We start from the raw sequence: 131734 nt of genomic DNA on the forward strand, positions 1-131734 counted from the left end.
GCCACAATTGGAAGTATGCTTGGGGTCATTGTCCATTTGGAAGACCGATTTGCCACCAAGCTTTAACTTCCTGACTGATGTCTTGAGATGTTGCTTCAATATATCCACATAATTTTCCTCCCTCATGATGCCATCTACTTTGTGAAGTGCACCAGTCCCTCCTGCAGCAGAGCACCCCCACAACATGATGCTGCCACCCCCATGCTTCACGGTTGGGATGGTGTTCTTCGGCTTGCAAGCCTCCCCCTTTTTCCTCCAAACATAACTATAATCATTATGGCCAAACAGTTCTATTTTTGTTTCATCAGACCAGAGGACATTTCTCCAAAAAGTACGGTCTTTGTCCCCATGTGTAGTTGCAAACCGTAGTCTGGCTTTTTTATGGCGGTTTTGGAGCAGTGGCTTCTTCCTTGCTGAGCGGCCTTTCAGGTAATGTCGATATAGGGCACGTTTTACTGTGGATATAGATACTTTTGTACCTGTTTCCTCCAGCATCTTCACAAGGTCCTTTGCTGTTGTTCTGGAATTGATTTGCTCTTTTCGCACCAAAGTACGTTCATCTCTAGGAGACAGAACGCGTCTCCTTCCTGAGCGGTATGACGGCTGCGTGGTCCCATGGTGTTTATACTTGCGTACTATTGTTTGTACAGATGAACGTGGTACCTTCAGGCGTTTGGAAATTGCTCCCAAGGATGTGGAGGTCTACAATTTGTTTTGAAGGTAGGCCTTGAAATACATCCACAGGTACACCTCCAATTGTCTCAAATTATGTCAATTAGCCTATCAGAAGCTTCTAAAGCCATGACATCATTTTCTGGAATTTTCCAGGCTGTTTAATGGCACAATCAACTTAGATAAGATAATTATCTAATAAAGGTAAATGAATCAATAAACCATGATGAATTATTAGTCATACAGCAGGTTTAATGAATAATCAATGTAATGATCAATGTAGGGATCGATTAGTCTGATTAGTTCCAGAAAGTCCAGGAACCACTGGAGAGGGAAAGAAATGTGTGAATGTAATTAGTATAGAGAGATAGAGAAGCAGATGGTCAAGGGAGTAAAACCTCAGAGAGTTCCTAACCTTGAAGGAAAGGAACAGGCTGAGCCAGAAGGTGATAAACAGTGTGAGTAGTTTATGGGGGTTGCAGGTCACCAACAGATTGTGTGTAAATGCATGTGCGTAAGTAAGCAAGAACTATATAATGACTGTTTTGTTATCCTGACCTCAGAACGTTCTCTGAATAAAGCTACAGAAACCTTTTGCAGAAAGCTGAGTCCTTGCCTAATTATTTTAACCCATTGTCTTACAAAGCTTGGGCATTAGTCAAGGCGAATTGATTATTGATTATTATCATCAAGATATCAAATTCCTATAACAATGTAAACTTCTGACCCACTGGAATTGTGATACAGTGAATTATAAGTGAAATAGATGTCTTAAGTAGATGTCCTAACCGACTTGCCAAAACTATAGTTTGTTAATTAACAAGAAATTTGTGGAGTGGTTGAAAAACTAGTTTTAATGACTCCAACCTAAGTGGATGTAAACTTCCGACTTCAACTGTAGCTACCCGGACTATTTGTATCGACCTTTTTGACTCACTAAATGCGCTGCCGCTACTGTTTACTGTTACTTTTATGATTTATCTACCTCATATATACTGAACAAAAATATAAACACAACAATTACGATGATTTTGCTGAGTTCATGTAAGGCAATCAGTCAATTTAAATAAATTCATTAGGCCCCAATCTATGGATTTCATATGCCTGGGAACATTGATATGAATCTGTTGGTCACAGATATCTTAAAAAAAGGTATGAGCGTGGATCAGAAAACCAGTCAGTATCTGGTGTGACCACCATTTTCCTCATGCAGCACAACACATCTCCTTCGCATAGAGTTGGTCAGGCTGTTGACTGTGGCCTGTGGAATGTTGTCCCACTCCTCTTCGTTGATCCAGAGCATCCCAAACATGCTCAATGGGTGACATGTATGGTGAGTGTGCAGGCCATGGGAGAACTGGGACATGTTCAGGTTCCAGGAATTGTGTCCAGATCCTTTGCGACATGGGGCCGTGCATTATCATGATGAAACATGAAGTGATGGCGGTGGATGAATGTCACGACAATGTGCCTCAGGATCTTGTCATGGTGTGTCAGTGCATTCTAATTGTCATTGATAAAATGCAGTGGATCCTCATCAATCTACACACAAAACTCCATAATGATAAAGCAAAAACAGAAATATTACATTTACATGCACTTTTGGCAGTGATTACAGCCTCGAGTCTTCTGGGTATGAAGCTACAAGCTTGGCACACCTGTATTTGGGGAGTTTCTCCCATTCTTCTCTGCAGATCCTCTCAAGGTCTGTCAGGTTGGATGGGGAGCGTCGCTGCACAGCTATTTTCAGGTCTCTCCAGAGATGTTAGTCCGGGCTCTGGCTGGGCCACTGAAGATAATTCAGAGACTTGTCCCGAAGCCACTCCTGCGTTGTCTTGGCTGTGTGCTTAGGGTCATTTTCCTGATGGAAGGAGAACCTTCGCCCCAGTCTGAGGTCCTGAGCGCTCTGGAGCAGGTTTTCATCAAGGATCTCTCTGTACTTTGCTCTGTTCATCTTTCCCTCAACCCTGACTCGTCTCCCAGTCCCTGCCACTGATATAGATCATATAATATCCCCACAGCATGATGCTGCCACCTCCATGCTTCACCACGTTTCCTCCAGACGTGACACTTGGCATTCAGGCCAAAGAGTTCAATCTGGGTTTCATCAGGCCCGAGAACGTTGTTTCTCATGGTCTGAGAGTCCTTTAGGTAAACTCCAAGCAGGCTGTCATTTACCTTTTACTGAGGAGTGGCTTCCTAAATAATCTGTTTGTATTTTGAATACATTTGCAAAAACTTCTAAAAACCTGTTTTCGCTTTGTCATTATGGGGTATATTGTGTAGATTGATAAGGGGAAAAAAATATTTTACTAATTTTAGAATAAGGCTGTAACGTAACAAAATGTGGAAAAAGGAAGGGTTCTGAATACTTTCCAAATGCGCTGTGTGTGTGTGTGTGTGTGTGTGTGTGTGTGTGTGTGTGTGTATGTATGCATGTATGTATATATATTCCATCAGGATGATCAATATATATATATATATATATATATCTCTAATGTCTGTTTGTACCTGGCAGCATTTAGGAAGGGTTTCGATGCAATGATATAGACAGGTGTGAGCCTTTCCAAATTATGTCCAGTCAAATTAATTTACCACAGGTGGACTCCAATCAAGTTGTAGAAACATCTCAAGGATGATCAATGGGATGATCAATAGAAGAAAAAAAAAAACTCCACCCTCCCCTCCCTCCACCTTTCTCCCTCATCCCCTACCTTTCTCCCTCATCCCCCCATCCCCTACCTTTCTCCCTCATCCCCCCATCCCCCCATCCCCCACCTTTCTCCCTCATCCATTTACATTTAAGTCATTTAGCAGACTCTCTTATCCAGAGCGACTTACAAATTGGTGCATTCACCTTATAATATCCAGTGGAACAACCACTTTACAATAGTGCATCTAAATCTTTTAAGGGGGGGGGGTGGGGGGGGGGGGTTAGAAGGATTACTTTATCCTATCCCAGGTATTCCTTAAAGAGGTGGGGTTTCAGGTGTCTCCGGAAGGTGGTGATTGACTCCGCTGTCCTGGCGTCGTGAGGGAGCTTGTTCCACCATTGGGGTGCCAGAGCAGCGAACAGTTTTGACTGGGCTGAGCGGGAACTGTGCTTCCTCAGAGGTAGGGAGGCGAGCAGGCCAGAGGTGGATGAACGCAGTGCCCTTGTTTGGGTGTAGGGCCTGATCAGAGCCTGAAGGTACGGAGGTGCCGTTCCCCTCACAGCTCCATAGGCAATCACCATGGTCTTGTAGCGGATGCGAGCTTCGACTGGAAGCCAGTGGAGAGAGCGGAGGAGCGGGATGACGTGAGAGAACTTGGGAAGGTTGAACACCAGACGGGCTGCGGCGTTCTGGATGAGTTGTAGGGGTTTAATGGCACAGGCAGGGAGCCCAGCCAACAACGAGTTGCAGTAATCCAGACGGGAGATGACAAGTGCCTGGATTAGGACCTGCGCCGCTTCCTGTGTGAGGCAGGGTCGTACTCTGCGAATGTTGTAGAGCATGAACCTACAGGATCGGGTCACCGCCTTGATGTTAGTGGAGAACGACAGGGTGTTGTCCAGGGTCACGCCAAGGCTCTTAGCACTCTGGGAGGAGGACACAAGGGAGTTGTCAACCGTGATGGCGAGATCATCCCCCCATCCTCCACCTTTCTCCCTCATCCCCCCATCCTCCACCTTTCTCCCTCATCCCTCGCACCCTCCACCTTTCTCCCTCGCACCCTCCACCTTTCCGCCCCTCTCCTCCTCCCCCATCCTCCACCTTTCTCCCCATCCTCCACCTTTCGCCCCCCCCTTTCCTCCTCCTTCCCATCCTCCACCTTTCTCCCCCTCTCCTCCTCCCCATCCTCCACCCTTCTCCCCCTCTCCATCCTCCACCTTTCTCCCCCTCCCCATCCTCCACCTTTCTCCCCCTCTCCTCCTCCCCATCCTCCACCCTTCTCCCCCTCTCCTCCTCCCCATCCTCCACCCTTCTCCCCCTCTCCATCCTCCACCTTTCTCCCCCTCCCCATCCTCCACCTTTCTCCCCCTCTCCTCCTCCCCATCCTCCACCCTTCTCCCCCTCTCCTCCTCCCCATCCTCCACCTTTCTCCCCCTCCCCATCCTCCACCTTTCTCCCCCTCTCCTCCTCCCCATCCTCCACCCTTCTCCCCCTCTCCTCCTCCCCATCCTCCACCTTTCTCCCCCTCCCCATCCTCCACCTTTCTCCCCCTCTCCTCCTCCCCATCATCCACCTTTCTCCCCCTCTCCTCCTCCCCATCCTCCACCTTTCTCCCCCTCTCCATCCTCCACCTTTCTCCCCCTCCCCATCCTCCACCTTTCTCCCCCTCTCCTCCTCCCCATCCTCCACCTTTCTCCCCCTCTCCTCCTCCCCATCCTCCACCTTTCTCCCCCTCTACCTTTCTCCCCCTCTCCTCCTCCCCATCCTCCACCTTTCTCCCCCTCATCCTCCACCTTTCTCCCCCTCATCCTCCACCTTTCTCCCCCTCTCCTCCTCCCCATCCTCCACCTTTCTCCCCCTCTCCTCCTCCCCATCCTCCACCTTTCTCCCCCTCTCCTCCTCCCCATCATCCACCTTTCTCCCCCTCATCCTCCACCTTTCTCCCCCTCTCCTCCTCCCCATCCTCCACCTTTCTCCCCCTCTCCTCCTCCCCATCCTCCACCTTTCTCCCCTCTCCTCCTTCCCATCCTCCACCTTTCTCCCCCTCTCCTCCCCATCCTCCACCTTTCTCCCCCTCTCCTCCTCCACCTTTCTCCGCCTCTCCTCCTCCACTCCTCCTCCACCTCCTCCACCTTTCTCCCCCTCTCCTCCTCCACCTTTCTCCCCCTCTCCTCCTCCCCTCCTCCTCCCCATCCTCCACCTTTCTCCCCTCTCCTCCTTCCCGTCCTCCACCTTTCTCCCCTCTCCTCCTTCCCATCCTCCACCTTTCTCCCCCTCTCCTCCTCCCCATCCTCCACCTTTCTCCTCCTCCCCATCCTCCACCTTTCTCCCCTCTCCTCCTTCCCGTCCTCCACCTTTCTCCCCTCTCCTCCTCCATCCTCCACCTTTCGACCCCCCCCCCCCCTTTCCTCCTCCTCCACCTTTCTCCCCCTCTCCTCCTCCATCCTCCACCTTTCGACCCCCCCCCCCCCCTTTCCTCCTCCACCTTTCTCCCCCCTTCTCCTCCCCTTGCTGTTGTTACAGTTCAGGATACTGTATATCTTCTGTTAACTTTTTGTTCTATTTTATTTATAGTACTACTGTTGTTCTATTTTATTTATAGTTTAATGATTGTACTACTGTTATTAATGTCATTGATTACTGCATTGTTGGGGAAGAGCTTGCAAGAAAGGCATTTCACTGTACTTGTACACGGGACAATACAACTTGATAACAAGGAAATGCGAACTATGGTTGCCACTGATTAAAGTGTGTGTACTCCCTAAATAAAGGTATCTGAACTCAGTCTGTTTTACTTAGAGAAGGTTTTTATTCTCCAATTAAAGTCTCGTACACTCACTCTCTGACACACACACACACACACACACACACACACACCTTAATTACACACGTCAACATTACTTTCATTTGATAGTCAGGACATGATGTCTCTTTCACACCCACATGACTTATGTTCTTAAAGGGTCAGAAATCTTTTAAAACACACTGGACAGAGGAATGAGTGGAGATGTGTGGGGGAGGTAGAGGGGGAACAGACTTCAGAGCTGAGGGTCAGGGATCAGAGGTCAGGCGTGGCTGCGTTTGCGAGGCTGCTTTGGTCGTCGTGGTTTCAGGATGACGTATCGTGTGTATGTGGTGTGATGCTCAGAGAGGAAGGGAATGAAGAACGCTCTGAACAGAGGAGATGACCTGAGGGAGAGGAGAGAGATTGGAGAGAGGGAGAGGAGACAGAGAGGAGAGAGAGAGAGAGAAGAGAGGGAGAGGACAGAGGAGGAGAGAGAGAGAGGAGAGGAGACAGAGAGGAGAGAGAGAGAGAAGAGAGGGAGAGGACAGAGGAGGAGAGAGAAGTAGACAGAGAGAGGTGGGAAATATCACATTACCATTATATTTACTGCTGTCACACATATAACCTCTCATTGTATGTGTCTAAAATAAAGATTTATATATATATATATCCAGTAAAAAGTTGACACCTACTCATTCAAGGGTATTTATTTATTTTCACTATTTTCTACATTGTAGAATAATAGTGAAGACATCAAAACTATGAAATAACACATATGGAATCATGTAGTAACCAAAAACGTTTTAAATATATTTAAAATGTGAGATTCTACGAAGTAGCCTCTCTCAACCAGTTTCATGAAGTAGTCACCTGGAATGCATTTCAATGTACAGGTGTGCCTTGTTAAAAGTTAATTTGTTGAATTTATTTCCTTCTTAATGCGTTTGAGCCAATCAGTTGTGTTGTGACAAGGTAGGGGTGGTATACAGAAGATAGCCCTATTTGGTAAAAGACCAAGTCCATATTATGGCAAGAACAGCTCAAATAAGCAAAGAAATTATCCTCAACACTGGGGTCCCTCAGGGGTGTGTGCTTAGTCCCCTCTCCTGTACTCCCTGTTCACCCACGGCTGCGTGGCCAAACACGACTCCAACACCATAATTAAGTTTACTGACGACACAACAGTGGAAGGCCTGATCACTGACAACGATGAGACAGCCTATAGGGAGGTCAGAGACCTGGCAGTGTGGTTCCAGGACAACAACCTCTTCCTAAATGTGAGCAAGACAAAGGAGTTGATCGTGGACTACAGGAAAAGGAGGGCCAACAGGCCCCCATTAACATCGACGGGGCTGTAGTGGAGCAGGTCGAGAGTTCAAAGTTCCTTGGTGTCCACATCACCAACAAACTATCATGGTCCAAACACACCAAGACAGTTGGGAAGAGGGCATGACAAAACCTATTCCCCTTTAGGAGACTGAAAAGACTTGGCATGGGTCCCCAGATCCTCAAAAAGTTCTACAGCTGCACCAGAGAGCATCCTGACTGGTTGCATCACCGCCTGGTATGGCAACTGCTCGGCATCTGACCGTAAGGCGCTACAGAGGGTAGAGCGTATGGCCCAGTACATCACTGGGACCAAGCTTTCTGCCATCCAAGACCTATACTAGGTGGTATCAGAGGAAAGCCCATAAAATTGTCAAAGACTCCAGTCACCAAAGACTGTTTTCTCTGCTACCGCAGAGCGGTACCGGCGCGAAGTCTGGGACCAAAAGGCTCCTTAACAGCTTCTACCCCCAAGCCATAAGACTGCTGAACAATTCATCAAATGGCCACCTGGACAATTTACAATGACACCCCCTCCATTTGTTTTTTTACACTGCTGATACTCGCTGTTTATTATCTATGCATAGTCACTTCACCCCCACCTACATGTACAGATTACCTCAACTAGCCTGTACACTGACTCGGTACCGGTACCCCCTGTACATAGCCTTGTTATTGTGTTACTTTGTATTATTTTTTACTTTTGTTTATTTGGTAAATATTTTCTTAACTCTTTCTTGAACTGTACTGTTGGTTAACTTGTTATGGATAGGGGGCAGTATTTTCACGGCTGGATAAAAAAACGTACCCGATTTAAACTGGTTACTACTCTTGCCCAGAAACGAGAATATGCATATAATTAGTAGATTTGGATAGACAACACTCTAAAGTTTCTAAAACTGTTTGAATGGTGTCTGTGAGTATAACATAACTCATATGGCAGGCCAAAACCTGAGAAGATTCCATACAGGAAGTGCCCTGTCTGACAATTTGTTGTTCTTCTGTTGCATCTCTATCGACATTACAGCATCTGTGCTGTAACGTGACACTTTCTAAGGCTTCCATTGGCTCTCTAAAGCCGCCAGAAAGTGGAATGGGGTGTCTGCTGTCTCTGGGCAAAGTACAGCAGCAGAGATTGTAAGTGGTCAGCCTGGGGACAGTGAGACTGAGATGCGCGTTCATGAGACTTCTCCATTTTTTTCTTTCAGCCTTTGAATGAATACAACGTTGTCCGGTTGGAATATTATCGCTATTTTACGAGAAAAATAGCATAAGAATTGATTTTAAACAGCATTTGACATGCTTCTAAGTACGGTAATGGAATATTTTGAATTTTTTTGTCACGAAATGCGCTCACGCGTTACCCTTCGGATAGTGACCTGAACGCAAGAACAAAACAGAGATATTTGGATATAACTATGGATTATTTGGAACCAAAACAACATTTGTTGAAGAAGTAGAAGTCCTGGGAGTGCATTCTGACGAAGAACAGCAAAGGTAATCCAATTTTTCTAATAGTAAATCTGAGTTTAGGTTGCCCCAAACTTGGTGGGTGTCAAATTAGCTAGCCTGTGATGGCCGAGCTATGTACTCAGAATATTGCAAAATGTGCATTCGCCGAAAAGATATTTTAAAATCTGAGATAGCGTTTGCATAAAGGAGTTCTGTATCTATAATTCTTAAAATAATTGTTATGTATTTTGTGAACGTTTATCGTGAGTAATGCAGTAAATTCACCGGAAGTTTTCGGTGGGTATGCTAGTTCTGAACATCACATGCTAATGTAAAAAGCTGTTTTTTGATATAAATATGAACTTGATTGAACAAAACATGCATGTATTGTATAACATAATGTCCTAGGAGTGTCATCTGATGAAGATCATCAAAGGTTAGTGCTGCATTTAGCTGTGGTTTGGGTTTTTGTGACATATGCTTGCTTTGAAAATGGCTGTGTGATTATTTTTGGCAGGGTACTCTCCTAACATAATCTAATGTTTTGCTTTCGCTGTAAAGCCTTTTTGAAATCGGACAACATGGTTGGATTAACCAGAGTCTTATCTTTCAAATTGTGTAAAATAGTCATATGTTTGAGAAATTGAAGTTATAGCATTTTTGAGGTATTTGTATTTCGCGCCACGCGATTCCACTGGCTGTTGAATAGGGTGGGACGCTAACGTCCCACTGGCCCAGAGAGGTTAAGGGCTAGTCAGTTAGCATTTCACGGTAAAGTCTACACATGTTATATTCGGCGCACGTGACAAATAAAGTTTGATTTGATTAAGGTCAATCCGGCAAAGTTTAAGAACTTTGAAAGTTTCTTCAAGTGCAGTTGCAAAAACCATCAAGCACTATGATGAAACTGGCTCTCATGAGGACCGCCACAGGAAAGGAAGATCCAGAGTTAACTCAGAGTTACCAGCCTCAGAAATGTACACCGTCTGATTTATTTAGAATTCAAGCACACTTAACCAGCAAGGCTACCACAGAATTCTGCAGTGATAAGCCAATCACCTGACCTCAACCCAATTGATATAATTTGGGATGAGTTGGAACGCAGAGTGAAGGAAAAGCAGCCAACAAGTGCTCAGCATATGTGGAAATATGGGAAATCCTTCAAGACTGTTGGAAAAGCATTCCAGGTGAAGCTGGTTGAGAGAATGCCAAGAGTTTGCAAAGCTGTCATCAAGGCATAAGGGTCGCTACTTTGAAGAAAATCAAATATAAAATATATTTTGATCTGTTTAACACTTTTTTGGTTACTACATAATTCCATAAGTGTTATTTCATAGTTTTGATGTCTTCACTATTATTCTACAACATTGTTACATTACAGCCTAGTCACTTTAATAATGTTTACATATGTTGCATTACTCATCTCATATGTAGATACTGTATTCTATTCTACTGTATTTTAGTCTATGCCGCTCCGACATTGCGCGTCCAAATATTTATATTAATTGCATTCCTTTAGATATGTATTGTTGCGATATTTTTGGATATTACTGTACTGTTGGACCTAGAAACATTTTGCTACCCCTGCAATAACATCTGCTAAACAGACCAATACATTTTGATTTGATGCTGCCACCACCATGCTTCACCGTAGGGATGGTGCCAGGTTTCCTCCAGACATGATGCTTGGCATTCAGGCCAAAGAGTTCAATCTTGGTTTCATCAGACCAGAGAATCTGGTTTCTCATGGTCTGAGAGTCCTTTAGGTGCCTTTTGGGAAACTCCAAGCGGGCTGTCATGTGCCTTTTACTGAGGAGTGGCTTCCGTCTGGCCACTCTACCATAAAGGCCTGATTGGTGGATTGCTGCAGAGATGGTTGCCCTTCTAGAAGGTTCTCCCATCTCCACAGAGGAACTCTGGAGCTCTGTCAGAGTGACCATCGGGTTCTTGGTCACCTCCCTGACCAAGGCCCTCCTCCCCCGATTGCTCAGTTTGGCCGGGCGACCAGCTCTAGGAAGAGTCTTGGTGGTTCCAAACTTCTTCCATTTAAGAATGATGGAGGCCACTGTGATCTTGGGGACCTTCAATGCTGCAGAAATGTTTTGGTACCCTTCCCCAGATCTGTGCCTCGACACAATCCTGTCTCAGAGCTCTACGGACAATTCCTTCAGACCTCATGGCTTGGTTTTTGCTCTGACATGCACTGTCAACTGTGGGACCTTTATATAGACAGGTGTGAGCCTTTCCAAATCATGTCCAATCAATTGAATTTACCACAGGTGGACTCCAATCAAGTTGTAGAAACATCTCAAGGATGATCAATGGAAACAGGATACACCTGAGCTTAATTTCAAGTCTCATAGCAAAAGGTCTGAATACTTATGTAAATAAGGTATCTGTTTTAATTTTGAATACATTTGCAAAAACTTCTAAAAACCTGTTTTCGCTTTGTCATTATGGGGTATATTGTGTAGATTGATAAGGGGAAAAAAATATATTTTACTAATTTTAGAATAAGGCTGTAACGTAACAAAATGTGGAAAAGGGAAGGGTTCTGAATACTTCCCGAATCCGCTGTGTGTATAAATATATAGATGATAGATAGATAGATATCTAATGTGTGTTTGTACCTGGCAGCATTTAGGAAGGGTTTGGATGCGATGACGCTCCAGTCTGTGTGGTCTGCGTAGCGTGGCTCTCTGGGTGCTGAGGTCTCGAGGTCCAGATCCACCAGGTAATGGCACTGACGCACATCCACCTGAAACAACCACGACCATAAGCTCTGACGGAATCACTTTTACAGATAACTGGAAACTGTTCTGGAAACTGCTCTACAGGAAGAATGGAGTCCATCCAATCATTTTGGCTACTGGACTCTGTCCATGCATTTCAAGCCCACCTTAGATAATCCCTACCATTGTGATGCTGAATTTTCGTAATGCTTCATTAAATGTACATTATACCAGGGGTGTTGGCAGACAATGTAAGTAACCTAATTTATGTCCCTCTTACCGCTCTGAATGTCTCTGTTGATCCTACAGCTGTTGTCTGCAGTAATCATGAGCCTATAAACCAGAGTTATACTGTTAACACTGAGGTGGTGTTATCCTAGTAGGAAGACCACTGTTAACACTGAGGTGGTGTGTCCTATTAGGAAGACCACTGTTAACACTGAGGTGGTGTTGTCCTAGTAGGAAGACCACTGTTAACACTGAGGTGGTGTTATCCTAGTAGGAAGACCACTGTTAACACTGAGGTGGTGTTATCCTAGTAGGAAGACCACTGTTAACACTGAGGTGGTGTTATCCTAGTAGGAAGACCACTGTTAACACTGAGGTGGTGTTATCCTAGTAGGAAGACCACTGTTAACACTGAGGTGGTGTGTCCTAGTAGGAAGACCACTTAACACTGAGGTGGTGTGTCCTATAGGAAGACCACTGTTAACACTGAGGTGGTGTGTCCTATAGGAAGACCACTGTTAACACTGAGGTGGTGTGTCCTAGTAGGAAGACCACTGTTAACACTGAGGTGGTGTTATCCTAGTAGGAAGACCACTGTTAACACTGAGGTGGTGTTATCCTAGTAGGAAGACCACTGTTAACACTGAGGTGGTGTGTCCTAGTAGGAAGACCACTGTTAACACTGAGGTGGTGTGTCCTAGTAGGAAGACCACTGTTAACACTGAGGTGGTGTTATCCTAGTAGGAAGACCACTGTTAACACTGAGGTGGTGTTATCCTAGTAGGAAGACCACTGTTAACACTGAGGTGGTGTGTCCTAGTAGGAAGACCACTGTTAACACTGAGGTGGTGTTATCCTAGTAGGAAGACCACTGTTAACACTGAGGTGGTGTTATCCTAGTAGGAAGACCACTGTTAACACTGAGGTGGTGTGATCCTAGTAGGAAGACCACTGTTAACACTGAGGTGGTGTGTCCTAGTAGGAAGACCACTGTTAACACTGAGGTGGTGTGTCCTAGTAGGAAGACCACTGTTAACACTGAGGTGGTGTTATCCTAGTAGGAAGACCACTGTTAACACTGAGGTGGTGTTATCCTAGTAGGAAGACCACTGTTAACACTGAGGTGGTGTTATCCTAGTAGGAAGACCACTGTTAACACTGAGGTGGTGTGATCCTAGTAGGAAGACCACTGTTAACACTGAGGTGGTGTGATCCTAGTAGGAAGACCACTGTTAACACTGAGGTGGTGTGTCCTAGTAGGAAGACCACATTATGCAGCTCACCCTGCACTATCAGCTCCAATATAAATAACATTGTCATACCTACTTCTGATAAGCCTCCCAGTAAAGCAGTGAAAACAATCAAGCAACCCAGAAAAGTGCTAAAAAAAAAATAGCCCATATTAACATATGTAGCCTAAGAAACAAGGTTCATGAAGTCAATAACTTGCTAGTAACAAATGACATTCATATTCTGTCATTTGCATCTTTCTTTTGGTGTTTTTCAGTCAGTAGAAAGGCCTCTTTAGTGTCCTAAGTTTTCATAACAGTGACCTGTTTTGCTTTGTCATTATGGGGTATTTTGTAAGTGTCTTAACGACCGTTCCACAGGTGCATGTTCATTAATTGTTTAAGGCTTATTGGCCAAGCATGGGGAAAAAGTGTTTAAAACCTTTACCATGAAGATCTGTGAAGTTATTTTGTATTTTTACAAATTATCTTTGAAAGACAGGGTCCTGAAAGAGAGACGTTTCTTTTTTTGCTGCATTTATATGGAAAAGAATAAACTGCACTGGCAGTTTCCGGGAGAGATGGACTTTGGATTTAAAGAGACAAGGACGTGAGGCTGAAAGCTGGACATATACATCTTACAAACTAGGCTTGCATGTGGACTTCCATTTACAATTACAAGATGACAGACTGAGAATTGGATTGATTAAGTGAAGTTTAGGAAACGCAAAAAGCATGTGGGTGTTGTGACCATTCTTCCCCAAGTTCCTGACTGAAATAAATGGCAAAGGTATGTAGAAAATTAGCATTAACCACTTGGTGTAGTAATGACTGCGATGGGAAAATGATTTATGGGTTAAATTAGCGGGTTATAGTAGTTTTAGGTTGCTTTATATGCGATTTATTTTGATGATTGTTTTGTAATGGAGATGTACCGCTTGAAAAGCATTTCCTGCTGTTTTATTGAAGATTGATGGTAAGTTATTTATTTTTTAATTATTTTTATTGTCTCGATATAAGTTTGAAGACAATTAGAAAATGAGCGTTGAACTATATGACATTTGTTTAAGGGGAATTAATTTGGTATTGGAATGAATAAGAGCACTGTTGTAACTCACAGGACTCTTTTAGACCATCCTATATGTTTTTAAAATCTACAAGACTGTAGTTTTACAAAATTATAACTTAGCTACTGACTGAAGGAGTTATGACTGATTTCCAACAATACCATTTTCTGTCCGCCTGCTTGTGAAGTGGTAGCAGTATTGTAACTGCTAACCTTTGCTTCACAGCACTACCAGAGAAGATTTGAGAATTCTGCGTTTTAAAAGTTAATGATTTGAGCCTTGTGGAGAGAAGGCCTGTGTACAAAATGTGAAAAGGTGTTGATGTAACTGATTCCTGGTTTTCAAGTTGACACGGGCAGTAAGAATACCTGAAATCTCAGGAATATAATTTATGTAGTGAGAATGGAGTTGACAGATATTTGGAATTTAATTTCAGTGAACCAATTTGTATTTAAAATAAGCCTGGAATTAGTTAATTGATTGATTGCTGTTAAGACATTTAAATACCGTTAAAGAATTAAACAAATAAAGAGAGTTACCCCATTAACTAATGTGTGGACATATGAATGAGTGCATAGTGAATTCACGTTTCACACTAATCTCACCCATGGCCACAAGATGGAGATGAAGGACAAGATAAAGTCCTGAGGGTTTGTAGCCACTTGACAAACATACCGCTCTCCCCTCACCTCTCCCCAGCACGTACCGCTCACCTCTCCCCAGCACGTACCGCTCACCTCACCCCAGCACGTACCGCTCACCTCTCCCCAGCACGTACCGCTCACCTCTCCCCAGCACGTACCGCTCACCTCTCCCCAGCACGTACCGCTCACCTCTCCCCAGCACGCACGTACCGCTCACCTCTCCCCAGCACGCACGTACCGCTCACCTCACCTCAGCACATACCGCTCACCTCACCTCAGCACATACCGCTCACCTCTCCCCAGCACATACCGCTCACCTCTCCCCAGCACATACCGCTCACCTCTCCCCAGCACATACCGCTCACCTCTCCCCAGCACATACCGCTCACCTCTCCCCAGCACATACCGCTCACCTCTCCCCAGCACATACCGCTCACCTCTCCCCAGCACATACCGCTCACCTCTCCCCAGCACATACCGCTCACCTCTCCCCAGCACATACCGCTCACCTCTCCCCAGCACATACCGCTCACCTCTCCCCAGCACATACTGCTCACCTCTCCCCAGCACATACTGCTCACCTCTCCCCAGCACATACTGCTCACCTCTCCCCAGCACATACTGCTCACCTCTCCCCAGCACATACTGCTCACCTCTCCCCAGCACATACTGCTCACCTCTCCCCAGCACATACTGCTCACCTCTCCCCAGCACATACTGCTCACCTCTCCCCAGCACATACTGCTCACCTCTCCCCAGCACATACTGCTCACCTCTCCCCAGCACATACTGCTCACCTCTCCCCAGCACATACTGCTCACCTCTCCCCAGCACATACTGCTCACCTCTCCCCAGCACATACTGCTCACCTCTCCCCAGCACATACTGCTCACCTCACCCCAGCACATACTGCTCACCTCACCCCAGCACATACTGTTTTTCTGTATTTGCGGAGCAATTTCATGCAAAATGTGTAAACCCCTTTTTCTACAGAACAGATTGACCCTGATTTAATTTTTTTATTTAACCTTTATTTAACCAGGTAGGCTAGTTGAGAACAAGTCCTTTATTTAACCAGGTAGGCTAGTTGAGAACAAGTCCTTTATTTAACCAGGTAGGCCAGTTGAGAACAAGTTCTCATTTACAACTGCGACCTGGCCAAGATAAAGCAAAGCAGTGCGACACAAACACAGAGTTACACATGGGACAAGCGTACAGTCAATAACACAATAGAAAAGGTCTATATACAGTGTGTGCAAATGAAGTAAGATTAGGGAGGTAAGGCAATAAATAGGCCATAGTGGCGAAATAATTACAATTCAGCATTAACACTGGAGTGATAGATGTGCAGAAGATGAACGTTCAAGTAGAGATACTGGGGGGCAAAGGAGCAAAACAAAATAACAGTATGGGGATGAGGGAGTTGGATGGGCTATTTACAGATGGGCTATGTACAGATGCAATGATCTGTGAGCTGCTCTGACAGCTGATGCTTAAAGTTTGTGAGGGAGATATAAGTCTCCAACTTCAGTGATTTTTGCAATTCGTTCCAGTCATTGGCAGCAGAGAACTGGAAGGAAAGGCGGCCAAAGTAGGAGTTGGCTTTGGTGGTGACCAGTGAGATATACCTGCTGGAGCGCGTGCTACGGGTGGGTGCTGCTATGGTGACCAGTGAGCTGAAATAAGGCGGGGCTTTACCCAGCAAAGACTTATAGATGACATCGAGCCAGTGGGTTTGGTGACGAATATGTAGTGAGGACCAGCCAACGAGAGCGTACAGGTCGCAGTGGTGGGTAGTATATGGGGCTTTGGTGACAAAACGGATGGCACTGTGATAGACTACATCCAGCTTGTTGAGTAGAGTGTTGGAGGCTATTTTGTAAATGACATCGCCGAAGTCGAGGATCGGTAGGATGGTCAGTTTTACGAGGGTATGTTTGGCAGCATGAGTGAAGGATGTTTTGTTGTGAAATAGGAAGCCAATTCTAGATTTAATTTTGGATTGAAGATGCTTAATGTGAGTCTGGAAGGAGAGTTTACAGTCTAACCAGACACCTAGGTATTTGTAGTTGTCCACTTATTCTAAGTCAGAACCGTCCAGAGTAGTGATGCTGGACGGGCGGGCAGGTGCAGGCAGCGATCGGTTGAAGAGCATGCATTTAGTTTTACTAGCATTTAAGAGCAGTTGGAGGCCACGGAAGGAGAGTTGTATGGCATTGAAGCTTGTTTGGAGGTTAGTTAACACAGTGTGCAAAGAAGAGCCAGATGTATACAGAATGGTGTCGTCTGCGTAGAGGTGGATCAAAGAATCACCAGCAGCAAGAGCGACATCATTGATATATACAGAGAAAAGAGTCGGCCCGAGAATTGAACCCTGTGGCACCCCCATAGAGACTGCCAGAGGTCCGGACAACAGGCCCTCCGATTTGACACACTGAACTCTATCTGCGAAGTAGTTGGTGAACCAGGCGAGGCAATCATTAGAGAAACCAAGGCTGTCGAGTCTGCCAATAAGAATACAGTGATTGACAGAGTCGAAAGCCTTGGCCAGGTTGATGAAGACGGCTGCACAGTACTATTTTTTATCGATGGCGGTTATGATATCATTTAGGACCTTGAGCGTGGCTGAGGTGCACCCATGACCAGCTCTGAAACCGGGTTGCATAGCGGAGAAGGTACGGTGGAATTCGAAATGGTCGGTGATCTGTTTGTTAACTTGGCTTTCGAAGACCTTAGAAAGACAGGGCAGGATGGATATAGGTCTGTAACAGTTTGGGTCTAGAGTGTCTCCCCCTTAGGAATCTCAGAGGACACGAAGAGAGGTTGAACAGACTAGTGGTTGCGACAATGGCGGCAGATCATTTTAGAAAGAGAGGGTCCAGATTGTCTAGCCCAGCTGATTTGTAGGGGTCCAGATTTTGCAGGTCTTACAGAACATCAGCTATCTGGATTTGGGTGAAGGGGAAATGGGGAGGCTTGGGCAAGTTGCTGTGGGGAGCGCAGGGCTGTTGGCCGGGGTAGGGGTAGCCAGGTGGAAAGCATGGCCAGCCGTAGAAAAATGCTTATTGAAATGATCGATTATCGTAGACTTATCGGTGGTGACAGTGTTTCCTAGCGTCGGTGCAGTGGGCAGCTGGGAGGAGGTGCTCTTATTCTCCATGGACTTCACAGTGTCCCAGAACTTTGAGTTTGTGCTACAGGATGCACATTTCTGAAAAAGCTAGCCTTTGCTTTCCTAACTGCCTGTGTATATTGGTTCCTAACTTCCATGAAAAGTTGCATATCTCGGGGGCTATTCGATGCTAATGCAGTACGCCACAGGATGTTTTTGTGCCGGTCATGGGCAGTCAGGTCTGGAGTGAACCAAGGGCTATATCTGTTCTTAGTTCTACTAGCGTCCCATTTCGAAAACTTCCGGTGAAATTGCAGAGCGCCAAATTCAAATTAAATTACAATAAATATTAAAAACTTTCATGAAATCACAAGTGCAATACATCAACATACAGCCGCCGTGTCAGATTTCAAAAAGGCTTTAGGGCGAAAGCAAACCATGCGATTATCTGAGGACAGCGCCCAGCATACACGAATGCATAACAAATCATTTTCAATCAGGGAGTTGCAACACGAAAGTCAGAAATAGCGATATAATATATGCCTTACCTTTGAAGCATTAGAGATGTCAGGCCCTGATGTTGGGTGATTAGACCACTGTAAATAAGAAGGCTTTCCACTAGATCCATTCCATTCAGCCATAAGAGCATTAGTCAGGTCGGGCACTGATGTTGGGCGATTAGGTCTGGCTTGCAGTCGGCATTCCAATTCATCCCAAAGGTGTTCGATGGGGTTGAGGTCAGGGCTCTGTGCAGGCCAGTCAAGTTCTTCAACACCGATCTCGAAAAACCATTTATGTATGGACCTTGCTTTGTGCAGGGTGGCATTGTCATGCTGAAACAGGAAAGGGCCTTTCCCTAAACTGTTGCCACAATGTTGGAAGCACAGAATTGTCTCTAATGCCATTGTATGCTGTAGCGTTAATATTTCCCTTCACTGGAACTAAGGGGCCCGAACCATGAAAAACAGCACCAGACCATTATTCCTCCTCCACCAAACTTTACAGTTGGCACTATGCATTGGGGCAGGTAGCGTTCTCGCAGGTAGCATCCACCAAACCCAGATTCGTCCGTCGGACTGCCAGATGATGAAGCGTGATTCATCACTCCAGAGAACGTGTTTCCACTGCATCAGAGTCCAATGTCGGCGAGATTTACACCACTCCAACCAATGCTTGGCATTGCACATGATCTTAGGCTTGTGAGCGGCTGCTCGGCAATAGAAACCCATTTCATGAAGCTCCCAGTGAACAGTTCTTGTGCTGACGTTGCTTCCAGAGGTAGTTTGGAACTTGGTTGTGAATGTTGCACCGAGGACAGATGATTTTTTACGTGGCTGAGTCGTTGTTGCTCCTAGATGTTTCCACTTCACAATAACAACACTGACTGGGGCAGCTCTAGCTGGACAGACATTTGACGAACTGACTTATTAGAAAGGTGGCATCCTATGATGGTGTCATGTTGAATGTCCCTGAGCTCTTTAGTAATGCCATTCTCCTGGCAATGTTTGTCTATGGAGATTGCATGGCTGTGTCCTGGATTTTATACACCTTTTATACACCTGTCAGCAATGGCTGAGTTGAAATAGCCGAATCCACTCATTTGAAGTGGTGTCCACAAACGTTTGTATATATAGTGTATCTGCGCCTTCGTCCTCTGTTCTGTCTCCCTCTGCGGTGGCTTCTACCTCGGGTTCAGATCCTCAGAGCTCCCCCTCATCCAACCGTAAGACTGTTTAACAATCCGGCCCATTCATCATACTACAGCTGGCTCGAATCCATCGGGTCCCACCTTCGGTCCTCGAGGGGTTTGTGAAACCACGCAAAAACCCTGTGCTACCCAGGAGCACAGGTACAGGACATTACAAGGCTGCTTCAACCCGTTCTACGGGAGCCGACGGGGAGCCGACGGGGAGCCGACGGGGAGCCGACCGGGAGCCAAGCCGACCGGGAGCCGACGGGGAGCCGACCGGGAGCCGACGGGGAGCCGACGGGGAGGAGCCGACGGGGAGCCAAGCCGACCGGGAGCCGACCGGGAGCCAAGCCGATCGGGAGCCGACGGGGAGGAGCCGACGGGGAGGAGCCGACGGGGAGCCGGCGCCGTTGTAGTCCATGTGGGGTCAAACGACATCAGGAAGGCTAGCGCAGATCTGCTGAAATGGAATTTTAAGGAACAGATTCTGAAAAATCCAAAAAGCGGCCAGTTATTTCAGGCCGGTACCATCGTTGGGTCGCGGGTGTGAAAGGTTCAGCAGGCGACCGGCATTGCACCTGGCTAAAAGATTACTGTAGCTCTTTTGGAATCACTTTTATAGATAACTTTGACACCTTCTGAAAACAGAAGATGCTCTACAGGACTGCCAGAGTCCATCCAAATCAAAAGTTTGTGCAAAACACCTTTTTTCTAGGTCCAATAACACAGATTTAAATTAAATTTGTAAAGACTAGTTTAAACAGTACACAAATTGAGCGAGGTCCTTCCTACAAATATCTTGGTATCTGGTTTCATGACAAAGTGTAATTTAAAAAACATGTCACTGAGCTGGTGAGGTTGGCTTGTTTTACAGAAGCATGTCTGACTTCTGTTAATAGGATTCGGTCGATGTGACACACGATTTGCCTCTAATCTGGGGGACTAAACACAAACACTGTAGTCTGAGTGTTAGTGTGCCCCTTAAAGACCATCTGCACCTCAGATATTATTTGCACTGACTACATACACACCCACTTTATGTTGGTAAATACACTCCAGTTCATTATTACAATGCATACACTCTTATTATTACCTAATTGTTATTATTGTTATTGAATAAATGTCTTGCATTGTCAAGGGAGCTACAGTAGCACATAAGCATTTGGCCGCACCATTTATAGCTGCTGTACACTGGGTATTAGGGTTGGACGATATAACGATAGATCATCGATGGTGTTGACATTGTGAAGTGACATGATGATTTATCCTATTTGAACTCATGAATGGAGTTGGGCAGCGCACAGCAGGGAAGCACACAAGCGGCATTCCGAGTAATTTGCCAAATCAAATTTTCTACAGTCTATTTCCATAAATATGTTATATACATAACACACGAGAGGAAGGTATGCCAGACGCATACATAACACACGAGAGGAAGGTATGCCAGACGCATACATAACACACGAGAGGAATGTAGGCCAGACGCATACATAACACACGAGAGGAAGGTATGCCAGACGCATACATAACACACGAGAGGAATGTAGGCCAGACGGAGGGGAGAATCCCAACGCAGTGCAAAATGTCCAGTCAGAAAATGTTGCTTATTTTGCTCTCTCTCCCCTATTTTTCTGTCGGATGCATGGGCCTTACAGCCTAAACTTTTTTTATTTTTACGGACATGACTTATCTAGCGGTTTTAAACAATGTAGGCTATATTCCTTTGTCTCTATACTCAATATGAATATGACTGAAGGCTTTCATTGTTTTATGCATGGCTGTCTCCCAATCAAACAATGAATTAATCTAACAGAGTTCCATCTGAAAAAGTTATTCGAGTTGCCTAAAAACTCGACGTAGGCGGTGGACTAATAATGAGAACAATATTAATAGCCTATAGAAATCTATACGACCAGTTTAAAGGAGTTTATTTTATAATAAACTCGTGAAAGCAGTCTGTGGGCCAGGAGAAACTATAATCCATGGTTCAATGCAAGTGATGGAGGCATGTTTATTTATTTTATGGCCAAATTACCTTTTAAGTAACGTTAATTTGAATTGATTTCAGGTGATTTGGACATTATTTTACTAAGCCTATCATAATCTTTTAGAACAATTATCAACAGTAGTTTATTTCCTAAATATTTGAATAACGTAAGAAGGTATTGTCCTAAAGTTGACGCTTTAAAAAAAGTCTAAGAATGAAAGTGGGAGTTTATAGGCCCTGGGCATCGGCTATCCACCATCTCAGCTTTATGGGAGATACAGATTAACAGACGATGAGGAAAATCAAGTTCTGAAGACGGTACACTTTGCTTCTGTCCAGCCCATGATTTATAAACTAACTCACGACTCAACCTAGCTACCACTGTAAGACAGCCCGTTCCTCATCAGTTGACTCAACTTTGTTGCATCATGTGTGCACCACGCAGACACACCTGTTCCATGCTGAAGCTCCACCACAAAGGAATATTGGAAAAGATTTGCCTCCACTTCATGTTCGCCACTTAGCCTCTTGCCCAGGCTTTCAACAACATTATCTTTCAACATCATTATCTTTATACCATCGTATATCACAACGTTTTATTGAGTACATAACCACGATATTACAAAGGTTGACATCTCCCAACCCTACTTTGTACGTGACAAATAAAAGTTTATTTGATTTAAGTACATTTAAAACTCGATGGCTTTACTCAATACAAGTAGTATTTTACTGGGTGACTTTCACTTGAGTCATTTTCTATTAAGGTATCTTACCTCTTAAGTATGACAAATTGGGTAGTTTTTACACCTCAGCCGCCACAACACAACCATCACACAGAGGTCAGAGACTCACGTATCTTGTTGGCTCCTCCAGGTTCTGGTCGTTCATGTGGGCGGGGATAGTTTGAGTAGCCAATGGGCCGTCAGCGTACGGCTGGGGCAGCTGTCCTCTGAACTCTGATTGGATGAACTGCAGCTGCCAGCTGAAGAGAGGGCAGTCACACACTGGCATTCTAACACAATGCAATCAAGAACACTCAGAAACCTAAGCCGGGAAGCGCTTGCCGCGGCCTCGCCGCCGGGGGCTGCGCCGCGAGCCCGCCGCCGGGAAGCTGCTATAGACCAGACAGAGACACTCAGAAACCTAAAGCCTTGTGGGAAGCTGCTATAGACCAGACAGAGACACTCAGAAACCTAAAGCCTTGTGGGAAGCTGCTATAGCCACCAGCCAGCCGGGAGCGCCAGCCACCGACCTGCCGGGAGCGCAGACCACCGCCTAAAGCCTTGTGGGAAGCTGCTATAGACCAGACAGCCAGCCGGGAGCGCCGACCCCTCAGCCAAAGCCGTGGAGCGCAAGCCCTCGCCTGCCTGGGAAGCTGCTATAGCCCACGGCACTCAGAAACCTAAAGCCTTGTGGGAAGCTGCTATAGACCAGACAGAGACACTCAGAAACCTAAAGCCTTGTGGGAAGCTGCTATAGACCAGACAGAAACCTAAAGCCTTGTGGGAAGCTGCCATAGACCACTCAGAAACCTAAAGCCTTGTGGGAAGCTGCTATAGACCACACAGACACACTCAGAAACCTAAAGCCTTGTGGGAAGCTGCCATAGTGCTAACAGTCAGTATCTAGATAATATGTGGTATCAACAAAGAGGTATACAAAGAGACAGTCAGAGAGAGCGAGGAAGACTGACTTGTTGGGCAGCAGGAAGCTGGAGGGGAACCGGTACCACTCTTTCCCAACACAGACAGTGACGGGCCGGCCCTTTGGGACCGCGTGGAGAGACGGATCCCGCGAGATACGGTGGAACTCTGGGTACAGGTCCAGTGGAGCGTGGTAGCCTGGAGGGATAAACACACATATTCAAGGGGTTTTCTTTATTTTTACTATTTTCTACATTGTAGAATAATAGTGAAGACATCCAAACTTTGAAATAACACATATGGAATCATGTAGTAACCAAAAAAAGTGACAAACAAATCAAAATATATTTTATATTTGAGATTCTTCAAATAGCCACCCTTTGCCTTGATGACAGCTTTCAGTTTGACCAGCTCTAGGAAGAGTCTTGGTGGTTCCAAACTTCTATTTTAAGAATGATGGAGGCCACTGTGTTCTTGGGGACCTTCAATGCTGCAGAAATGTTTTGGTACCCTTCCCCAGATCTGTGCCTCGACACAATCCTGTCTCAGAGCTCTACGGACAATTCCTTCAGACCTCATGGCTTGGTTTTTACTCTGACATGCACTGTCAACTGTGGGACCTTATATAGACAAATGTGTGCTTTTCCAAATCATGTCCAATCAATGAAATTTACCACAGGAGGACTCCAATCAAGTTTATTTATTTTATTTAACGAGGTAAGTTGACTGAGAACACGTTCTCATTTACAGCAACGACCTGGGGAATAGTTACAGGGGAGAGGAAGGGGATGAATGAGCCAATTGGAAGCTGGGGATGATTAGGTGGCCGTGATGGTATGAGGGCCAGATTGGGAATTTAGCCAGGACACCAGGGTTATACACCCCTACTATTACGATAAGTACCATGGGATCTATAGAGACCACAGAGAGTCAGGACACCCGTTTGACGTCCCATTCGAAAGACGGCACCCTACACAGGGCAATATCCCCAATCACTGCCCTGGGGCATTGGGATATTTTTTTTTAGACCAGAGGAAACGGTGCCTCCTACTGGCCCTCCCAAATTGTAGAAACATCTCAAGGATGATCAATGGAAACAGGATGCACCTGAGCTTAATTTCGAGTCTCATAGCAAAGCGTCTGAATACTTATGTAAATAAGGATTTTTTTTATTTTCAATACATTTGAAAAAATAAAAATAAATTAAAACTGTTTTTACTTTGTCTTTATGGGGAATTTTGTGTAGATTGATGAGAAAACCCCCCCAATTTAATCAATTTTAGAATAAAAAGGCTGTAAAGTAACAAAATGTGGAAAAGGGGAAGGGGTCTGAATTTCCAAATTCACTGTTCATAGTTTTATTCAGATGTGTTTTATGCATTGACATGGACTCAGAACATCCAGTTGTTGTTTCTGTAGTTAAGTATTCAGAGTAAAAAAACTAAAGATCTAAAACCAGAAAAATAAAACTGAGAAAACAGAATTTGGGAAAAAATATGAACATAATTTTGTTACAAATTGGTAGTTACAGTCTTGTCCCGTCGCTGCAACTCCTCTACGGACTCGGGAGAGGTGAAGGTCGAGAGCTATGCGTCCTCTGAAACACGCCCCCTGCTCGCCCATCGCTGCAATGCTTCTTGATACACTGCTCGCTTAACCCTTGTGACCAGCCGGACCAATGTGTCGGAGGAAATACCGTCCAACTGGCGACCGGGGTCAGCATGCAGGCACCCGGCCCGCCACAATGAGTCGCTAGAGCGCGATGGGACAAGGACATCCCAGCCGGCCAAACCCTCCCCTAACCCGGACAACGCTGGGCCAATTGTGCGCCGCCTCATGGGTCTCTCGGTCACGGCCGGTTGTGACACAGCCTGGGATCAAACCAGGGGCTGTAGTGATGCCTCAAGCACTGCGATGCAGTGCCTTAGACCGCTGCACCACTCGGGAGGCCCTACACTGCTTTACACCAAGGACCATGATGTCAAGCAAAGAGGCACTGAGTTTGAAGGTAGGCCTTGAAATACATCCACAGGTACACCTCCAATTGACTCAAATTATGTCAATTAGCCTATCAGAAGCTTCTAAAGCCATGACATCATTTTCTGGAATTCTCCAAGCTGTTTAAAGGCACAGTCAACTTAGTGTATGTAAACTTCTGACCCACTGTAATTGTGATACAGTGAATTATAAGTGAAGTAGATGTCCTAACCGACTTGCCAAAACTATAGTTTGTTAACAAGACATTTGTGGAGTGGTTGAAAAACGAGTTTTAATGACTCCAACCTAAGTGTATGTATGTATGTATGTATGTATGTATGTATGTATGTATGTATGTATGTATGTATGTATGTATGTATGTATGTATGTATGTATGTATGTATGTATGTGTGTGTGTATGTGGTGTGTGTGTGTGTGTGTGTGTGTGTGTGCGGACCTCTGAACAGGGCTACTGATCTGGACAGAGACAGCAGAGTGAAGAGGATCAGTGTTCCCACAGCCAGCCAATTAGACGACACCGTGTAGTGTTCTAGACGATACCGCTGGAACAGGAAGTGGTAACACTTCTACAAAACAGAAAACACTTGATCAATACACAGGAAACGCATGTCTTTATCCATTGTCTGACGTCAGATAGCAGACCGATCAACGCAGACGGCCGTCGCGCTAACTCGCTAACACTCATGGGATAGATGAAAAGTAGTTAGGCTTCAATACAATGCCACAACATTACCAAGGTGACATTGTCTAATGAACCACCTTTCATCCTCAAAAAGAGGCTGATCTGCCATGAATAGTGCACAGAGTTCTGCAGCACAGCTGACAGCTTTCTGCTGCGTTATCGAGTTGGCCAAATGTTCCAAATTAGCGAGGTACAGCTGTCAGTCAGATACGTACTGATTTCTGAGAACAGCCCCACAACTTCATCAACAAGCTGGCAACCTAGTTATCGTAACGGCCATTCATACAAGCTAGCATTAACCTGCTAACTGGAACAGGTTTGCTCTGCTGATCAAGCACGGTTGATTGAGCTAGTTTGCCAGCTTACTGATGAATTTGTACTGCACCAAAGTAATAGGACTGTTCTCAGAAATCAGTTGGTTTGCGTCGTCGTCTGCCGGTGTCCCATAGCTACGGTAGTCATGGGAGACAGCAGTGATTTTCACAGAACTAGTGTTAGGTGGATGCACAGAGATGAGCTCCACGACAATGGCCTGTATCAGCAAACTATGTGTGTGTGTGTGTGTGTGTACCTGTAGTGAAGACAGTGCTACGGCCCCTGCCAGACAGATGAGAGGGTAGATGGGGAACAGGAAGCGTTCCTCTTTATGAGGTCTGGTGAAGAACACCAGCATCCACAGGTACATAGGAGACAGAGTCAACCAATATGGCTTTCCCAGGTTCTGCACTGTAACACACACACACACACACACACACACACACACACACACACACACACACACACACACACACACACACACACACACACACACACACACACACACACACACACACACACACACACACACACACACACACACACGTTAGAGTAAAGAAAAATGTATTGGAAATGTTAAGAATTTGTATTTATTATTGAATATACAGTACCAAAAGTTACAGTACCAAAAGTTTGGACACACCTACTCATTCAAGGGTTTTTCTTTATTTTTACTATTTTCTAAATTGTAGAATAATAGTGATGACATCAGAACTATGGAATCATATAGTAACCAAAAATGTAAAAGTGTTAAACAAATAAAAATAGATATATTTTATTTTTCATTCTTCAAAATAGCCACCCTTTGCCTTAATGACAGCTTTGCACACTCTTGGCATTCTCTCAACCAGCTTCACCTGGAATGCTTTCAAACAGTGTTGAAGGATTTCCCACATATGCTGAGCACTTGTTGGCTACTTTTCCTTCACTCTGCGGTCCAACTCATCCCAAACCATCTCAACTGGGTTGAGGTCAGGTGATTGTGGAGGACAGGTCATCTGATGCAGCACTCCATCACTCTCCCTCTTGGTCAAATAGCCCTTACACGGCCTGGAAGTGTGTTTTGGGTCATTGTTCTGTTGAAAACCAAATGATAGTCCCACTAAGCCCAAACCAGAATGCTGTGAGCACTTTGAGATATCAGCTGATGTACGAAGGGCTATATAAATAAATTTGATTTGAATGCTGTGGTAGCCATGCTGTATAAGTGACAGCTTTCCAAGATGGTGTAGCAGTCGGATGTCTGTTTTGTCTTGTCCCGTCCCGTGTATATATCGTTTTCTTCATATTTATTTCGTATATATTTTAAATCTACGGACTGAATATACTCTCCTGCAACCCACCTCACCCAATGTGGTACGGATCTGCTATTTTTATACTTTAGAACAGGAAACCCCATCAGAAGCTAGCCAGCTAACTAGCTACTAGCTGGTAGTCAGTTAGCCATTGCTAGCGGTCATCACCATTATCTCTGACATCAGCCAGCCTTAACCCGGTCTATTCCTGCCAGTCTGCACAGCGCGATACCAACCCAGAGCATATCTGACAGCTTTTTCTCTACCACATCTCCGGATTCCTACCGCAAGCTCTGAACCTTTACACCGGATCATCGCAGCTAGCTAGGCTACTCCTGGCTAACGTCTCTGTCCCGAAGCAAGCACCAGTTAGCCTGGAGCGAGCCTCGAGCTAGGCTCATCTCCCGGCTAGCAGAAGTGATCCATCAGACAAATCCCTGGGCTACTTATTTTGCCAATTGGCATGAACCCTTTGCTGCCGACACGGAGCCCCACCGATCCATCACGACTGGTCTGCCGACGTAACCGTCCGAGGGGGTTTCAACAGGCTCTTCTGTTGCGACGTCCCCCAGAGGCCCATCTGCTAGCCTGCTGCTAACCCCGGCCTGCTAGCTATCTGAATCGCCGTGTCTCCAGCTCACCTAGTTACTCACTGGACCCAATGATAACTCGGCTACACATGCCTCTCCCTACTGTCAATATGCCTTGTCTATTGCTGTTTTGGTTACTGATTATTGTCTTATTTCACTGTAGAGCCTCCAGCCCTGCTCAATATGCCTTAGCTAACCCTTATGTTCCACCCCCCACTCATGCGGTGACTTCACCTGGCTTAAATGGTGTTTCTAGAGACAAAACCTCTCTCATCGTCACTCAATGCCTAGGTTTACCTCCACTGTACTCACATCCTACCATACCCTTGTCTGTACATTATGCCTTGAATCTATTCTTCCGCGCCAAGAAACCTGCTCCTTTTACTCTCTGTTCCAAACGCACTAGACGACCAGTTCTTATAGCCTTTAGCCGTACCCTTATCCTACTCCTCCTCTGTTCCTCTGGTGATGTAGAGGTCAATCCAGGCCCTGCAGCCCCCAGCATCACTCCCATTCCCCAGGCGCTCTCATTTGTTGACTTCTGTAACCATAAAAGCCTTGGTTTCATGCATGTTAACATCAGAATCCTCCTCCCTAAGTTTGTTTTATTCACTGCTTTAGCACACTCCGCCAACCCGGATGTCCTAGCCGTGTCTGAATCCTGGCTTAGGAAGGCCACCAAAAAATCATGAAATTTCCATCCCTAACTATAACATTTTCCGACAAGATAGAACTGCCAAAGGGGGCGGAGTTGCAATCTACTGCAGAGATAGCTTGCAGAGTTCTGTCATACTATCCAGGTCTGTGCCCAAACAATTCGAGCTTCTACTTTTAAAAACTTTTCCAGAAACGAGTCTCTCACCGTCACAGTCTCTGCCGCTTGTTATAGACCCCCTTCAGCCCCCAGCTGTGCCCCGGAAACCATATGTGAATTGATCGCCCCACATCCATCTTCAGAGTTCGTACTGTTAGGTGATCTAAACTGGGACATGCTTAACACCCTGGCTGTCCTATAATCTAAGCTAGATGCCCTCAATCTCACACAAATTATCAAGGAACCTACCTGGTACAACCCTAAATCCATAACCATGGGCACCCTCTTAGATATCATCCTGACCAACTTGCCCTCTAAATATTTTATTTCACCTTTATTTAACCAGGTAGGCCAGTTGAGAACAAGTTCTCATTTACAACTGCGACCTGGCCAAGATAAAGCAAAGCAGTGCGACACAAACAACAACAGAGTTACATATGGGATAAACAAAAGTACAGTCAATAACAATAGAAAAAAATCTATATACAGTGTGTGCAAAAGGAGTAAGGAGGTAAGGCAATAAATAGGCCACAGTAGCGAAGTAATTACAATTTTGGCAAATTAACACTGGAGTGATAGATGTGCAGATGATGTGCAAGTAGAAACACTGGTGTGCAAAAGAGCAAAAAGTAAATAAAAACAATATGGGGATGAGGTATGTAGTTGGATGGGCTATTAACAGATGGGCTGTGTACAGCTGCAGCGATCGGTAAGCTGCTCAGATAGCTGAGGCTTAAAGTTAGTGAGGGAGATATAAGTCTCCAACTTCAGTGATTTTTGCAATTCGTTCCAGTCATTGGCAGCAGAGAACTGGAAGGAAAGGCGGCCAAAGAGGAATTGGCTTTGGGGGTGACCAGTGAAATATACCTGCTGGAGCGTGTGCTACGGGTGGGTGCTGCTATGGTGACCAGTGAGCTGAGATAAGGCAGGGCTTTACCTAGCAGAGACTTATAGATGACCTGGAGCCAGTGGGTTTGGCGACAAATATGTAGCGAGGGCCAGCTGACGAGAGCATACAGGTCGCAGTGGTGGGTGGTATATGGGGCTTTGGTGACAAAACGGATGGCACTGTGATAGACTGCATCCAATTTGCTGAGTAGACTGTTGGAGGCTATTTTGTAAATGACATCGCCGAAGTAGAGGATCGGTAGGATAGTCAGTTTTACAAAGGTATGTTTGGAAGCGTGAGTGAAGGAGGCTTTGTTGCGAAATAGGAAGCCGATTCTAGATTTAATTTTGGATTGGAGATGCTTAATATATGAGCCTGGAAGGAGAATTTACAGTCTAACCAGACACCTAGGTATTTGTAGTTGTCCACATATTCTAAATCAGAACCGTCCAGAGTAGTGATGCTAGTCGGGTGGGCAGGTGCAGGCAGCGATCGGTTGAAGAGCATGCATTTAGTTTTACTAACGTTTAAGAGCAGTTGGATGCCACGGAAGGAGTGTTGTACGGCATTGAAGCTCGTTTGGAGGTTTGTTAACACAGTGTCCAAAGAAGGGCCAGATGTATACAGAATGGTGTCGTCTGCGTAGAGGTGGATCAAGGAATCACCCGCAGCAAGAGCGACATCATTGATATATACAGAGAAAAGAGTCGGCCCGAGAATTGAACCCTGTGGTACCCCCAAACTATTACTTACCCTCTTGCTCTTTTGCACCCCAGTATCTCTACTTGCACATCATCATCATCTGCACATCTATCACTCCAGTGTTAATGCTAAATTGTAATTATTTTGCCTCTATGGCCTATTTATTGCCTACCTCACTACAATTCTACATTTGCACACACTGTACATTGATTTTCCTATTGTGTTATTGACTGTACGTCTGTTTGTGTAACTCTGTATTTGTTTTTGTCGCACTGCTTTGCTTTATCTTGGCCAGGTCGCAGTTGTAAATGAGAACTTGTTCTCAACTGGCCCACCTGGTTAAATAAAGGACTTGTTCTCAACTGGCCTACCTGGTTAAATAAAGGACTTGTTCTCAACTGGCCTACCTGGTTAAATAAAGGACTTGTTCTCAACTGGCCTACCTGGTTAAATAAAGGACTTGTTCTCAACTGGCCTACCTGGCTAAATAAAGGACTTGTTCTCAACTAGCCTACCTGGTTAAATAAAGGTGAAATAAATAAATAAAAAAGTGTTCCATGAATTCTAAATAAATCACGATTAGTGTCACCAGCAAAGCACCCCAACACCGTCACACCTCCTCCTCCATGCTTCAAGGTGGGAAACACACATGCAAAGAACGCAAGAGAGAGAGAATGAAGAGAGAGAATCAAGAGAATGCAAAGCTGTCATCAAGGCGAAGGGAGGCTACTTTGAAGAATCTCAAATATATTTTGATTTGTTTAACACTTTTTTGGTTACTACATGATTCCATGTGTTATTTCATGGCTTTAATGTCTTCATATTATTATACAAAATAGTAAAAAATGAAACAAAAACTTGCCACCAGAGGTCTCTAAATATTACTGTTATACTGAGAGCTGCAGTTAGTTTCAGAATGGGTGGCAAGGAATAAGTTAGTCCTAAATATTACTGTTATACTACTGTTCAGTAGTGTGGTCAGGTGGTCTCTTCACAGTCCCCAAGTCCAGATCAGACTATGGAAGGAGCACAGTACTACATAGAGCCATGACTACATGGAACTCTATTCCACATCTGGTAACTGATGCAGCAGTAGAATCAGATTTAAAAAACAGATAAATATACACCTTATGGAACAGCGGGGACTGTGAAGCAACACACAGACACACACACACACACACACACACCACACACACACACACACACACACGATAACATACGCACACACATACACATGGATTTAGTACTGTAATATATGTGGTAGTGGTGGAGTAGGGGCCTGAGGGCACACAGTGTGTTGTGAAATCTGTGAATGAATTATGTTTTTTTAAATTGTATAAACTGCCCTAATGTTGCTCGATCCCAGGAAAATTCCTTGGCAGCAGCTAATGGGGATCCATAATAAATACAAATACAAAAAAAAAAACCCTGCAATGAGTAGGTGTCCAAACTTTTGACGGGTTCTGTAAATGTTTGGAAATTATTCTGTTGTATATAGAAATGCTTATTGAAGACGTCATGTAGAGCAGTTTACTGTTTTAAACAGTAGGTTGTCTGTTTATACATCTCCATGTTTCAAGTCACTTCACTGTGGTTAACCTGTTATGGCTAGGGGGCAGTATTTTCACAACTGGATAAAAAACGTACCCGATTTAATCTGATTATTACTCCTGCCCAGAAACTAGAATATGCATGTAATTATTAGCATTGGATAGAAAACACTCCAAAGTTTCTAAAACTGTTTGAATGGTGTCTGTGAGTATAACAGAACTCATTTGGCAGGTCAAAACCTGAGAAGATTCGACAGAATGCTTTGTTTTCTTTCGTCTGTTTACCTAAACGGAGATTCCCGGTCGGAATATTATCGCTTTTTTACGAGACAAATGGCATAAAAATTGATTTTAAACAGCGGTTGACATGCTTCGAAGTACGGTAATGGAATATTTAGAAATCTTTTGTCACGAATTGCGCCATGCTCGTGACCCTTATTTACACTTCGGATAGTGTCTTGAACGCACGAACAAAACGCCGCTATTTGGATATAACGATGGATTATTTTGGACCAAACCAACATTTGTTATTGAAGTAGCAGTCCTGGGAGTGCATTCTGACGAAGACAACAAAGGTAATCAAACTTTTGTAATAGTAAATCGGAGTTTGGTCAGGGCTAAACTTGGTCGGTGTCTAAATGGCTAGCCGTGATGGCTGGGCTATCTACTGAGAATATTGCAAAATGTGCTTTCACCGAAAAGCTATTTTAAAATCGGACATCGAGTGCATAGAGGAGTTCTGTATCTATAATTCTTAAAATAATTGTTATGTTTTTTGTGAATGTTTATCGTGAGTAATTTAGTAAATTCACCGGATGTTTGCGGGGGGTATGCTAGTTCTGAACGTCACATGCTAATGTTAAAAAGCTGGTTTTTGATATAAATATGAACTTGATTGAACAAAACATGCATGCATTGTATAACATAATGTCCTAGGGTTGTCATCTGATGAAGATCAAAGGTTAGTGCTGCATTTAGCTGTGGTTTTGTTTTTTTGTGACATTATATGCTAGCTTGAAAAATGGGTGTCTGATTATTTCTGGCTGGGTAGTCTGCTGACATAATCTAATGTTTTGCTTTCGCTGTAAAGCCTTTTTGAAATCAGACAGTGTGGTTAGATAAAGGAGAGTCTTGTCTTTAAAATGCTGTAAAATAGTCATATGTTTGAAAAATTGAAGTTTTCGGATTTTAGAGGAGTTTGTATTTCGCGCCACGCCCATCATTGGATATTGGAGCAGGTGTTCCGCTAGCGGAACGTCTAGATGTAAGAGGTTAAATGCGGTACTTTACACGGTTTCTGGTTTGGGTATGTTCAACATCCTCTATGCACTTCCTGATGAACTCAGAGACAGAGTCAGTATATTCGTCAGAAACTGCAAGGAACATATCCCAGTCCGCATGATCAAAACAGTTGCATAGCATGGATTCCGAATGGTCAGACCAGCATTGGACTGACCTAAACACGGGTGCTTTCCGTTTTAATTTCTGCCTATAGGAGGGGAGGAGCAGAATGGAGGCGTGGTCTGATTTGCCAAAGGAGGGCTTTGAATCCATCTCAGAATGGTGAACAACAATGATCCAATGTATTATTCACAACAGTGAGGCAAGAGATGTGTTGGTGGAAATTCTGTAGAATTTTCCTTAACAGTCCGTTGTTAAAGTCCCCGGCTATGATGAATGAATGCGGCCTCTGGATATTTTGTTTCCAATTTCTTCAAAGTCCCATGTAATTCCTTCAGTGCTAGCGCGGTGTCGGCTTGTGCGTGTGTGTGTGTGTGGGGGGGAAATCATAAAACATACTCCTCTGCCTTTGTTTTTCCCACAAAACTCGTTTACCATGTCCACGCAATGTACCAAGAACCCTGTAAGCTGCATAGCATGATCAAGCATCTCCCCCGATAACAAAGTCTCTGAGGCAGATTACGTTACAGTCTCTTTTATCTCTCTGAACTCACAAAGTTTATTGTCTAGAGACTGTACATTAGCAAGGAATATACTAGGAAGCGGAGGGTGGTTTCCCCTTCTCCTTAAATCGGACTAGAACTCCAGCTCTCCTTCCCCTCCTCCAGCAGTGTTTTCCCGTGATGAATGGAACTACTGCAGTCTAGAGCGAGGATCCCGCTCTGGAAAGTCATCTCAGATTTGATGTCCAGAGGTGCTTGTCGGTCATAGGAAATAATACTAGTACATTTGTGACAAAATCATTATTTACTAAAATAAACAAAAGACTGCAAAGTCAGCTGGGAGCGAGCAACAGGCCGACCATCGTCGGCGCCATCTTGTTGCAAATTCAGGGCCTTGGGGCTGAAGTCCTCCCTGTGCAATTGGATCCTAGATTTCCTGACAGGACAACGCCAGGTGGTGAGGGTAGGCAACAACACTTCTGCCACGTTGATCCTCAACACAGGGACCCCCAGGGGTGTGCGCGCAGACCCCTCCTGTACTCCCAGTTCAGCCATGACTGCATAGCCACGCACGACACCAACTCAATCAAGAAGTTTGCTGACGACCAGTCAGTGGTAGGCCTGATTACCAACAACGACAAGACAGCCTTCAGGGAGGAGGTTATAGATAGCTCTGGCGGAGTGGTGCCAGTAAAATAACCGCTCACTCAACGTCAACAAAATGAAGGAGCTTATCGTGAACTACAGGAAACTGAAGAGGGAGAGTGCCCCCATCCTAGATAGGGTCAAAAGCTTCAAGTTCCTCAGCGTGCACATGACTGAGGACCTGAAATGGTCTCGACACATCCACATTTTGGTGAAGAAAGCGCAACAGCACCTCTACAACCTCAGGCGAGTGAAGAAATTTAGCAAGACCACCAAGAACCTCACAAACTTCTACAGATGCCCCATTGAGAGCATTCTATCGGGCTGCATCACCGCCTGGTACGGCAACTGCTCCGCCCTCAACCACATGGCTCTCCAGAAGGTGGTGCGGACAGCTAAACGCATCACCAGGGCCACGCTGCCTGCCCTCCAGGACATCTACAGCACCTGATGTCAAAGGAAGGCCAAGAAGAAGATCATCAAGGACCTCAGCCACCCGAGCCACGGACGGTTCACTCGGCTACCATCCGACAGACGGAGACAGTACAGGTGCATCAGAGCCGGGACCGAGAGACCAAAAAACAGCTTCTATTACCAGGCCACCAGACTTTTGAACAGCCATCACTAGCGTCTACCAGGTGATGCACATTCACTCACACAAAAGCTAAATCACACACCTCATACTCACGAACACACAACCAAAGCTGCCGTCCCATGTTGTAGAGACATTGAACCACTGGTCACTTCCCGTTTCACTCAGTGAATTTAAAGACCGTATCCCCGACATTGCTTATTCTAATTATTTCTACTACTGCACATTGTATGTTAGTGCCACTGTTTATATACACCAAATATTTCTTTACATAGTAGATTCTTGATATCCATCAGTGGTTGTTGATTGTTTGCCTATTTTGGCTGTATTTTTCTTTCCATTTGAATTGTTTGACATGGTGCCTGTTATGGTTAGTTGGGAGCTGCACAAGCTATAACACCAGCTACACTGCGTACATTTCATTTCTATGAATAAATATCATTTAACTGTAACATTAACTTATCTCTGGAGCCAAACCTGTATACTGCCTGTGTGGGTGGGTGCGTGCCTGGGTGGGTGGGTGGGTGCGTGGGTGCGTGGGTTTGCGTGTGCGTGTGTGTGGGTGGGTGCGTGGGTGGGTGCGTGGGTGTGTGTGTGTGCGTGGGTGGGTTTGCATGTGCGCGTGGGTGCGTGCGTGCGTGGGTGGGTGCGTGCGTGGGTGTGTGGGTGGGTGCGTGTTACCGTTGAAGCGCTGTAGCAGGGCCTCCATCAGAGCAGTGAGCGGTAGAGACAGCAGCGCCAGGACAAACACCACATTGAAGTTCAGGAAACCATTTATAAAGTAGAATGGCCACGGCTCTGTACCTAAACACATAATGCACAACGCAAGCACGCCACACAGTGTTAGATCAATGTTATGATACAAAACACAGTATAAATCAATCATAAACTGTAAAAAATGTAGTCATGTTTCATGCTAAAAAAATTGCAAATAGCCTTGCACAAGCCTTGGCTTGACCCAGAACAGCTCATATGAGCAGGAGCCCATCTCCTGTTTCTGTAGCGTGAGGCAGCTTGATGTACAAGTACAGCCCCTGGACAGGACGCTAGTATATGATAGATTGGGGGTCTAACTCCTTAAAGGGATTCTGGCAATGAGGCCCTTTATCAACTTCCCCAGAATCAGATCAACTAATAGATACCATTTGTATATCTCTGTGTCCAGTATGAAGGAAGTTAGAGGTAGTTTCATCAGCCAATGCTAACTAACGTTAGTGCAATGACTGGAAGTTTATGGGTATCTACTGGTATGCAAGCAGATAAATAAATCACATTTTATTAGTCACATGCTCCGAATACAACAGGTGTAGTAGACCTCACAGTGAAATGCTGAATACAACAGGTTTAGTAGACCTCACAGTGAAATGCTGAATACAACAGGTTTAGTAGACCTCACAGTGAAATGCTGAATACAACAGGTGTAGTAGACCTCACAGTGAAATGCTGAATACAACAGGTGTAGTAGACCTTACAGTGAAATGCTGAATACAACAGGTGTAGTAGACCTCACAGTGAAATGCTGAATACAACAGGTGTAGACCTCACAGTGAAATGCTGAATACAACAGGTGTAGTAGACCTTACAGTGAAATGCTGAATACAACAGGTGTAGTAGACCTCACAGTGAAATGCTGAATACAACAGGTGTAGTAGACCTCACAGTGAAATGCTGAATACAACAGGTGTAGTAGACCTCACAGTGAAATGCTGAATACAACAGGTGTAGTAGACCTCACAGTGAAATGCTGAATACAACAGGTGTAGTAGACCTCACAGTGAAATGCTGAATACAACATGTGTAGTAGACCTTACAGTGAAATGCTGAATACAACAGGTGTAGTAGACCTCACAGTGAAATGCTGAATACAACAGGTGTAGTAGACCTTACAGTGAAATGCTGAATACAACAGGTGTAGTGGGGTACCAGTACAGAGTCAATGTGGAGACTATATACAGGGGGTACCGGTACAGAGTCAATGTGGAGGCTATATACAGGAGGTACCGGTACAGAGTCTATGTGGAGGCTATATACAGGGGGTACCGGTACAGAGTCAATGTGGAGGCTATATACAGGGGGTACCGGTACAGAGTCAATGTGGAGGCTATATACAGGGGGTACCGGTACAGAGTCAATGTGGAGGCTATATACAGGGTGTTACGGTACAGAGTCAATGTGGAGGCTATATACAGGGGGTACCGGTACAGAGTCAATGTGGAGGCTATATACAGGGGGTACCGGTACAGAGTCAATGTGGAGGCTATATACAGGGGGTACCGGTACAGAGTCAATGTGGAGGCTATATACAGGGGGTACCGGTACAGAGTCAATGTGGAGGCTATATACAGGGGGTACCAGTACAGAGTCAATGTGGAGGCTATATACAGGCGGTACCGGTACAGAGTCAATGTGGAGGCTATATACAGGGGGTACCGGTACAGAGTCAATGTGGAGGCTATATACAGGGGGTACCGGTACAGAGTCAATGTGGAGGCTATATACAGGGGGTACCGGTACAGAGTCAATGTGGAGGCTATATACAGGGGGTACCGATACAGAGTCAATGTGGAGGCTATATACAGGGGGTACCGGTACAGAGTCAATGTGGAGGCTATATACAGGGGGGGTACCGGTACAGAGTCAATGTGGAGGCTATATACAGGGGGGTACCGGTACAGAGTCAATGTGGAGGCTATATACAGGGGGGGTACCGGTACAGAGTCAATGTGGAGGCTATATACAGGGGTACCGGTACAGAGTCAATTTGCGGGGGCAGCGGTTAGTTGAGGTAGTATGTACATGTAGGTAGAGTTATTAAAGTGACTATGCATAGATGACAATAGAGAGTGGCAGTGGTGTAAAGAGGGGGAGGGGGGCAATGCAAATAGTCTGGGTAGCCATTTGATTAGATGTTCAGGAGTCTTATGGCTTGGGGGTAGAAGCTGTTTAGAAGCCTCTTGGACCTAGACTTGGTGCTCCGGTACAGCTTGCAGTGCGGTAGCAGAGAGAACAGTCTATGACTGGGGTGGCTGGAGTCTTTGACAATTTTTAGGGCCTTCCTCTGACACCGCCTGGTATAGAGGTCCTGGATGGCAGGCAGCTTGACCTCAGTGATGTACTGGGCCGTTTGCTCTACCCTCTGTAGTGCCTTACGGTCGGAGGCCGAGCAGTTGCCATACCAGGCAGTGATGCAACCAGTCAGGATGCTCTTGATGGTGCAGCTGTAGAACCTTGTGAGGATCTGAGGACCCATGCCAAATCTTTTCAGTCTCCTGAAAAGATGCCCATATTCTTCCAGTGATTCTGCTAACGTTAGTTAGGAATTGCACTAGTGCTAGTTAGCAACTTCCTTCAAACTGTACGCATTGACATAAAAATCATCTCCACAAGTTTATCTGACAAGTTTATCTGGGAAGTTGATAAAGGGCCTCATTGTTAAGATCCGGAAGTATCCCTTTAATCCTGAGAGCCAGAGACGCATTGGGTCTCATTTTTACCTTCTTTGGAATGGCTCGGCATCGTACTCCCAACATTTCAATCCCAGGGAGGACACTAACCACAGGGCCGCTGAGTTGGTAACACTGTCCTTCCAATCCCAGGGAGGACACTAACCACAGGGCCGCTGAGTTGGTAACACTGTCCTTCCAATCCCAGGGAGGACACTAACCACAGGGCCGCTGAGTTGGTAACACTGTCCTTCCAATCCCAGGGAGGACACTAACCACAGGGCCGCTGAGTTGGTAACACTGTCCTTCCAATCCCAGGGAGGACACTAACCACAGGGCCGCTGAGTTGGTAACACTGTCCTTCCAATCCCAGGGAGGACACTAACCACAGGGCCGCTGAGTTGGTAACACTGTCCTTCCAATCCCAGGGAGGACACTAACCACAGGGCCGCTGAGTTGGTAACACTGTCCTTCCAATCCCAGGGAGGACACTAACCACAGGGCCGCTGAGTTGGTAACACTGTCCTTCCAATCCCAGGGAGGACACTAACCACAGGGCCGCTGAGTTGGTAACACTGTCCTTCCAATCCCAGGGAGGACACTAACCACAGGGCCGCTGAGTTGGTAACACTGTCCTTCCAACCCCAGGGAGGACACTAACCACAGGAGCGCTGAGTTGGTAACACTGTCCTTCCAACCCCAGGGAGGACACTAACCACAGGGCCGCTGAGTTGGTAACACTGTCCTTCCAACCCCAGGGAGGACACTAACCACAGGGCCGCTGAGTTGGTAACACTGTCCTTCCAACCCCAGGGAGGACACTAACCACAGGGCCGCTGAGTTGGTAACACTGTCCTTCCAACCCCAGGGAGGACACTAACCACAGGGCCGCTGAGTTGGTAACACTGTCCTTCCAACCCCAGGGAGGACACTAACCACAGGGCCGCTGAGTTGGTAACACTGTCCTTCCAACCCCAGGGAGGACACTAACCACAGGGCCGCTGAGTTGGTAACACTGTCCTTCCAACCCCAGGGAGGACACTAACCACAGGGCCGCTGAGTTGGTAACACTGTCCTTCCAACCCCAGGGAGGACACTAACCACAGGGCCGCTGAGTTGGTAACACTGTCCTTCCAACCCCAGGGAGGACACTAACCACAGGGCCGCTGAGTTGGTAACACTGTCCTTCCAACCCCAGGGAGGACACTAACCACAGGGCCGCTGAGTTGGTAACACTGTCCTTCCAACCCCAGGGAGGACACTAACCACAGGGCCGCTGAGTTGGTAACACTGTCCTTCCAACCCCAGGGAGGACACTAACCACAGGGCCGCTGAGTTGGTAACACTGTCCTTCCAATCCCAGGGAGGACACTAACCACAGGGCCGCTGAGTTGGTAACACTGTCCTTCCAATCCCAGGGAGGACACTAACCACAGGGCCGCTGAGTTGGTAACACTGTCCTTCCAATCCCAGGGAGGACACTAACCACAGGGCCGCTGAGTTGGTAACACTGTCCTTCCAACCCCAGGGAGGACACTAACCACAGGAGCGCTGAGTTGGTAACACTGTCCTTCCAACCCCAGGGAGGACACTAACCACAGGGCCGCTGAGTTGGTAACACTGTCCTTCCAACCCCAGGGAGGACACTAACCACAGGGCCGCTGAGTTGGTAACACTGTCCTTCCAACCCCAGGGAGGACACTAACCACAGGGCCGCTGAGTTGGTAACACTGTCCTTCCAACCCCAGGGAGGACACTAACCACAGGGCCGCTGAGTTGGTAACACTGTCCTTCCAACCCCAGGGAGGACACTAACCACAGGGCCGCTGAGTTGGTAACACTGTCCTTCCAACCCCAGGGAGGACACTAACCACAGGGCCGCTGAGTTGGTAACACTGTCCTTCCAACCCCAGGGAGGACACTAACCACAGGGCCGCTGAGTTGGTAACACTGTCCTTCCAACCCCAGGGAGGACACTAACCACAGGGCCGCTGAGTTGGTAACACTGTCCTTCCAATCCCAGGGAGGACACTAACCACAGGGCCGCTGAGTTGGTAACACTGTCCTTCCAACCCCAGGGAGGACACTAACCACAGGGCCGCTGAGTTGGTAACACTGTCCTTCCAACCCCAGGGAGGACACTAACCACAGGGCCGCTGAGTTGGTAACACTGTCCTTCCAACCCCAGGGAGGACACTAACCACAGGGCCGCTGAGTTGGTAACACTGTCCTTCCAACCCCAGGGAGGACACCAACCACAGGGCCGCTGAGTTGGTAACACTGTCCTTCCAACCCCAGGGAGGACACTAACCACAGGGCCGCTGAGTTGGTAACACTGTCCTTCCAACCCCAGGGAGGACACTAACCACAGGGCCGCTGAGTTGGTAACACTGTCCTTCCAACCCCAGGGAGGACACTAACCACAGGGCCGCTGAGTTGGTAACACTGTCCTTCCAACCCCAGGGAGGACACTAACCACAGGGCCGCTGAGTTGGTAACACTGTCCTTCCAACCCCAGGGAGGACACTAACCACAGGGCCGCTGAGTTGGTAACACTGTCCTTCCAACCCCAGGGAGGACACTAACCACAGGGCCGCTGAGTTGGTAACACTGTCCTTCCAACCCCAGGGAGGACACTAACCACAGGGCCGCTGAGTTGGTAACACTGTCCTTCCAACCCCAGGGAGGACACTAACCACAGGGCCGCTGAGTTGGTAACACTGTCCTTCCAATCCCAGGGTGCCATTCGTTTTAATACTCACCACTGCATCAAAAAGGTTGGCTGGTCCTCATTAAAGTGCTGTAAATGACTTCATTATTCCCTTTTTGTCTACAAAGCTCTACTAAACAAGCTTCCAACTTACCTCACTTTAGTGTTAAAGTATAAAAACAAAGATACAAAGCTTATTCACAAGGGTTAGTTAACTGGAGATTCCTCAGGTCTCCACAGAACTAGGTAAATCCACTTCTAGTTTTAATGCACCTCATTGCTGCAACCAATCACAAAATGCATTACAATTGTTCCGGTGCCGATCAGGCAATTTAAAATAATGATTGGGGAACTTTTGATTGGAATATTTGTGTTATTCTGTATTTTAGTTTGTTTTACACTGTATCTGATTTGGATTTTGTCTTCTGAATTGTATAGGCAGAGTTTCCTTGTGAAAGAGACCCTGGTCTCGTTGGTGACTCCCTGTTTAAGGTAAAACATTTAACTTCTTTATTTTTATTTGTTGGTAACATTGTCCTTCCAATCTCAGGAAGGACACCAACTACAAGGCCTTCACAAAGTATTCATAACCCCTGATTTACTCCACATGTTGTTGTGTTACAGCCGGAATTCAAAATGGATTAAATCGATTATTTTCCCCCTCACCCATCTACACACAATACGCCACAATGACAAAGTGAAAACATGTTTTTAGGAATGTTTGCACATATATTGAAAATGAAATACAGAAATCTCACATTTAAATAAGTATTCAAATGCCTGAGTCAATACATGTCAGAATCACCTTTGGCAGTGATTACAGCTGTGATCTTTCTGGGTCTATAAGAGCTTTGCACACCTGGATTGTACAATATTTGCACATTATTCTTTGAAAAATGTTTTAATCTCTGTCAAGGTAGATGTTGATCATTGCTAGACAGCAATTTTCAAGTCTTGCCATAGATTTTCAAGCCGATTGAAGTCAAAACTACACCTACGCCACTTTGGCATTGTGTTTTAGGTTATTGTCCTGCTGAAAGGTGATTGAACCAGGATTTCCTCTAAGATTTTGCCTGTGCTTTGCTCCATTTCTGTTTCATCCTAAAAAAACTCCCTAGTTCTTGCCGATGACATTCTTTCACCCTGACCCGACGCAGCGCGTCGCCCTGACCCGACGCAGCGCGTAACCCTGACCCGACGCAGCGCGTCGCCCTGACCCGACGCAGCGCGTCGCCCTGACCCGACGCAGTACAATACCGTCGCCCTGACCCGACGCAGCGCGTAACCCTGACCCGACGCAGCGCGTCGCCCTCACCCGACGCAGCGCGTCGCCCTGACCCGACGCAGTACAATACCGTCGCCCTGACCCGACGCAGTACAATACCGTCGCCCTGACCCGACGCAGCGCGTTACCCGGACCCGACGCAGCGCGTTACCCTGACCCGACGCAGTACAATACCGTCGCCCTGACCCGACGCAGCGCGTTGCCCTGACCCGACGCAGCGCGTTACCCTGACCCGACGCAGTACAATACCGTCACCCTGATCCGACGCAGCGCGTCGCCCTGACCCGACGCAGCGCAATACCGTCGCCCTGATCCGACGCAGCGCGTCGCCCTGACCCGACGCAGTGCAATACCGTCGCCCTGACCCGACGCAGTGCAATACCGTCGCCCTGACCCGACGCAGTGCAATACCGTCGCCCTGATCCGACGCAGCGCGTTACCCTGACCCGACGCAGTGCGTCGCCCTGACCCGACGCAGTACAATACCGTCGCCCTGACCCGACGCAGTACAATACCGTCGCCCTGACCCGACGCAGTACAATACCGTCGCCCTGACCCGACGCAGCGCGTCGCCCTGACCCGACGCAGCGCGTCGCCCTGACCCGACGCAGCGCGTCGCCCTGACCCGACGCAGTGCAATACCGTCGCCCTGACCCGACGCAGTGCGTCGCCCTGACCCGACGCAGTACAATACCGTTGCCCTGACCCGACGCAGCGCGTTGCCCTGACCCGACGCAGTGCAATACCGTCGCCCTGACCCGACGCAGTGTGTTGCCCTGACCCGACGCAGCGCGTTGCCCTGACCCGACGCAGTGCAATACCGTCGCCCTGACCCGACGCAGTGCGTCGCCCTGACCCGACGCAGTGCGTTACCCTGACCCGACGCAGCGCGTTGCCCTGACCCGACGCAGTACAATACCGTCGCCCTGACCCGACGCAGCGCGTTACCCTGACCCGACGCAGCGCGTTGCCCTGACCCGACGCAGTAAAATACCGTCGCCCTGACCCGACGCAGCGCGTCGCCCTGACCCGACGCAGTACAATACCGTCGCCCTGACCCGACGCAGCGCGTTACCCTGACCCGACGCAGTACAATACCGTCGCCCTGACCTGACGCAGCGCGTTACCCTGACCCGACGCAGTACAATACCGTCGCCCTGACCCGACGCAGCGCGTTGCCCTGACCCGACGCAGTACAATACCGTCGCCCTGACCCGACGCAGTACAATACCGTCGCCCTGACCCGACGCAGCGCGTTGCCCTGACCCGACGCAGTACAATACCGTCGCCCTGACCCGACGCAGTACAATACCGTCACCCTGACCCGACGCAGTACAATACCGTCGCCCTGACCCGACGCAGCGCGTCGCCCTGACCCGACGCAGTACAATACCGTCACCCTGACCCGACGCAGTACAATACCGTCGCCCTGACCCGACGCAGTACAATACCGTCGCCCTGACCCGACGCAGTGCGTTGCCCTGACCCGATGCAGTGCGTCGCCCTGACCCGACGCAGTGCAATACCGTCGCCCTGACCCGACGCAGTGCGTTACCCTGACCCGACGCAGTGCAATACCGTCACCCTGACCCGACGCAGTGCAATACCGTCGCCCTGACCCGACGCAGTGCAATACCGTCGCCCTGACCCGACGCAGTGCAATACCGTTGCCCTGACCCGACGCAGCGCGTTGCCCTGACCCGACGCAGTACAATACCGTCGCCCTGACCCGACGCAGCGCGTTACCCTGACCCGACGCAGTGCAATACCGTCACCCTGACCCGACGCAGTGCAATACCGTCGCCCTGACCCGACGCAGCGCGTTGCCCTGACCCGACGCAGCGCGTTGCCCTGACCCGACGCAGTGCGTTGCCCTGACCCGACGCAGTAGTGACTGTGTGTATTGATACACCATCCAAAGTGTAATTGGTAACTTCACCATGCTCAAAGGGATATTCAATGTCCGCTTTTATTTATTTTTATCCATCTACCCAATCGGTGCCCTTCTTTGCGAGGCATTGGAAAACCTCCCCTGGTCTTTGTGGTTGAATCTGTGTTCGACTGAGGGACCTTACAGATTGTGTGTGCAGTGCCTTCGGAAAGTATTCAGAACCCTTGACTTTTTCCGCATTTTGTTACGTTACAGCCTTATTCTAAAATGTATTAAATAAAACAATTTCCTCAGAGAAAACAGGTTTTGAATTTTTTGCAAATGTATTACAAATAAAAAACAGAAATACCTTATTTACATAAGTATTCAGACCCTTTGCTTTGACATTAGAAATTGAGCTTAGGTGCATTCTGTTTACATTGATCATCCTTGAGAAGTTTCTACAACACCTGTGGTAAATTCAATTGACTGGACATGATTTGGAAAAGCACACACCTGTCTATATAAGGTCCCACAGTTGACAGCGCACGTCAGAGCAAAAACCAAGCCATGAGGTCGAATTCCAAGCATCTGCCTCTAACCCTAGGAAGCTCTTTGCCACCTTCTCCTCCCTCCTGAATCCTCCTCCCCCCCCCCCCCCCCCTCTCTGCGGATGACTTCGTCAACCATTTTGAAAAAAAGGTCGACGACATCCGATCCTCGTTTGCTAAGTCAAACGACACTGCTGGTCCTGCTCACACTGCCCTACCCTGTGCTTTGACCTCTTTCTCCCCCCTTTCTCCAGATGAAATCTCGCGTCTTGTGACGGCCAGCCGCCCAACAACCTGCCCGCTTGACCCTATCCCCTCCTCTCTTCTCCAGACCATTTCCGGAGACCTTCTCCCCTTACCTCACCTCGCTCATCAACTCATCCTTGACCGCTGGCTACGTCCCTTCCGTCTTCAAGAGAGCGAGAGTTGCACCCCTTCTGAAAAAACCTACACTCGATCCCTCCGATGTCAACAACTACAGACCAGTATCCCTTCTTTCTTTTCTCTCCAAAACTCTTAAACGTGCCGTCCTTGGCCAGCTCTCTTGCCATCTCTCTCAGAATTACCTTCTTGATCCAAATCAGTCAGGTTTCAAGACTGGTCATTCAACTGAGACTGCTCTTCTCTGTGTCACGGAGGCTCTCCACACTGCTAAAGCTAACTCTCTCTCCTCTGCTCTCATCCTTCTAGACCTATCGGCTGCCTTTGATACTGTGAACCATCAGATCCTCCTCTCCACCCTCTCCGAGTTGGGCATCTCCGGCGCGGCCCACGCTTGGATTGCGTCCTACCTGACAGGTCGCTCCTACCAGGTGGCGTGGCGAGAATCTGTCTCCGCACCACGTGCTCTCACCACTGGTGTCCCCCAAGGCTCTGTTCTAGGCCCTCTCCTATTCTCGCTATACACCAAGTCACTTGGCTCTGTCATATCCTAACATGGTCTCTCCTATCATTGCTATGCAGACGACACACAATCTTCTCCTTTCCCCCTTCTGACAACCAGGTGGCGAATCGCATCTCTGCATGTCTGGCAGACATATCAGTGTGGATGACGGATCACCACCTCAAGCTGAACCTCGGCAAGACGGAGCTGCTCTTCCTCCCGGGGAAGGACTGCCCGTTCCATGATCTCGCCATCACGGTTGACAACTCCATTGTGTCCTCCTCCCAGAGTGCTAAGAACCTTGGCGTGACCCTGGACAACACCCTGTCGTTCTCCACTAACATCAAGGCGGTGACCCGATCCTGTAGGTTCATGCTCTACAACATTCGCAGAGTACGACCCTGCCTCACACAGGAAGCTGCGCAGGTCCGAATCCAGGCACTTGTCATCTCCCGTCTGGATTACTGCAACTCGCTGTTGGCTGGGCTCCCTGCCTGTGCCATTAAACCCCTACAACTCATCCAGAACGCCGCAGCCCGTCTGGTGTTCAACCTTCCCACGTTCTCTCACATCACCCCGCTCCTCCGCTCTCTCCACTGGCTTCCAGTTGAAGCTCGCATCCGCTACAAGACGATTGGTGCTTGCCTACGGAGCTGTGAGGGGAACGGCACCTCCGTACCTTCAGGCTCTGATCAGGCCCTACACCCAAACAAGGGCACTGCGTTCATCCACCTCTGGCCTGCTCGCCTCCCTACCTCTGAGGAAGCACAGTTCCCGCTCAGCCCAGTCAAAACTGTTCGCTGCTCTGGCACCCCAATGGTGGAACAAGCTCCCTCACGACGCCAGGACAGCGGAGTCAATCACCACCTTCCGGAGACACCTGAAACCCCACCTCTTTAAGGAATACCTGGGATAGGATAAAGTAATCCTTCTAACCCCCCCCCCCCCTTAAAACATTTAGATGCACTATTGTAAAGTGGTTGTTCCACTGGATATCATAAGGTGAATGCACCAATTTGTAAGTCGCTCTGGATAAGAGCGTCTGCTAAATGACTTAAATGTAAATGTTGAAGGAATTGTCCGTAGAGCTCCGAGAAGGGCCTTGATCAGGGAGGTGACCAAGAACCCGATGGTCACTCTGACAGAGCTCCAGAGTTCCTCTGTGGATATGGGAGAACCTTCTAGAAGGGCAACCATCTCTGGAGCACTTCACCAATCAGGCCTTTATGGTAGAGTGGCCAGACGGAAGCCACTCCTCAGTAAAAGGCACATGACAGCCCGCTTGGAGTTGGACCAAAAGGCACCTGAAGACTCTCAGACCATGAGAAACAAGATTATCTGCATCATCATTTTTTTTTTTTATCGTCAGTGACTGGGAGACTAGTCAGGATCAAGGCAAAGATGAATGGAGCAGAGAGATCGTTGATGAAAACCTGCTCCAGAGCGCTCAGGACCTCAGACTGGGGCGAAGGTTCACCTTCCAACAGCACAACGACCCTAAGCACACAGCCAAGACAACGCAGGAGTGGCTTCAGGATAAGTCTCTGAATGTCCTTTAGTGCCCCAGCCAGAGCCCGGACTTGAACCCGATCAAACATCTCTGGAAAGAGCTGAAAATAGCTGTGCAGCGACGCTCCCTATCCAACCTGACAGAACTTGAGATGATCTGCAGAGAAGAATGGGAGAAACTCCCCAAATACAGGTGTGGCAAGCTGGTAGCATCATACCCAAGAAGACTCAATGCTGTTATCGCTACCAAAGGTGCTTCAACAAAATACTGAGTAAAGGGTCTGAATACTTATGTAAATTTGATTTGTTTTATTTTTTTAAATAAATTATAAAAGCAAGAGGACAAGTACACTAGAGTGTCTAGTTTGAGAAACAGACGCCTCACAAGTCCTCAACTGGCAGCTTCATTAAATAGTACCCACAAAACACCAGTCTCAACGTCAACAGTGAAGAGGCGACTCCGGCATGCTGGTAGAGTTGCAAAGAAAACGCCTTATCTGAGACTGGCCAATACAAATAAAGGTTTAAGATGGACAAAAGAACACAGACACTGGACAGAGGAACTCTGCCTAGAAGGCCAGCATCCCGGAGTCGCCTCTTCACTGCTGACGTTGAGACTGGTGTTTTGCGGGTACTATTTAATGAAGCTGCCAGTTGAGGACTTGTGAGGCATCTCTTTCTATTCTGGTTTCTAGCTACAATAGTCATTTGCAACATTAACCAAATCTATACTGTATTTCTGACTAATTTGATGTTATTTTAATGGACACATTTTTTTTGCTTTTATTTAAAAAACAAGGAAATTTCTAAGTGACACCCAAACTTTGGAACGGTAGTGTACCTAGCTAGCTGCTTCAGAAGAGGACCTAGCTAGCTGCTTCAGAAGAGGACCTAGCTAGCCGCTTCAGAAGAGGACCTAGCTAACCGCTTCAGAAGAGGACCTAGCTAGCCGCTTCAGAAGAGGACCTAGCTAGCCGCTTCAGAAGAGGACCTAGCTAGCCGCTTCAGAAGAGGACCTAGCTAGCCGCTTCAGAAGAGGACCTAGCTAGCCGCTTCAGAAGAGGACCTAGCTAGCCGCTTCAGAAGAGGACCTAGCTAGCCGCTTCAGAAGAGGACCTAGCTAGCCGCTTCAGAAGAGGACCTAGCTAGCTAGCTAGCTAGCTGCTTCAGAAGAGGACCTAGCTAGCTAGCTAGCTAGCTGCTTCAGAAGAGGACCTAGCTAGCTAGCTAGCTAGCTGCTTCAGAAGAGGACCTAGCTAGCTAGCTAGCTAGCTGCTTCAGAAGAGGACCTAGCTAGCTAGCTAGCTAGCTGCTTCAGAAGAGGACCTAGCTAGCTAGCTAGCTAGCTGCTTCAGAAGAGGACCTAGCTAGCTAGCTAGCTAGCTGCTTCAGAAGAGGACCTAGCTAGCTAGCTAGCTAGCTGCTTCAGAAGAGGACCTAGCTAGCTAGCTAGCTAGCTGCTTCAGAAGAGGACCTAGCTAGCTAGCTAGCTAGCTGCTTCAGAAGAGGACCTAGCTAGCTAGCTAGCTAGCTGCTTCAGAAGAGGACCTAGCTAGCTAGCTAGCTAGCTGCTTCAGAAGAGGACCTAGCTAGCTAGCTAGCTAGCTGCTTCAGAAGAGGACCTAGCTAGCTAACTGCTTCAGAGAACCTACCTAACGTGTGTGTGTGTGTGTGTGTGTGTGTGTGTGTGTGTGTGTGTGTTTACCATAGAGATCTGGGCCATGGGGGGTGAAGACATTATAGAGTAGAATATTGAGGGGAGCAACGACCAGTTTCCCATAGCAACAAGAATCCACCGCCATCAGAGGCACCTGGAACACACACACACACACACACACACACACACACACACACACACACACACACACACACACGATTAGTTCTGAGTGCTTCTTCTCCTTACATAGCGATCAACTAAAGATAATGACAAAGTTCTTAACAAATATTCATAACTCAGTCACTGAGTCAGTGGGTGTGTGTGTGTGTGTGTGTGTGTGTGTGTGTGTGTGTGTGTGTGTGTATGTGTGTGTCTCACCAGGAAGAGCAGCAGAGAGACGGTTGCCCAGGTGATGAAACTATTCCACTTCCTCTTCAACACAAGCAGGTCGAAGGCAATCGGTAGCCTAGTAACCACATCAACCAATCAGAGACAACATGACTATTTTATTTGATCTTTATTTAACTAGGCAAGACAGTTAAGAACAAATTCTTATTTAGAACGACGGCCTACCCCGGTCAAACCCTAACCCTGACCCTAACCCCCCTAACCCTAACCCTGACCCTGACCCAGACCCTGACCCCCCTGACCCTAACCCAGACCCTGTCCCTAACCCTGACCCTAACCCAGACCCTGACCCTGACCCCCCTAACCCTAACCCTGACCCTGACCCAGACCCTGACCCCCCTGACCCTAACCCAGACCCTGACCCTAACCCTGACCCCCCCTAACCCTGACCCTGACCCCCCTAACCCTAACCCTGACCCAGACCCTGACCCCCCTGACCCTAACCCAGACCCTGACCCTAACCCTGACCCTAACCCAGACCCTGACCCTAACCCTGACCCCCCCTAACCCTGACCCTGACCCCCCCTAACCCTAACCCTAACCCTGACCCAGACCCTGACCCTAACCCTGACCCTGACCCTAACCCAGACCCTAACCCAGACCCTGACCCTAACCCTGACCCCCCCTAACCCTGACCCTGACCCCCCCTAACCCTAACCCTGACCCTAACCCAGACCCTGCAACAATCGGGAGACCCTACTGAGAACTCCTAACCTCTAACCCAGTCGTATTCAAACTTTTTCAGCAGGGACTTAAATTTCTTCAGAAACATTTCTGCCAACCCAATCTCAGCCCAAACTTTAAAATCTGTACATTTCCATTTAAAAAAATAACCTTCAATTTAATGTCTCCCTTTTAGTTAATTTGCTCCCTAAAACAAAACATAGCCCTGCCCTGGTAGTAAATTATTCTCCACTTGCTGCCAGCTGAAACTAACTATACAGTAGAACAGTCTGTTTCTGATGCTTTAATATCATGCTTCATTACAATTAACTCTGCACAAGGAACAGCTCTTACCCAATCAGAGCAGAGAATGGCCAGCCAATGATAGCCCCAGCTGCCACGCCCATCACAGCCAGGAAGGGGGTGTCTTGGAACCATCCAGTCATGGCAACCAGAGTAGAATACATACAGAAGGAAGAAGGCAGGAATGCTGGACAGAGAGAGAGAGAGAGACAGAGGGGGGGGGGACACAGAGCGAGAGGGGGGGGACACAGAGCGAGAGGGGGGGGACACAGAGCGAGAGGGGGGGGGACACAGAGCGAGAGAGACAGAGCGAGAGAGAGACAGAGCGAGAGAGAGACAGAGCGAGAGAGAGACAGAGCGAGAGAGACAGAGCGAGAGAGACAGAGCGAGAGAGACAGAGCGAGAGAGACAGAGCGAGAGAGACAGAGGGGGGGGGACACAGAGCGATAGAGACAGAGCGAGAGGGGGGGGACACAGAGCGAGAGGGGGGGGACACAGAGCGAGAGGGGGGAGGACACAGAGCGAGAGGGGGGGGGGACACAGAGCGAGAGGGGGGGGACACAGAGCGAGAGGGGGGGGACACACAGAGCGAGAGGGGGGGGACACACAGAGCGAGAGGGGGGGGACACACAGAGCGAGAGGGGGGGGACACACAGAGCGAGAGGGGGGGGACACAGAGCGAGAGGGGGGGACACAGAGCGAGAGGGGGGGGACACAGAGCGAGAGGGGGGGGGGACACAGAGCGAGAGGGGGGGGACACAGAGCGAGAGGGGGGGGGACACAGAGCGAGAGGGGGGGGGACACAGAGCGAGAGGGGGGGGGACACAGAGCGAGAGGGGGGGGGACACAGAGCGAGAGGGGGGGGACACAGAGCGAGAGGGGGGGGGGACACAGAGCGAGAGGGGGGGGACACAGAGCGAGAGGGGGGGGACACAGAGCGAGAGGGGGGGGGGGACACAGAGCGAGAGGGGGGGGGGACACACAGAGCGAGAGGGGGGGGGGGACACACAGAGCGAGAGGGGGGGGGACACACAGAGCGAGAGGGGGGGGGGACACACAGAGCGAGAGGGGGGGGACACACAGAGCGAGAGGGGGGGGGACACACAGAGCGAGAGGAGGGGGAGAGGGGGGGGACACAGAGAGGAGAGAGAGAGCAAGAGAAGTGTGAGAGGGGGGGGACACAGAGAGGAGAGAGAGAGTGAGAGGTCATGAGCAGATGAGCTCTTCAATTTTTCAACAAGTTTTTACAAAAAGATAGATTTAGAATTAGATAAACTTGGATTTTCTCACAAGGACAAATAACCTCTAAACCAGATATAACCTCTAAACCAGATATAACCTCTAAACCAGATATAACCTCTAAACCAGATATAACCTCTAAACCAGATATAACCTCTAAACCAGATATAACCTCTAAACCAGATATAACCTCTAAACCAGATATAACCTCTAAACCAGATATAACCTTCACTCTAAACCAGATAGCAGAGCAGAACACCTGTTTAGGAGAGGTGCTGGCTAGCAGAGTAGAACACCTGTTTAGGAGAGGTGCTAGCAGAGTAGAACACCTGTTTAGGAGAGGTGCTGGCTAGCAGAGTAGAACACCTGTTTAGGAGAGGTGCTGGTTAGCGGAGTAGAACACCTGTTTAGGAGAGGTGCTGGCTAGCGGAGTAGAACACCTGTTTAGGAGAGGTGCTGGCTAGCAGAGTAGAACACCTGTTTAGGAGAGGTGCTGGCTAGCAGAACACCTGTTTAGGAGAGGTGCTGGCTAACAGAGTAGAACACCTGTTTAGGAGAGGTGCTGGCTAGCAGAGTAGAACACCTGTTTAGGAGAGGTGCTGGCTAGCAGAGTAGAACACCTGTTTAGGAGAGGTGCTGGCTAGCAGAGTAGAACACCTGTTTAGGAGAGGTGCTGGTTAGCGGAGTAGAACACCTGTTTAGGAGAGGTGCTGGCTAGCGGAGTAGAACACCTGTTTAGGAGAGGTGCTGGCTAGCAGAGTAGAACACCTGTTTAGGAGAGGTGCTGGCTAGCAGAACACCTGTTTAGGAGAGGTGCTGGCTAGCAGAGCAGAACACCTGTTTAGGAGAGGTGCTGGTTAGCAGAGTAGAACACCTGTTTAGGGGAGGTGCTGGTTAGCAGAGTAGAACACCTGTTTAGGAGAGGTGCTGGCTAGCAGAGTAGAACACCTGTTTAGGAGAGGTGCTGGCTAACAGAGTAGAACACCTGTTTAGGAGAGGTGCTGGCTAACAGAGTAGAACACCTGTTTAGGAGAGGTGCTGGCTAGCAGAGTAGAACACCTGTTTAGGAGAGGTGCTGGCTAGCAGAACACCTGTTTAGGAGAGGTGCTGGCTAGCAGAGTAGAACACCTGTTTAGGAGAGGTGCTGGCTAGCAGAGTAGAACACCTGTTTAGGAGAGGTGCTGGCTAACAGAGTAGAACACCTGTTTAGGAGAGGTGCTGGCTAGCGGAGTAGAACACCTGTTTAGGAGAGGTGCTGGCTAGCAGAGTAGAACACCTGTTTAGGAGAGGTGCTGGCTAGCAGAGCAGAACACCTGTTTAGGAGAGGTGCTGGCTAGCAGAGTAGAACACCTGTTTAGGAGAGGTGCTGGCTAGCAGAGTAGAACACCTGTTTAGGAGAGGTGCTGGCTAACAGAGTAGAACACCTGTTTAGGAGAGGTGCTGGCTAACAGAGTAGAACACCTGTTTAGGAGAGGTGCTGGTTAGCAGAGTAGAACACCTGTTTAGGAGAGGTGCTGGCTGGCAGAGTAGAACACCTGTTTAGGAGAGGTGCTGGCTAGCAGAGCAGAACACCTGTTTAGGAGAGGTGCTGGCTAACAGAGTAGAACACCTGTTTAGGAGAGGTGCTGGCTAGCAGAGTAGAACACCTGTTTAGGAGAGGTGCTGGCTAGCAGAGTAGAACACCTGTTTAGGAGAGGTGCTGGCTAGCAGAGTAGAACACCTGTTTAGGAGAGGTGCTGGCTAGCAGAGTAGAACACCTGTTTAGGAGAGGTGCTGGCTAGCAGAGTAGAACACCTGTTTAGGAGAGGTGCTGGCTAGCAGAGTAGAACACCTGTTTAGGAGAGGTGCTGGTTAGCAGAGTAGAACACCTGTTTAGGAGAGGTGCTGGCTAGCAGAGCAGAACACCTGTTTAGGAGAGGTGCTGGCTAGCAGAGTAGAACACCTGTTTAGGAGAGGTGCTGGCTAGCAGAGCAGAACACCTGTTTAGGAGAGGTGCTGGCTAGCAGAGCAGAACACCTGTTTAGGAGAGGTGCTGGCTAACGGAGTATAACACCTGTTTAGGAGAGGTGCTGGCTAGCAGAGTAGAACACCTGTTTAGGAGAGGTGCTGGCTAGCAGAGCAGAACACCTGTTTAGGAGAGGTGCTGGCTAACAGAGTAGAACACCTGTTTAGGAGAGGTGCTGGCTAACGGAGTAGAACACCTGTTTAGGAGAGGTGCTGGTTAGCAGAGTAGAACACCTGTTTAGGAGAGGTGCTGGCTAGCAGAGTAGAACACCTGTTTAGGAGAGGTGCTGGCTAGCAGAGTAGAACACCTGTTTAGGAGAGGTGCTGGCTAGCAGAGTAGAACACCTGTTTAGGAGAGGTGCTGGCTAGCAGAGTAGAACACCTGTTTAGGAGAGGTGCTGGCTAGCAGAGCAGAACACCTGTTTAGGAGAGGTGCTGGCTAGCAGAGTAGAACACCTGTTTAGGAGAGGTGCTGGCTAACAGAGCAGAACACCTGTTTAGGAGAGGTGCTGGCTAGCAGAGTAGAACACCTGTTTAGGAGAGGTGCTGGCTAGCAGAACACCTGTTTAGGAGAGGTGCTGGCTAACAGAGTAGAACACCTGTTTAGGAGAGGTGCTGGTTAGCAGAGTAGAACACCTGTTTAGGAGAGGTGCTGGCTGGCAGAGTAGAACACCTGTTTAGGAGAGGTGCTGGCTAGCAGAGTAGAACACCTGTTTAGGAGAGGTGCTGGCTAGCAGAGTAGAACACCTGTTTAGGAGAGGTGCTGGCTAGCAGAGTAGAACACCTGTTTAGGAGAGGTGCTGGCTAGCAGAACATCTGTTTAGGAGAGGTGCTGGCTAACAGAGCAGAACACCTGTTTAGGAGAGGTGCTGGCTAACAGAGCAGAACACCTGTTTAGGAGAGGTGCTGGCTAGCAGAGTAGAACACCTGTTTAGGAGAGGTGCTGGCTAGCAGAGTAGAACACCTGTTTAGGAGAGGTGCTGGCTAGCAGAGTAGAACACCTGTTTAGGAGAGGTGCTGGCTAACAGAGTAGAACACCTGTTTAGGAGAGGTGCTGGCTAGCAGAGCAGAACACCTGTTTAGGAGAGGTGCTGGCTAGCAGAGTAGAACACCTGTTTAGGAGAGGTGCTGGCTAGCAGAGTAGAACACCTGTTTAGGAGAGGTGCTGGCTAGCAGAGTAGAACACCTGTTTAGGAGAGGTGCTGGCTAGCAGAGTAGAACACCTGTTTAGGAGAGGTGCTGGCTAACAGAGTAGAACACCTGTTTAGGAGAGGTGCTGGCTAGCAGAGTAGAACACCTGTTTAGGAGAGGTGCTGGCTAGCAGAGTAGAACACCTGTTTAGGAGAGGTGCTGGCTAGCAGAGTAGAACACCTGTTTAGGTGAGGTGCTGGCTAGCAGAGTAGAACACCTGTTTAGGAGAGGTGCTGGCTAGCAGAGTAGAACACCTGTTTAGGAGAGGTGCTGGCTAGCAGAGTAGAACACCTGTTTAGGAGAGGTGCTGGCTAGCAGAGTAGAACACCTGTTTAGGAGAGGTGCTGGCTAGCAGAGTAGAACACCTGTTTAGGAGAGGTGCTGGCTAGCAGAGTAGAACACCTGTTTAGGAGAGGTGCTGGCTAACAGAGCAGAACACCTGTTTAGGAGAGGTGCTGGCTAGCAGAACACCTGTTTAGGAGAGGTGCTGGCTAGCAGAACACCTGTTTAGGAGAGGTGCTGGCTAACAGAGTAGAACACCTGTTTAGGAGAGGTGCTGGTTAGCAGAGTAGAACACCTGTTTAGGAGAGGTGCTGGCTGGCAGAGTAGAACACCTGTTTAGGAGAGGTGCTGGCTAGCAGAGTAGAACACCTGTTTAGGAGAGGTGCTGGCTAGCAGAGTAGAACACCTGTTTAGGAGAGGTGCTGGCTAGCAGAGTAGAACACCTGTTTAGGAGAGGTGCTGGCTAGCAGAGTAGAACACCTGTTTAGGAGAGGTGCTGGCTAGCAGAGTAGAACACCTGTTTAGGAGAGGTGCTGGCTAGCAGAGTAGAACACCTGTTTAGGAGAGGTGCTGGCTAACAGAGCAGAACACCTGTTTAGGAGAGGTGCTGGCTAGCAGAGTAGAACACCTGTTTAGGAGAGGTGCTGGCTAGCAGAACATCTGTTTAGGAGAGGTGCTGGCTAACAGAGTAGAACACCTGTTTAGGAGAGGTGCTGGTTAGCAGAGTAGAACACCTGTTTAGGTGAGGTGCTGGCTAGCAGAGTAGAACACCTGTTTAGGAGAGGTGCTGGCTAGCAGAGTAGAACACCTGTTTAGGAGAGGTGCTGGTTAGCAGAGTAGAACACCTGTTTAGGAGAGGTGCTGGCTAACAGAGTAGAACACCTGTTTAGGAGAGGTGCTGGCTAGCGGAGTAGAACACCTGTTTAGGAGAGGTGCTGGTTAGCAGAGTAGAACACCTGTTTAGGAGAGGTGCTGGTTAGCAGAGTAGAACACCTGTTTAGGAGAGGTGCTGGCTAGCAGAGTAGAACACCTGTTTATGTCCAACGTTTCGACAGACAAGCTGTCTTCATCTCCACCCTGCTACCATACAGCAGGTAAATGCAAATATTTTCCTGTGACCTGTGCCTGAAAACCAAATGTCTACCTGGCCCACCATCCACCCTGGACTTGACGACCAGGTCCACCTATACAAGGCAGCAGTGCCCACCATCGCCCTCAACCGCAGCCCCGACACCTCACACAGGAGCAACAGATCAATAGGCGAGACACCCAGCGAGACACCCCTCCTAGACCAGACCAGCGAGACGACCAGCGAGACACCCTCCCAGACCAGTGAGACACCCCTCCTAGACCAGACCAGCGAGACACCCCTCCTAGACCAGACCAGCGAGACACCCAGCGAGACACCCAGCGAGACACCCCTCCTAGACCAGACCAGCGAGACACCCCTCCTAGACGAGACCAGCGAGACGACCAGCGAGACACCCTCCCAGACCAGCGAGACACCCCTCCTAGACCAGACCAGTGAGACGACCAGCGAGACACCCCTCCTAGACCAGACCAGCGAGACGACCAGCGAGACACCCCTCCTAGACCAGACCAGCGAGACACCCCTCCTAGACCAGACCAGCGAGACACCCCTCCCAGACCAGCGAGACACCCCTCCTAGACCAGACCAGCGAGACACCCCTCCTAGACCAGACCAGCGAGACACCCCTCCTAGACCAGACCAGCGAGACGACCAGCGAGACACCCAGCGAGACACCCTCCCAGACCAGCGAGACACCCCTCCTAGACCAGACCAGCGAGACGACCAGCGAGACACCCAGCGAGACACCCTCCCAGACCAGCGAGACACCCCTCCCAGACCAGACCAGCGAGACACCCCTCCTAGACCAGACCAGCGAGACGACCAGCGAGACACCCAGCGAGACACCCTCCCAGACCAGCGAGACACCCCTCCTAGACCAGACCAGCGAGACGACCAGCGAGACACCCCTCCTAGACCAGACCAGCGAGACACCCCTCCTAGACCAGACCAGCGAGACACCCCTCCTAGACCAGACCAGCGAGACGACCAGCGAGACACCCCTCCTAGACCAGACCAGCGAGACACCCCTCCTAGACCAGACCAGCGAGACACCCCTCCTAGACCAGACCAGCGAGACACCCCTCCTAGACCAGACCAGCGAGACACCCCTCCTAGACCAGACCAGCGAGACGACCAGCGAGACACCCAGCGAGACACCCTCCCAGACCAGCGAGACACCCCTCCTAGACCAGACCAGCGAGACGACCAGCGAGACACCCCTCCTAGACGAGACCAGCGAGACGACCAGCGAGACACCCTCCCAGACCAGCGAGACACCCCTCCTAGACCAGACCAGTGAGACGACCAGCGAGACACCCCTCCTAGACCAGACCAGCGAGACACCCCTCCTAGACCAGACCAGCGAGACGACCAGCGAGACACCCAGCGAGACACCCTCCCAGACCAGCGAGACACCCCTCCTAGACCAGACCAGCGAGACGACCAGCGAGACACCCAGCGAGACACCCTCCCAGACCAGCGAGACACCCCTCCCAGACCAGACCAGCGAGACACCCCTCCTAGACCAGACCAGCGAGACACCCCTCCTAGACCAGACCAGCGAGACACCCCTCCTAGACCAGACCAGCGAGACGACCAGCGAGACACCCAGCGAGACACCCTCCCAGACCAGCGAGACACCCCTCCTAGACCAGACCAGCGAGACGACCAGCGAGACACCCAGCGAGACACCCTCCCAGACCAGCGAGACACCCCTCCTAGACCAGACCAGCGAGACGACCAGCGAGACACCCCTCCTAGACCAGACCAGCGAGACACCCCTCCCAGACCAGACCAGCGAGACACCCCTCCTAGACCAGACCAGCGAGACACCCAGCGAGACACCCAGCGAGACACCCCTCCTAGACCAGACCAGCGAGACACCCCTCCTAGACCAGACCAGCGAGACACCCCTCCTAGACCAGACCAGCGAGACACCCCTCCTAGACCAGACCAGCGAGACACCCCTCCTAGACCAGACCAGCGAGACACCCCTCCTAGACCAGACCAGCGAGACACCCCTCCTAGACCAGACCAGCGAGACGACCAGCGAGACACCCCTCCTAGACCAGACCAGCGAGACACCCCTCCTAGACCAGACCAGCGAGACGACCAGCGAGACACCCTCCCAGACCAGCGAGACACCCCTCCTAGACCAGACCGGCGAGACACCCTCCCAGACCAGCGAGAGACCCAGCGAGACACCCCTCCTAGACCAGACCAGCGAGACACCCCTCCTAGACCAGACCAGCGAGACACCCAGCGAGACACCCTCCCAGACCAGCGAGACACCCCTCCTAGACCAGCGAGACACCCCTCCTAGACCAGACCAGCGAGACGACCAGCGAGACACCCCTCCTAGACCAGCGAGACACCCCTCCTAGACCAGACCAGCGAGACACCCCTCCTAGACCAGACCAGCGAGACACCCCTCCTAGACCAGACCAGCGAGACACCCCTCCTAGACCAGACCAGTGAGACGACCAGCGAGACACCCTCCCAGACCAGCGAGACACCCCGCCCAGACCTGTGGGACCCCCCCCCCCCCGGACCTACACATAGAGGACCCACATCCAGACCACAACACCACCAGCCACACCCCCACCCCAACCAATCAACATCCCCCCAAGTTGACCATGCCCACACCCCATTTAGGCCCCCTCAGCTCAGACCTATTCCCCTCCTGCCCACCCCATACCCCCCCACAAAGAGGGCTTCAACATGGAAGTCACACATATACCCAGGCCGTGAACAGGCCAACAGGCCTAACCCCTACTCTTACACTGGCACAAGCCAATCAAATCAAATAGTATTTGTCACAGACAGAGAGACAGGCAGAGAGGGAGAGACAGAGGGGAGGGAGGGAGGAAGAGAGATGGAGGGGAGGGAGGGAGGGATGGAGGGGAGGGAGAGAGAGAGATGGAGGGGAGGGAGGGAGGGAGGGAGGGAGGGATGGAGGGGAGGGAGGGAGAGAGAGATGGAGGGGAGGGAGGGAGAGAGATGGAGGGGAGGGAGGGAGAGAGATGGAGGGGAGGGAGGGAGAGAGATGGAGGGGAGGGAGGGAGAGAGATGGAGGGGAGGGAGGGAGAGAGATGGAGGGGAGGGAGGGAGAGAGATGGAGGGGAGGGAGGGAGAGAGATGGAGGGGAGGGAGGGAGAGAGATGGAGGGGAGGGAGGGAGAAAGATGGAGGGAGGGAGATGGAGGGGAGGGAAGGAGGGAGATGGAGGGGAGGGAGGGAAGGGAGATGGCGGGGAGGGAGGGAAGGGAGATGGCGGGGAGGGAGGGAGATGGAGGGGAGGGAGGGAGATGGAGGGGAGGGAGGGAGATGGAGGGGAGGGAGGGAGATGGAGGGGAGGGATGGAGGGGAGAGAGGGAGGGAGGGAGGGAGGGAAGAGAGGGAGGGAGGGAGGGAGGGAAGAGAGGGAGGGAGGGGAGAGAGAGAGGGGAGAGAGAGAGGGGAGAGAGAGAGGGGAGAGAGAGAGGGGAGAGAGAGAGGGAGGGGAGGGAGGGAGAGGAGTAGCACCCACCTGCGGAGGAGCAGAACATTCCAGAGCTCAGGAGGAGGAAGGCCAGCATCAGACGACCCACATGCAGGCCAAACTTCTTACACACTGCCCTGCAACACACACACACACACACACACACACACACACACACCTTACACTAAAGATAGAAAAATCGGTGTGCATTCAAAATAAGAGACTGACACACACACACACACACACAGAGAGGGACAGATACTGACTTGTAGAAGTAGAGTTCACAGATGCAGCAGGAGAAGGCCAGGACACAGCGCACAAAGTAGAACACCAGCACCTAAAAAACCACATCACAACCTCATCACAACCTCATCACAACCTCATCACAACCTCATCACAACCTCATCACAACCTCATCACATACCCATCACAACCTCATCACAACCTCATCACAACCTCATCACAACCATAACATACCCATCACAACCTCATCACAACCACAACCTCATCACAACCACAACCTCATCACAACCACATCACAACCTCATCACAACCTCATCACATCCTCATCACAACCTCACCACAACCTCACCACAACCTCACCACAACCTCACCACAACCTCACCACAACCTCATCACAACCACAACATCACATCCTCATCACAACCTCATCACAACCTCATCACAACCTCATCACAACCTCATCACAACCTCATCACAACCACATCACAACCACATCACATCCTCATCACATCCTCATCACATCCTCATCACAACCACATCACAACCTCATCACAACCACATCACATCCTCATCACAACCACATCCTCATCACAACCACATCACAACCTCATCACATCCTCATCACATCCTCATCACAACCTCATCACATCCTCATCACAACCTCATCACAACCTCATCACATCCTCATCACATCCTCATCACAACCTCATCACATCCTCATCACATCCTCATCACAACCACATCACAACCTCATCACAACCACAACCACAACCACATCACATCCTCATCACAACCACATCACATCCTCATCACATCCTCATCACAACCTCATCACAACCTCATCACAACCACATCACAACCACAACACAACCTCATCACAACCTCATCACAACCACATCACAACCTCATCACAACCACAACCACATCCTCATCACATCCTCATCACATCCTCATCACAACCACAACCACAACACATCCTCATCACATCCTCATCACAACCACAACCACAACCACATCACATCCTCATCACAACCTCATCACAACCACATCACAACCTCATCACAACCTCATCACAACCTCATCACAACCTCATCACAACCTCATCACAACCTCATCACATCCTCATCACAACCTCATCACATCCTCATCACAACCTCATCACAACCTCATCACATCCTCATCACAACCACATCCTCATCACATCCTCATCACATCCTCACCACAACCACATCACAACCACATCACAACCACATCACAACCACATCACAACCTCATCACATCCTCATCACATCCTCATCACAACCACATCACAACCACAACCACATCACATCCTCATCACAACCACAACCACATCCACAACCACAACCTCATCACATCCTCATCACAACCACATCACAACCACAACCACATCACAACCACAACCACAACCTCATCACATCCTCATCACAACCACATCACAACCACAACCTCATCACAACCACATCACAACCACAACCACATCACAACCACAACCACATCACAACCACAACCACATCACAACCACATCCTCATCACAACCACATCACAACCACAACCACATCACAACCACATCACAACCACATCACAACCACATCACAACCACAACCACATCACAACCACATCCTCATCACATCCTCATCACAACCACATCACAACCACATCACAACCACATCACAACCACATCACAACCACAACCACATCACAACCACAACCTCATCACAACCACATCACAACCACAACCACATCACAACCACAACCACATCACAACCACAACCACATCACAACCACATCCTCATCACAACCACATCACAACCACAACCTCATCACAACCACAACCTCATCACAACCACATCCTCATCACAACCACATCCTCATCACAACCACATCACAACCTCATCACACCCACAACCTCATCACAACCTCATCACAACCACATCACAACCACAACCTCATCACATCCTCATCACAACCTCATCACAACCACAACCACATCACAACCACAACCACATCACAACCACAACCACATCACAACCACAACCACATCACAACCACAACCTCATCACATCCTCATCACAACCTCATCACATCCTCATCACAACCACAACCACATCACAACCTCATCACATCCACACCACATCACAACCTCACCACATCACATCACAACCACATCACAACCACATCACAACCACATCACAACCATAACATACCCATCACAACCTCATCACACCCACAACTGTGTGTGTGTGTGTGTGTGTGTGTGGATGTGTTTAGGATTAAGGTTAGAATTAGGTACAGGGTTAGGAGCTAGTTTTAGGAACGTTTAGGAGCTAGGGTTAGGAGCTAGGAGCTAGGGTTAGGAGCTAGGAGCTAGGGTTAGGAGCTAGGAGCTAGGGTTAGGAGCTAGGGTTAGGAGCTAGGGTTAGGAGCTAGGGTTAGCTTTAGGAGCTAGGGTTAGGAGCTAGGGTTAGGGGTTAGGAGCTAGGGGTTAGGAGCTAGGGTTAGTTTTAGGGGTTAGGAGCTAGGGGTTAGGAGCTGGGGTTAGGAGCTGGGGTTAGGAGCTGGGGTTAGGAGCTAGGGTTAGTTTTAGGGGCTAGGGTTAGGTATAGGGTTAGGAGCTAGGGGTTAGGAGCTAGGGTTAGCTTTAGGAGCTAGGGTTAGGGGCTAGGGTTAGGGGCTAGGGTTAGGGGCTAGGGTTAGGGGCTAGGAGCTAGGGGTAGTTTTAGGGGCTAGGGTTAGGAGCTAGGGTTAGGGGCTAGGGTTAGGAGCTAGGGTTAGTTATAGGAGCTAGGGTTAGTTTTAGGAGCTAGGGTTAGGGGCTAGGATTAGTTATAGGAGCTAGGGTTAGGGGCTAGGATTAGTTATAGGAGCTAGGGTTAGTTTTAGGAGCTAGGGTTAGGGGCTAGGGTTAGGGTTAGGAGCTAGGGTTAGGAGCTAGGGTTAGTTTTAGGAGCTAGAGTTAGGAGTTAGGGTTAGTTTTAGGAGCTAGGGTTAGGGGCTAGGGTTAGTTTTAGGAGCTAGGGTTAGGGGCTAGGGTTAGGGTTAGGGTTAGGAGCTAGGGTTAGGAGCTAGGGGCTAGGGTTAGGGTTACGGGCTAGGGTTAGGGTTAGGAGCTAGGGTTAGTTTTAGGAAGTAGGGTTAGGTATAGGGTTACTCCACTTTTCGGTCAGGGTTAAGGTAAGGGAATGCGAATGAATTGTTTCCCCCCCCCCACAAGGTTAGTTACACAATACTGTGTGTGGCTGTGGTACCTTGTTGGTCTGTAGGATGTGAGAGTGTAGTGAGGCAGGAAGGGCATGCAGCCACAGGTAACCGTAGGAACGGATGGCGTTAAGCGGGGAATACTCCCACGTCTGCATCCCATAGCCATACAACAAGAAGTGCATCTACAAGACAGGAAATTACATTATCAGATGAGTGAGGGAGAGAGAACAAGGTTTTCTACTGGACAAATTTAGGTGGTTCCCTCTACATTTGATTCCTAGTGAATACACCACACCTTTACCTGTTAGATCTCTGAAATACCTGTAGTGGCACAGCCTTCTAAAAAGATGCAACCACAGTAGTCTACGTAAAAAGCAGAGAGACCAGAAAAGAATAAACACATTCAAAAGCTTCTCAGTTTATCAAGAAAATAAATTAACACATGAAGAGAAGTAATCTACAGGCTGGGTCCAATTCTGCAAGATGGAGTACTGAGAGTAGGTGGACGGCTGAATAAATCTGCTATGACAGAGGAGGCTAAGCACCCAGCTATGATGTCTAAGGACCTTAGAGTTACCACTCTTATTCTTCAACACATCCACAGAGAAGATGGAACCTGGGGAAGCTACTGCAGAGGTTTGGGATTCCACAAGCAGTAAGACAAATCCTCAGAATGTACTGTATGCAGAAGACTTTATGCTAAAGCTGCAGAGCAGAAAATAGCAGACCTGACAAACCCCTTCACAAACATCGGAATGGATTACTTCAGACCCTTCGAGGTCAAGAGAGAACGTCAAAAAAAGCATGACAGCCCGCTTGGAGTTTGCCAAAAGGCACCTAAAGGACTCTCAGACCATGATAAACAAGATTCTCTGGTCTGATGAAACTAAGATTGAACTCTTTGGCCTGAAGCGCTGTAAGGAGGAACTCTCTAACTACACATTCAGGAACTTCTCCTTTCTCCTGGATACCTGTTAGTACCAGATTCTCTCTCATGGATCTAGTCTGTATGTCCAGTAAGGATACCTGTTAGTACCAGATTCTCTCTCATGGATCTAGTCTGTATGTCCAGTAAGGATACCTGTTAGTACAAGATTCTCTCTCATGGATCTAGTCTGTATGTCCAGCAGCAGGAGAATCAGATTTAAAAAACAGATAAATATACACCTTATGGAACAGCGGGGACTGTGAAGAGACACACAGGCACACATACATACACAAGATAAGACACACTCTACACACACATACACATGATAAGACACACTCTACACACACATACACATGATAAGACACACTCTACACACACATGGATTTTGTATTGTAGATATGTGATGGTAGAGTAGTGGCCTGAGGAAACACACTTAATGTGTTCTGAAAAGTGTTCTGAAATGTAATATTTTAAATTGTAAAAAAATCAAGCATTCACTAATAGCAGAGAATCCCCTCCAGGATCAAGAGCCTTGATGTCTAATATTTGTTTTTTTACATGCAGCAAACTGTGAGTAGCATTTTTGAGTTACTTGTATATTTGTATAGTTTAGGTCAAATGTTTGCAATGTGATTGTTAGCATTAAGTTAGCATTCTCTATGGGATTGTACATGTACTTGTTAGCATTACTAACCTTTGGACTACAGAGAAAGGTTTGAAAACAGCGCCCCTTGTGTTCAGTGCCGTTATTACCAAATATCCCAGTAAGGCACAAGTTTGGTGTAAACGTATGACAATCTCGATACTGCCGAAGCCTACTTAAAACATGTGTTGGTCGCGCACTGATGTCAGCGGCATCATGTAGCTTTGAGGTTAGAGGGTTGGGCCAGTAACCAAAAGGTTGCTTGTTCAAATACCGGAAGATGAAAAGAGATTTGCCACTGTGCCCTTGAGCTTAATCCTAATTGCTCCAAGGGTGGCCGTGACCCCACTCCCTGCGGGTGATTTTAAAAATATGTAAATATTTAACCTTTAACTAGTAAAGTCAGTTAACTAGGGTAGGGGGCAGCATTCGGAATTTTGGAAGAAAAGTGTGCCCATATTAAACTGCCTGCTACTCAGGCCCAGAAGATAGGATATGCATATAATTAGTAGATTTGGATAGAAAACACTCTAAAGTTTCCAAAACTGTTAAGATAATGTCTGTGAGTATAACAGAACTGATATGGCAGACGAAAACCTGAGGAAAATCCATCCAGGAAGTACTATTATTTTGAAAGGCTGTTTTTCCATTGAAAGCCTATCCACCATACAAAGACTTAGGACCCAGTTCACAATCTCTATGGCTTCTTCTACATGTGGCCAGTCTTTAGGCATTGTTTCAGGCTTTTACTCTGAAAAATGAGGGAGATACAGCACTTTCAATGAGTGGACAGTGGACATTTCCAGACATGAGTCCAGCGCGTGATCGGGAGCGCGCCTTTCTTGTTTCTCCTTTTCTATTGATGAAGCTTTTGTCCGGTTGAAATATTATTGATTATTTATGACAAAAACAACCTGAGGATTGATTTTAAACATCGTTTGACATGTTTCTACGAACTTTTATTGTACTTTTTTTTATTTTTCATCTGTCTGTTGTGACCGCGCTTTGTTCCAATGGATTGCTGAACAAAACACACCAACCAAACAGAGGTTTTTGGACTTAAAGAGGGACATTATCGAACAAAACGAACATTTATTGTGTAACATGGAGTCTTCGGAGTGCAACCATATGAAGATCATCAAAGGTAAGTGATAAACTTTATCGCTATTTCTGACTTGTGTAACGCCTCAACTTGGCTGGTAACTGTTTGTAATGATTTGTCTGCTGGACGCTGTCCTCAGATAATCACATGGTCTGCTTTCGTCGTAGAGCCTTTCTGAAATCTGACACCGTGGTTGGATTAACAAGAAGTTTATCTTTAAACCCATGTATAACACTTCTAATTTTTATAATGAGTATTTCTGTTTTTGAATTTGGCGCTCTGCAATTTCACTGGATGTTGGCCAGGTGGGACGCTAGCATCCCCACGCCCTAGTGAGGTTAAGAACAAATTCTTATTTACAGTGACAGCCTACAATGTCTCATGGGGAGTTGGGATATGCAAAAATACATATTTCCATTAGACACATGTGCGTAACAGGACAAATATAAGCACCACCCAAATAATTATTACTCACCGGCTCCCAGTAGTTGTAGGTCTCGTCACAGTCGGAGATGTTGCTAAGCAACGCAGCACAGAACCGGGCTGACAGGAGACATTTAAATGCTGTGGAACCTTCAGGAGCCCACACCTGGCCTCCTCTACTGACACACCTACACACACAGAGAGAGAGAGAGAGAGAGTGAGTACAACTACAGCTACCCTCCACCAGACCCACAGAGCAGCGACTCAGCAAAGGTATCGACACACAGACAGGCACACGTGCCATACCGTACCGTATCGTATCGGAAGAAGACGGCGCCGGAGAAGAAGGCAGCCGAATGGGTCTTTTTGTTTGTTTATTTGTGTTGTTTGTAACTTATTTTGTACATAATGCTGCTGCTGCTACCGTCTCTTATGACCGAAAATAACTTCTGTACATCAGGACTGAGATTACTCACCAAGGACTAGCAGAATCCTTTTTTCCTTTAACGAGACTAACGCGAATGATCTACTGCTTTCTCGAGAACAGGCCCCCGATCCCCGTGATCTGCGTGAAGAGGAGGCGGAGAAAGAGGTGCCGAAGGGAGGGATGCCTTCTGAGAATTCGGAGGCGATCGAATAAACCCCCACTTCCCTCCATTCTGCTAGCAAACTTGCTATCTTTGGAAAATAAAATCGACGAGTTAAGAGGAAGATTAAACTACCAACGGGAAATTAAAAAAACGAACATCTTATGCTTCAAGGAGTCGTGGCTGAACGACGACAATATCAACATACAGCTGGATGGTTATACGATGTACCGGCAGGATAGAACAGCGGCATCTGGTAAGACAAGGGGCGGCGGACTATGAATTTTTATAAATAACAGCTGGTGCACGATATCTAAGGAAGTCTCGAGCTATTGCTCGCCAGAGGTAGAGTGTCTCATGATAAGCTGTAGACCACACTACTGACCGAGAGAGTTTATCTGTATTCCTCGTAGCTGTTTATATACCACCACAGTCAGAGGCTGGCACTAAGACAGCATTGAATGAGTTGTATTCTGCCATAATCAAACAGGAAAACGCTCACCCAGAGGTGGCGCTCCTAGTAGCCAGAGACTTTAATGCAGGGAAACTTAAATCCATTTAACCAAATTTCTATCAGCAGGTTAAATGTGCAACCAGAGGGAAAATAACTCTGGACCACCTATACTCCACACACAGAGACACATACAAAGCTCTCCCTCGCCCTAAATTTGGCAAATCTTACCATAATTCTATCTTCCTGATTTCTGCTTACAAGCAAAATTTAAAGCAGGAAGCACCAGTGACCTAGATCAATACAAAGAAAGTGGTCAGATGAAGCAGATGCTAAACTACAGGACTATTGTGCTAGCACAGACTGGAATATGTTCCGGGATTCCTCCGATGGCATTGAGGAGTACACCACATCAGTCATTGGCTTCATCAATAAGTGCATCAATGACGTTGTCCCCACAGTGACTGTACGTACATACCCCAACCAGAAACCATGGATTACAGGCAGCATCCGCACTGAGCTAACAGCTAGAGCTGCTGCTTTCAAAGAGCGGGACTCTAAACCGGAAGCATACAAGAACTCCCGCTATGCCCTCCGACGAACCATCAAACAGGCAAAGCATCAATACAGGACTAAGATCAAATCCTACTACACCGGCTCTGATGCTCCTCGGATGTGGCAGGGCTTGCAAACCATTACAGACTAAAGGGAAGCACAGCCGAGAGCCACCAAGTGACACAAGCCTACCAGATGAGCTAAACTACTTCTATGCTCGCTTCAAGGCAAATAACACTGAAATATGCATGAGAGTTACCAGCTGTTCCGGAAGACTGTGTGATCACACTCTCCGCAGCCGATGTAAGACCTTTAAACAGGTCAACATTCACAAGGCCGCAGGGCCAGACGGATTACCAGGACGTGTACTGCGAGCATGCGCTGACCAACTGACAAGTGACTTCACTGACATTTTCAACCTGTCCAAGTCCGCAATACCAAAATGTTTTAAGCAGACCACCATAATGCCTGTGCCCAAGAACACTAAGGTAACCTGCCTAAATGACTACAGACCCGTAGCACTCACGTCCGTGGCCATGAAGTGCTTTGAAAGGCTGGTCATGGCTCACATCAACACCATTATCCTAGAAACCCTAGACCCACTCCACTTTGCATACCGCCCCAACAGATCCACAGATGATGCAATCTCTATTGCACTGCACACTGCCAAAAAGGAACATCTATGTGAGAATGTTATTCATTGACTACAGCTCAGCGTTCAATACCATAGTGCCCTCAAAGCTCATCAATAATAATAATAATAATCTAAGGACCCTGGGACTAAACACCTCTCTCTGTATCTGGATCCTGGACTTCCTGACGTGCCGCCCCCAGGTGGTAAGGGTAGGTAACAACACATCCGGCACGCTGATCCTGAACACAGGGGCCCCTCAGGGGTGCGTGCTCAGTCCCCTCCTGTACTCCCTGTTCACTCACCTGGCACGGCCAGGCACGACTCCAACACCATCATTACATTTGCCGACGACACAACAGTGGTAGGCCTGATCACCGACAACGACGAGACAGCCTATAGGGAGGAGGTCAGAGACCTGGTCGTGTGGTGCCAGGACAACAACCTCTCCCTCAACATGATCAAGACAAAGGAGATAATTGTGGCCTACAGGAAAAGGAGGACCGAGCACGACCCCATTCTGATCAACGGGGCTGCAGTGGAGCAGGTTGAGAGCTTCAAGTTCCTTGGTGTCCACATCAACTAACAGACCAGCTCTTGCGTGAGAATACCAGGAAGGAAGATGGCGGACTGAACGTAGTTATGTAGAGTACCTCAAGATAAAAACGTAATATTCAATATCGGTCTGTTTCTGGCCATTTTGAGCCTGTAATTCAACCCCAAAAATGCTGATGCTCCAGATACTCAACTAGTCTAAAGAAGGACAGTTTTATTGCTTCTTTAATCATAACAACAGTTTTCAGCTGTGCTAACATAATTACAGAAGGATTTTGTAATGATCAAATCATATCAAAGTTTATTAGTCACATGCGCCGAATACAATCTGGTGGGTGATAACCTTCAATCTGGATAACACCACAAAAATCACAAGACTAGAGAAATGCATCTACAAATATTCAGAAAACAAGCAACACCCAAACATGACAAAATGAAAATGTGACTTTTCTACAGACACAGACGATTTAATATTTTCACCACCCGGAATGGTAAAGGTCAAAACCAAACTGTTAAAATCAATAAATGACAAACTGGGTATACCTGAATTAGTCAGTAAGGATATAAAAGAGTTGAAGACCTTGAGATGAGTGATGAAAAAGCTGCTACATTGGAGAAGGAAACACACAAGTTAAAAGGGACAGTCAATAAGATTGAAACCTTAGTTAATGAACTTAAAAAGGAGAACACCGTTCTGAGAGAAGCCTTACTGGACATGCAGACTAGATCCATGAGAGAGAATCTGGTACTAACAGGTATCCTTACTGGACATACAGACTAGATCCATGAGAGAGAATCTGGTACTAACAGGTATCCTTACTGGACATACAGACTAGATCCATGAGAGAGAATCTGGTACTAACAGGTATCCTTACTGGACATACAGACTAGATCCATGAGAGAGAATCTGGTACTAACAGGTATCCTTACTGGACATACAGACTAGATCCATGAGAGAGAATCTGGTACTAACAGGTATCCTTACTGGACATACAGACTAGATCCATGAGAGAGAATCTGGTACTAACAGGTATCCTTACTGGACATGCAGACTAGATCCATGAGAGAGAATCTGGTACTAACAGGTATCCTTACTGGACATGCAGACTAGATCCATGAGAGAGAATCTGGTACTAACAGGTATCCTTACTGGACATACAGACTAGATCCATGAGAGAGAATCTGGTACTAACAGGTATCCTTACTGGACATACAGACTAGATCCATGAGAGAGAATCTGGTACTAACAGGTATCCAGGAGAAAGAAGGAGAAGTTCCTGAATGTGTAGTTAGAGAGTTCCTCCTTACAGCGCTTCAGATTCCACGCCAAGCTATCGACAAAATCCAACTCGAACATGTACACCGCTTCGGACAGAGAGGGCAGAGGTATGAACGCCCAATCGTTGCCAAATTTCCTTCCTTTAAAGATAAAATAATGGTTAAAAGCCTTGCTGGGACCCAAATTGGCATGATTGATCAGTTCTTGAAGGAAATTGCAGAACGGCGTAAAGTTTTGTATCCAATTTTCAAGGAAAATAGATGAAAAGGGAAACGAGTAGCTCTCGTCGTCGATAAACTATATATTGATAACCAGTTGTTCAGAGACACACAGACTACTCCACGGCTATTTAAACAATTACAAAGTTCTCATAGACGAGGAAAATAATGAAACACCCAATTCTAGCCCGGTTATGGATTGTAATACAACAAAAAAATATAGCTTTTCTATTCATCTTCAAATATAACTAATTGGAAGACAAAAGCACTAATTCAACATGGTGAAGATAAAAACTCAGTAAACAGAAGACACAGTATGTGTGGATGGTGTGGTGTGTGTTTATTTTATTTGTTATGTTTGGGAAAGTGTGGCGTTGAGTGAGAAATTAAATGGTTGCATTGTCACGGTTGTCGAAAGGAGGAGCGGACCAAAGTGCAGTGTGTGTCGTTCCACATTTTATTTACTCTGTGAAACTATGCCATAAATAAACTGAATGACAAAAACAACAAACCGTGACGCAGAGGTGAAACAGACACTGACTCAAAGATAATCTCCCACAAACCCAGGTGGAACAAACACCAACTTAAATATGACCTCCAATTAGAGACAACGATGACCAGCTGCCTCTAATTGGAGATCATCCCAAACCCAGCCCAACAAAGAAATACAAAACTAGAACAACCCAACATAGAAATACAAAACTAGAACATAACATATAAAAACTAGAAAACCCCCGTCGCACCCTGACCTACTCTACCATAGAAAATAACAGCTTACTAGGGTCAGGACGTGGCATGCATATCCCAGAACCAATGTATTGCTGTGAGCAGGGGGGGGTGTGAGAGCTTTCAATGTTGTTCAGATGATGGATATACTTTATAATGAATTACACGTCTAATTTATTGTCCTATCATGGTGGAACTGTTTTAAAATAAATTATATATCTTATTTGTTTATTTATGATCCTATATTGATGGAACGGTCCACAACCCTATACCCTAGACACCCACCTGAATGACCCAGATACTAAGGAGAAGAACCAAACTGTTTTATGGACCTGCTGTAAAGGGTCTGTATGCAGACAAAATGCAGTCAGAGACCTAGAGCAGCACTGCCCCCTATAGATTCTGAGCCCGCTTGGCAGGGTTGGTCCTGTAGTGGTTCTGAGCCTGCTTGGCAGGGTTGGTCCTGCAGTGGTTCTGAGCCCGCTTGGCAGGGTTGGTCCTGTAGTGGTTCTGAGCCTGCTTGGCAGGGTTGGTCCTGCAGTGGTTCTGAGCCCGCTTGGCAGGGTTGGTCCTGTAGTGGTTCTGAGCCCGCTTGGCAGGGTTGGTCCTGTAGTGGTTCTGAGCCCGCTTGGCAGGGTTGGTCCTGTAGTGGTTCTGAGCCTGCCTGGCAGGGTTGGTCCTGTAGTGGTTCTGAGCCCGCTTGGCAGGGTTGGTCCTGTAGTGGTTCTGAGTCCGCTTGGCAGGGTTGGTCCTGTAGTGGTTCTGAGCCCGCTTGGCAGGGTTGGTCCTGTAGTGGTTCTGAGCCCGCTTGGCAGAGGGTTGGTCCTGTAGTGGTTCTGAGCCCGCTTGGCAGGGTTGGTCCTGCAAAGCCAAAGCCCCCTGAAGGGAGAGCATAATATACAAGGAAATTCTCAAAGCTGCTAATGAGAACCTTAACGACCTTGTACCTAGCCGGTGGGGATTCCGGTGGGGTGCCCCCCCACCCAGGCAGTGGCAGTGCTGGCAACACTAGCTGCAGTAACCCATGGGGAGGGGGTCACACTCGGACATTCAGAGAGGGGGTATATTATACTGACCCTGGTGGCACAAAATCAAAGGTCTGACTGCATGGAGATGCTTAGGGAATATGGTCACTACGGGGGACCGTGTTGTGGGTGTTTCAGGGGAAAGGGGGTACATCTGACCTCCATCATCTAGGATGTGACAATGGTTAATAAAATCTCTCCATTACTGCCCATTGTTTTCTGCACGGTCTTGCAGGCCTTCTCATACAGCTGCAACTGTATATGCATTCGTAAATCAAGGCCTTTCTTGAGTTGGGCTCTGGGATGGTGCAACTGTTGAGAATGTGAGCTTATGGTTGTTTATTTATTCATTCCACCTTTATTTAACCAGGTAGGCTAGTTGAGAACAAGTCCTTTATTTAACCAGGTAGGCAAGTTGAGAACAAGTCCTTTATTTAACCAGGTAGGCCAGTTGAGAACAAGTTCTCATTTACAACTGCGACCTGGCCAAGATAAAGCAAAGCAGTGCGACAAAAACAACAGAGTTACACATGGAATAAACAAACATACAGTCAATAACACAACATCTGTATACAGTGTGTGCAAATGAAGTATGGAGGTCAGGCAATAAATAGGCCATAGTGGCGAAGTAATTACAATTTAGCAATTAACACTTGAGTGATAGATATGCAGATGAGGGTGTGCAAGTAGAAATACTGGTGTAGAAATACTGGTCTGCAAAAGAGCAGAAAAAAAATGGGGATGAGGTAGGTAGTTGGTTGGAGGGGCTATTTACAGATGGGCTGCATACAGCTGCAATGATCTGTGAGCTGATCTGACAACCGATGCTTGAAGTTAGTGAGGGAGATCTAACTCTCCAACTTCGGTGATTTTTGCAATTCGTTCCAGTCATTGGCAGCACAGACCTGGAAAGAAAGGCGGCCAAAGGAGGAATTGGCTTTGGGGATGACCAGTGAGATATACCTGCTGGAGCGCGTGCTACAGGTGGGTGCTGCTATGGTGACCAGTGAGCTGAGATAAGGCGGGGCTTTACCTAGCAGAGACTTGTAGATAACCTGTAGCCAGTGGGTTTGGCAAAGAATATGTAGCGAGGACCAGCCACATATTGTCCATATATTCTAAGTCAGAACCGTCCAGAGTAGTGATGCTGGACAGGCGGGCAGGTGCGGACAGCGATCGATTGAAGAGCATGCATTTAGTTTTACTAACGTTTAAGAGCAGTTGGAGGCCACGGAAGGAGAGTTGTATGGCATTGAAGCTCGTCTGGAGGTTTGTTAACACAGTGTCCAAAGAAGAGCCAGATGTATACAGAATGGTGTCGTCTGCGTAGAGGTGGATCAAAGAATCACCAGCAGCAAGAGCAACATCATTGATGTATACAGAGAAAAGAGTCGGCCCGAGAATTGAACCCTGTGGTACCCCCATAGAGACTGCCAGAGGTCCGGACAACAGGCCCTCCGATTTGACACACTGAACTCAGTCTGAGAAGTAGTTGGTGAACCAGGAGAGGCAGTCATGAGAGAAACCAAGGCTGGTCTGAGAAGTGGTCTGTGGTTACCACCTGCAGAACCACTCCTTTATTGGGGGTGTCTTGCTAATTGCCTATAATTTCCACCTGTTGTCTATTCCATTTGCACAACAGCACGGCTCTGACTTAGAATACGTGGACAACTACAAATACCTAGGTGTCTGGTTAGACTGTAAACTCTCCTTCCAGACTCACATCAAACATCTCCAATCCAAAATTAAATCTAGAATTGGCTTCCTATTTCGCAACAAAGCATCTTTCACTCATGCTGCCAAACATACCCTCGTAAAACTGACCATCCTACCGATCCTTGACTTCTGCGATGTCATTTACAAAATAGCTAAAAACACTCTACTCAGCAAACTGGATGCAGTCTATCACAGTACCATTCGTTTTGTCACCAAAGCCCCATATTCTACCCACCACTGCGACCTGTATGCTCTCGTTGGCTGGCCCTCGCTAGATATTCGTCGCCAAACCCACTGGCTCCAGGTCATCTATAAGTCTTTGCTAGGTAAAGCCCCGCCTTATCTCAGTTCACTGGTCACCATAGCAGCACCCACTCGTAGCACGCGCTCCAGCAGGTATATCTCTCTGGTCACCCCCAAAGCCAACTCTGCCTTTGGCTGCCTTTCCTTCCAGTTCTCTGCTGCCAATGAGTGGAACGAATTGCAAAAATCACTGAAGCTGGAGACTCATATCTCCCTCACTAACTTTAAGCATTGGCTATCAGAGCAGCTTACAGATCATTGCACCTGTACATAGCCCATCTATAAATAGCCCATCCAACTACCTCATCCCCATACTGTTATTTTGTTTTGCTCCTTTGCCCCCCAGTATCTCTACTTGAACGTTCATCTTCTGCACATCTATCACTCCAGTGTTAATGCTGAATTGTAATTATTTCGCCACTATGGCTTATTTATTGCCTGACCTCCATAATCTTATTTCATTTGCACACACTGTATATAGACTTTTCTATTGTGTTACTGGTCCCGTGTGGCTCAGTTGGTAGAGCATGGTGTTTGCAACGTCAGGGTTGTGGGTTCGATTCCCACGGGGTGCCAGTACGGTGAAAAAAAAATGTATGAAATGAAATGTATGCATTCACTACTGTAAGTCGCTCTGGATAAGAGCGTCTGCTAAATGGCTAAAATGTAAATGTGTTATTGACTGTACGTTTGTCCCATGTGTAACTTGTTCTCAACTGGCCTCCCTGGTGAAATAAAGGTGAAATAAATTCAAATATGTATGGGTATGTACGTGTATATATACCAAAAAAAGATATGGGGATTGGAAATGAAGCAGACAATTACAATGGTCCACCCCAAAATACAAATAACATGGTCCAAGCACACCAAGACAGTCATGAAGAGGGCACGACAACCAAAAAGGTCCTACAGCTGCACCATCGAGAGCATTCTGACTGGTTGCATCACTGCCTGGTATGGCAACTGCTCGGCCTCTGACCGCAAGGGCACTACAGTGGGAAGTGCGAACGGCCCAGTACATCACTGGGGCTAAGCTTCCTGCCATCCAGGACCTCTATACCAGGCGGTGTCAGAGGAAGGCCCTAAAAATTGTCAAAGACTCCAGCCACCCCAGTCATAGACTGTTCTCTCTGCTACCGCACGGCAAGCAGTACCGGAGCACCAAGTCTAGGTCCAAGAGGCTTCTAAACAGCTTCTACCCCCAAGCCATAAGACTCCTGAACACCTAGTCAAATGGCTACCCAGACTATTTGCCCCCCCCCTCTTTACACCAGTGCTACTCTCTATTGTCATCTATGCATAGTCACTTTAATAACTCTACCTACATGTACATATTACCTCAACTAACCGCTGCCCCCGCACATTGACTCTGTACCGGTACCCCCCTGTATATAGCCTCCACATTGACTCTGTACCGGTACCCCCTGTATATAGCCTCCACATAGACTCTGTACCGGTACCCCCTGTATATAGCCTCCACATTGACTCTGTACCGGTACCCCCTGTATATAGCCTCCACATAGACTCTGTACCGGTACCCCCTGTATATAGCCTCCACATAGACTCTGTACCGGTACCCCCTGTATATAGCCTCCACATTGACTCTGTACCGGTACCCCTGTATATAGCCTCCACATTGACTCTGTACCGGTACCCCCTGTATATAGCCTCCACATTGACTCTGTACCGGTACCCCCTGTATATAGCCTCCACATTGACTCTGTACCGGTACCCCCTGTATATAGCCTCCACATTGACTCTGTACCGGTACCCCCTGTATATAGCCTCCACATTGACTCTGTACCGGTATCCCCCTGTATATAGCCTCCACATTGACTCTGTACCGGTACCCCCTGTATATAGCCTCCACATTGACTCTGTATCGGTACCCCCCTGTATATAGCCTCCACATTGACTCTGTACCGGTACCCCCTGTATATAGCCTCCACATTGACTCTGTACCGGTACCCCCCTGTATATAGCCTCCACATTGACTCTGTACCGGTACCCCCTGTATATAGCCTCCACATTGACTCTGTACCGGTATCCCCCTGTATATAGCCTCCACATTGACTCTGTACCGGTACCCCCTGTATATAGCCTCCACATTGACTCTGTATCGGTACCCCCCTGTATATAGCCTCCACATTGACTCTGTACCGGTACCCCCTGTATATAGCCTCCACATTGACTCTGTACCGGTACCCCCCTGTATATAGCCTCCACATTGACTCTGTATCGGTACCCCCTGTATATAGCCTCCACATTGACTCTGTATCGGTACCCCCTGTATATAGCCTCCACATTGACTCTGTATCGGTACCCCCTGTATATAGCCTCCACATTGACTCTGTATCGGTACCCCCTGTATATAGCCTCCACATTGACTCTGTATCGGTACCCCCTGTATATAGCCTCCACATTGACTCTGTATCGGTACCCCCTGTATATAGCCTCCACATTGACTCTGTATCGGTACCCCCTGTATATAGTCTCCACATTGACTCTGTATCGGTACCCCCTGTGTGTAGTCTCACTATTGTCATTTTACTGCTGCTCTTTAATTACTTGTTACTTTTATCTCTTATTCTTATCCATATCTTTTTTTTTTAAACTGCATTGCTGGTTAGGGACTCGTAAGTAAGCATTTCACTGTGAGGTCTACTACACCTGTTGTATTCAGCATTTCACTGTGAGGTCTACTACACCTGTTGTATTCAGCATTTCACTGTGAGGTCTACTACACCTGTTGTATTCAGCATTTCACTGTGAGGTCTACTACACCTGTTGTATTCAGCATTTCACTGTAAGGTCTACTACACCTGTTGTATTCAGCATTTCACTGTGAGGTCTACTACACCTGTTGTATTCAGCATTTCACTGTGAGGTCTACTACACCTGTTGTATTCAGCATTTCACTGTGAGGTCTACTACACCTGTTGTATTCAGCATTTCACTGTAAGGTCTACTACACCTGTTGTATTCAGCATTTCACTGTGAGGTCTACTACACCTGTTGTATTCCGCATTTCACTGTGAGGTCTACTACACCTGTTGTATTCCGCATTTCACTGTGAGGTCTACTACACCTGTTGTATTCAGCATTTCACTGTGAGGTCTACTACACCTGTTGTATTCAGCATTTCACTGTAAGGTCTACTACACCTGTTGTATTCGGCGCATGTGACTAATACAATTTCATTTGATGATCATCTCTCTGGGCTCCAGCTGATATGGATGAGAGGGGCTGATAACACGGAGCATGCGCAGTGTGGAGCGTCCCTTGGAAAGCGTCATCCTTAACATGCAGTCGTGTGCTCTACTAGTATCAGACTAGACTAGCTGGATAACCCCAGGTACAAATACATACACATAAATACACACTGGCCTCTGAGTTACGAGACCAACTGCAGAAGCTGTGTCTGTCAGAGGAGTCGGCTGGCTATAGCTAAACTCAGTGTTGACGGAAGCAGCGGCAGACAGAATAAATAAACTGAAGACGAGTGACAGAGATGAAGATAGTTAACTACTGACTGTGGCTAACTAGCTCCGAGACTGACTGATAAAACACGTCCCGTCACGCTCAGTGTTTCACAAGCAAGACTCACTTTTAGCAACAGATGGGTTGGTTGTCACTGACAGTGCAGTGAGCCAACATTAGCTAGCTAAGTTAGCATTGACCCAATAGCATCCCCTGGAACTGTAACTAGCTATCACTACCGGCAGAAGGTACTGTACTCACTCAGTCCGTGTGTCGGGGGTTTTGGTCTCCTCGCCGGCCTTCTCCTCTCTCTGCACCCGGGTTTCGCTCAGTTGATTCCCGCTGTTGTTAGCATCTTGTCTACCGACTCGTCGCGTTCTTTGCTTACCCCCCTTAGCCGCCATGTCTACTACTGGCGCTCCCGTGCCTCGCCTTGCCCTCATTATGGGGTTTTGTGGAAAAAGGCAGCGCCATGTTTAGTGATGGCAAGTTAACTAGCGTAGACTGCGTGCTGTTCTGGACATCCCTGAAAGCTACAATTAATCAAGAAGCCACGAGGAGGTGTGTATATTAAGGTGTCATTTCCGTCTCATAATTCAACAAAAATTAGGGAGGAAGGTGGAGAGAGTTCCCATAAAACATGTCCAGGAAGCAGATGATCATGTTGAGGAGCTGAGACAGTTGAGAGCACATAGAAAAATGTTGAGTGCCCATTCGCTCTCAGAGTTTGTGCTATTAGTAAAAATAAACATAACTGCATATTTGGACGCAGTTAGCTATTATTCAGTGAAAGCGAGGTAAATTATCAGATAAGAAATGACCCATAATCTAGTATTTTCTGTATTTCGGCCCGCATAATTCTAGACTATTATTTTATTTTAATCAGTCATGTGTATTGCTTTATTTTCTTGTATACAGGAAGTGATTTGTATTCGCCCTGGCCAATCATTTTGTTGTATGTTAACGTGTTGGTTCCTGGAAGCGTGTAGGCCTTTTAGCTAGCTGTTAAAACATCTACTCGCTGTTGTTATCATTTATGTAAAAATACAATCAATAATATCAAATCAAATTGTATTGGTCACATATACATGTTTAGCAGATGTTAATGCGAGTGTAGTGAAATGCTTGTGCTTCTAGTTCCGACCATGCAGTAATATCTAACAAGTAATCTAACAATTCCACAACAACTACCTTATACACACATGTGTAAAGGAATGAATAAGAATATGTACATATAAATATATGGATGAGCGATGGCCGAACGGCATAGGCAAGATGCAGTAGATGGTATAGAGTACAGTATATACACATGAGATGAGTAATGTAGGGCATGTAATCATTATATAAAGTGGCATTGTTTCAGTGACCAGTGATACATTTATTAAATCCAATTTTTAATTATTAAAGTGGCTAGAGATTTGAGTCAGTATGTTGGCAGCAGCCACTCAATGTTAGTGATGGCTGTTTAACAGTCTGATGGCCTTGAGATTTAAGCTGTTTTTCAGTATCTCGGTCCCAGCTTTGATGCAGGGTTGAACAGGCAGTGAGTGGTATTTTGTTTTTTTATGTATTATTTCGTACACTGTTACCCCAGGAAAGTCTCATTACATACAGCCGGGAGGAACTATTGGATATAAGAGCAACGTCAGCTCACCAACATTACGACCAGGAATACGACTTTCCCAAAGCGGATCCTCTGTTTGGACCACCACCCAGGATAATGGATCGGATCCCAGCCGGCGACCCAAAACAACGGCGCTGCAGAAGGGGCAGACGGAGTGGTCTTCTGGTCAGGCTCCGTAGACGTGCACATCGCTCACCGCTCCCGAGTTTACTACTCGTCAACGCCCAGTCTCTTGACAACAAGGTAGACGAAATCCGAGCGAGGGTTGCCTTCCAGAGAGACATCAGAGATTGTAACGTTCTCTGTTTCACGGAAACATGGCTCACTCGGGATACGTTATCAGAGTCGGTACAGCCACCTGGTTTCTTCACGCATCGCGCCGACAGAAACAAACATCTCTCTGGTAAGAAGAAGGGCGGGGGTGTATGCCTTATGATTAACGAGACGTGGTGTGATCATTACAACATACAGGAACTCAAGTCCTTTTGTTCACCTGACCTAGAATTCCTTACAATCAAATGCCGACCACATTATCTACCAAGAGAATTCTCTTCGATTATAATCACAGTCGTGTATATCCCCCCCAAGCAGACACCTCGACGGCCCTGAAAGAACTTCATTGGACTCTATGTAAACTGGAAACCACATATCCTGAGGCTGCATTTATTGTAGCTGGGGATTTTAACAAGGCTAATCTGAAAACAAGGCTCCTCAAATTTTATCAGCAAATCAAATGCGCGACACGGGCTGGCAACACTCTGGATCATTGTTACTCTAAGTTCCGCGACGCATACAAAGCCCTCCCCCGCCCTCCTTTCGGCAAATCTGACCACGACTCCATTTTGTTGCTCCCAGCATATAGACAGAGACTAAAACAGGAAACGCTCGTGCTCAGGTCTGTTCAACGCTGGTACGACCAATCGGATTCCACGCTTCAAGATCAAATTTCAAAATCAAATCAAATTTATTTTTATATAGCCCTTCGTACATCAGCTGATGTTCTCAAAGTGCTGTACAGAAACCCAGCCTAAAACCCCAAACAGCAAGCAAAGCATGTGAAAGAAGCACGGTGGCTAGGAAAAACTCCCTAGGAAAAACTCCCTAGAAAGGCCAAAAACCTAGGAAGAAACCTAGAGAGGAACCAGGCTATGAGGGGTGGCCAGTCCTCTTCTGGCTGTGCCGGGTGGAGATTATAACAGAACATAGTCAAGATGTTAAAATGTTCATAAATGACCAGCATGGTCAAATAATAATAATCATAGTAGTTGTCGAGGGTGCAACAAGCACGTCCGGTGAACAGGTCAGGGTTCCATAGCCGCAGGCAGAACAGTTGAAACTGGAGCAGCAGCACGGCCAGGTGGACTGGGGACAGCAAGGAGTCATCATACCAGGTAGTCCTGAGGCATGGTCCTAGGGCTCAGGTCCTCCGAGAGAAAGACAGAAAGAGAGAAAGAGAGAATTAGAGAGAGCATATTTAAATACACACAGGACACCGGATAAGACAAGAGAAATACTCCAGATGTAACAGACTGACCCTAGCCCCGCGACACAAACTACTGCAGCATAAATACTGGAGGCTGAGACAGGAGGGATCAGAAGACACTGTGGCCCCATCCGATGATACCCCCGGACAGGGCCAAACCCGGACAGATCGCTTCGATCACGTGGACTGGGATATGTTCCGGATAGCGTCGAACAACAACATTGATGTATACGCTGATTCGGTGAGCGAGTTTATTAGCTAGTGCATCGGTGATGTTGTACCAACAGCGACTATTAAAACCTTCCCCAACCAGTGTGATTGCGATTGTGTCGTCTGTGGACCTATTGGGGCGCATGCTCTGAGGACGCTCTGAGGACGCCTTAACCCATCTGGACAAGAGGAATACCTATGTAAGAGTGCTGTTCATCGACTACAGCTCAGCATTTTAAACCATAGTGCCCTCCAAACTTGTCATTAACCTCGAGACCCTGGGTCTTGACCCTGCTCTGTGCAACTGGGTCCTGGACTTTCTGACGGGCCGCCCCCAGGTGGTGAGTTTAGGAAACAACATCTCCACCCCGCTGATCCTCAACATTGTGGCCCAACAAGGGTGCGTTCTCAGCCCTCTCCTGTACTCCCTGTTCACCCATGTCTGTGGCCATGCACGTCTCCAACTCAATTATCAAGTTTGCAGATGACACTACAGTAGTAGGCTTGATTACCAACAACGACGAGACGGCCTACAGGGAGGAGGTGAGGGCCCTCGGAGTATGGTGTCAGGAAAACAACCTCACATTCAACGTCAACAAAACAAAGGAGATGATCGTGGACTTCAGGAAACAGCAGAGGGAGCAGCCCCCTATCTACATTGATGGGACAGTAGTGGAGAAGGTGGAAAGTTTTAAGTTCCCCAGCGTACACATCACGGACAAACTGAAATGGTCCACCCACACAGACATCGTGGTGAAGAAGGCGCAGCAGCGCCTCTTCAACCTCAAGAGGCTAAAGAAATTTGGCTTGTCCCCAAAAACACTCACAAACTTTTACAGATGCACAATCGAGAGCATCCTGTCGGGCTGTATCACCGCCTGGTACGGCAACTGCTCCGCCCACAACCGCAAGGCTCTCCAGAGGGTAGTGAGGTCTGCACAACGCATCACCGGGGGCAAACTACCTGCCCTCCAGGACACCTACAGCACCCAATGTCACAGGAAGGCCAAAAATATCATCAAGGACAACAACCACCCGATCCACTGCCTGTTCACCCCGCTATCATCCAGAAGGCGAGGTCAGTACAGGTGCATCAAAGCTGGGACCGAGAGACTGAAAAACAGCTTCTATCTCAAGGCCATCAGACTGTTAAACAGCTTCTATCTCAAGGCCATCAGACTGATAAACAGCCATCACTAACATTGAGTGGCTGCTGCCAACATACTGACTCAACTCCAGCCACTTTAATAATTAAAAATTGGATGTAATAAATGTATCTCTAGTCAATTTAAACAATTCCACTTTATATAATGTTTACATAACCTACATTATTCATCTCATATGTATATACTGTACTCTATACCATCTACTGCATCTTGCCTATGCCGTTCGGCCATCACTCATTTATATATTTATATGTACATATTCTTATTCATTCCTTTACACTTGTGTGTGTTTAAGGTAGTTGTTGTGAAATTGTTAGATTACTTGTTAGATATTACTGCATGGTCAGAACTAGAAGCACAAGCATTTCGCTACACTCGCATTAACCCCTGCTAACCATGTGTATGTGAACAATAATATTTGATTTGATTTGATATCAATCATGTAAGCACATGGAAATACTTTTTATAAAATTATTTATTTACAGTACTCGTCAAAAGTTTGGACAAAAATGTTGCTGAGTTGGACTGCAGAGTTACTGTCATGTTGCTGAGATGGACTGCAGAGTTACTGTCATGTTGATGGACTGCAGAGTTACTGTCATGTTGCTGAGATGGACTGCAGAGTTACTGTCATGTTGATGAGATGGACTGCAGAGTTACTGTCATGTTGCTGAGATGGACTGCAGAGTTACTGTCATGTTGATGGACTGCAGAGTTACTGTCATGTTGCAGAGTTACTGTCATGTTGATGAGATGGACTGCAGAGTTACTGTCATGTTGCAGAGTTACTGTCATGTTGCTGAGTTACTGTCATGTTGCTGAGTTACTGTCATGTTGATGAGTTACTGTCATGTTGATGAGTTACTGTCATGTTGATGAGATGGACTGCAGAGTTACTGTCATGTTGCAGAGTTGGACTGCAGAGTTACTGTCATGTTGCAGAGTTACTGTCATGTTGCAGAGTTACTGTCATGTTGCAGAGTTACTGTCATGTTGATGAGTTACTGTCATGTTGATGAGATGGACTGCAGAGTTACTGTCATGTTGCAGAGTTACTGTCATGTTGATGAGATGGACTGCAGAGTTACTGTCATGTTGCAGAGTTGGACTGCAGAGTTACTGTCATGTTGCAGAGTTGTGTCCTATTCTCCTCCCTTATCCCAAAGTGTGTGCTTGCATATTTCCAGGATGAGGAAATTTGTATTTCTATCGCTGAGGTCTGCAGCCATATTACAATGAGGGGATTCCTGCATTTACAGCCATATTACAATGAGGGGATTCCTGCATTTACAGCCATATTACAATGAGGGGATTCCTGAGGACTACAGCCATATTACAATGAGGGGATTCCTGAGGACTGCAGTCATATTACAATGAGGATATTCCTGAGGACTACAGCCATATTACAATGGGGGGATTCCTGAGGACTGCAGTCATATTACAATGAGGGGATTCCTGAGGACTACAGCCATATTACAATGAGGGGATTCCTGAGGACTGCAGTCATATTACAATGAGGATATTCCTGAGGACTACAGCCATATTACAATGAGGGGATTCCTGAGGACTGCAGTCATATTACAATGAGGGGATTCCTGAGGACTACAGCCATATTACAATGAGGGGAGTCCTGCATTTACAGCCATATTACAATGAGGGGATTCCTGAGGACTACAGCCATATTACAATGAGGGGATTCCTGAGGACTGCAGCCATATTACAATGAGGGGATTCCTGCATTTACAGCCATATTACAATGAGGGGATTCCTGAGGACTACAGCCATATTACAATGAGGATATTCCTGAGGACTACAGCCATATTACAATGAGGATATTCCTGAGGACTACAGCCATATTACAATGGGGGGATTCCTGCATTTACAGCCATATTACAATGAGGGGATTCCTGAGGACTACAGCCATATTACAATGAGGATATTCCTGAGGACTACAGCCATATTACAATGAGGATATTCCTGAGGACTACAGCCATATTACAATGAGGGGATTCCTGAGGACTACAGCCATATTACAATGGGGGGATTCCTGAGGTCTACAGCCATATTACAATGAGGGGATTCCTGAGGACTACAGCCATATTACAATGAGGGGATTCCTGAGGACTACAGCCATATTACAATGAGGGGATTCCTGAGGACTACAGCCATATTACAATGAGGGGATTCCTGAGGACTACAGCCATATTACAATGAGGGGATTCCTGAGGACTACAGCCATATTACAATGAGGGGATTCCTGAGGTCTACAGCCATATTACAATGAGGGGATTCCTGAGGACTACAGCCATATTACAATGAGGGGATTCCTGAGGTCTGCAGCCATATTACAATGAGGATATTCCTGAGGACTACAGCCATATTACAATGGGGGGATTCCTGAGGACTACAGCCATATTACAATGAGGGGATTCCTGAGGACTACAGCCATATTACAATGAGGGGATTCCTGAGGACTACAGCCATATTACAATGGGGGGATTCCTGAGGACTACAGCCATATTACAATGAGGGGATTCCTGAGGACTGCAGTCATATTACAATGAGGATATTCCTGAGGACTACAGCCATATTACAATGAGGATATTCCTGAGGACTACAGCCATATTACAATGAGGGGATTCCTGAGGACTACAGCCATATTACAATGAGGGGATTCCTGAGGACTGCAGCCATATTACAATGAGGGGATTCCTGAGGACTACAGCCATATTACAATGAGGGGATTCCTGAGGACTACAGCCATATTACAATGGGGGGATTCCTGAGGACTACAGCCATATTACAATGAGGGGATTCCTGCATTTACAGCCATATTACAATGAGGGGATTCCTGCATTTACAGCCATATTACAATGAGGGGATTCCTGAGGACTACAGCCATATTACAATGAGGGGATTCCTGCATTTACAGCCATATTACAATGAGGGGATTCCTGCATTTACAGCCATATTACAATGAGGGGATTCCTGAGGACTACAGCCATATTACAATGAGGGGATTCCTGAGGACTACAGCCATATTACAATGAGGGGATTCCTGAGGACTGCAGCCATATTACAATGAGGGGATTCCTGAGGACTACAGCCATATTACAATGGGGGGATTCCTGAGGACTACAGCCATATTACAATGAGGGGATTCCTGAGGACTACAGCCATATAACAATGAGGGGATTCCTGAGGACTACAGCCATATTACAATGAGGGGATTCCTGAGGACTACAGCCATATTACAATGAGGGGATTCCTGAGGACTACAGCCATATTACAATGAGGGGATTCGAAGCCCATGGTGACGTCAGCTGAAAACAAAACAACGTGGTGTCACGATGTAGGGTTCTGACTGTTCACAAGCAAAGTTTTTTGTTTTCTCTTAGAGGTCATGGGCCACCCTGCAGTCAGCAATACAGTCTGACCACAGACCTCCAGACAGGGCTGCACTCTCTCTGTAACACACTCACTCGCACTGCATTGAAGAATGTGTGCATGTGTGTGTCTATATGTGTGTCTCTGTGTCTGTCTCTCTGTGTGTCTATGTGTCTGTCTCTCTGTGTGTCTATGTGTCTGTCTCTCTGTGTGTCTATGTGTCTGTCTCTCTGTGTGTCTATGTGTCTGTCTCTCTGTGTGTCTATGTGTCTGTCTCTGTGTGTATCTGTGTGTGTCTCTGTGTATCCTGTCCTCTTTCTAGACAGTGGGTGGACTGTGCTACTCTGGGACTGGGGGGGTGATGAGAGGTGTGTCTTCTGTGGGCCTGAACAGAGCTGTCCTGTCCTCTTTCTAGACAGTGGGTGGAGTGTGCTACTCTGGGAAAAGGGGTGTCTTCTGTGGGCCTGAACAGAGCTGTGTGTGTTTTCCTCCCCTTCTTAGCCTCTATTCAGACAGCAGAGCAGCAGAGAGAGAGAAGCAGAGTAAAGGAGAGAAAGATGTCTGCTCGAGGAGTGTGTGTGTGGGGTGTTGTGTTTTTGTGTGTTGTGTCTGTCTGTCAGGCCGGAAGACAGATGCCCAAACTCTCCAACAAGAAACTGTGTGCCGACGCTGAGTGTAGCCGTGAGTACAGATAGAAATACAGCTACAGTACTACTACAACTATACTGTTACTATACTACAGTACTACTAAAACTATACTGTTACCATGCTACATGTACAGTACTATTAATACTATACTGTTATTATACTACATCTACAGTACTACTAAATCTATACTGTTACTATACTACAGTACTACTAAAACTATACTGTTACCATGCTACAGTACTACTAAAACTATACTGTCACCATGCTACAATACTACTAAAACTATACTGTTACTATACTACAGTACTACTAAAACTATACTGTTACTATACTACAGTACTACTAAAACTATACTGTTACTATACTACAGTACTACTAAAACTATACTGTTACTATACTACAGTACTACTAAAACTATACTGTTACTATACTACAGTACTACTAAAACTATACTGTTACCATGCTACAGTACTACTAAAACTATACTGTTACTATACTACAGTACTACTAAAACTATACTGTTACTATACTACAGTACTACTAAAACTATACTGTTACTATACTACAGTACTACTAAAACTATACTGTTTCTATACTACATCTACAGTACTACTAAAACTATATTGTTACTATACTACATCTACTGTTACTATACTACATCTACAGCACTACTAAAACTATACTGTTACTATACAACATCTACAGTACTATTAATACTATACTGTTACTATACTACAGTACTACTATAACTATACTGTTACTATACTACATCTACAGCACTATTAATACTATACTGTTACTATACTACATCTACAGTACTATTAATACTATACTGTTACTATACTACAGTACTACTATAACTACACTGTTACTATACTACATGTACAGTACTACTATAACTATACTGTTACTATACTGCAGTACTACTAAAACTATACTGTTACTATACATGTACAGTACTATTAATACTATACTGTTATTATACTACATCTACAGCACTACTAAAACTACACAGTTACTATACTACACCTACAGTACTACTATAACTATACTGTTACTATACTACAGTACTACTAAAACTATACTGTTACTATACTACATGTACAGTACTATTAATACTATACTGTTATTATACTACATCTACAGCACTACTAAAACTATACTGTTACTATACTACATCTACAGTACTACTAAAACTATACTGTTACTATACTACAGCTAAGGTACTACTAAAACTATACTGTTACTATACTACATCTACAGTACTACTAAAATATACTGTTACTATACTACATCTACAGTACTACTAAAACTATACTGTTACTATACTACAGCACTACTAAAACTATACTGTTACTATACTACAGTACTACTAAAACTATACTGTTACAATACTACAGCACTACTAAAATATACTGTTACTATACTACGTCTACAGTACTACTAAAATATACTGTTACTATACTACATCTACAGTACTACTAAAACTATACTGTTACCATGCTACAGTACTACTAAAACTATACTGTTACTATACTATAGTACTACTAAAACGTTACTGTTACTATACTGCAGTACTACTAAAACTATACTGTTACTATACTACAGTACTACTAAAACTATACTGTTTCTATACTACATCTACTGTTACTATACTACATCTACAGCACTACTAAAACTATACTGTTACTATACAACATCTACAGTACTATTAATACTATACTGTTACTATACTACAGTACTACTATAACTATACTGTTACTATACTACATCTACAGCACTATTAATACTATACTGTTACTATACTACATCTACAGTACTATTAATACTATACTGTTACTATACTACAGTACTACTATAACTATACTGTTACTATACTACATGTACAGTACTACTATAACTATACTGTTACTATACTGCAGTACTACTAAAACTATACTGTTACTATACTATGCTACATGTACAGTACTATTAATACTATACTGTTATTATACTACATCTACAGCACTACTAAAACTATACTGTTACTATACTACACCTACAGTACTACTATAACTATACTGTTACTATACTGTTACTATACTACATGTACAGTACTATTAATACTATACTGTTATTATACTACATCTACAGCACTACTAAAACTATACTGTTACTATACTACATCTACAGTACTACTAAAACTATACTGTTACTATACTACAGCTAAGGTACTACTAAAACTATACTGTTACTATACTACATCTACAGTACTACTAAAATATACTGTTACTATACTACATCTACAGTACTACTAAAACTATACTGTTACTATACTACAGCACTACTAAAACTATACTGTTACTATACTACAGTACTACTAAAACTATACTGTTACAATACTACAGCACTACTAAAATATACTGTTACTATACTACGTCTACAGTACTACTAAAATATACTGTTACTATACTACATCTACAGTACTACTAACACGATACTGTTACTATACTACATCTACAGTACTACTAAAATATACTGTTACTATACTACAGCCAAGGTACTATTAATACTATACTGTTACTATACTACAGCTACAGTACTACTAAAATATACTGTTACTATACTACAGTACTATTAAAATATACTGTTACTATACTACATCTACAGTACTATTAAAATATACTGTTATTATACTACAACTATTTTGTGAGTAAAGATACAACTACAGCTACCATACTATTATACTTCTACTACTATACTAATACTACCACCACTACCACTACTACTAATGCTACTACTACTATTAATACTATACTGCTATATGTTACTTTAGTCCGTATGTCAAGTGTCACATGGGATGACGCTGGAGAGACGAAGCAGGTACGGGGAGTAAAACATTTAATATAGAACGGACATGGAACGAGACAGTAACAGCGTCAGCGAACAGGTAACACAGACAAAAAACAATTAATGCAGCAGCGGGGAACAGAGCTGGGGAACTGACAAATATAGGGGAGGTAATAACAGGTGATGAGTGAGTCCAGGTGAGTCCAATATCGCTGATGCGCGTAGTGGATGATAGGAGTGAGTGATGTAGGGCAGCCTGGCGTGACGAGGGAAGGCAGGTGTGCGTAATAGATGGAAGGAGTGAGTGATGTAGGGCAGCCTGGCGCCCTCAAGCGCCAGAGGGGGGGAAGAGCGGGAGCAGACGTGACACCAAGTGTAGCCGTGAGTGCAGGTATAACTGCAACTACTATACTACTACTGAAATACTACTACTGAAATACTACTACTAAACTACGATAACTACGACTACTACTCCTACTGCTCCAACTAATCTACTACTACTATAATACTATGACTATTATAATATTACTACTATACTCCGACTGTAATTCCTCTACTCCTACTGTTACTACTACTACTACTACTACTATTATACTACTACTACTACTATTACTACTATTACTACTACTACTATAATACTAAAATACTACTACTACTACTATAATACTACTAGTATACTACTACTACTATTACTACTATTACTACTACTACTATAATACTAAAATACTACTACTACTGGTGGTTTTGGAGCAGTGGCTTCTTCCTTGCTGAGCGGCCTTTCAGGTAATGTCGATATAGGGCACGTTTTACTGTGGATATAGATACTTTTGTACCTGTTTCCTCCAGCATCTTTACAAGGTCCTTTGCTGTTGTTCTGGGATTGATTTGCACTTTTCACACCAAAGTACATTCATCTCTAGGAGACAGAACACATCTCCTTCCTGAGCGGTATGACGGCTGCGTAGTCCCATGGTGTTTATACTTGCGTACTATTGTTTGTACAGATGAACGTGGTACCTTCAGGCATTTGGAAATTCCTCCCAAGGATGAACCAGACTTGTGGAGGTCTACACATTTTTTTCCGAGGTCTTGGCTGATTTCTTTTGATTTTCCCATGATGTCAAGCAAAGAGGCACTGAGTTTGAAGGTAGGCCTTGAAATACATCCACAGGTACACCTCCAATTGACTCAAAGGATGTCAATTAGCCTATCAGAAGCTTCTAAAGCCATGACATCATTTTCTGGAATTTTCCAAGCTGTTTAAAGGCACAGTCAACTGAGTGTATATAAACTTCTGACCCACTGGAATTGTGATACAGTGAATTATAAGTGAAATAATCTGTCTGTAAACAATTGTTGGAAAAATGACTTGTGTCATGCACAAAGTAATGTCCTAACCGATAAGTATTCAGACCCTTTACTCAGTTGAAGCACCTTTGGCAGCGATAACAGCATCGAGTCTTCTTGGGAATGACGCTACAAGGTTGGCACACCTGTGTTTGGGGAGTTTCTCCCATTCTTCTCTGCAGATCCTGTCAAGCTCTGTCAGGTTGGATGGAGAATGTTGCTGCACAGCTGTTTTCAGGTCTACAGAGATGTTCGATTGGGTTCAAGTCCAGGCTTTGGCTGGGCCACTCAAGGACATTCAGAGACTTCTACTGAAGCCACTCCTGTGTTGTCTTGGCTGTGTGCTTAGGGTCGTTGTCCTGTTGGAAGATGAATCTTTGCTCCAGTCTGATGTACTGAGTGCTCTGGAGCAGGTTTTCATCAAGGATCTCTCTGTACTTTGCTCTGTTCATCTTTTCCTCTATCCTGACTAGTCTCCCTGTCCCTGCCGCTGAAAAACATCCCCACAGCATGATGCTGCCACCACCATGCTTCACCGTAGGGATGGTGCCAGGTTTCCTCCAAACGCGACGCTTGATATTCAGGCCAAAGCTTTCAATCTTGGTTTCATCAGACCAGACCTTTTGGCAAACTCCAAGAGGGTTGTCATGTGCCTTTTACTGAGGAGTAGCTTCTGTCTGGCCACTACCATAAAGGCCTTATTGGTGGATTGCTGCAGAGATGGTTGTCCTTCTTGAAGATTCTTGGGGACCTTCAATGCTGCAGAAATGTTTCGGTACCCTCAGATCTGTGCCTAGACACGGTCCTGTCTTGGAGCTGTACGGACAAATCCTTCGACCTAAGGGATCAAATTTAAACAGGATGCACCTTAGCTCAATTTCGAGTCTCATAGCAAAGGGTCAGAATACTTATGTAAATATGATATTTCGGGGGGGGGGGGGGGTTTCAGACATTTGCAAAAAAATTACTTTGTCACTATGAGGTATTGTGTTTAGATAGATTTTTAAACATTTTTTATGTAACCTTTATCTATCTAGGCATGTCAGTTAAGAACAAATTCTTATTTACAATGATGGCCTACACTGGCCAAACCCAGATTACGCTGGGCCAATTGTGCACCGCCCTATGGGACTCCCTGTAATGGTCCTGTGTGTAGCTGGTGTAATGGTCCTGTGTGTAGCTGGTGTAATGGTCCTGTGTGTAGCTGGTGTAATGGTCCTGTGTGTAGTGGTGTAATGGTCCTGTGTGTAGCTGGTGTAATGGTCCTGTGTGTAGTGGTGTAATGGTCCTGTGTGTAGTGGTGTAATGGTCCTGTGTGTAGTGGTGTAATGGTCCTGTAGTGGTGTAATGGTGTGTAGTGGTGTAATAGTCCTGTGTGTAGTGGTGTAATGGTCCTGTGTGTAGCTGGTGTAATGGTCCTGTGTGTAGCTGGTGTAATGGTCCTGTGTGTAGCTGGTGTAATGGTCCTGTGTGTAGCTGGTGTAATGGTCCTGTGTGTAGTGGTGTAATGGTCCTGTGTGTAGCTGGTGTAATGGTCCTGTGTGTAGTGGTGTAATGGTCCTGTGTGTAGTGGTGTAATGGTCCTGTGTGTAGTGGTGTAATGGTCCTGTAGTGGTGTAATGGTGTGTAGTGGTGTAATAGTCCTGTGTGTAGTGGTGTAATGGTCCTGTAGTGGTGTAATGGTCCTGTAGTGGTGTAATGGTCCTGTGTGTAGTGGTGTAATGGTCCTGTAGTGGTGTAATGGTGTGTAGTGGTGTAATAGTCCTGTGTGTAGTGGTGTAATGGTCCTGTAGTGGTGTAATGGTCCTGTAGTGGTGTAATGGTCCTGTAGTGGTGTAATGGTCCTGTAGTGCTGTAATGGTCCTGTAGTGGTGTAATGGTCCTGTAGTGCTGTAATGGTCCTGTAGTGCTGTAATGGTCCTGTAGTGGTGTAATGGTCCTGTGTGTAGCTGGTGTAATGGTCCTGTGTGTAGTGGTGTAATGGTCCTGTGTGTAGCTGGTGTAATGGTCCTGTGTGTAGTGGTGTAATGGTCCTGTAGTGGTGTAATGGTCCTGTGTGTAGTGGTGTAATAGTCCTGTGTGTAGTGGTGTAATGGTCCTGTAGTGGTGTAAGGGTCCTGTAGTGGTGTAATGGTCCTGTAGTGGTGTAATGGTCCTGTAGTGGTGTAATGGTCCTGTAGTGGTGTAATGGTCCTGTAGTGGTGTAATGGTCCTGTAGTGGTGTAATGGTCCTGTAGTGCTGTAATGGTCCTGTAGTGGTGTAATGGTCCTGTAGTGCTGTAATGGTCCTGTAGTGCTGTAATGGTCCTGTAGTGGTGTAATGGTCCTGTGTGTAGCTGGTGTAATGGTCCTGTGTGTAGTGGTGTAATGGTCCTGTGTGTAGCTGGTGTAATGGTCCTGTGTGTAGTGGTGTAATGGTCCTGTAGTGGTGTAATGGTCCTGTGTGTAGTGGTGTAATAGTCCTGTGTGTAGTGGTGTAATGGTCCTGTAGTGGTGTAAGGGTCCTGTAGTGGTGTAATGGTCCTGTAGTGGTGTAATGGTCCTGTAGTGGTGTAATGGTCCTGTAGTGGTGTAATGGTCCTGTAGTGGTGTAATGGTCCTGTAGTGGTGTAATGGTCCTGTAGTGCTGTAATGGTCCTGTAGTGGTGTAATGGTCCTGTGTGTAGTGGTGTAATGGTCCTGTGTGTAGTGGTGTAATGGTCCTGTGTGTAGTGGTGTAATGGTCCTGTGTGTAGTGGTGTAATGGTCCTGTAGTGGTGTAATGGTCCTGTGTGAAGTGGTGTAATGGTCCTGTAGTGCTGTAATGGTCCTGTAGTGGTGTAATGGTCCTGTAGTGGTGTAATGGTCCTGTAGTGCTGTAATGGTCCTGTGTGTAGTGCTGTAATGGTCCTGTAGTGGTGTAATGGTCCTGTAGTGGTGTAAGGGTCCTGTGTGTAGTGGTGTAATGGTCCTGTAGTGGTGTAATGGTCCTGTAGTGGTGTAATGGTCCTGTAGTGGTGTAATGGTCCTGTGTGTAGTGGTGTAATGGTCCTGTAGTGGTGTAATGGTCCTGTAGTGGTGTAATGGTCCTGTGTGTAGTGGTGTAATGGTCCTGTAGTGGTGTAATGGTCCTGTAGTGGTGTAATGGTCCTGTAGTGGTGTAATGGTCCTGTAGTGGTGTAATAGTCCTGTGTGTAGTGGTGTAATGGTCCTGTAGTGCTGTAATGGTCCTGTAGTGGTGTAATGGTCCTGTAGTGGTGTAATGGTCCTGTGTGTAGTGGTGTAATGGTCCTGTGTGTAGTGGTGTAATGGTCCTGTGTGTAGTGGTGTAATGGTCCTGTAGTGGTGTAATGGTCCTGTGTGAAGTGGTGTAATGGTCCTGTAGTGGTGTAATGGTCCTGTAGTGCTGTAATGGTCCTGTAGTGGTGTAATGGTCCTGTAGTGGTGTAATGGTCCTGTAGTGCTGTAATGGTCCTGTGTGTAGTGCTGTAATGGTCCTGTAGTGGTGTAATGGTCCTGTAGTGGTGTAATGGTCCTGTAGTGGTGTAATGGTCCTGTAGTGGTGTAATGGTCCTGTAGTGGTGTAATGGTCCTGTAGTGGTGTAATGGTCCTGTGTGTAGTGGTGTAATGGTCCTGTAGTGGTGTAATGGTCCTGTAGTGGTGTAATGGTCCTGTAGTGGTGTAATGGTGCAGGACAGCAGATATGAGTAATCAACGTACTTTACTCAAAATTACAAAAATACAAAGCAACATCACGAGCCCACAAAAACGGACCGATGTACAAAGAACAATCATTCACAAACAAAACATGGGGAACAGAGGGTTAAATAATAAACAAGTAATTGGTTGAGTGAAGCCAGGTGTGAAAGACAAAGACAGAACAAATGGAAAATGGATCAGCGGTGGCTAGAAGGCCGGTGACGTCGACTGCCGAACGCGGAGAGGGACCGACTTCGGCGGAAGTCGTGACACTCCCAATCACTGCAGGTTGTGATACAGCGTGGATTCGAACCAGGGTGTAACGGGCGTCGTAAGGATTAGACCAAGGTGCAGCGGGAACGTCTACACTCATCTTCTTTATTAAATCAAAAGAAGGAAAAACAAACAAATCACGTATACAAAACAACGAACGACACTAAACAGTCCTGTCAGGTGCACAGACACAAAACAGGAAACAACTACCCACAAATCCCATAGAAAAAACACCCCTCTTAAATAAAACTAGAAGCAACGAGGAGCAGCTGCTTCCAATTGAAGGTCAACCCCATTAACTAAACATAGAAATAGAAAGACTAGAACTAACATAGAAAAACACTAACCTAGAACATAGACCAAAAACCCCGGAACACTCTAAACAAACACCCCTCTTACATAATAACATAGCCCAACAAACCCCGAACCACATAAAACAAACACCCCTCTTACATAATAACATTGACCAACAAACCCCAAAACACTCTAAACAAACACCCCCTGCCACGTCCTGACCAAACTACAATAACAAATAACCCCTTTACTGGTCAGGACGTGACACAGTAAAGATGCAGTGCCTTAGGTCGCTGCGCCACTCGGGAGCCCTAATGACGTGGGGGAAAAATAATTGAATCCATTTGAGAATAAGGCTGTAACGTAACAAAATGTGGAAAACATCAAGGGGTCTGAATATTTTCCTGAATGCTCTGTACTTGGAGAACCCAGTGGATTCTGGTAGCATTTAATTGCTGATTCTAAGATTTGTAATTTCTAATGTATATGTTTTTGCTGTTTGTTCTTTGTTTTAGGGTTAGGGTTAAAAAAAAAACATTGTAGAAGGGGTTTATCCAGACATCTCCATTTTGGATAGACAGCTCTTTGTGTTGTTGTTTGTTTAAATGTTCCAATTTTCCCAGAAGTGGTTTGATTCTGTGGATTCTTCAATTACATTGAGCTGATTTCTGACGTGCTGTTCCTTCTTTTTCCGTAGTGTATTTCTGTATTGTTTTAGTGATTCACCATAGTGAAGGAGTAGACTCAGGTTTTCTGGGTCTCTGTGTTTTTGGATGGACAGGTTTCTACATTTCTTTCTTAGGTTTTTGCATTCTTCATCAAACCATTTGTCATTGTTTTTAATTTTCTTAGGTTGTCTGCTGAAAGGTCAAATATACTGTTTAAAATTTCTACAGCGAAGTTTACACCTTCACTATTACAGTGAAATGCTTTGTCTAGGAAGTTGTCTAAAAGAGATTGAATGTGTTTTTGCCTAATTGTTTTTTGGTTGGTTTCCACACTACTTTCCTTCCATCTATAGCATTTCTTAATATTATTCTGTTCCTTTGGCTTTGATGAGTCCTGATTGAGTATTGCTCTGTTAATGTAGACTGTGATTTTGCTGTGATCTGATCTGACTATGTACAGACCCAGCGTCCAACAGAGCTGTAGGAGTTGTGACCTGTTTTTGTTGGTTATGTTGTCGTAGTTGTGTCCAGGGGGGCATATGGGGGAGGGAATGCTGTCACCTCCAGGTAGATGTTTGTCCCCCTGTGTGCTGAGGGAATGCTGTCACCTCCAGGTAGGTGTTTGTCCCCCCTGTGTGCTGAGGGAATGCTGTCACCTCCAGGTAGGTGTTTGTCCCCCTGTGTGCTGAGATTGTCAGGTTCTTGTCCAGTTCTGGCATTTAGGTTGCCAGACTAGTACATGTCCCTGGGCCTGGAAATGATTGATCTCCCCCTCCAGGATGGAGAAGCTGTCTTCATTATAGTATGGGGATTCTAGTGGGGGGATATAGGTAGGATGGAGAAGCTGTCTTCATTAAAGTATGGGGATTCTACTGGAGGGATATAGGTGGGATGGAGAAGCTGTCTTCATTAAAGTATGGGGATTCTAGTGGGGGATATAGGTAGGATGGAGAAGCTGTCTTCATTAAAGTATGGGGATTCTAGTGGGGGGATATAGGTAGGATGGAGAAGCTGTCTTCATTATAGTATGGGGATTCTAGTGGGGGGATATAGGTAGGATGGAGAAGCTGTCTTCATTAAAGTATAGGGATTCTAGTGGGGGGATATAGGTAGGATGGAGAAGCTGTCTTCATTATAGTATGGGGATTCTAGTGGGGGGATATAGGTAGGATGGAGAAGCTGTCTTCATTAAAATATGGGGATTCTAGTGGGGGGATATAGGTAGGATGGAGAAGCTGTCTTCATTAAAATATGGGGATTCTAGTGGGGGGATATAGGTAGGACGGAGAAGCTGTGTTCATTAAAGTATGGGGATGCTAGTGGGGGGATATAGGTAGGACGGAGAAGCTGTCTTCATTAAAGTATGGGGATTCTAGTGGGGGGATATAGGTAGGATGGAGAAGCTGTCTTCATTAAAGGGGATTCTATTGGGGGGATATACTTTTTTTAGCACACAGGAGGAGATTTTTCTCTGTTGAGATAATTTCCTTATTAATTTCTAGCCAGATGTAAAATGTTCCTGTGAAGGAGAGTGAGAGAGCAGGTGAGAGAGAGAAAAAAGAAGGGGGAGAGAGAGAGAGCATACTTAAATTCCCACAGGACACCGGATAAGACAGGAGAAATACTCCAGATTTAACAGACTGATCCTAGCCCCCCGACACATAAACTATTGCAGCATAAATGCTGGAGGCTGAGACAGGAGGGGTCGGGAGACACTGTGGCCCCGTATCGTCCGACGATACCCCCGGACAGGGCCAAAAAGCAGTAATACCTTGAAATCAGCCCTAGCCTTAACAGGAAGCCAGTGTAGGGAGGCTAGCACTGGAGTAATATGATAAACATTTTTGGTTCTAGTCAAGATTCTAGCAGCCGTGTTTAGCACTAACTGAAGTTTATTTAGTGCTTTATCTGGGTAGCCGGAAAGTAGAGCATTGCAGAAGTCTAACCGAGAAGTGACAAAAGCATGGATACATTTTTATGCATCATTTTTGGACAGAAAATGTCAGATTTTTGCAATGTTACGTAGATGGAAAAAAGCTGTCCTTGAAACAGTCTTGATATGTTCGTCAAAAGAGAGATCAGGGTCCAGAGTAACGCCGAGGTCCTTCACAGTTTTATTTGAGACGATTGTACAACCAAGATTAATTGTCAGATTCAACAGAAGATCTCTTTGTTTCTTGGGACCTAGAACTAGCATCTCTGTTTTGTCCGAGTTTAAAAGTAGAACATTTGCTGCCATCCACTTCCTTATGTCTGAAACACAGGCTTCCAGGGAGGGCAATTTTGGGGCTTCACCATGTTTCATCGAAATGTACAGCTGTGTGTCATCCGCATAGCAGTGAAATGTAACATTATGTTTTCGAATGACATCCCCAAGAGGTAAAATATATAGTGAAAACAATAGTGGTCCTAAAACGGAGCCTTGAGGAACACCGACATTTACAGTTGATTTGTCAGAGGACAAACCATCCACAGAGACAAACTGATATCTTTCCAACAGATAAGATCTAAACCAGGCCAGAACTTGTCCGTGTAGACCAATTTGGGTTTCCAATCTCTCCAAAAGAATGTGGTGATTGACGGTATCAGAAGCAGCACTAAGGTCTCGGAGCACGAGGACAGATGCAGAGCCTCGGTCTGACGCCATTAAAAGGACATTTACCTTTACATTTTGTTTGAGAGGAATGGGAGATTCGATATAGGCCGATAGTTTTTTATATTTTCTGGGTCAAGGTTTGGCTTTTTCAAGAGAGGCTTTATTACTGCCACTTTTAGTGAGTTTGGTACACATCCGGTGGATAGAGAGCCGTTTATTATGTTCAACATAGGAGGGCCAAGCACAGGAAGCAGCTCTTTCAGTAGTTTAGTTGGAATAGGGTCCAGTATGCAGCTTGAAGGTTTAGAGGCCATGATTATTTTCATCATTGTGTCAAGAGATATAGTACTAAAACACTTGAGTGTCTCCCTTGATCCTAGGTCCTGGCAGAGTTTTGCAGACTCAGGACAACTGAGCTTTGGAGGAATATGCAGATTTAAAGAGGAGTCCGTAATTTGCTTTCTAATGATCATGATCTTTTCCTCAAAGAAGTTAATGAATTTATCACTGCTGAAGTGAAAGCCATCCTCTCTTGGGGAATGCTGCTTTTTAGTTAACTTTGCGACTGTATGAAAAATACATTTTAGATTGTTCTTATTTTCCTCAATTAAGTTGTAAAAATAGGATGATCGAACAGCAGTGAGGGTTCTTCGATACTGCTCGCTACTGTCTTTCCAAGCTAGTCGGAAGACTTCCAGTTTGGTGTGGCGCCATTTTCGTTCCAATTTTCTGGAAGCTTGCTTCAGGGCTCGGGTATTTTCTGTATACCAGGGAGCAAGTTTCTTATGACAAATGTTTTTTTGTTTTTAGGGGTGCGACTGCATCTAGGGTCCAGGATTATGAGGAAAAACATTAAGATCCACAACATTTATTCCACGGGACAAAACTAGGTCCAGAGTATGACTGTGGCAGTGAGTAGGTCCAGAGACATGTTGGACAAAACCCACTGAGTCGATGATGGCTATGAAAGCCTTTTGGAGTGGGTCTGTGGACTTTTCCATGTGAATATTAGTCACCAGAAATTTGAATATTATCTGCCATGACTACAAGATCTGCTGTATACTGCCCAGGAGGCCTGTAAACAGTAGCTATAAAAACTGATTGAGTAGGCTGCATATATTTCATGACTTGAAGCTCAATAGACGAAAACAGTCATTTTTGCTATCGTAAATGTTAGCAACACCTCTGCCTTTGCGGGATGCGTGGGGGATATGATCACTAGTGTAACCAGGAGGTGAGGCCTCATTTAACACAGTAAATTCATCAGGCTAAAGCCATGTTTCAGTCAGGCCAATCACATCAAGGTTATGATCAGTGATTAGTTCATTGACTATAACTGCCTTGGAAGTGAGGGATCTAACATTAAGTAGCCCTATTTTGAGATGTGAGGTATCACAATCTCTTTCAATAATGGCAGGAATGGAGGAGGTCTTTATTCCAGTGAGATTGCTAAGGCGAACAACTCCATGTTTAGTTTTTCCCAACCTAGATCGAGGCACAGACACGGTCTCAATGGGGAAAGCTGAGCTGACTACACTGACTGTGCTAGTGGCAGACTCCACTAAGCTGGCAGGCTGGCTAACAGCCTGCTGCCTGGCCTGCACCCTATCTCATTGTGGAGCTAGAGGAGTTAGAGCCCTGTCTATGTTCGTAGATAAGATGAGAGCACCCCTCCAGCTAGGATGGAGTCCGTCACTCCTCAACGGGCCAGGCTTGGTCCTGTTTGTGGGCGAGTCCCAGAAAGAGGGCCAATTATCTACAAATTCTATCTTTTGGGAGGGGCAGAAAACAGTTTTTAACCAGCGATTGAGTTGTGAGACTCTGCTGTAGAGCTCATCACTCCCCCTAACTGGGAGGGGGCTAGAGACAATTAATCGATGCCGACACATCTTTCTAGCTGATTTACACACTGAAGCTATGTTGCGCTTGGTGACCTCTGACTGTTTCATCCTAACATCGTTGGTGCCGACGTGGATAACAATATCTCTATACTCTCTACACTCGCCAGTTTTAGCTTTAGCCAGCACCATCTTCAGATTAGCCTTAACGTCGGTAGCCCTGCCCCCCGGTAAACAGTGTATGATCGCTGGATGATTAGTTTTAAGTCTAATACTGCGGGTAATGGAGTCGCCAATGACTAGGGTTTTCAATTTGTCAGAGATAATAGTGGGAGGCTTCGGCGTCTCAGACCCCGTAACGGGAGGAGCGGAGACCAGAGAAGGCTCGGCCTCTGACTCCGACTGGCTGCTTAATGGGGAGAACCGGTTGAAAGTTTCTGTCGGCTGAATGAGTGACACTGGTTGAGCATTCCTACAGCGTTTCCCTCCAGAAGCCATGAGAAAGTTGTCCGGCTGCGGGGAGCTGTGCGAGGGGATTTATACTACTATCTGTACTTATTGGTGACACAGACGCTGTTTCATCCTTTCCTACACTTAAAATTAACCCTGCCTAACGATTGCGTCTGAAGCTGGGCTTGCAGCACAGCTATCCTCGCCGTAAGGCGATCGTTCTCCTGTAAAATATGAGAACAGCGACTGCAATCAGAAGGCATCATGTTAATGTTACTACTGAGCTTCGGCTGGTGGAGGTCCTGTAGAACCATGTCCAGATAAAGCGTCCGGGGTGAAAAAGTTGAATGAAAAAAGTTGAGCGAGGGGAAAAAATATAAATATAAAATCGTAATTAAAAAGTAGAATCCGATAAGTTGTCAGAAAGCAAAGTAACGTTAGCAACAAACCGCATAGCAACAAACCGCACAGCAGCACGTAAACAAGTCTCTAGACTCCCCTCTGTCTCTCTAGACTCCCCCCTCCGTCTCTCTAGACTCTCCCCTCCGTCTCTCTAGACTCCCCCCTCCGTCTCTCTAGACTCCCCCCTCCGTCTCTCTAGACTCCCCTCCGTCTCTCTAGACTCCCCCCTCCGTCTCTCTAGACTCCCCTCTGTCTCTCTAGACTCCCCCTCTGCTCCCTCTCTAGACTCCCCCCTCTGCCCCCCTGCTCTCTAGACTCCCCTCTGTCTCTCTAGACTCCCCTCTGTCTCTCTAGACTCCCCTCTCTCTCTCTAGACTCCCCTCCGTCTCTCTAGACTCCCCCCTCGTCTCTCTAGACTCCCCTCTCTCTCTCTAGACTCCCCTCTCTCTCTCTAGACTCCCCTCTCTCTCTCTAGACTCCCCTCTGTCTCTCTAGACTCCCCTCTGTCTCTCTAGACTCCCCTCTCTCTCTCTCTAGACTCCCCTCCGTCTCTCTAGACTCCCCCCTCTCTCTCTAGACTCCCCTCTCTCTCTCTAGACTCCCCTCTCTCTCTCTAGACTCCCCTCTCTCTCTCTAGACTCCCCTCTGTCTCTCTAGACTCCCCTCTGTCTCTCTAGACTCCCCTCTGTCTCTCTAGACTCCCCCCTCTGTCTCTCTAGACTCCCCCCTCTGTCTCTCTAGACTCCCCTCTCTCTCTCTCTAGACTCCCCTCTCTCTCTCTAGACTCCCCTCTGTCTCTCTAGACTCCCCTCTCGTCTCTCTAGACTCCCCTCTCTCTCTCTAGACTCCCCTCTCTCTCTCTAGACTCCCCTCTCTCTCTCTAGACTCCCCTCTCTCTCTCTAGACTCCTCCCTCTCTAGACTCCCCTCTCTCTCTCTAGACTCCCCTCTCCTCTCTCTAGACTCCCCTCTGTCTCTCTAGACTCCCCTCTCTCTCTCTAGACTCCCCTCTCTCTCTCTAGACTCCCCCTCTCTCTCTAGACTCCCCTCTCTCTCTCTAGACTCCCCTCTGTCTCTCTAGACTCCCCTCTCTCTCTCTAGACTCCCCTCTGTCTCTCTAGACTCCCCTCTCTCTCTCTAGACTCCCCTCTCTCTCTCTAGACTCCCCCTCTCTCTCTCTAGACTCCCCTCTCTCTCTCTAGACTCCCCTCTCTCTCTCTAGACTCCCCTCTCTCTCTCTAGACTCCCCTCTGTCTCTCTAGACTCCCCTCTGTCTCTCTAGACTCCCCTCTCTCTCTCTAGACTCCCCTCTGTCTCTCTAGACTCCCCTCTCTCTCTCTAGACTCCCCTCTCTCTCTCTAGACTCCCCTCTCTCTCTCTAGACTCCCCTCCCCCTCTCTAGACTCCCCCTCTCTAGACTCCCCTCTCTAGACTCCCCTCTCTCTCTCTCTAGACTCCCCTCTCTCTCTCTCTAGACTCCCCTCTGTCTCTCTAGACTCCCCTCTGTCTCTCTAGACTCCCCTCCCCCTCTCTAGACTCCCCTCCCCCTCTCTAGACTCCCCTCCCCCTCTCTCTAGACTCCCCTCTCTCTCTCTCTAGACTCCCCTCTCTGTCTCTCTAGACTCCCCTCTCTCTCTCTAGACTCCCCTCTCTCTCTCTAGACTCCCCTCTCTCTCTCTAGACTCCCCTCTCTCTCTCTAGACTCCCCTCTCTCTCTCTAGACTCCCCTCTGTCTCTCTAGACTCCCCTCCGTCTCCCCTCTCTCTCTCTAGACTCCCCTCTCTCTCTCTAGACTCCCCTCTCTCTCTCTAGACTCCCCTCTGTCTCTCTAGACTCCCCTCCGTCTCCCCTCTGTCTCTCTAGACTCCCCCTCTCTCTCTCTAGACTCCCCTCTGTCTCTCTAGACTCCCCTCTGTCTCTCTAGACTCCCCCTCTCTAGACTCCCCTCTCTCTCTCTAGACTCCCCTCTCTCTCTCTAGACTCCCCTCTGTCTCTCTCTAGACTCCCCTCTGTCTCTCTCTAGACTCCCCTCTGTCTCTCTAGACTCCCCTCTCTCTCTCTAGACTCCCCTCTGCTCTCTCTAGACTCCCCTCTGTCTCTCTCTAGACTCCCCTCTGTCTCTCTCTAGACTCCCCTCTGTCTCTCTCTAGACTCCCCTCTGTCTCTCTAGACTCCCCTCTGTCTCTCTAGACTCCCCTCTGTCTCTCTAGACTCCCCTCTGTCTCTCTAGACTCCCCTCTCTCTCTCTAGACTCCCCTCTGTCTCTCTAGACTCCCCCTCTGTCTCTCTAGACTCCCCTCTGTCTCTCTAGACTCCCCTCTGTCTCTCTAGACTCCCCTCTGTCTCTCTAGACTCCCCTCTCTCTCTCTAGACTCCCCTCTCTCTCTCTAGACTCCCCTCTCTCTCTCTAGACTCCCCTCTCTCTCTCTAGACTCCCCTCTCTCTCTCTAGACTCCCCTCTCTCTCTCTAGACTCCCCTCTCTCTCTCTAGACTCCCCTCTGTCTCTCTAGACTCCCCCCTCTCTCTCTAGACTCCCCTCTCTCTCTCTAGACTCCCCCTCTCTAGACTCCCCTCTGTCTCTCTAGACTCCCCTCTCTCTCTCTAGACTCCCCTCTCTCTCTCTAGACTCCCCTCTCTCTCTCTAGACTCCCCTCTCTCTCTCTAGACTCCCCCCTCTCTCTCTAGACTCCCCCTCTCTCTCTCTAGACTCCCCTCTCTCTCTCTAGACTCCCCTCTGTCTCTCTAGACTCCCCCCTCTCTCTCTAGACTCCCCTCTCTCTAGACTCCCCCTCTCTAGACTCCCCTCTCTCTCTCTAGACTCCCCTCTCTCTCTCTAGACTCCCCCCTCTCTCTCTAGACTCCCCCTCTCTCTCTCTAGACTCCCCCTCTCTCTCTAGACTCCCCTCTGTCTCTCTAGACTCCCCTCTGTCTCTCTAGACTCCCCTCTGTCTCTCTAGACTCCCCTCCCCCTCTCTAGACTCCCCTCTCTCTCTCTCTAGACTCCCCTCTGTCTCTCTAGACTCCCCCTCTGTCTCTCTAGACTCCCCTCTCTCTCTCTCTAGACTCCCCTCTCTCTCTCTAGACTCCCCTCTCTCTCTCTAGACTCCCCTCTCTCTCTCTAGACTCCCCTCTCTCTCTCTAGACTCCCCTCTCTCTCTCTAGACTCCCCTCTCTCTCTCTAGACTCCCCTCTCTCTCTCTAGACTCCCCTCTCTCTCTCTAGACTCCCCTCTCTCTCTCTAGACTCCCCTCTGTCTCTCTAGACTCCCCTCTGTCTCCCCTCTGTCTCTCTAGACTCCCCTCTGTCTCTCTAGACTCCCCCTCTGTCTCTCTAGACTCCCCTCTCTCTCTCTAGACTCCCCTCTCTCTCTCTAGACTCCCCCCTCTCTCTCTAGACTCCCCCTCTCTAGACTCCCCCTCTCTAGACTCCCCTCTGTCTCTCTAGACTCCCCTCTGTCTCTCTAGACTCCCCTCTGTCTCTCTAGACTCCCCTCTGTCTCTCTAGACTCCCCTCTGTCTCTCTAGACTCCCCTCTGTCTCTCTAGACTCCCCTCTCTCTCTCTAGACTCCCCTCTGTCTCTCTAGACTCCCCTCTCTCTCTCTAGACTCCCCTCTCTCTCTCTAGACTCCCCTCTCTCTCTCTAGACTCCCCTCTGTCTCTCTAGACTCCCCTCTCTCTCTCTCTAGACTCCCCTCTCTCTCTCTAGACTCCCCTCTGTCTCTCTAGACTCCCCCCTCTCTCTCTAGACTCCCCCTCTCTCTCTCTAGACTCCCCCTCTCTAGACTCCCCTCTGTCTCTCTAGACTCCCCTCTCTCTCTCTAGACTCCCCTCTCTCTCTCTCTAGACTCCCCTCTGTCTCTCTAGACTCCCCCCTCTCTCTCTAGACTCCCCCTCTCTCTCTCTAGACTCCCCCTCTCTAGACTCCCCTCTCTCTCTCTAGACTCCCCTCTCTCTCTCTCTAGACTCCCCCCTCTCTCTCTAGACTCCCCTCTCTCTCTCTAGACTCCCCTCTGTCTCTCTAGACTCCCCTCTGTCTCTCTAGACTCCCCTCCGTCTCTCTAGACTCCCCTCCCCCTCTCTAGACTCCCCTCCCCCTCTCTAGACTCCCCTCTGTCTCTCTAGACTCCCTCTCTCTCTCTCTAGACTCCCCTCTCTCTCTCTTTAGACTCCCCTCTGTCTCTCTAGACTCCCCTCTGTCTCTCTAGACTCCCCTCTCTCTCTCTAGACTCCCCTCTCTCTCTCTCTAGACTCCCCTCTGTCTCTCTAGACTCCCCTCTGTCTCTCTAGACTCCCCTCTCTCTCTCTAGACTCCCCTCTCTCTCTCTAGACTCCCCTCTCTCTCTCTAGACTCCCCTCTCTCTCTCTAGACTCCCCTCTCTCTCTCTAGACTCCCCTCTCTCTCTCTAGACTCCCCTCTCTCTCTCTAGACTCCCCTCTGTCTCCCCTCTGTCTCTCTAGACTCCCCTCTGTCTCTCTAGACTCCCCCTCTGTCTCTCTAGACTCCCCTCTGTCTCTCTAGACTCCCCCTCTGTCTCTCTAGACTCCCCTCTGTCTCTCTAGACTCCCCCTCTGTCTCTCTAGACTCCCCCTCTCGACTCCCCTCTGTCTCTCTAGACTCCCCTCTCTCTCTCTAGACTCCCCTCTGTCTCTCTAGACTCCCCTCTGTCTCTCTAGACTCCCCTCCCCCTCTCTAGACTCCCCTCTCTCTCTCTCTAGACTCCCCTCTGTCTCTCTAGACTCCCCCTCTGTCTCTCTAGACTCCCCTCTCTCTCTCTCTAGACTCCCCTCTCTCTCTCTAGACTCCCCTCTCTCTCTCTACCCCTCTCTCTCTCTAGACTCCCCTCTCTCTCTCTAGACTCCCCTCTCTCTCTCTAGACTCCCCTCTCTCTCTCTAGACTCCCCTCTCTCTCTCTAGACTCCCCTCTCTCTCTCTAGACTCCCCTCTCTCTCTCTAGACTCGACTCCCCTCTCTCTCTCTAGACTCCCCTCTCTCTCTCTAGACTCCCCTCTCTCTCTCTAGACTCCCCTCTCTCTCTCTAGACTCCCCTCTCTCTCTCTAGACTCCCCTCTGTCTCTCTAGACTCCCCTCTGTCTCCCCTCTGTCTCTCTAGACTCCCCTCTGTCTCTCTAGACTCCCCCTCTGTCTCTCTAGACTCCCCTCTCTCTCTCTAGACTCCCCTCTCTCTCTCTAGACTCCCCTCTCTCTCTCTAGACTCCCCCTCTCTAGACTCCCCTCTCTCTCTCTAGACTCCCCTCTCTCTCTCTAGACTCCCCTCTGTCTCTCTAGACTCCCCTCTGTCTCTCTAGACTCCCCTCTGTCTCTCTAGACTCCCCTCTGTCTCTCTAGACTCCCCTCTGTCTCTCTAGACTCCCCTCTCTCTCTCTAGACTCCCCTCTCTCTCTCTAGACTCCCCTCTCTCTCTCTAGACTCCCCTCTGTCTCTCTAGACTCCCCTCTGTCTCTCTAGACTCCCCTCTGTCTCTCTAGACTCCCCTCTGTCTCTCTAGACTCCCCTCTCTCTCTCTAGACTCCCCTCTCTCTCTCTAGACTCCCCTCTGTCTCTCTAGACTCCCCCCTCTCTCTCTAGACTCCCCCTCTCTCTCTCTAGACTCCCCCTCTCTAGACTCCCCTCTGTCTCTCTAGACTCCCCTCTCTCTCTCTAGACTCCCCTCTCTCTCTCTAGACTCCCCTCTCTCTCTCTAGACTCCCCCTCTCTCTCTCTAGACTCCCCTCTCTCTCTCTAGACTCCCCTCTGTCTCTCTAGACTCCCCCCTCTCTCTCTAGACTCCCCCTCTCTCTCTCTAGACTCCCCCTCTCTAGACTCCCCTCTCTCTCTCTAGACTCCCTCTCTCTCTCTCTAGACTCCCCCCTCTCTCTCTAGACTCCCCTCTCTCTCTCTAGACTCCCCTCTCTCTCTCTAGACTCCCCTCTGTCTCTCTAGACTCCCCTCTGTCTCTCTAGACTCCCCTCCGTCTCTCTAGACTCCCCTCCCCCTCTCTAGACTCCCCTCCCCCTCTCTAGACTCCCCTCTGTCTCTCTAGACTCCCTCTCTCTCTCTCTAGACTCCCCTCTCTCTCTCTCTAGACTCCCCTCTCTCTCTCTTTAGACTCCCCTCTGTCTCTCTAGACTCCCCTCTGTCTCTCTAGACTCCCCTCTCTCTCTCTAGACTCCCCTCTCTCTCTCTAGACTCCCCTCTCTCTCTCTAGACTCCCCTCTCTCTCTCTAGACTCCCCTCTCTCTCTCTAGACTCCCCTCTCTCTCTCTAGACTCCCCTCTCTCTCTCTAGACTCCCCTCTCTCTCTCTAGACTCCCCTCTGTCTCCCCTCTGTCTCTCTAGACTCCCCTCTGTCTCTCTAGACTCCCCCTCTGTCTCTCTAGACTCCCCCTCTGTCTCTCTAGACTCCCCCTCTGTCTCTCTAGACTCCCCTCTGTCTCTCTAGACTCCCCCTCTGTCTCTCTAGACTCCCCCTCTCGACTCCCCTCTGTCTCTCTAGACTCCCCTCTCTCTCTCTAGACTCCCCTCTCTCTCTCTAGACTCCCCCTCTCTAGACTCCCCCTCTCTAGACTCCCCCTCTCTAGACTCCCCTCTGTCTCTCTAGACTCCCCTCTGTCTCTCTAGACTCCCCTCTCTCTCTCTGGGGTGGGGGTGAAGTTGGCAGGTAGCAAAGTAACGTTAGCAACAAACCGCACAGCAGCATGTAAACAAGTCTCTAAGTTGTGACCGGAAATGACGCATCAGATTCACAACTGTCAGAATGTTGAGGCCCTCTTTGCGGGAGTGGGGGGCATAGGTCTGATCATCTGAGGGTGGCCTATTTGGGATGTGGACATGGTTGGTTTGGGGAGGTATTGATTGGTTGGGGTGGGGGTGTGGGTGTGGCTGGTGATGCTGTGGTCGGAATGTAGGTCCTCTCGGCGTGGGTCCTCTAGGTTCCGCAGGTCTGCAAGAGTGTCTCGTAGGTCGATTGAGATTGTATGGCTTTTTGCTCAATTTTATACGCCTGTTTGGGGCGGCAGGTAGCCTAGTGGTTAGAGCATTGGGCCAGTAACTTAAAGGTTGCTAGATCGAATCCCCAAGCTGACGATGTAAAAATCTGTCATTCTCCCCATGAACAAGGCAGTTAACCCACTGTTCCTAGGCCATCATTGTAAATAAGAATTTGTTCTTAACTGACTTGCCTTGTTAAATAAAGGAAAAGGTCTGGGCGGGGTGTCTATTGGTCTGTTGCTCCTGTGTTGAGGGCAATGTCTTTTACAGTTCTGGCAAAGGTGGGCACTGCTGCCTGGTATAGGTGGACCTGGTTGTCAAGGCTGTTCAAGTCCTTGGTGGAGTGGTGGGCCAGGTAGACATTAGTCCAGGGTGGAGTGGTGGGCCAGGTAGGCATTAGTCCAGGGTGGAGTGGTGGGCCAGGTAGACATTAGTCCAGGGTGGAGTGGTGGGCCAGGTAGACATTAGTCCAGGGTGGAGTGGTGGGCCAGGTAGACATTAGTCCAGGGTGGAGTGGTGGGCCAGGTAGACGTTTGGTTTTGAGGCACAGTCACGGGAAATACTTGCGTTTACCTGCTGTATGGTAGCAGGGTGGAAGTATTTTCGTGGTAGCAGGGTGGAGATTAACCACTTGTGCATTGGGGAAAATAGAAGAAGCTTTTTCAATCACTCCCTTCAGTGCTGTGGCCACCCTTTCCTCCTGTGCTCTCAGGTTGTTTGTGCCTCTATGTATTATTATGTGGCTGGGTGACCCTAGTTGGTCCTCAGACAGAAGGTCTAGGGTGCACTGGGTGAACCTAGTTGGTCCTCAGACAGAAGGTCTAGGGTGCGCTGGGTGAACCTAATTGGTCCTCAGACAGAAGGTCTAGGGTGCACTGGGTGAACCTAGTTGGTCCTCAGACAGAAGGTCTAGGGGGCGCTGGGTGAACCTAGTTGGTCCTCAGACAGAAGGTCTAGGGGGCGCTGGGTGTTTGGACACCAGAGTTTAGGCACTGTGTGTTTGGGAAAAAGTTGATTTTCTTGTATGTGGACACGTGCTCTTCGAACATCTCATTCCAAAATAAGAGGCATTAATGATTTGCCTAGTTAAATAAAGGTTCAATAAAACATCTATAAAAAGAATAGGGATTTGGTCCCCCTTTGCTGCTATAACAGCCTCCACTCTTCTGGAAAGGCTTTCCACTAGATGTTGGAACATTGCAGGGACTTGCTTCTGTTCAGCCACGAGCATTAGTGAGGTATTAGTGAGGTCGGGCACTGATGTTGGGCAATTAGGCCTGGCTTGCAGTCGGCGTTCCAATTCATCCCAAAGGTGTTCGATGGGATTGAGGTCAGGGCTTTTGGCAGGTTTGACAGAAATGTTACAAGTTAGAAAGGTGGCATCCTATGACGGTGTTGAAAGTGGCTGCCAATGTTTGTCGATGGAGATTGTATGGCTTTTTGCTCGTTTTTATTCACCTGTCAGCATTGGGTGTGGCTGAAATAGCCGAATCCACTAATTTGAAGGGGTTTCCACATGGCTTTGTATATATAGTGTATTTACCATTTAAGTCCATAAGGAGTACAATCAGTGGCTTGTGGGGGGTTGTCAGGAGGGCTATCAGGGGGGCTGACGGGGGTGCTAGGAGGGGGTCCTCTGGGATTGGGGTTCTTCATTTATCTGTCCTGCTGTGATGTCGAGACCATGGTAAGGGTCTGGGGTAGAGACTTGTCAAGACTTTGGTCTCTCTTTACTCTCTGTGCAGATATATGCACCACGTCATTGTTCTCTCTCTCTCTCTCTCTTTCTCTCTCTCTCTGTTTCTTTCTCTCCCTCTCCCTCCCCCTCCCTGTGTGTGCATCTTGCTAGCTGTCACTCAAATGGCAAGGAGCTGAAGCTCTTTGGCCAGAACTCAAATTGATAGAGGGCTGGCCCATGTGGGGAAAATGGCACCGCACAGTTTCCAGAAAATAGTTGCTTTCAAACTAGCGATTTATGTTTCATTGAGGTAAGACAGTAAATCTGCTAATAGATTATGCATGTATGAACTACACTTTGACACATCCTGCCCAAAGAGGGAGGTTTAAAAAATGCTTACTAGTTTTAAAAGTTCCAGTTCAAAGTCTTTAAGAACGTCAAGTTTGTGGTAATGATATGCAAGAGATCTGTCATTCATTCATCTCCTGAAGATTTCCCTTTCTTTCTGTGCCCCCAAATGAATATACTGGTAAAGTTACCAGGTTGTTAGCTAGCTAGCCATTCAGGTAGCATGACTGAACATAGTGTAAACAAATGATTAGCGTCCCGCGAGTAGTTTTAGAATGGCCCACACGGTTTGTGAATGTAAAATGCAGTCCCGGCGATCCGCTATAGGAATAAAATAACATTGCGGAGGTAATATGTGTTTTTGATGTAGTAATGCTGCAACCATGACGCTAAGAAATATGTGCTTGTTTCCCTCTCTGGGGAATCGGAACATTTGTGACATCTTGATTCAGTCTTATGTAGCAAAATTTGAAAATGGGGATTCAATCCAGCAACCTTTCGGTTATTGGCCCAACACTCTAACCACTAGGCTACCTGCCGCCCCAATGAACAATGGGAAAGTAATTCTGCTTTGAAAGTTGATAAACTTCTAACCTCACTTTTGAGGTTCAAAATGAATATTTTGGTACCTACTGGAGAGCTCTTCGTTGTCTACACCCATTCAGCATTGTTCACACCCTCTTAAGCTTTAGCCATCTCTTTAAGGTTTGATCTGAGTGTTCGTCCTAACAACAACAGTCAAGCACCCAAGCTAACATTGGCTAGCTTGCTAGCTACTTCCAGACACAAATGAGAGAACAGCTCACTGACCATTTTACTCGCCCTAGCAGAGCTGGTTAGGCTGTTTTTATGTTATCCAGAGCGTTGGTGACTTTGGGGTGCTGTGCTGCTGGCAACAATTTGCACTTTTTTGCCATCGTTTACTGACACGGCAATAGTCAACGGGTGTTGAGTGTTCGTAAATTCATCAGTTATTCTGCACTCTGGCACACTCAGACGAGAGTGCTTTGAAATTGGAGTAGATAGCCAGAGCGAATTTACCAGCTACGTCTATCAACGGTTGTCGCAGTGACATTCTATTGAAATGGTTACTTGTGGAGTCTTTTATTAAGACGTGTAGCTAGCTAGCTAAGTAAACAATGAACCACAATCCCAACTCATGACGTTACTACCCTGCATGAATCTGCAGGTAGCTAACCAACCAGGTTTAATGTTATCTAGCTAACATTAGGCTATAGCTAGCCAAGCAAATGGCTCTGAGATACGAATAATAAGACCATACACGTAACGTCAGCTAGAGTGCCAGCCAGCTAACGTTAGCTAGCTAGTTAACAGTACACATTAACTCGAAATGAAAATGACTTTCTTTCAAAATTAGAAATGTGTAATATCTGAAAATGTAGCTAGCTAGACTGTCTTACCCATATACATCATGGATGGACGCCTCTCCCTGTCACAGATGCCATGGTTGCCCTTAGTTTGAAGATGTAATCCGGATACATGTGTTTTCTCCATCTCCTTAGCTTTTATTCTCTAATTCCACTTATTTCAAAACTCGGTCCTCCAGAATGTGGAGAGCAACAGTTATGCAGTTCTACTACGTGATACATTTAAAAAAGCCGTGTTACACAGGATCAGCTCAAATAGACAGAAACGTGCTATTTGGCAGACCAATTCCGAACTCATCTCTCGGCACTTTCCAGCCCACTCATTATCTCAGACAATTTATTTATTTGTATTTTATTTAACCTTTATTTATTTAACTAGGCAAGTCAATTAAGAACAAATTCTTATTGGCAATGATGGCCTACCAAAAGGCAAAAAGCCTCCTGCGGGGACAGGGGCTGGGATTAGACACAAAAAATATATAAATATAGGACAAAACACACATCACGACAAGAGAGACAACACTACACTACATAAAGAGAGACCTAAGACAACAACATAGCAAGGCAGAAACACATGACAACACAGCAGGGTAGCAACACAACATGGTAGCAGCACAACATGGTAGCAGCACAAAACATGGTACAAACATTATTGGGCACAGAAAACAGCACAAAGTGCAAGAAGGTAGAGACAACAATACATCACGCAAAGCAGCCACAACTGTCAGTAAGAGTGTCCATGATTGAGTCTTTGAATGAAGAGATGGAGATCAAACTGTCCAGTTTGAGTGTTTGCTGCAGCTTCTTCCAGTCGCTAGCTGCAGCGAACTGAAAAGAGGAGCGACCCAGGGATGTGTGTGCTTTGGGGACCTTTAACAGAATGTGACTGGCAGAAAGGGTGTTGTATGGGGAGGATGAGGGCTGCAGTAGATATCTCAGATAGGGGGGAGTGAACGGGTGTTGTATGTAGAGGATGAGGGCTGCAGTAGATATCTCAGATAGGGGGAAGGTAGGCCTAAGAGGGTTTTATAAATAAGCATCAACCAGTGGGTCTTGCGACGGGTATACATGGATGACCAGTTTACAGAGGAGTATAAATTGCAGTGATGTGTCCTATAAGGAGCATTGGTGGCAAATCTGATGGCCGAATTGTAAAGAACATCTAGCCAATCAAGGCTAGCGGGAAGGTTGCTCCCATTTTCTGTGACCAAACCAATTTCGTAATTTGTTTTAAGCTTGCTAGGTGGTAGCCTATACATGACATTATAAAAGTTCCACTTTTTAGTTTAGCTAGCTAAAGTACCTCAAATAAATCTTGTCGATATTAGCTGCTATTAGTATTACTTAGCAGCCAATGTCATGCCATTTTTCGTGCCTTTTTACAGCACGAGACACCTGCATGCATGCACTTGTTGTAGCCAGTTGAAATCGACATTTCACCAACTTTTAATTTTTAATTTTTTTATTTCACCTTTATTTAACCAGGTAGGCTAGTTGAGAACAAGTTCATGTACACCTGTGATCTGGCCAAGAAAAAGCAAAGCAGTTCGACACATACAACAACACAAAGTTACACATGGAGTAAAACAAACATACAGTCAATAATACAGTAGAAAAGTCAATATACAGTGTGTGCAAATGAGGTAAGATAAGGGAGGTAAAGGCAATAAATAGGCCATGGTGGCAAAGTAATTACAATATACCAATTAAACACTGGAATGATAGATGTGCAGAAGATGAATGTGCGAGTAGAGATACTGGGGTGCAAAGGAGCAAGAAAAATAAATAAATACAATATGGGGTTGAGGGAGATAGATGGGCTGTTTACAGATGGGCTATGTACAGGTGCAGTGATCTGTGAGCTGCTCTGACAGATGGTGCTTTAAAGCTAGTGAGGGAGATATGAGTTTCCAGCTTCAGTGAATTTTGCAATTCATTCCCGTCATTGGCAGCAAAGAACTGGAAGGGAAGGCGGCCAAAGGAGGAATTGGCTTTGGGGTTGATCAGTGAGATATACTTGCTGGAGCGAGTGCTACGGGTGGGTGCTGCTATGGTGACCAGTGAGCTGAGATAAGGCGGGGCTTTACCATGCAAAGACTTGTAGATGACCTGGAGCCAGTGGGTTTGGCGATGAGTATGAAGCGAGGGCCAGCCAACGAGAGGGTACAGGTCGCAGTGGTGGGTAGTATATGGGGCTTTGGTGACAAAACGGATGGCACTGTGATAGACTGCATCCAATTTGTTGAGTAGAGTGTTGGAGGCTATTTTGTAAATGACATCGCCGAAGTCGAGGATCGGTAGGATGGTCAGTTTTACGAGGGTATGTTTGGCAGCATGAGTGAAGGATGCTTTGTTGCAAAATAGGAAGCTGATTCCAGTTTTAATTTTGGATTGGAGATGCTTAATGTGAGTCTGGAAGGAGAGTTTAGTCTAACCAGACACCCAGGTATTTGTAGTTGTCCACATATTCTAAGTCAAAACTGTCCAGAGTAGTGATGCTAGTCGGGCGGGTCGGTGCGGGCAGCGATCGGTTGAAGAGCATGCATTTGGTTTTACTAGTGTTTAAGTGCAGTTGGAGGCCACGAAAGGAGTGTTGTATGGCATTGAAACTCGTCTGGAGGTTAGTTAACACAGTGTCCAAAGAAGGGCCAGAGGTATACAGAATGGTGTCATCTGCGTAGAGGTGGATCAGAGAATCACCTGCAGCAAGAGCGACATCATTGATGTATACAGAAGAGAGTCGGCCTGAGAATTGAACCCTGTGGCACCCCCATAGAGACTGCCAGAGGTCCGGACAACAGGCCCTCCGATTTGACACACTGAACTCTGTCTGAGAAGTAGTTGGTGAACCAGGCAAGGCAGTCATTTTACAAACCAAGGCTGTTGAGTCTGTCGATAAGAATGTGGTGATTGACATAGTCGAAAGCCTTGTCCAGGTCGATGAATACAGCTGCACTGTAATGTCTGTCATCGATGGCGGTTATGATATCATTTAGGACCTTGAGCGTGGCTGAGGTGCACCCATGACCAGCTCTGAAACCAGATTGCATAGCGGAGAAGGTACGGTGGGATTCGAAATGGTCGGTAATCTGTTTGTTAACCTCTATGGGCTAGGTGGGACGATAGCGTGCCACCCGTGGTGCACTCCATCAACAGCAGGTGCATTTCAAGAGCGGCAAATTTGAATCCAAATAAATGTCAAAATTCAAATTTTTCAAACATACAACTATTTTACACCCTTTGAAAGATAAACATCTCCTTAATCTAACCACGTTTTACGATTTCAAAAAGGTTTTACGGCGAAAGCATAAATTTAGAGTATGTTAGGACAGTACATTTACAAGAGTTGTGTGTAATGTTTTGTCAAGTCAAAGACAGGGTCACCAAAACCATAAAACCAGCTAAAATGATGCACTAACCTTTTACAATCTCCATCAGATGACACTCCTAGGACATTATGTTAGACAATGCATGCATTTTTAGTTCTATCAAGTTCATATTTATATCCAAAAACAGCGTTTTACTATGGCATTGATGTTGAGGAAATCGTTTCCCTCCAATAACCGGCAGTCAAGTCAGCGTCACAAATTAAATAATTAAAATTAGAAAACATTGGTAAAATATTATATTGTCATTTAAAGAATTATAGATTTACATCTCTTGAACGCAATCAACTTGCCAGATTTAAAAATAACCTTACTGGGAAATCACACTTTGCAATAATCTGAGCACTGCGCCCAGAAAAATACGCGTTGCGATACAGACTAGACGTCATGTTGCGGAGATCTAAAATCGAAAATACTATGTAAATAATCCATTACCTTTGATTCTCTTCATCAGATGTCACTTCCAGGTATCACAGGTCCATAACGAATGTAGTTTTGTTCAAAAAAGCTCATCATTTATGTCCAAAAATCTCCGTCTTGTTAGCACATGATCTAAGCCAGCCGGACTTCTCGTCATGAACGAGGGGAAAAAATATATTTACGTTCGTTCAAACATGTCAAACGTTGTATAGCATAAATCATTAGGGCCTTTTTTAACCAGAACATGAATAATATTCAAGGTGGACGAATGCATACTCTTTTATAACGTATTGGAACGAGGGTACCCAACATGAACTCGCGCGCCAGGTGTCTAATGGGCCATCATCGTTCCATGGCTCTTGTTCGGTCAGATCTCCCTCCAGAAGACTCAAAACACTTTGTAAAGGCTGGTGACATCTAGTGGAAGCAATAGGAAGTGCCAAAATATTCCTCAGCCCCTGTGTTTTTCAATGGGATAGGTTTAAAGGTAATACAACACATCAGGTATCCACTTCCTGTCAGAAAATGTCTCAGGGTTTTGCCTGCCAAATGAGTTCTGTTATACTCACAGACACCATTCAAACAGTTTTAGAAACTTTAGAGTGTTTTCTATCCATATATAGTAAGTATATGCATATTCTAGTTACTGGGTAGGATTAGTAACCAGATTAAATCAGGTAAAAAAAAATTATCCAGACGTGCAAATGCTGCCCCCTAGCCCTAACAGGTTAACTTGGCTTTCGAAGACTTTAGAAAGGCAGGGTAGGATAGATATAGGTCTGTAGCAGTTTGGGTCTAGAGTGTCTCCCCCTTTGAAGAGGGGGATGATCTCGGCAGCTTTCCAATCTTTGGGAATCTCAGACAATACGAAGAGAGGTTGAACAGGCTAGTAATAGGGGTTGCAACAATTTCGGCAGATAATTTTAGAAAGAGAGGGTCCAGATTGTCTAGCCCGGCTGATTTGTAGGGGTCCAGATTTTGCAGCTCTTTCAGAACATCAGCTATCTGGATTTGGGTGAAGGAGAAATTGGGGAGGCTTGGGTGAGTTGCTGCAGGGGGTGCAGGGCAGTTGACCGGGGTAGGGGTAGCCAAGTGGAAAGCATGGCCAGGCGTAGAAAAATGCTTATTGAAATTATCAATTATAGTGGATTTATCGGTGGTGACAGTGTTTCCTAGCCTCAGTGCAGTGGGCAGCTGGGAGGAGGTGCTCTTATTCTCCATGGACTTTACAGTGTCCCAGAACTTTTTTTGATTTAGTGCTACAGGATGGAAGTTTTTGTTTGAAAAAGCTAGCCTTAGCTTTCCTAACTGCCTGTGTATATTGGTTCCTGACTTCCCTGAAAAGTTGCATATCACGGGGTTATTCGATGCTAATGCAGTTCGCCACAGGATGTTTTTGTGCTGGTCAAGGGCAGTCAGGTCTGGAGTGAACCAAGGGCTATATGTATTCCTGGTTAAAAAAAAATTTTATGGGGCATGCTTATTGCTACAGGTTAGCAATGAACCCCGAGCCGGGATTGCTAACAAGGCTGGAAATTCAAAACATCAAAAATCTAATAATTTCAATTTCTCAAACAATCAACTATTTTACACAATTTAAATTATAAACATCTCCTTAATCTAACCACATTGTTCGATTTTCAAAGAGGCTTTACGGCAAAAGCATAAAGTTAGATTATGTTAGGACAGTACATAGCCACAAAAGTACAAACATCCATTTTCAATTCAAGGTCAGGCATCACCAAAAGCAGAAACCAGCTTGAATTATGCACTAACTTTTGTCAATCTCCATCAGATGACACTCCTAGGACATTATGTTATACAATACATGCATTTTTTGTTCCATCAAGTTCATATTTATATCCAAAAACAGCATTTTACAGTAGCGTGAAATGCAGATTTTTTTTCTTCTCTGAAATGCTTCCGGTGAACATAACAAAATTACTATTCGAAAACATTGGTAAATTATAATATTGTCATTCAAAGAATAATATATTATCATCTCGTAATTGCTACCGAATGGCCAGATCTCAAAATAACTTTACTGGGAAATCACATTTTGCAATAAACGGGGTGCTATGCTAAGAACAACAGGCTATGCTATACAGTTAGCATCATCTAAAATCGATAATAACATTGTAAATACCCCCTTACCTTTGATTATCTCCATCAGAAGGCAGGATCCCAGGTCCGGAAGGCATTCCAGGTCCCGAACAAATGTGGTTTCTTTTGACAAAGTTCATAATTTATGTCCAAATAACACCAAGTACTTAGCGTTCATTATGCTCCCACAAAACGTGGTGTGGGGCTGGTAAAATCACGCCGAAAAGCTAAAAAAAACTAGTAAATAATCTATTTATGTTCGTTCAAACTTGTCAAATGTTGTTTAGCATTAATCTTTTGGTCCATTTTTAACGTTAAACATCAGTAATATTTTCACACAACCTATCCTATGTCTAGATAAAAAATGATGACAAACTCACGTCTCTCAGATTTATGCGCAGGCGCAAAAAAATGAAGTGATGACATGTCAACTTCCTTGGATTCTAATTTGCTCTCTGTTTATCATAGACGCTTCAAACAACTTTATAAAGATCGTTGACATCTAGTGGAAGCCGTAGGTGTTGCGAAATGAATCCTTTCTCACTATGGTATCTATAAAACAATGACACTAAATAGTACAGTCACAAAATTCAAAAAAAATTTAAATCTATTTTTCACAGGTTTTTGCCTGCAATATGAGTTTTGTTATACTTACAGACACCATTCAAACTGTTTTAGAAAATTCAGAGTGTTTTCTATCCGAATGTGTTAATAATATGCATATCCTAGCTTCTGAGTTGGTGTAGGAGGCAGTTAAAAATGGGCACATATTTTTTTCAAAATGTCTCAATACTGCCCCCGAGCCCCAACAGGTTAAGATGGAGAGGAAAGCACTCTTAAAGAATAACCAGGCATCCTCTACTGACGGGATGAGGTCAGTATCCTTCCAGGATATCCGGGCCAGGTCTATTAGAAAGGCCTGCTCGCTGAAGTGTTTTAGGGAGCGTTTGACAGTGATGAGGGGTGGTCGTTTGACTGCAGACCCATTACGGATGCAGGCAATAAGGCAGTGATCGCTGAGATCCTGGTTGAAGACAGCAGAGGTGTATTTGGAGGGCAAGTTGGTTAGGATTATATCTATGAGGGTGCCTGTGTTTACGGATTTGGGGTTGTACCTCGTTGGTTCATTGATCATTTGTGTGAGATTGAGGGCATCAAGCTTAGATTATAGGATGGCCGGGGTGCTAAGCATGTCTCAGATTAGGTCACCTAGCAGCACGAGCTCTGAAGATAGATGGGGGGCAATCAGTTCACATATGGTGTCCAGGGCACAGCTAGGAGCAGAGGGTGGTCTATAGTAGGGAGGGAGCCCAGCCAACACCGAGTTGCAGTAATCCAGATGGGATAGGCATTGAGTGTTGATGACAGAGATATTGCCTCGAGAAACATTTAAACCAGCTGACGTCACTGCATGTGTGGGAGGTGGAACTAAAGGGTTAGCTAAGGCATATTGAGCAGGGCTAGAGGCTCTACAGTGAAATAAGACAATAATCACTAACCAGAACAGCAATGGACAAGGCATATTGACATTAGGGAGAGGCATGGGCAGCCGTGTGATCATGGGGTCCAGTGAGTAATTAGGCTGGCTAGAGACACGGCGATTCAGACAGCTAACAGGCCGGGGCTAGCAAGCTAGCAGAAGGGCCTGAGAGGGACGTCGCGACGGAGGAAGTCTTTTATAGCCTCCTCGTGTGGTTACATCGACTAGACCAGTCGTGATGGATTAGTAGGGTTCCGTGTTGCAAAGAAGTCAGGGATCTACTTGAGTATAGATAGAATATGTGATTATATGAAAATATATTTTAAACCATTTAAAGCAGTACTAAAATATATGCATTTCAATGAGAGATTCTCTTTTCTGTACCCTTTGTGTGCGGGACCGAAGCTGTTGCCATGGATGCAGCACGTTGGAAAGTTAAAACCTCTGTTCCTCCTTACTGTTACTATAGTAAGTTAATATAATACTACCATAACTGTGCTTCTTCAACAACTACAATCATATACTGATTGTACTACGTGTGTGTGTTTATGTGTGTGTGTGTGTGCGTGTGCGTGTGCGCCTGTGCGTGCGTGTGTGTGTTAGACCCCATCCTGATCGCCCGTGCCTTAGAGGACTACTACCCTGGAGACTGCCGGTTCATCTCTCTGCGTCAGGGTCAGGTGGTCTATGTCTACGCCTTGCTGAAGGACCGAGGAAACATGTTCTGGGCTGGCAGCGTAAGGATCTGTGTCTGTGTGTGTGTGTGTGTGTGTGTGTGTGTGTGTGTGTGTGTGTGTGTGTGTGTGTGTGTGGGGGGGTGTGTGTGTGGGGGGGTGAGCGTGTGTGTGTGTGAGCGTGTGTGGTGTGCAAGTGTTGGTGCTTCTTGAGATGTGAATGTATAGTAGTATTTACATATAGTATTATTTATATGCAGTATTATTTATATATAGTAGTATTTATATATAGTAGTATTTATTTGTAGTAGTATTTATTTGTAGTAGTATTTATTTATCGTAGTATTTATTTGTAGTAGTATTTATTTGTAGTAGTATTTATTTATCATAGTATTTATTTGTAGTGGTATTTATTTGTAGTAGTATTTATTTGTAGTAGTATTTATTTATCGTAGTATTTATTTATAGTAGTATTTATTTGTAGTAGTATTTATTTGTAGTAATATTTATTTGTAGTCGTATTTATTTATCGTAGTATTTATTTGTAGTAGTATTTATTTGTAGTAGTATTTATTTATCGTAGTATTTATTTATAGTAGTATTTATTTATAGTAGTATTTATACATATTAATATATTGTGTTGTTCTATGGTCTGATATCAGACTGTAATATATTATGTTGTTCTATGGTCTGATATCAGACTGTAATATATTATGTTGTTCTGTGGTCTGATATCAGACTGTAATATATTATGTTGAGATATTGTAACAGAGCAGTTCAACCATCAGTGATGTTTAAGCTTGAGACCTGAAGACTTACATTTGTTCTGTGCGTGTTTTTTTGTTGTTTTTAACCAGGTCCAGGGGTCGTACTACGGGGAACAGGAAGCAAGACTGGGACATTTCCCCAGCAGCGTCGTCGAGGAGACACACGCTCTCATGCCAGCTACCAACGAGGTCATGACTGATGTAGGTGTTCAAACACGCACACACACATAATTAATCATTTTTCCGCAAAATCAATTGATATAGAATATTAGGCATCTCTCCTCTCTCTCTCTCTCCTCCTCTCCCCCTCTCTTCTCCTCTCTTCTCCTCCTCCTCCTCTCCTCCTCTCCCCCTCTCCTCCTCCTCCTCCTCTCCTCTCCCCCTCTCTTCTCCTCTCTTCTCCTCCTCCTCCTCTCCTCTCCTCCTCCTCCTCTCCTCCTCTCCGCTCCTCTCCACCTCTTCTCACCCTCTCTTCTCCTGTCCTCCTTCTCCTTCTCTCCTCCTCTTCTCACCCTCTCTTCTCCTGTCCTCCTTCTCCTCCTCCTCTTCTCACCCTCTCCCCTCCTCTCTTCTCCTCTCCTCCTCTCCGCTCTTCTTCTCCTCTTCTCCCCCTCTCTTCTCCTCTCCTCTCCCCTCCTCTCTTCTCCTCTCCTCCTCTTCTCCGCTCCTCTCCTCCTCTTCTCCCCCTCTCTTCTCCTCTCCTCTCCTCTCCTTCTCCTCTCCACTCCTCTCCTCCTCTTCTCCCCTTCTCTTATCCAGAATTGGGACTTTTACTGTAACTGAAGACTGAAGTGTCCCGATTCTTTATCTCCCGACTGGCGCACTGCAACATGAGGACAGCCCTTACAGCATCAAAACAGTATCTCTATTATCTACAAGCTATGATGAAAACACATTATAGTTGAATAATTTTGCTTTATTAGATGCATATACAGTATATTCTTTAGAATAAACCTTCCTCTCAGCTGTTTGTTATCTCTGTGGCTTTAATCTGAAAGAATAAAGATACTATGCTGCTCTGATCACTGCTGTCTCTTCTGGTGTCTAGCCTTCATTATCACTGCTGTCTCTTCTGGTGTCTAGCCTTCATTATCACTGCTGTCTCTTCTGGTGTCTAGCCTTCATTATCACTGCTGTCTCTTCTGGTGTCTAGCCTTCATTATCACTGCTGTCTCTTCTGGTGTCTAGCCTTCATTATCACTGCTGTCTCTTCTGGTGTCTAGCCTTCATTATCACTGCTGTCTCTTCTGGTGTCTAGCCTTCATTATCACTGCTGTCTCTTCTGGTGTCTAGCCTTCATTATCACTGCTGTCTCTTCTGGTGTCTAGCCTTCATGATCACTGCTGTCTCTTCTGGTATCTAGCCTTCATTATCACTGCTGTCTCTTCTGGTGTCTAGCCTTCATTATCACTGCTGTCTCTTCTGGTCTCTAGCCTTCATGATCACTGCTGTCTCTTCTGGTATCTAGCCTTCATTATCACTGCTGTCTCTTCTGGTTTCTAGCCTTCATTATCACTGCTGTCTCTTCTGGTGTCTAGCCTTCATTATCACTGCTGTCTCTTCTGGTGTCTAGCCTTCATTATCACTGCTGTCTCTTCTGGTGTCTAGCCTTCATTATCACTGCTGTCTCTTCTGGTGTCTAGCTTTCATGAGGCTTTCATGAGATATAACCTAAACCAACACATTCCAGAACCTAGAAGAGACACACTCCAGAACCTAGAAGAGACACACTCCAGAACCTAGAAGAGACACACTCCAGAACCTAGAAGAGACACACTCCAGAACCTAGAAGAGACACACTCCAGAACCTAGAAGAGACACACTCAGAACCTAGAAGAGACACATTCCAGAACCTAGAAGAGACACATTCCAGAACCTAGAAGAGACACATTCCAGAACCTAGAAGAGACACACTCCAGAACCTAGAAGCGACACACTCCAGAACCTAGAAGAGACACACTCCAGAACCTAGAAGAGACACACTCCAGAACCTAGAAGCGACACACTCCAGAACCTAGAAGCGACACACGCCAGCACAGTGGGTGGTGTGCACCTTTTTATTTTTTTTTAAGTGCCAACCCAGCAAACCAAAATTTGTTCTGTGAAAGTTCTCAGAACAATCGTTAGGTTAGAGCAAAAACATTCACCTGATGTTGTAAGAACGTTCCCAGAACACATTTTCTCTGTCTTTTAAAGGTTCCCAAAATGTTTCATTAGGTTATGGGCAGCGGTGTAGTGCTATTTTTATAATTTCTAAGTTATAATTTCCTCAATCAAAGTTTGTACCGGCAGATGTAGCCTATTGGATAGCCTATCATTATACGGCTCTCCAACCCTGTTCCTGGAGCGCTACCTTCCTGTAGGGTTAGGGGTTAGGGTTAGGTTTAGGGGTTAGGGTTAGGGGTTAGGTTTAGGGGTTAGGGGTTAGGTTTAGGGGTTAGGGTTAGGGGTTAGGTTTAGGGGTTAGGGGTTAGGGTTAGGGGTTAGGTTTAGGGGTTAGGGTAGGGGTTAGGGGTAGGGATAGGGTTGGGTTAGGGGTTAGGGATAGGGGTAGGGGTTAGGGGTTAGGGATAGGGTTAGGGGTAGGGTTAGGGGTTAGGGGTAGGGGTTAGGTTTAGGGGTTAGGGTAGGGGTTAGGGGTTAGGGGTAGGGATAGGGTTGGGTTAGGGGTTAGGGGTAGGGGTTAGGGGTAGGGATAGGGTTGGGTTAGGGGTTAGGGATAGGGGTAGGGGTTAGGGGTTAGGGATAGGGTTAGGGGTTAGGTTTAGGGGTTAGGGTAGGGGTTAGGGGTAGGGATAGGGTTGGGTTAGGGGTTAGGGATAGGGGTAGGGGTTAGGGGTTAGGGATAGGGTTAGGGTTAGGGGTTAGGGTTAAAATCTAACCCTACCTTCCTGTAAGCTTTCACTGCAACTAGTTGTAAATAAACTGCTTCATCTTATAAACTAGATAATTATTAGAAAAGGTGTGCTAGATTAGGGGTGGGATGGTAGCTCTCCAAGAACAGAGTTGGAGAGCCCTGTTATAGAATAAGCGTAAAATGCATCCTCCAATTGCAACATCTGCCTGTGCCCACACATATTGTCTCAAGAAAATGTTGTTTTTAATACCCTCAAACACATATTTCAAAATAGGCCTTCATTTTTAATAGTGAATGTAAGTCTTCACATTTAACCTGTGAAACGTCCAAACTGCATCTGAATGCCAATCATGGGAATATACATTTCGATCTTCTTGCAATTGAATTACTGTTTCGTGAGCAAATTAGAGCAGATGGTGTTAACCAACTATTAGACTTTCTTGTATTTTGTTCCAATCAAAGCAGATATCCTGCTTAGTGGCTCTGTTGAGTCTTGGCGCATAATCATTTTTGGGGGACTACTCAGATTCAGCTAACTATCCTGAAATGAGTTGTTGGTGTAACAGTAACATTGCAGGCCTACTATGCTATTATATTCAGTTCTGTTATGTAAAATACTCATGAATCAGTATGTGATCTTGCAAGACATTGATCCATCTTTGATCTAACTTTACTAAACCAGCAGTGAGAAGCGATAATCTTCTATTTGCAGTAATAATAATAAGTGCTGAGGGGGACTATTAGGTAACAGATCTTGATCAGGGTTATTTTAAACAATTGGAGCGAACTCCGTGGTTCTTAAAGGAAAATAAATAAACATTTGATTAGCTTTAACACATGGTTACAATATACCCTATTACAGAATAACACATGGTTACAATATACCCTATTACAGAATAACACATGGTTACAATATACCCTATTACAGAATAACACATGGTTACAATATACCCTATTACAGAATAACACATGGTTACAATATACCCTATTACAGAATAACAGAAAACAGAGGGGTAAACTATCAATTCATAGTTTACCTGCACAGATTAAACATGCTATCAAATCAATTGACCAAGTAGGGAATATAAATGGTTCATGTATCATGCAGCCCTCAGGTTCATTACAAATCCAACACGTCTAACACATCATTGTGATCTCTACAGCGCTGTTGGCTGGTCGTCATTGACCTTGCGAAGGCTAAAACACTGGTATACACTGATTTATAAGGCCATATTGGGTAAGATGTCATTTTATCTCTGTTCTTTTTTAATCAGGTCGGTAAATAATTATCAATTACGTTCCCGTTCTCATTTGCTTCTAACAGTACCAAAAATTAGAGCAGGTCATGGTAGAAATAGTTTTAGTTACTTAGTTCCGTGACCCTGGAATTCTCTCCTGAACATTTAAACATTTGATGATCTAGTTTTGTTGGTGGAGTTTAAACACTTGATCGATGTATATATCATAGAAGAGTGTAATTGTTTTTAGGCCAGCTGTTTTTAGTCAAGACTTTCGTGTTTTTAATGTAAAAAAATTGTACTGTATGTGTGTTAATAGTTTTGTTTAATGTTGTGTTAGTGTATGTAAGTTGTTTTGTCTGAAACATTGTTCCCCCTGCTGCTATTGGACCAGGTCTCTAGCTTTGATGCACCTGTACTGACCTCGCCTTCTGAATAATAGCAGAGTGAACAGGCAGTGGCTCGGGTGGTTGTTGTCCTTGATGATCTTTTTGGCCTTCCTGTGACATCGGGAGATGTAGGTGTCTTGGAAGGCAGGTAGTTTGCCCCCGATGAGTTGGGCAGACCGCTCCACCCTCTGGAGAACCCTGCATTTGCGGATGGTGCAGTTGCCGTACCAGGAGGTAATGATACAGCCCGACAGGATGCTCTCGATTGTGCATCTGTAAACATTTGTGAGGGTTTTAGGTGCCAAGCCAAATTTCTTCAGCCTGCTGAGGTTGAAGAGGCGCTGTTGCGCCTTCTTCACAACACTGTCTGTGTGGGTGGACCATTTCAGTTTGTTTGTGATGTGTATGCTGAGGAACTTGAAGCTTTCCACCTTCTCCACTGCGGTCCTGTCGATGTGGATAGGGGGGTGCTCCCCCTGCTGTTTCCTGGAGTCCACGATCATCTCCTTTGTCTAGTTGACGTTGAGTGAGAGGTTATTTTCCTGGCACTACACTCCCAGAGCCCTCACCTCCTCCCTGTAGGCTGTCTAATCAAGCCTACTACTGTTGTGTCATCTGCAAACTTGATGATTGAGTTGGAGGCATGCTTGGCCATGCAGTTATGGGTGAACAGGGAGTACAGGAAGGGGCTGAGCATGCACCCTTATGGGGCCCCAGTGTTGAGGATCAGCGAAGTGGAGGTGTTGTTTCCTACCTTCACCACCTGGGGGCGGCCCGCCAGGAAGTCCAGGACCCAGTTGCACAGGGCAGGGTTCAGACCCAGGTCCTTGAGCTTAATGATGAGCTTGGAGGGTACTATGGTGTTGAATACAGAGCTATAGTCAATGAACAGTAGTCCTACTGCTCTCTCCTCGTCTGACCACGTGTTCTCGCACACCCCGAGAGCTTCTGGTCAGCGGGGTGGCGGGACTGGAATCCTCATCTCTCCCAAGTGGACATTCTCTCTTTCTCCCCTGACCCATCTGTCTATCTCCTCCTTTGAATTCCATGCTGTCACAATCACTAGCCCATTCAAGCTTAACATCCTTATCATTTATCACGCTCCAGGTTCCCTTGGAGAGTTCATCAATGAGCTTGACGCCTTGATAAGTTCCTTTCCTGAGGATGGCTCACCCCTCACAATTCTGGGTGACTTTAACCTCCCTATGTCTACCTTTGACTCATTTCTTTCTGCCTCCTTCTTTCCACTCCTCTCCTCTTTTGGCCTCACCCTCTCACCGTCCCCCCCTACTCACAAGGCAGGCAATACGCTTGACCTCATCTTTACTAGATGCTGTTCTTCTACCAATCTCATTGCAACTCCCCTCCAAGTCTCCGATCACTACCTTGTATCCTTTTCCCTCTCGCTCTCCTCCAACACTACTCACTCTGCCCCTACTCAGATGGTATTGCGGCGTCGCAACCTTCGCTCTCTCTCTCCTGCTACTCTCTCCTCTTCCATCCTATCATCTCTTCCCTCTGCTCAATCTTTCTCCAACCAATCTCCTGATTCTGCCTTCTCAACCCTCCTCTCCTCCCTTTCTGCATCCTTTGACTCTTTATGTCCCCTATCCTCCCGGCCCGGCTCGGTCCTCCCCTCCTGCTCCATGGCTCGACGACTCATTGCGAGCTTACAGAACAGGGCTCCGGGCAGCCGAGCGGAAATGGAGGAAAACTAGCCTCCCTGCGGACCTGGCATCCTTTCACTCCCTTCTCTCTACATTTTCCTCTTCTGTTTCTGCTGCTAAAGCCACTTTCTACCACTCTAAATTCCAAGCATCTGCCTCTAACCCTAGGAAGCTCTTTGCCACCTTCTCCTCCCTCCTGAATCCTCCTCCCCCCCCTCCTCCCTCTCTACGGACGACTTTGTCAACCATTTTGAAAAGAAGGTTGACGACATCCGATCCTCGTTTGTTAAGTCAAACAACACCGCTGGTCCTGCTCACATTGCCCTACCCTATGCTTTGACCTCTTTGTCCCCTCTCTCTCCAGATGAAATCTCGCGACTTGTGACGGCCGGCCGCCCAACAACCTGCCTGCTTGAACCTATACCCTCCTCTCTTCTCCAGACCATTTCCGGAGACCTTCTCCCTTACCTCACCTCGCTCATCAACTCATCCTTGACCACTGGCTACGTCCCTTCTGTTTTCAAGAGAGCGAGAGTTGCACCCCTTCTCAAAAAACCTACACTCGATCCCTCTGATGTCAACAACTACAGACCAGTATCCCTTCTTTCTTTCCTCTCCAAAACTCTTGAGCGTGCCGTCCTTGGCCAGCTCTCTTGCTATCTCTCTCAGAATGACCTTCTTGATCCAAATCAGTCAGGTTTCAAGACTGGTCATTCAACTGAGACTGCTCTTCTCTGTGTTACGGAGGCTCTCCGCACTGCTAAAGCTAACTCTCTCTCCTCTGCTCTCATCCTTCTAGACCTATCTGCTGCCTTTGATACTGTGAACCATCAGATCCTCCTCTCCACCCTCTCCGAGTTGGGCATCTCCGGTGCGGCTCACTCTTGGATTGCGTCCTACCTGACAGGTCGCTCATACCAGGTGACATGGCGAGAATCCGTCTCCGCACCATGTGCTCTCACCACTGGTGTCCCCCAGGGCTCAGTTCTAGGCCCTCTCCTATTCTCGCTATACACCAAGTCACTTGGCTCTGTCATATACTCACATGGTCTCTCCTATCATTGCTACGCAGACGACACACAATTAATCTTCTCCTTTCCCCCTTCTGATAACCAGGTGGCGAATCGCATCTCTGCATGTCTGGCAGACATATCAGTGTGGATGACGGATCACCACCTCAAGCTGAACCTCGGCAAGACGGAGCTGCTCTTCCTCCCCGGGAAGGACTGCCCGTTCCATGATCTCGCCATCACGGTTGACAACTCCATTGTGTCCTCCTCCCAGAGTGCTAAGAGCCTTGGCGTGACCCTGGACAACACCCTGTCGTTCTCTGCTAACATCAAGGCAGTGACTCGATCCTGTAGGTTCATGCTCTACAACATTCGCAGAGTACGACCCTGCCTCACACAGGAAGCGGCGCAGGTCCTAATCCAGGCACTTGTCATCTCCCGTCTGGATTACTGCAACTCGCTGTTGGCGGGGCTCCCTGCCTGTGCCATCAAACCCCTACAACTCATCCAGAACGCCGCAGCCCGTCTGGTGTTCAACCTTCCCAAGTTCTCTCACGTCACCCCGCTCCTCCGCACACTCCACTGGCTTCCAGTTGAAGCTCGCATCTGCTACAAGACCATGGTGCTTGCCTACGGAGCTGTGAGGGGAACGGCACCTCCGTACCTTCAGGCTCTGATCAGGCCCTACACCCAAACAAGGGCACTGCGTTCATCCACCTCTGGCCTGCTCGCCTCCCTACCTCTGCGGAAGCACAGTTCCCGCTCAGCCCAGTCAAAACTGTTTGCTGCTCTGGCACCCCAATGGTGGAACAAGCTCCCTCACCACGCCAGGACAGCGGAGTCAATCACCACCTTCCGGAGACACCTGAAATCCCACCTCTTTAAGGAATACCTGGGATAGGATTAAGTAATCCTTCTAAACCCCCCCCCCCCACCCTTCCCCCCCCAAAAAATATATAGATGTACTATTGTAAAGTGGTTTTTCCACTGGATATCATAAGGTGAATGCACCAATTTGTAAGTCGCTCTGGATAAGAGCGTCTGCTAAATGACGTAAATGTAAATGTAACAGCATTCTTACATAGGTATTCCTCTTGTCCAGATGGGTTAGGGCAGTGCACAGTGGTATGGCGATTGCATCGTTTGTGGATCTATTGGGGCGGTATGCAAACTGAGGTGGGTCTAGGTTGACAGGTAAGGTAGAGGTGATATGATCCTTGACTAGTCTCTCAAAGCATTTCATGATGACAGAAGTGAGTGCTATGGGGCAATAGTCATTTAGTTAAGTTACCTTTTGCTTTCTTGGCTACAGGTACAATGGTAGCCATCTTGAAGCATGTGGGGACTGCAGACTGGGATAGTGAGAGATTGAATATATCCATAAACACATCATCCAGCTGGTCTGCGCATGCTCTGAGGACATGACTAGGGATGCCGTCTGGGACGGCAACCTTGCGAGGTTTAACACGCTTAGATGTCTTACTCACGTCAGCCATGGAGAAGGAGAGCCCACAGTCCTTGGTACCGGGCCACGTCATTGACACTGTCTTATCCTCAAAGCGTGCGAATAATGTATTTTGCTTATCCGGGAGCAAGACGTCGGTGTCCGCGACGTGGCTGGTTTTCCTTTTGTAGTCCGTGATTGTCTATAGACCCTGCCACATAAGTCTCGTGTCTGAGCCGTTGAATTGCTATTCCACTTTTTCTCTGTACTGAAAGCCTGTTTTGCCTGTTTGATTGAATTGCAGAGGGAATAGCTACACTGTTTGTATTCTGCCATATTTCCAGTCTCCTTGCCATGGTTAAATGCTGTGGTTTGCGCTTTCAGTTTTGTGCGAATGCCGCCATCTATCCACGGTTTCTGGTTAGCGTTTTAATTGTCACAGTGGGTACAACATCCCTTGTGCACTTCCTGATTAACTCAGTCACCGTATCAGTATATTCATCAATATTATTCTCAGAAGCTACCTGGAATATTTCCCAGTCCACGTGATTAAAACAATCTTGAAGTGTGGATTCCGATTGGTCACACCAGCGTTGACTAGTCCTTAGCATGGGTACTTCATGTTTGAGTTTTTGCCTATAGGAAGGGAAGAGCAAAATGGAGTCGTGGTCAGATTTGTCCGAAAGAAGGGCCTTGTAAGCATCCCGGAAGTTGGAGTAGCAATGGTTGAGTGTTTTGGCAGCGCGAGTCAATGTGTTGATAGAACTTTGGCAGCCTTTTTCTCATATTTGCTTAGTTAAAATCCCCAGCTACAATAAATGCGGCCTCAGGATATGTGGTCTCCAGTTTGCATAAAGTCCAGTGAAATGCTTTGAGGGCCGTCGTGGTATCAGCTTGAGGGGGGATATACACGGCCGTGACTTAAACCGAAGAGAATTTGGTCGGCATTTGATTGTGAGGTTTTCTAGTCGGGTGAACAGAAGGACTTGAGTTCCTGAATGTTATCACAATTACACCATGAGTCGTTAATCATGAAACATACCTCCACCCTTCTTCTTCCCGGAGAGATATTTATTCCTGTCTGCGCGATGAACTGAGAACCCAGCTGGTTGGACCGACTCAGACAGTATATCCCGAGAGAGCCATGTTTCCGTGAAACAGAGTATGTTACAATCCCTGATATCTCTCTGGAAAGAGACCCTCGCCCTGAGCTCGTCAACTTTATTATCCAGAGACTGAACATTAGTGAGTAATATACTTGGAAGCGGTGGGTGGTGTGCGCACCTTCAAAGTTGGACTAGAAGACCGCTCCGAGTACCTCTTCTTCGCTTCCAGACACAAATGAGAGAACACCCCAATCTGACCATTTTACTCGCCCTAGCAGAGCTTGATAGGCTGTTTTCATGTTATCCAGAGCTTTGGTGAATGTAACTGTGCTGCCGGCAACAATTGAATTACGCTTTTTTGCCAACGTTTACTGACACCGGCCATATTCAACGGGTGTTGAGCATTCGTATAATTCATCAGATTTTCTGCACTCTGGCACACTCAGACGAGAGTGCTCTGAAATCAGAGTAGATGGCCAGACTGAATTTACGAACGCACCCGAAATGGTTACTTGCGTAGTGGAGTCTTTTATTAAGACATGTATCTAGCTAGCTAACTATAATCCCACCTCATGATGTTACTACCCTGCATGAATCTGCTGGAAAAGCTAACCAACCAGGTTCAATGTTATCTAGCTAATATTAGGCTATGACTAGCCAAGCAAATGGCTCTGAGATGCAAATAATAAGATGATATATGTAATGTTAGCTAGCGAGCCAGCCAGCTAACGTTAGCTAGCTAGCTAACATTACACTTTAACTTGAAATTAAAATACTTTATGTCAAAATTAGAAACATGTAATATCTGAACATGTAGCTAGCTAGACTATCTTACCCGTGGTCTGAAATCATAGATAGCCAGAGCGAATTTACCAGCTAAGTTACGTCTATCAACAGTTATTGCAGTGACATTCTATTGAAATTGATTTTTGCAGAGTGGAGTCTTTTGTCAAGACATGTTGCTAGCTAGTTAGCTAAACAATGAACCATAATCCCAACTCATGACGTTACTACCCTGCATGAATCTGCAGGTAGCTAACCAACCAGGTGCAATGTTAGCTAGATATCATCTGGCTATAACTAGCCAAAAATCCCAGTGGCTAGATATGCCAAGCTTATATCCCAAGAGACTTGCAGCTGTAATTGCTGCAAAAGTTGGCTCTACAATGTATTGATTTTGGGGGGTGAATAGTTATGCACGCTCAAGTTCTCCGTTTTTTTGTCTTATTTCTTGTTTGTTTCACAATAAAAAATATTTTGCATCTTCAAAATGGTAGGCATGTTGTGCGAATAAAATTATACAAACCCCCCCAAAATCCATTTTAATTCCAGGTTGTATGGCAACAAAATAGGAAACATACCAATGGGGGTGAATACTTTCGCAAGCCACTGTAATGTTGCTGCTACCGTCCCTTATGACCGAAAATAACTTCTGGACATCAGAACAGCGATTACTCACCACAAACTAGCAGAAGCTTTTTTTCCCTTTAACGAGTCCGACGAGCCCTACGTGAAGGACATACAGTGGTTGCTCCACTAAAAGTTTTGCGATTATGCTGTGGGACTTAAAGGTAATTTGTGGTTTAGTATGGTACCCTGCGTCAACACTTCATTGCTCCAGACCAGCTCAAGGGGGAGTTAGAGCACTAATTGTGTTTTTAACCAGCACTGTGTTTTTAACTAACAATGAATGGGTGACATAAACCTAAATATAAACTGATAATTGTGCACGACTTTAGTATAACTTACTTAAACTGTTGTTACACTAAGGTTTTTATTATTTTATTTTGTTAAGATTATTTTGAGGCAGCTTTTGGTTTTAATTTAGAATCCTCCAGTCCTCCAATCCTCTATATGTAATTATTGGTGGAGAGTCACATCATATTTTGTGATATACTGTAGGACTACCGTAGGCGACATGAGTCTCACTAGTGTTGAGTAATGTGCTGTTAAAAGTGGTGTAGGTCTTATTTATTTAAAGAGCATATTGAAGTTAGAAGCAATAGGATTTGAAGCAATAGCCTACAACTATTTTAGCACTGTTTTGC

The 131734-nt window shown here is 46.7% G+C and overlaps 2 protein-coding genes across 5 annotated transcripts; one reads left to right on the forward strand and one right to left on the reverse strand.

Moving 5' to 3' along the window:
• Window positions 1-6115: 6115 nt before the first annotated feature.
• On the reverse strand, window positions 6116-78388 carry alg9 (ALG9 alpha-1,2-mannosyltransferase). 3 transcript variants are annotated; one of them, XM_045717512.2, is made up of 15 exons: window positions 78111-78387; window positions 66376-66511; window positions 63275-63409; window positions 60032-60102; window positions 59814-59902; window positions 50531-50666; window positions 49484-49571; window positions 49154-49259; window positions 35879-36001; window positions 26473-26627; window positions 25656-25785; window positions 23272-23419; window positions 22431-22560; window positions 11520-11647; window positions 6116-6515 (listed from the first exon to the last, which is right to left on the reverse strand). In XM_045717512.2, exons 1-15 carry the CDS (start codon window positions 78290-78292, stop codon window positions 6392-6394), a joined length of 1881 nt encoding a protein of 626 aa, XP_045573468.2. In that variant the 5' UTR covers window positions 78293-78387; the 3' UTR covers window positions 6116-6391. The 3 variants fall into 3 exon arrangements, with proteins under 3 accessions (XP_045573468.2, XP_045573470.2, XP_045573469.2); XM_045717514.2 differs by lacking the exon at window positions 22431-22560 and having other exon boundaries at window positions 78111-78388; XM_045717513.2 differs by lacking the exon at window positions 11520-11647 and having other exon boundaries at window positions 78111-78388.
• A 7841-nt stretch (window positions 78389-86229) lies between these two features.
• On the forward strand, window positions 86230-120997 carry mia (MIA SH3 domain containing). 2 transcript variants are annotated; one of them, NM_001146656.1, is given in 4 exon segments: window positions 86230-86400; window positions 119138-119271; window positions 120066-120176; window positions 120735-120997. In NM_001146656.1, coding segments are annotated over 4 exon segments (393 nt in total). In that variant the 5' UTR covers window positions 86230-86276; the 3' UTR covers window positions 120759-120997.
• Window positions 120998-131734: the final 10737 nt, after the last annotated feature.

The sequence above is a fragment of the Salmo salar genome, chromosome 04, assembly GCF_965601325.2.
Source record: "Salmo salar chromosome 04, fSalSal1, whole genome shotgun sequence".
Taxonomy (NCBI): Eukaryota; Metazoa; Chordata; class Actinopteri; order Salmoniformes; family Salmonidae; genus Salmo; species Salmo salar.

Bases quoted from the DNA above. Each gene is read 5' to 3' on its own strand.
- alg9 (XM_045717512.2), bottom strand. From the start codon at position 78,292: ATGAGGGCAAGGCGAGGCACGGGAGCGCCAGTAGTAGACATGGCGGCT. The intron at 66,512-78,110 runs GTGAGTACAGTA...CTGTGTGTGTAG, and splicing joins ACCCCCGACACACGGACTGA to GTGTGTCAGTAGAGGAGGCC. The intron at 26,628-35,878 runs GTAACACGCACC...TGTGTGTTACAG, and splicing joins CCTGCTACAGCGCTTCAACG to TGCAGAACCTGGGAAAGCCA.
- mia (XM_045716227.2), top strand. From the start codon at position 118,948: ATGGATGCAGCACGTTGGAAAGTTAAAACCTCTGTTCCTCCTTACTGT. The intron at 119,003-119,137 runs GTAAGTTAATAT...TGTGTGTGTTAG, and splicing joins TCCTCCTTACTGTTACTATA to ACCCCATCCTGATCGCCCGT. The intron at 120,177-120,734 runs GTAGGTGTTCAA...TCTCTTATCCAG, and splicing joins CCAACGAGGTCATGACTGAT to AATTGGGACTTTTACTGTAA.